This window comes from Schistocerca nitens, chromosome 7 (assembly GCF_023898315.1).
Source record: "Schistocerca nitens isolate TAMUIC-IGC-003100 chromosome 7, iqSchNite1.1, whole genome shotgun sequence".
NCBI lineage: Eukaryota > Metazoa > Arthropoda > Insecta > Orthoptera > Acrididae > Schistocerca > Schistocerca nitens.
In genome coordinates, this window is record NC_064620.1 from 168,566,896 (window position 1) to 168,711,074 (window position 144,179).

General features: G+C 42.8%; 1 protein-coding gene across 1 annotated transcript; it reads left to right on the forward strand.

Moving 5' to 3' along the window:
- Nucleotides 1-39,233: 39,233 nt before the first annotated feature.
- Nucleotides 39,234-118,826, forward strand: LOC126195521 (meprin A subunit beta-like). Its single transcript, XM_049934148.1, has 11 exons — nucleotides 39,234-39,578; nucleotides 60,759-60,834; nucleotides 69,329-69,527; nucleotides 86,795-86,906; nucleotides 86,991-87,098; nucleotides 90,885-91,005; nucleotides 102,034-102,150; nucleotides 102,251-102,390; nucleotides 103,056-103,199; nucleotides 107,096-107,324; nucleotides 118,558-118,826. Exons 1-11 carry the CDS (start codon nucleotides 39,234-39,236, stop codon nucleotides 118,824-118,826), a joined length of 1,860 nt encoding a protein of 619 aa, XP_049790105.1.
- Nucleotides 118,827-144,179: the final 25,353 nt, after the last annotated feature.

The window sequence follows — 144,179 nt, forward strand, 5'->3', positions numbered from 1 at the left end:
ATCAGTATGTTATATTAATTAATAACATTAATTTCATTATGACATACGACACAAACTTTCATTAAATATTCTAAATGTCAGTTTTCTTTTACTCATTGTGCAGTATTCCAACAGCCCTTATTTGATTTCCAATTACTTGCTACAAACGTGTGTTACATTTGAAGATGACCGTCTGTAAAACACGCTTTCACGAATCCATGTCACTTCCATTTAAATTTGTAGCGCAGCTACTGATTGTAGCTGTTTGGGCTAGCAGTCAGAGTTCGAAAAAAAGATATAAAATATTCTCCCCCCACCCCACCCCCCAGCCCCGTCCCCCCACCCGTCGTTCCTATCAACACTGCAGTGACCGCGGTACATACCATTCTGCCCCTGACGTAAGATCACGGCTGAATTCACCACCATCAATTAAAAATTAAGCACATCATAAAATGTTACTGCCCCTGTAAATGTTTTTGTTTGTTACAGCAGGCCGGTGTGGCCGATCGGTTCTAGGCGCTTCAGTCTGAAACCGCGCGACCGCTACGGTCGCAGGTTCGAATCCTGCCTCGGGCATGGATGTGTGTAATGTCCTTAGCGCTTAGGTTAGTTAGGTTTAAGTAGTTCTAAGGTCTAGGGGACTGATGATGTTAAGTCCCATAGTGCTCAGAGCCATTTGAACCATTTAATTTTTTTTTTTTTTTTTCTGAACAAGAAAAATACACTCTAAGAAGCTCTTAAGGTTAGCGGACACTTTTGGATTCTGCTATTAGTTGCTAGAAACATGTTATTATAAAATACTTTTGAGAACAGCAGGCTGCACGAACACTTGATTCGGGCCACAGGCGGCCCGCGGGCCATGGTTTGACGACCACCGCTTTAGGCACTCTATAACAAACTTTCCAATGTATACATGAATTAAAGTTCCCCGCTGCGATTTCTATTTTTATGTTCATGCTAATCACAGAAACTACATTAGGAATTTTGATACTGTCTTTACTAACATATAGACTGCTTTGCGTATGTTAACAATACTCCGTGCAAACTGGCTGACCTATGTTGAATCAAGATCTTCGCCACTGTGAAAATCTATGGTGAATTCAAGACCCTCGCCACTGTGAAAACGATGCCACTGCCATCTCTCGATGAGTGATGGAACTCCTTTCAATATTATTAGGAGATACGGGTAAGGCCACCCAACTGCAGCAGCTGGGTTCTTTGTGCGTCGACGGACAGTCCATTATGTTCATACTCGCTTCCATTTTCCACTTGTCAATGTTGTCCTCTTTTTATTAGTACGTCTTTTCTTGGCGCGAAGATTCTCAGTATGAAGGAAGCAGTTGATTTCGTCACATGCGCTGTTTCAAGTTCTCAGGTAAATAGATGTAAGTTCTATACGTAAGCTTTCCAAGACGGAAAAATAAGAATGGGAGATCAGGATCTAGCGCTCGTGTTGGAAGGGTTATTAGTCAAGGATGTACTCTTTCGACGATACTTTTCCATCTATACAGCGAAGAAGCGATGCCAGAAGTACAAAAAGGGTTCAGGAGTGGTACTGAATTTTAGGGTGACAGGTATCAGTGATAAAAATCCGCTTATAATTCTGCTGCTTTCACTCAAAGCGAAGAAAAACTGCAGGACCTCTTGCGTGAAATGAACGGTCTTTTTAGTAAAAGGCCTAAAATAACAGAATGAACAGCATAATGAGCGCACACTATAGACTGAAAGTAGCGCAAAGAAAGACGAAAATCATGAGCAGTAGGAGAAATGAGATTATCGGTAAACTTGATATAAAAATTGAAGACCACGAAGTTGATGAATTGAAGTTCTGCTACCTTGGAAGCAAACAATTCACGTTGGGCGAAGCAAGCAGACTAACATAGGCAAGCCGGCCGCGGTGGTCTCGCGGTTCTAGGCGCGCAGTCCGGAAACGCGCGACTGCTACGGTCGCAGGTTCGAATCCTGCCTCGGGCATGGATGTGTTTGATGTCCTTAGGTTAGTTAGGTTTAACTAGTCCTAAGTTCTAGGGGACTGATGACCTAAGATGTTCAGTCCCATAGTGCTCAGAGCCATTTGAACCATTTTTAACACAGGCAAAAAGGGCATTCCTGTTGAGAAGAAGTTTACTAGAACCAAACATTGGACTTAATTAGAGGAAAAGATCTGTGTGAGCGCAATATTGTATAGAAGCGAATCGTGGTCTGCTGGAAAACCGGAAAGTAGAGAACCGAACAGTTTGAGATGTGGTGCTACAGAAGGACGCTATGGACAGATAAGATACGACAGCAGAATCCATGAGGATAGGAACACATGGAAAATACTGGTAAGAAGAAGGGACAGGATGACAGAATATGCCTTGAGGGAATTGTAAGGCTAAGAACATAGACTGGAATGAAACTTCCTGGCAGATTAAAGCTGTGTGCCGGACCGAGACTCAAACTCGGGACCTTTGCCTTTCGCGGGCAAGTGCTCTACGATCTGAGCTACCCAAGCACGACTCGCGCCCCGTCCTCACAGCTTTACTTCTGCCAGTATCTCGTCTCCTCCCTTCCAAACTTCCCCCAGGCTGTGGCTAAGCCATGCCTCCGCAGTAACCTTTTTTTTTTTTCAGGTGTGCTAGTTCTGGAAGGTTCGCAGGAGAGCTTCTGTGAAGTTTGGAAGGTAGGAAACGAGATATTGGCAGAAGTAAAGCTGTGAAGACGGAGTGTGAGTTGTGCCTGGGTAGCTCAGCTGATAGAGCATTTGCCCGCGAAAGGCAAAGGTCCCGAGTTCGAGTCTCGGTCCGGCACACAGTTTTAATCTACCAGGAAGTTTCATATCAGCGCATACTCCGCTGCAGAGTGAAAATCTCATTCTGATAGACTGGAATATAACCAACAGATAACGGAAGACGTTAGGAGAAAGTGCTACTTAGAGATGAAGAGGCTGTCAGGAGAGGAATTAATAGCGTGCCGCATCGAACAGTTAGAAGACTGACGACAAATAACGACCAACAAAGGAAACATATGCTGATTAATATGAGGACCGTGATAGCTGTGGCATCGCTAAACTTCAATGGTAGTCTCTCTGGGTGCCAACCCTTCAGAGAGAGCTGTTGCTTCCTGTCTGTGCTCCATATTTGTGCCTGACGACCTTTGGTCCCACTCGCCTCTCAAATCGTTACAGTAATTACCGAAACACTTTCTTTTTACTACATCCTCCATCTCTTTCCGACTATCCCGGCTTTAAACTAGCATACAGAGGCTATCTTGCTGGAATTCTGCCATCCATATTTCAAAATTTTGATAACGCGTTTACTTCCGACCGTGACTTGTTCTGTGCTATCAGAGAGCAAAATCATATATATTCCAAACCTCAGAAACTATTTCTACAACTAGTTAATATAGAAAAAAACCAAGAAATTTCTACTAAAGAAAATCGGAAGGTATACTAGCTGAAATCTATAAGCGCGATCAAGAAGTTTTCGTTCAAAGGCCGTAAAGTCCAGAATCAGTATGCTTATCAGGCAAAATCTCCATAAAGACAGAGGCAATCATCTGACCGACGCACCACGTTGAATATACCCGACTGGTGAAACGCCGAGTCCTGCTGCATGAAGAAGTCCGTAACTGCCTGGTGCACATCCTCGTCCGACAGATACCGTCAACCCTTCAAGGGCGTTCCTTCAGGGAGAGTGGGCGTGATTGTCGCATGGCGAGAGATCAGGATTATAGGGCGGGGCTAGAGTGTCTCCTACTTGATTTGGCGTAACTTCTACTTCATGACACTTGCGGTGTTAGGACGTGCTTTATCATGAAGCAGCAGCGCCTCTTGTCGTAGTTGTCAAGGTTTTCGACAGACGTGCTGTCCCATACACATTCCTCCTTCTCCGATGAATATCCTTCAGCAGCCAAGAAAAGAATGACAGCATATCAATCCTGTTTGGACGCATGTGGTAACACATTCACGCATTTACTGTACTCACTGCGGAAAGACACGAATGCCAAGCTAATCCTACATATCGGTGCTTATACAGGGTGGTCCATTGATCGTGACCGAGCCAAATATCTCACGAAATAAGCGTCAAATGAAAAAAACTACAAAGATCGAAACTCGTCTAGCTAGAAGGGGGAAACCAGATGGCTTTATGGTTGGCCCGCTAGATGGCGCTGCCATCGGTCCAACGGATATCAACTGCGTTTTTTAAAATGGAAACCCCCATTTTTATTACATATTCGTGTAGTACGTATAGAAATATGAATGTTTTAGTTGGACCACTTTTTTCGCTTTGTGATAGAGGGTGCTGTAATAGTCACAAACGTATAAGTACGTGGTATCACGTAACATTCCGCTAGTGCGGATGGTATTTGCTTCGTGATACATTACCGTGTTAAAATGAACCGTTTACCCTCGAACATATCCGCATCCTCTACACCTCCCGCCGTCTTGAACCCCCTCACCCCCTGGTTGCTCCTCTCCTCTCCCATCCCCGCCCCCTGCCACGTCTTCAACGTTGTGTCCCCCCTACCCTCCATCTCTACACCCTCCATCTCCTTTCCCAAGGTGGCTTCCATCAACTCCCCCTCCCGGATGATGCCCTCTCTTCCTCCATTTATCCTTCCTATCAACTCTGATCCTCACTCCCCCTCCTTTCCTCTGTCCTTTCCCTGGGCTCCCTCTTCCCCTCTCCCTTCCGTCCTGTTTTCTCCCCACTAAACCTCTCCCTACCTCCCTTCTCCCCCCAGTCCTTTTGTATTCCCCTCCTCTGCCTACCCCACTCCCTGTCGCGTCTGCCCCCCACCCCTCTTCTGGGTCCTCATCCTCCATCAGCTCCTTTCCCAGTTCCCCCCTTCGCTTTTACTCTCCTTTCCCCCCTTTTTTTGTTTTCCCATCTTCTGTCCAGTTTTCCCCCCACCTGCTCTCGACTGTGGTGTCACATTTGCCAACTTTTTAGTGCAGTGTTCCAGTGACTATTCAGTGATGTTTGTCTTTCTCGTGTTGCGAACAGAAACCATGCTGTCGCTAGGTGTGAATTTTATGTCTTTTGCGAACAGACTCCAGACTGTCGCCGTGTTTTTTAATTGTCTATTGTTTTCCCTGTCTGCTTCGTATGTATTTTTATTAGCATCATCATCCCTCTGTTGTTGTTTTAAGTTCCACGATTTCTTTTCGCCTTGTCTCCGATTTTATCGCCTGTTTTGTTATTATTTGTTCTCTTGATCTTTGTCACAAAATCTGTCGGCTGAAGAGCGGCATACTAAGCTGCTGCCAGCCCGCCCCCTTCGGGGGGAATTGAAATTCAATATAAAAAAAAAAACGTTTACCAATTGCGGAAAAGGCCGATATCGTATTGATGTATGGCTATTGGGACCAAAATGCCCAACGGGCGTGTGCTATGTATGCTGCTCGGTATCCTGGACGACATCATCCAAGTATGCAGATCGTTCGCCGGATAGTTACGTTATTTAAGGAAAGAGGAAGTCTTCAGCCACATGTGAAACGTCAACCACGACATGCAATAAATGATGATGCCCAAGTAGGTGTTTTAGCTGCTGTCGCGGCTAATCCGCACATCAGTAGCAGACAAATTGCGCGAGAATCGGGAATCTCAAAAACGTCGGTGTTGAGAATGCTACATCAACATCGTTTGCAGCCGTACCATATTTCTATGCACCAAGGATTGCATGGCGATGACTTTGAACGTCGTGTACAGTTCTGCCGCTGGGCGCAATAGAAATTACAGGACGATGACAGATTTTTGCACGCGTTCTATTTAGCGACGAAGCGTCATTCACCAACAGCGGTAACGTAAACCGGCATAATATGCACTATCAGGCAACGGAAAATCCACGATGGCTGCGACAAGTGGAACATCAGTGACCTTGGCGGGTTAATGTATGGTGCAGCATTATGGGAAGAAGGATAATTGACCCCCATTTTATCGATGGCAATCTAAATGGTGCAATGTATGTTGATTTCCTACGTAATGTTCTACCGATGTCACTACAAGATGTTTCACTGCATAACAGAATGGCTATGTACTTCCAACATGATGGATATCCGGCACATAACTCGCTTGCGGTTGAAGCGGTACTGAATAGCATATTTCATGACAGGTGGATTGGTCGTCGAAGCACGTTCACCGGATCTGAAGTCCCCGGATTTCTTTTTGTGGGAAAGTTGAAGGATATTTGCTATCGTGATCCACCGACAACGCCTGACAAAATGCGTCAGCGCATTGTCAATGCATGTGCGAACATTGCGGAAGGTGAACTACTCGCTGTTGAGAGCAATGTTGTTACACGTATTGCCAAATGCATTGAGGATGACGGACATCATTTTGAGCATTTATTGCATTAATGTGGTATTTACAGGTAATCACGCTGTAACAGCATGCGTTCTCAGAAATGATAAGTTCACAAAGGTACATGTATCACATTGGAACAACCGAAATAAAATGTTCAAACGTACCTAAGTTCTGTATTCTAATTTAAAAAACCTACCTGTTACCAACTGTTCGTCTAAAATTGTGAGCCATATGTTTGTGACTATTACAGCGCCATCTATCACAAAGCGAAAAAAGTGCTCCAGCTAAAACGTTCATATTTCTTTACGTGCTACACGAATATGTAATTAAAAATGGGGGTTCCTATTTTAAAAAAACGCAGTCAATATCCGTTTGACCTATGGCAGCGCCATATTGCGGGCCAACCATAGCGCCATCTGGTTTCCCCCTTCAAGCTAGACGAGTTTCGTTCTTTGTAGTTTTTTCGTTTAACGCTTATTTCGTGAGATATTTGACCCGGTCACGATCAATGGACCACCCTGTATACTATAACATCGCAGTCGCGCTACAATGCACAGACACTGCAACAATGCCCTCAAGCGGGAACTTTTTGATCGCCCCTTAAATACTATTAAGCGACTATCACGGAAGCTCGGTTCTAGTTTCAGGTTGCCTATGTAGCGTCTTCCCGGGGCAAGAAAAATTTGATTTTGAATACACGGTGTTCCATTTATCTGAGGACCGCCTGCCCGGGGTATTGCAGGCCGACCACGGAAGCTGCACCTGCCGGTCGAACGGATCCCGCATGACAGCACTATGCCGTCCCCCCCCCCCTTTTTTTGTGGATTTTAGCCTGAAGGCCGTACAGACATACGCGCGTTGTCCGCCAGTGTCAATCGAGCAGTGAAACAAGCATCACGAGTCTAACAGTGAAGTTTGCGAGTGCAACAATGGCAACAGAGAATTATTCAATTCCACAACGAGTATTTACGACTCGTTATGTGCCTACAGGGTCCGCTCGTACTGTTCGGATATTGTTTAAACAGAATTTTCCAGGTTTTCGCGTTCCAAGTCGCGATGCAGTTCACAAATTAGTGAATAAATAAGTGTTCAAGACAAGAAGCGTAAACGACGACATACAGTGCTCACAGAAGCTCGTCTCGATGACATTGCATACCGCCTGGAAAATTCCCCTAAAAAGTCTCTTACACGTCTTTCGCAGCAAGTACAAATATCGTGAACCTCTGTACAAAGAGGTGGTAAGCTGCTCGGGCTGAGGCCCTGTAAAGTATCACTAGTACAGGAACTTTGTGCTGGTGATCCTGCGCACAGGACTAAGCTTCGCGAATGGGTATTAAAACAAATGCATGACGGTGAAATGGATCCTTACCTCATTCTGTTTTCAGACGAGCCTTGGTTCCATTTACGAGGATATGTTAATTTCCAAACTGTCGACACTGGAGCGCAGATAGACTTGTTTTACCTCATGAGGAACCTCTTCATGATCAGAAAATATGGGTGTGGTGCGCAGTTAGTGGTGACAGAAATATAAACCCAATTTTTTTAATGAGACAGTTGTAAGTGAAAGAAATGTGTAAAACATTTTGCGACGATTTTTTTAATGAACTGAGTGAAAGAGAACGAACTTCGCATTTTTACAACAGGATTAGGCAAGGCCTCATACGGCCAGTGTTTCTTTGCACGCAATTCACGATGTGTTCGAGGAAAGAGTGATTAGCAGCAAGCCCTTGATTTAAATCCTTGCAATTTTTTTGGGGGGTGCACTGAAGGACAAATTGTACACACTACATCCTCACACGATAGAGGAACTCAAGGATAACATCCGTGAAACAATTAATTCAGTATCTCAGAGACAATTACATCGTGTGATTAATAAATTGTTGAGTAGACGTCAGAAATACGTGAAAAATAATGGCAGGCTAGAACTGCCTAGTTCCAGCATCTCCTTGCGTGACATGGGTGAGTAAAAAATTTATTTGCTTATATTTTAAATGAAGCCATCTCGTACCGCGGTTCCGCAAGTGTATTTCTGAGAAACTGCTTGCTATAAGACGGGGAATAAGGAAACGACGTCTTTTTTGCAAGCCGAGCAATTGCAACGTATCGGAAATATCTCGCTACTTTTCCAGAACATTTTGAAATAACAGAAACCTCGGGCGCCAGCAGCTTACCACGGAGGAAGAAATAAAGCAAAGAACTGCATCTGTTGTCTTTAATAACATTTCAGATTATCGGTTGACTGCGTCGCAAGGATTCTGCGACATCGACGGCTAAAGCGAATGCGTCTGTGTAGCTGTTCAAAACCGAATACATTTTTCGTGCAATAGGCCCTATTAAAAGTATAAATTCTTGGTGTACTTCATTCGGTAGCTGAAGATTTCACTGAAGTTCTGAAAAATAATCATTTATTGCAGCAGAGCGTAATAAATTTCACATCCTTCATAAATGAAAAATGTTTTGCCGCCGTTTTGGAAGGACGTGGCAGTAAAAGAACGGCGCTGCAACACAATACTCTAAGCTTTCCAAATGTTTGCGAATCGTGTAACTGAGGCGGGAGTTAGACACCAGCCCGGTATTCACCTAGGGGGATGTGGGAAACAGCCTAAAAACAACAACCAGGCTGACCGGCAAATCGGCCCTCGGGGGAAATCCGCTGGCCGAATTCCATGTAGAGTCGGCACACCTCCCAGTGTCGGTAGCGGCCCTTCAACTCGAGGCTATCCAGGTCAACAAATAAGCGTTCAGGAGAAATACTCCTCATGTCCATTCCGTAACTACGTACATCTCATTGCTACTTGTAGGAAGATTCTGGGTATCAATACCTGTTACAATAAATCCAAACCGAGCAGTTGGGCAATAGTACCCACACTGACAGATTACTGCTGAAGTTCTGCAACATTATTATGAGATTCTTCATCTTTAACAAGAAGGTAATTAACATTATTAATTGGACAAAGTTTTCATAGATAATCTATCAGTTACTAACTCTGACTTTTTACTTTATAGGTTCTTTCTTCAAAAGAAGTTCTGTACTGAATTAGATATCCAAATACACTACTGGCCATTAAAACTGAAGATGATAAACGGGTATTCATTGGACAAATATATTATACTAGAAGTGAAATGTGATTACATTTTCACGCAATTTCGGATCATAGATCCGGAGAAATCAGTACCCAGAACAACCACCTCTGGCCGTAATAACGCCCTTGATACGCCTGGGCATTGAGTCAAACAGAGCTTGGATGGCGTGTACAGGTACAGCTGAACATGCAGCTTCAACACGATACCACAGTTCATCAAGAGTAGTGACTGGCGTATTGTGACGAGCCAGTTGCTCGGCCACCATTTACCAGACGTTTTCAATTGGTGAGAGGTCTGGAGAATATGCTGGCCAGGGCAGCAGTCGAACATTTTCTGTATCCATAAAGGCCTGTACGGGACCTGCAACATGCGGTCGTGCTTTATCCTGCTGAAGTGCAAGGTTTCGCAGGAATCTACTGAAGGGTATAGCCACGGGTAGTAACACATTTGAAATGTAACGTCTGAGAGGTGGCATGAGCCCCCTCTCATATTTCTATCTTACGATTTTCCTCTCTACTTGCATGCGGTGAAAAGTTGCTATTCCTTCACACGCGGACTTCCCACGCAGCGTCTCTCGTCACCCATGTGGTCCGGTGACAGGCGGGCTCCGCTGATCTCAAGAGGGTTAAGCCGACGGGTGTGAGGGAGTCGAGTGAATGCTTTCCAGACGCCGACATTGTCAAGAGACACGCCCGCAGGGGCCTGAAGTAGCGGCTGGGCTAGAGGTTCTGTTACTTCGCAGAAACTTAGCGAAAACACTTTCTGGCGGGCTACCAGCGAAGCGTGGGAATGACTTGTGTACCCAGGCAGTTGTGGCGGGAAAATTCCCGCGTTTTCTGCAAAATAGTAACTGTGATTGGCTTGCTCAGGGCATAGCTCCGTGACGTAGCAAAATCAGCGCAGAAATTGGCGCCAAGAATCTCCATTGGTAGAATGGTAGTGCTCCGGCAATAGAGTGGAATTTTCCGCCGGTTTTCGAGTTGCTGATTGGAACGTTTAACCACGGCCACTGTCGTGGGGGCGGGAATGTTGTGTGTTCGGCCTGTACGGGTGCTCTGGGTAGTCGGCTCTCGCCTTTCGGTCGGAGTAGGTTACATGACTGAGCTCTCGCTGCTCTGGACAGCCTGCTTTCCGTTGGCTGTCTAATATACTTTTTTTTAAATTGTAACTGTTTGACGAAGTTGCTGAAGTTTCGACTTCAACGTAACTTTCCGAGTACAGTTGGCAATTGAGCGTTCTGTGTACAAGAGGCCTATGTTGTCTGTCTGGAGCAGTTTTGGCTAATGTTGACTGTATCGTACTGAGTGACTTCGCTTGTTAAAATCAATCACGGTACCGTCAGTGATTGTGTGGCGAGCCTTCTTCGTCTCACTCAGAGGCGCATTTGTATTGCTAGGAAGTCTTTAGTCTGGAACAACCAGGCCAGGATAATTTGTTTTGGGCTATACTCGCGACATTATCATCACCACGACGGGACGTCGAAGCAACCAACCATCGCTTCCAGTACGCCAGATCGTGTCCTTGCAGCTAAGAAGACAGCTGGGTAATGTACGTCCGCAGCACTGGCAAAGCAGGCATTTTTGCTAGGCGATAATCAGAGCTCAGCAGAGCGCGCCTGTTCGTCTTTTCTAACTTTGTTCCATCTTGGGTGTTCATCGTCTGAGTTCTCACTAATGTAACAGGAATTGATGTTGGGTTAGCTGTGTTTCTCTCTTAAGAATTGAGTGGCAAGGAATTGGCTCCACATACCACAATCTAGTTTAGGGACAACTTCACCTTCACAGCGTTTGTTTGAGTATCCAATTTGAGCCAATTCGATGTATTGTAAATGTTTCATGTGTTTTTGTTTATTATTTTGTGTTTAGTCTTAATAAATCATATTGTTATTTTGGACAGAACTTTCATTCTGTTAATCGGTAGAGCAACCATATCATTCCTCACTACGTTAATGAAACCTTTCTTTATTTAACTTATTTATCAAATTAAATTATTGCAGGTGCCAAACTCTTTTCTACTCCACTTGCAGGGTTGATTACAGTCAGTTCGCGTTTTTTTTTTTTTTTAATCCATGTGCAACAGCAAAAGTCGGAGTTAGAATAGGGGGGGGGGGGGGCTTATAGCTTCATTTACATATGTAGATTCTAGGAGAATTTAGTGTTAAATACACTGCTAGCCCCGGCACCTCGCATAAAATGGCGACCCTTAGCCTCGGATCTTTCCTGTGAATCACTGATTAACAAACAGTATTCTTAGCAGGAACATTCAATTTTTTTTTCTCTACTATTTTTATGATTAGTACCCAAGTTCTTTTTCTTGTAGTTCCGCGATTAGTTTTTATTAGCGGCGCATGATTACAGTTTTTGTTTTCAGTGTATATATTTTTTTGTTTGTTCATTGTTTTTTTTTGTGTTTCTTTGATGTGGTGTCCGTATCTCATCACACTTTGTCGGGTTTGTGTGCAGTTTCTGTACCACAACAAATCGTGCTTGTAGTTACAGCGTTGGAACGGCGTTGTTGAAATTTTATGTCTATGTGAAAAAAAAATATTGGGAGTAGATGATTTTTATTGTGAATTTTAGATAAAATTGTTTTTTCATGAATGATCACGAGAAGTAAGGCACGACTATTATCGATCGAAACTAAAACGATAGCATAATGGATAAGAGGCAGGTTACTGACGAGGATAGGTTCGGAGATGAGATGGGCACATTTTTAGCAGCACAGGACGACAGGGTCATTGATGAGGAAGGTGATTTGGACGCGATTTTAGAGCAACGTCGCGACCGTGATTATGATAGTGAAGTGGAGGATGGAACAGAGACAGGCACACAGGTCGAGACGGTAGCAGAAGTTTATAGTCAAACGGACGAGTGCAGACAGAGGCCAGCTCGGTCACGTCAGAGCTTTAGCGCCCAGGTGTCGAGAGTTACATCGCCCATGTTTGAAGAGGATCAAAAAGATGACGTAAACCCAATACTGAGTTTCCTACGATCAATGAAAGAAGAAGCTGATGAACAACGTAAGAAGGAGAAGGGAGAAGATGAGAAACAACGTAAGAAGGAGAAGGAAGTAGCTGACGAACAGCGTAAGAAGGAGAAGGAAGAAGCTGACGAACAAATAAGAAGGAAAAAGAAGAAGCTGAGAAACAACGTAAGAAGGAGAAAGAAGAAGCTGACGAACAGCGTAAGAAGGACACTGAGGCAATAATTTCGCATATAGGGGAAATTCGTGGGGAATTATTAACAATAAAGAAAGAATGTGGAGAAGCAAAACAAATGTCAATGGTAGCACAAAAAGTAGCAGGCCTAGCCAAAACTGCAGCAACAGGGGCAATGAAAATCGCAAGAGTAACTTCTCAACTCGCAGGGCGCTTGCGACGTGCGACACAAGTCCACTCAAAATCCCTAGCGGCCTTAAAGACTCAAGGTAATATTGCGGTTACGAACATCACGAAACGAATGAAAGAAGTAGAGAGTCGGATAGCAAAACTAGAGCGAAACGGGCACACGAGCACTGCGCGTTCGGATACCAATGATGGAGTACACAGAATTGTGTCTCCGAGGAGAAGCCCGCCGTGCTCTAGCCCAGTGACAGCGTGCGGAACGAACAATGCACACGCAGAAACAGCGAGTAATAGCTCCAATACTTGCAGCCCACTTAGAAGAGTGAATGCTGAATGCCACTTCCACTGTGATACAGACGTAGCACATCACAGTTATCAGCAGGATAGATCAGGACACTCAGCAGACGTGCAAGTATCGGAAACGAGTGACAACACCAGTGCGAGGATCGGACAGAATTTTGATCACAATCACTTCCTGTCGATACTAAAACTCCAGAAATTCAAAGATAATGGAGGGTCGATGCATCCGAAGAGCTGGCTGATGCAATTTACAAATTCATTACCGTCGTCATGGTCAACCCAGCCAAATTAGAATTCATGTGTGGACACATCGAAGGCCAAGCCGCGGAAAAGATGCGGGGCGTGGCAGCGACGTGTCGGACTTATCAGGAATTTGTTGGTGCATTCCTGCGGACCTACTGGTCAAAGGAAACGCAAGATAGGATTAAAGAGGAAATAATATTTTGTCCTGAACTGGAAGTGTCCGGGCATAGGAGCGCAACCAAATTTTTTGATGATTTAAGAAGAATCAGTTTTTAGATAGTCCATATAGCAACGGAGAAATCATTAAATTTTGCTTTTCCAAATTGCCAGTTAGGTATCAACAGACACTTGTCGGGAAGTGTGGATCTGACATAGATGCATTCAAGAGTCTACTGCGCGAACTCGAAGTAGTCTTCGATAAACAAGACGCAAAGGACAGGAAGAAGGCGCAAAATAACAAATACCACGGGCCAGCAAGGGAAGACGACAACAGATCGCATAATCACACTGGTCAGTTAGGAAACCAGGGTTACGGAAATCAAGGTTACGCTAGTCAAGGTTATGGAAACCAGAGACACGGAAACCAGAACGTCAGGGAACAGGGTCAATCTAGACAAGCAATCTGGGACAGGAGGAATGACGAACGGCAAAGCGACCGTAATTGGAGAGAGCGAAATCAATGACAACAGGAGAACCAGGAGATTGAAATTAGACCTCCAAATCCTAATGCACGTCAGAGGAGGGGGAGTCTAAGAAGGGATTGGCGCTAGTCCATAGGACTCCACCACTTCTCTCACACAAAGAAGTTCGTGGAATAATAGTAGTTTAAGTGGTGTACATAGTAGAGTAGGCAAACATATGAACCTTTCTTCGGGGAACAATAATCGTTGCATTAATAGATTAAGATTGTTAAACTATTAACACGCTGCGTTATCTCACATAAGAATTTACTGCTGCTTTCCTTTTTTTTTTTTTTTTTTTTTGTTTATGTTCGCGACTTACAATGTTGATGGAGTAGGAGGCACTACCATTCCATGAGCAATGTTTTTGTCCTTTCCTGTCTGGTATCCATGTTGAGGGATATTGATGAGTGAGGAGATGTCGCACAAACGGGCGCATACAAGAACGTGCTCCTAGAAGCGTTCTGGGATGTCCATAGCGGCCACAACCAGTTCGTGAGACGTTCGTACCAATGATTGCAGGCACGCGTCAGTGCATTGCAGGATTGTAGTATATTGCGTGATTTCGAGGATGAATACGGGCAGTATAGTTTTTGCAGAGCTGCGCCAGCATCGTTGTCTTGCAAGTCGGGGTGAACCTGTGAGCGTTTGACTCCAATGGTGCCCTAGACGATAGAAATGCGGGCATAAAGCCTACCATGCCAATGTGCTGGTTGGGGTTTTAGCGTGCTGCTCGTGACTGTCACAGATGAATAACCAAGGAATTATACTTGGAGATTCGTGACATACTGTGTAGCTGGCGTGTGTTGGGCGACTGAATCCGCAACAGGAACCAGTCCTGGCTTGGTCATATTACATTGTCTCTGGAAAAGTGTGCTTTGATCCTTTGATCGCGAAAACCGCATCACATAGAAAAAAAAGAAGTTGCAACTATAAATTTATTGTCTTTATACCCATGGCTAACCCAGTCTCTGGAGTTTCAGTGAGGCGCAGTGAGAACTCGGAGGCCATGTCGTACGGCGCGCACATCACTGTCGTCAATAGCGGCGAGCAGCGAGACATCTCAGCGTAACAGGAATTATGTAAGAGTGTTGTAAAAAAAAAAAAAAATAAAAAACGAGTACCATATACTAGGATAAGTTAAACTTTAGGATTTAACAATAACTAGATCCTTAATATTGTGGGGGTTTTCTACCAGAAGTGTTTGGCGCGCGCCTGTTGGGATGCTATTTTTCAGGTCACCAAACCACAGACCCGAGATGGAGGGACGACCGGCGAGCGAACGTACAATAGTTGCATGTTCTTTATAGCTCAGTAAAACTTCAGCCTGCATAATAACATAATTTATTCAGAAGACATAGAATGTAGATCGTTGGCATATGGTAGTTAATTCTTGAGCATGTCTACTGTCGATCTATATAAGTAATAGTAATATTGGTGCAGGCCCGCACATTTAGTTGTTCATCCATTACATAGCATCATTTATCACACACCATGTACAATAGTGAGATCGGTCTCTACACAAATATCAAGATAAATTATTTCCATGTCTAGATTAGATACACCAAGATTTTGTTATAATGATAGCCATAGATTAATAACTATAAAAGTAAAATAAGAGTGTCTGAACTGACAGACCATCAACGTGTCATTATGTAAATTTATTATAACATAGAAGGTCATGGGAAAAAGTTAGGCATAAGATTTTTGTCAGAACTGTGCAGATGATGGGTATCGTGGCAATGCAGAGGCCAGCCAGAGCAAAAACAAGAGGTCTTCGGCTACCTGCAAGAAGGGGAGCGTCCGGTCCTGCAAGCTGACAGTCACCGGGCCGGATACCTGAGGGATTAGGCGGGATCTTCGCCGGGCCACAAGCGAAAGTGTGGCTGGCCGTTGACACTGTCACGCGACCCACACGCGACAGCCTGCTAGCTCTCCGGACGCGGCAGCCGTTTGGAGGGATTCCCTGCGGCAGACCACGTTGTCGTGAGTACACGAAGAAGATCACATATCGTGTCAGAACCTGCGCCTCATGTGCCTCAGGACAGAAAGGGACGCTATATACTCACCTGTTTGGGTGTTTACAACTCACTAGCATTGGCCGATCTGCATACACAAAGCAGTATCGTGCCACACACTCTAACAAATGAATGGTCTCATTTCTAACTTCTCCTCTCTATTAGAGAGCAGTTGTAGCAATCGTCGCTCCTAGTTTGATTCTGTATGGATGACCTCACACACTTGTGGAGTCACTCCACGTGCCATCATCCCTCGTCGAACTGCAATATTGGGAAATGTAAAGTACTGTCCAGCGAGAGAAGAGACCTAGACTAGTGATGTATCCCAACAAGTAGACCTCAGAGACAATTAATCGACGTGAGGAGAGCCTATCACTGTGTCTTCCTACCGTACTGCCGTGATCATATGCGTGGGTCTTGGTGCAATCTCAACAGAGTACTGCAGATGCTCCAGCACACCCTATTGCCGTTGCAACAACGTAGGAACAACACCCGACGTTTAGCCCTATGTGATGTCAGTACTGTGGAATTTGTGAAGTGCTTCGAATATTTCTAACAATGTGATTTAGTGCCTCATTCTCAGCACAGTCGTGAACATTGTGCAATGTGCACGCACAACTTGATGCCCCATGAACCTTGCTTTTTTTCTTTCTTTTCTTTCTTAAATTTCTTTCTCTAGTGTTGTTTTTGTAATGTATGTTATACCTTGTATGTGTTTGTGTTTTACACTGTAATTCTTATTACAAATTACTGTATTGTTCTCCACACCATGTTTTTTTTTTGTATTTTGTATTTATTGTTGTGTGTATGCAAACAGTGTGCCTGAAGTCCCCATAAACTGAAGCAGATACCACCACTGTCGTTGTGAATGGACCATCAGTTCAGGGAACATTTTGTAAAGGTTATTCTTGCTGCAGGGAGACAGAATGAATCGGAGGTTGTAATTAGTTTCTGAAAGCTCACAAAGACATTGTTAACTTAAATAGTATCATGTGTGAGTGAGTTCAGGTTAGTTTAATGATACAAATTGTTGTAACATGTTGGGCATTTAATTGCGGAGCACTCCAACTCTGATTGTAAAGAATAAACTGCTCCATATTTGGCTCAGATGCCCGGGCCATATTTAGAGCGTGAATTTCTGTGTGAATCGGTGTTTGGAAGAGGCTCCCTGGGTATGGATGTGTGATGTGAGTGTTAGTGTTCCATATTAAGAAGGTGAAGTTGGCTACATCATAAATAATCCTCCCTCTATGAGCTGCATTTTTCAGTTGCAGTGATTTTCTTTATAGAGTGCGGCATGTGGAGTCAGTTTGCGAGATTGTTCTTGGGTGATTGACTCACTACCTTGCTCCTAAGTGAGCCAACCGCTCACCAATTACAATCTAAAATGGCGTAGGGGCTATGAGAGGTGGCATGAGCCCCATCTCATATTTTCCTCTCTAATTGCATGCGGTGAAAAGTTGCTATTCCCTCACACGCGGACTTCCCACGCAGTGTCTCTCGTCACCCAGGTGGTCCGGTGACAGGCGGGCTCCGCTGATCTCAAGAGGGTTAAGCCGACGGGTGTGAGGGAGTCGAGTGAATGCTTTCCAGACGCCGACATTGTCAAGAGACACGCCCGCAGGGGCCTGAAGTAGTGGCTGCGCTAGAGGTTCCGTTACTTCGCAGAAACTTAGCGAAAACACTTTTTGGCGGGCTACCAGCGAGGCGTGGGAATGACTTGTGTACCCAGGCAGTTGTGGCGGGAAAATTCCCGCGCTTTCTGCAAAATAGTAACTGTGATTGGCTTGCTCAGGGCATAGCTCCGTGACGTAGCAAAATCAGCGCAGAAATTGGCGCCAAGAATCTCCATTGCTAGAATGGTAGTGCTCCGGCAATAGAGTGGAATTTTCCGCCGGTTTTCGAGTTGCTGATTGGAACGTTTAACCACGGCCACTGTCGTGGGGGCGGGAATGTTGTGTGTTTGGCCTGTACGGGTGCTCTGGGTAGTCGGCTCTCGCCTTTCGGTCGGAGTAGGTTACATGACTGAGCTCTCGCTGCTCTGGACAGCCTGCTTTCCATTGGCTGTCTAATATACTTTTTTTTAAATTGTAACTGTTTGACGAAGTTGCTGAAGTTTCGACTTCAACGTAACTTTCCGAGTACAGTTGGCAATTGAGCGTTCTGTGTACAAGAGGCCTATGTTGTCTGTCTGGAGCAGTTTTGGCTAATGTTGACTGTATCGTACTGAGTGACTTCGCTTGTTAAAATCAATCACGGTACCGTCAGTGATTGTGTGGCGAGCCTTCTTCGTCTCCCTCAGAGGCGCATTTGTATTGCTAGGAAGTCTTTAGTCTGGAACAACCAGGCCAGGATAATTTGTTTTGGGCTATACTCGCAACATTATCATCACCACGACGGGACGTCGAAGCAACCAACCATCGCTTCCAGTACGCCAGATCGTGTCCTTGCAGCTAAGAAGACAGCTGGGTAATGTACGTCCGCAGCACTGGCAAAGCAGGCATTTTTGCTAGGCGATAATCAGAGCTCAGCAGAGCGCGCCTGTTCGTCTTTTCTAACTTTGTTCCATCTTGGGTGTTCATCGTCTGAGTTCTCACTAATGTAGCAGGAATTGATGTTGGGTTAGCTGTGTTTCTCTCTTAAGAATTGAGTGGCAAGGAATTGGCTCCACATACCACAATCTAGTTTAGGGACAACTTCACCTTCACAGCGTTTGTTTGAGTATCCAATTTGAGCCAATTCGATGTATTGTAAATGTTTCATGTGTTTTTGTTTATTATTTTGTGTTTAGTCTTAATAAATCATATTGTTATTTTGGACAGAACTTTCATTCTGTTAATCGGTAGAGCAACCATATCATTTCTCACTACCTTAATGAAACCTTTCTTTATTTAACTTATTTATCAAATTAAATTATTGCAGGTGCCAAACTCTTTTCTACTCCACTTGCAGGGTTGATTACAGTCAGTTCGCGTATTTTTTTTAATCCATGTGCAACAGCAAAAGTCGGAGTTAGAATAAGGGGGGCTTAGAGCTTCATTTACATATGTAGATTCTAGGAGAATTTAGTGTTAAATACACTGCTAGTCCCGGAACCTTGCACGTCCACTGTGCAAAGTGCCGTCAATGCGGACAAGAGGTGACCGAGACGTGTAACTAATGGCACCCCACACCATCACGCCGGGTGATTAGCCAGTATGGCGATGTCAAATACACGCTTCCAATGTGCGTTCACAGCGATGTCACCAAACACGGATGTGACCATCATGGTGCTGTAAACAGAACCTGGATTCATCCGAAAAAATTTCGTTTTGCCATTCGTGCACCCAGGTTCGTCGTTGAGTACACCATCGCAGGCGCTCCTGTCTGTGATATAGCGTCAAGGGTAACCGCAGCCATGGTCTCCGAGCTGATAGTCCATGCTGCTGTAAACGTCGTCGAACTGTTTGTGCAGATGGTTGTTGTCTTGCAAACGTCCCCATCTATTGGCTTAGGGATCGAGTCGTGGCTGCACGATCCGTTACAGCCATGCGGATAAGATGCCTGTCATCTCGACTGGTAGTGATACGAGGTCGTTGGGAGCCAACACGGCGTTCCGTATTACCCTCCTGAACCCACCGATTCCATATTCTGCTAACAGTCATTGGATCTCGACCAACAATGTCGCAATACGATAAACCGCATTCGCGATAGGCTACAATCCGACCTTTATCAAAGTCGGAAACGTGATGGTACGCATTCCTCATCCTTGCAGGAGGCATCACAACAACGTTTCACCAGGCAACGCCGGTCAACTGCTGATTGTGTATGAGAAATCGGTTGGAAACTTTCCTCAGATGGTTCAAATGGCTCTGAGCACTATGGGACTTAACATCTGAGGTCATCAGTCCCCTAGAACTTAGAACTACTTAAACCTAACTAACCTAAGGACATCACACATCCATGCCCGAAGCAGGATTCGAACCTGCGACAGTAGCGGTCCCGCGGTTCCAGTCTGAAGCGCCTAGAACCGCTTGGCCACACTGGCCGGCAAACTTTCCTCATGTCAGCACGTTATGGGTGTCGCCACCAGCGCCAAACTTGCGTGAGTACTCTGAAAAGCTAATCATTTGCATATCACAGCATTTTCTTCCTGTCGGTTAAATTTTGTGTCTGTAGCACGTTATCTTCGTGGTGTAGCAATTTTAATGGCCAGTAGTGTAGAATGAGTTTATATGTTTATACAGCGTCATTGTTTGTAGTTGTCACATAAGATAGCGCTTGCAGTTAAAACTGCAGAGCCAGGAAGGACAAAAAATAACGAATTTTGTCTTAGTATGCGTCTACACCGTAGAGGGAAAATACATGGATAAATTTGAAAAAGATTTGGGGGTATAAAACGTATGAAATCTAGTACACAGAACTGGCAACCCTGGCCGCAACAATGACTCGAACTCTGCTGAAAATAAAGAGTCGAACTGAGCTTGAATGGCAGATACGGGTACGTTATTCCATACGACCATAATTCATCAATCGCAGTGACTGGCTAGTGGTGGCGCGACAATCTCTAGGTAATCCGTGTTAGATGTTTCCAGTGGGTGAGAGACCTGGTGAACGAGCTTGTAAAGGCAAGTGGAGTGCCCCCTGTATCGGGATAGATCAAGACAGCACGGCCAAATGGGGTTCTTGCGTTATCCTATTGACTGATAATGTCACAGAGAAGTCGAAGATAGGCACAGCAACTGGCTTTAACATGTCAAAAATGTAACAGCTGCTATTCAAATTATCTGTTACGTAAACGAGAGGTGACAGTATTGTTTAAGCAAAGGCACCCAATACCATTACGCCAAGACGAGTGCCTTCCGTATCGAGATCGATCAAGGCAGGACGATCAAGATGCGATCTTACGTTATCCTGTTGAATAATAACGTCTCAGTGAGGTCGAAGACATGTCATAGGCACTGACCATAACATTCCAAAAATGTAACAGCTGCTGTGACAGTATTGTTTATGCAGTGGTACCCAGTACCACATGTCAAGTTGAGTCGTGTGTCCGTGTGTCCCCCACATTGAGATGGATCAACACAGTACAGGCAACATCCAGTCTTGCGTTATCCTGTTGAAAGATAATATCACTGAGAGTCGAAGATAGGGCACAAGCCAAAAATTAACAGCTGGTGTCCAAATTACCGGCTATGCGAACAAGAGGTCACAGTATCGTCTACACAGTGGCATGCCATCCCATCACGACAAGGCAGTTGAGCGCCTGCTATATCTAGATAGAGCAAGACGGTAAGGGAAATATGCGTTCTAGCGTTATCCTGTTAAAAGATAATGTCTCAGAGAGGTCAAATATATGGCACAGCAACTGACCTTAACATGTCAAAAATGTAACAGCTGCTGTCCAAATTACCTGTTATATGAACCAGAAGTGATAGTACTGCTTACACAATGGTTGCCATACCATCACGCCGAGTGCCCCCTGTATCGAGATAGATCGAGACAAGGACAACATGCATTCTTTCGTTATCCTGTTGAAAGATAATCTCACACAGAGGTCGAAGACAGGGCACAGCACTGGCCTCAGTATATCAAAACTGTACCAACTGCTATCCAAAATAATAGGTATTTTAACCAGAGGTGATAGGCTTGTTAACGCAGTGGCATCTCCCGCACATCAAGTTGCATAATAATTATCTGCAGACAGCACTAATAGTAACAATGGAATTTTTGCAGATGATCCATTTACCTATAGTTAAGTACACTGTCCAGTCACATTTGTGTGACCATCTATCAAACTCTTGGGTAACCACCATTTTCAGCGCTGACCATTGCAATATGCGTAGCAAGAGAGACAATGAGGTCCTGGAACGTACCGACTCCAGTACAGTCGCCAGCTACGTTAGGTTTCTGTCCAAACACATTTATGTGACCATTTATCAAACTCTTGGATAACCACCATTTTCAGCGCGGACCATTGCGATATGCGCAGTAAGAGACAATGAGGTCCTGGAACGTACCGACTCCAGTACAGTCGCCAGCTACGTTAGGTTTCTGTCCAAACACATTTATGTGACCATTTATCAAACTCTTGGATAACCACCATTTTCAGCGCGGACCATTGCGATATGCGCAGTAAGAGACAATGAGGTCCTGGAACGTACCGACTCCAGTACACTGGCCAGCTGCGTTAGGTTTCTACGATGAGGATCCATAGCGTGAACAGCCCGATGAAGGTGGACCCACAGAATCTCGATTGGGTTTTAATCCGGGAGGTTTGGTGGCCAGAGGAATACGGTAAACTTATCCTTGTGCTCCTCGAATAAAGCACGTACCCTGCCAGCTGTGTGTCAGGTTGCATTGTCCTGCTGGCAGATGCCATTGTGCCGAGGAAAAACAAACTACATGAAAGGTTGACATGGTTTCCAAGGATAAACGATCGATTTTGCCTTCCAGAATGACGATGTCACCCATGGAATACCACGAAGACATTCCCCAGATCATAACGGTCTCTCCGCTGGTCTGGACCCTTCCGACGATTGTTGTAGGATGTTTACTTTCAGGCGTTTCACGCCTAATCAGCTTAAACCGTAGTTCATCTGCAAAGGTCACTTGTCGTCACTCAGTGGACGTCCAGTTGCGGCATTGACGTGAAAATTCCAGCCTTCGTCGTAGATGAACAGTAGTCAGTATGCGTGCACGAAACAGGCACCTGCAGCCGTGGCCTATACGCAACAATATTCGCTGAACTACCGTTGAGGAGACACTGTTGGCAGCCCCTTGGTTCATCTGTGCGGTCAGCTGCCCAACAGTTGCACGTCTATTCCCCCGTATATATCTCGGCAGCCGTTATTCACCCCTGTCATCTACGGCCTGTGGCGCACCTCAGTTACCTCGGCGCCGGTTCTGGACAGTGCCACTTTGGCATGCGCGGTATACTTAAACCACAGCGACAAGCGAACAGCAACTTAACCATTTCGGATGTGTTTCCACTCTTGGCTCGAAAGCCAATTATCATGCCCGTTTGAATGCCAGATAAATACACTACTCGCCATTAAAATTGCTACACCACGAAAATGAAGTGCTACAGACGCGAAATTTAACCGCCAGGAAGGAGATGCTGTGATATGCAAATGATTAGCTTTTCAGAGCATTCACACAAGGTTGGCGCCGGTAGCGACACCTACAACGTGCTGACATGAGGAAAGTTTCCAACCGATTTCTCATACACAAACAGCAGTTGACCGGCGTTGCCTGCTCAAACGTTGTTGTGACGCCTCGTGTAAGGAGGAGAAATGCCTGCCATCACGTTTCCGACTTTGATCAAGGTCGGATTGTAACCTATCCCGATTGCGGTTTATCGTATCGCGACATTGCTGCTCGCGTTGGTCGAGATCCAATGACTGTTAGCAGAATATGAAATCAATGGGTTCAGGAGGGTAATACGGAACGCCTTGCTGGTCCCAACAACCTCGTATCACTAGCAGTCGAGATGACAGCCATCTTATCCTCATGGCTGTCACGGATCGTGCAGCCACGTCTCGATCCCTGGGCCAACAGATGGGGACGTTTGCAACACAACAACCATCTGCACGAACAGTTCGACGACGTTTGTAGCACCACAGACTATCAGCTCGGACGCCATGGCTGTGGTTACCCTTGATGCTGCATCACAGACAGGAGCGCCTGCGATGGTGTACTCAAAGACGAACCTGGGTGCACGAATGGCAAAACCTCATTTTTTTCGGATGAATCTACGTTCCGTTTACAGCATCATGATGGTCGCATCCTTGTTTGGCGACATCGCGGTGAACGCACATTGGAAGTGTGTATTCATCATCGCCATACTGGCGTATCACCCGGCGTGATGGTATGGGGTGCCATTGGTTACACATCTCGGTCACCTCGCATTGACGGCACTTTGAACAGTGGACGTTACATTTCAGATGTGTTACGACCCGTGGCTCTACCCTTCATTCGATCCCCGCGAAACCCTACATTTCAGCAGGATAATGCGCGACGACATGTTGCAGGTCCTGTACGGGCCTTTCTGGATACAGAAAATGTTCGACTGCTGCCCTGGCCAGCACATTCTCCAGATCTCTCACCAATTGAAAACGACTGGTCAATGGTGGCTGAACCACTGGCTCGTCACAATACGCTAGTCACTACTCTTGATGAACTGTGGTATCGTGTTGAAGCTGTATGGGCAGCTGTACCTGTACACGCCATCCAAGCTCTGTTTGACTCAATGCTCAGACGTACCAAGGCCGTTAATACGGCCAGAGATGGTTGTCCTGGATACTGATTTTTCAGGATCTATGCAACCAAATTTCGTGAAAATGTAATCACATGTCAGTTCTAGTTTAATATATTTGTCCAATGAATACCCGTTTACCATCTGCATTTCTTCTTGGTGTAGCAATTTTAATGGCCAGTAGTGTAGTTCCGATTCCGAATTACGACAACGAGTGCAGCGTATCTGCACTCACAGCACATCTTCCGTCTGCGACTAGTTATTGCACGTTGACATCGAACATAGGCGTTGGTCACGTTAATGTTACTGGACGTGAATTATCTGTCAAAACAAGTTAAAAAATTCAGCCAAACCTTGACAAGATTTCACTCTAGTATGAAGGCTGGCAGCTTGCTTTAAAAGTACAGAAAAGTAAAATTGTGCACTTCACAAAACTCAGAAGAGTAATACTCTGTGGCAACAATATCAAAGAGTCACAAGTGGAATGGTCAACTCATACATATATCTAGTGTAATAATTTGTGGGGATATCAAGTGGAATGATCGCATTGGCTCAATTGTAAGTAAAGTCGGTCGCAAACTTCAGTTTGTTGGTAGAATACTGGGAGAAGGAGATAGCTTAAGGCAATTGTTGGACCCAAGTTAGAATATTACTCATGTGTACGGGGCACACACGTAATAGAACTAACTTGAGATATGGAACGTACTCAAAGAAGAGTAGCACGAACGGTCACAGATTTGTTTGACTCACGAAAGAGCCTCACTGAAAAGCTGAAAATCGTGAATTGGCGGGCCCTTCAATATAGAAGCGAATTATACAGTAAAAGCCTGCTTACATAGACTCAAGATCCAGTATTACACGAAGAATCTAGAAATGTACTTCAGTCTCGTACATGTCGCTCCCGTAGAGACAGCAGGAACAATATTAGACTAATTACTACCGGACAGAGGCAGTTAAACTGTCATTTTCCCGCTGTCCATATGCGACTGGCACGGGAAAGGTCCCTAAAAAAACGTACCTTCTGCCATGCACTTCACACAGATTCGCAAAGTATATGCTAATGGCTTCAAATGGCTCTGAGCACTATGGGACTTAACAGCTATGGTCATCAGTCCCCTAGAACTTAGAACTACTTAAACCTAACTAACCTAAGGACATCACACAACACCCAGCCATCACGAGGCAGAGAAAATCCCTGACCCCGCCGGGAATCGAACCCGGGAACCCGGGCGTGGGAAGCGAGAACGCTACCGCACGACCACGAGATGCGGGCTATATGCTAATAGTCAAAAAATGTGACCACTGCCGACCGCGAGAATAAAAGCTGGCGGCTGGTTTTGGTGTCATGTGGAGCGGTAAGGAAAGAATGCAGAATAAGCAAAGACGAAATGGGAATCATTGTAACGACGATACGGGCCGAAAATGGGGAAATCCACTGACGTAAGCGACTTTCACAAAGGGCACTTCGTTATGGCCCAGCGCCTGGGAACGGGCATCTCGGAAAGGGCGAGCTACTCGGCTGTTCGCGTGCTACTGTCGTGAAGAAAATGTTTGAAGGACGATGAAACCACGAGTAGGTTACAAGGGTGTTGGACATCCACGCCTCGCCACAGAACTTGGAGATCGGAGACAGGCATTCTCTGTAAAGAAGTACAGGCGGTGATCTATCCCAAATCTGACGGCAGGGTAGAACGCTGCTGAACTTACAAATATTTCTAAGCTCACAAACCAGCGCCAACGCTTGAATATGGAATTTCGTAGCAGACGACCCCTACGTGTTCCCATGTTGACACAACGACTCAGCCCATTATGACTGCAATGGGCGCGGGATCATCGACATTAGACTATGGATCAATCAAAACGTGTCGCTTAGTTGGATGAATAGCATGAACGTGTAGTGTCTGTTCTTTTGGGCATACCAGAAAAAACAGACACCACACATTCACATGATTCTCCTCGATGGGCAATGAATCCACAAGCTTCAGTGTAGATGTACATTTACGTTTTACGTCCAACGGGAATCTAAAATTAGCGAGCTTGGAGGGATGGACGGGGACTGCAGATATGTGGAGCTAGGTGGGAATGTGAGTCGGCCGGGGAGCGTGCCGAGATGGTGTGTGCATTTGCGAGCTTGGAGGAATGGACGGGGACTGCAGATATGTGGAGCTAGGTGGGAATGTGAGTCGGCCGGGGAGCGTGCGAGATGGTGTGTGCATTTGCGGTAAACACTGTGTCCGGATGGCGCACTGGTCAACGTACTTTCCTAGTAAGCAGCGGATTCCAGGTTCGAGTCCCGGTCCGGCACAAATTTTTACTAGTCTCCGCTGATTCCTCATAAAGTCCTGATGCAGCTGACATCATTAGTTCCCCCCTTTTCCTTTCCTTTCTCCCCCCTCCATCTTCAATTTACATAATATGTTTGTTGTCATATCACGCCAGTAGGGGACATTCAACTGAGGTTCCATGGGAGCTGTGGCTGTGGTAGACATGAATATCATTGAGGTCCTCTTGCCTCCCTTCATGCTTGATAACATCCCCGATAGTGTTGGCATCTTGCAGCAGGATAACTGCCCTATCACAAAAACAGAATCGTGCTACAGTGGTTTGAAGAACAAGAAAGTTGACACACGTTGACATATTGGCCACCAAATCGCCTGCACTGAACGCTGTGGAGCGCACCTTTGGCAATATTGGGCGCCAGCTTTATCAGCCGTAAACCACCGACCCGTAATTTACAGGAATTGCTTACCTGTGCTTAGACATCTGGTGCCACTTGTCTCCAGAAACGTATCAACGACTTGTCGAATCCACGCCATCGAAATTGGTGCTATATTCCGTATTGGACAAACACGCCCTTAAGCAGATGGTCGTGTTTTGGCTCATCAGTGTATCTTCTTCTTCTTCTACGTTTCTTCCTAGGCTAAAACCTGTTTTCTTCAGTATCCCTCAGTCTGCCCTGAAGTTATCGCCTCATCTTTTCCTTGGACAACCAATGTTTCTTTTACCAGCGAGTAAATTACTTCTTACGATTTTCAAAATTTTCCTTTCATCCAACCTGTGTGTGTTCGTTCTGTTGATGTCTTCTCTTATTTACCCCCTCATTAATGGACTCTACTTTACATCCTTTCCTAATGCTTTCACTTCTCTCTTCATCTCGCAGTATCTTCCCTGTAATCCTTCGCATGTGCTTGTTTTTCCGTATAATATCTCTTAAACACCCTGCCACTTTATTTGCTTTTTCTACTTGTTCCTTAACTTACTTTTCGGCATTTCCACTGCTGGACAGTTCAATACCAAGATATTTACATGATATTACCTGTCAAACAATTTTTCCATGCACTTCCAGTTTGCATCTAATTGGATCCACAGATGTAGTCATACATTTGGCTTTTTGAGTGTATATGACCATATTTAGGTTTTTGCCTGCCACGTTAAATATATATAAATGTTTCTGCAGGTTATCTTCAGTGTCTGCCAGCAGAATTGCGTCGTCAGCATAACAAATGATTTTAATTCTTCGTCTCCCATTCCATAATCACTACCAAGCCAATGCCTTCTTTATTACTTCGTCCATAGTTATATTAAAAAGTAGCTAGCTCAGAGAGTCACCTTATCTAATGCTACTATTAACTGCTAAGCACCTAGTTAACCGGGAACCAATTTTCGCCTGGGCGTAATTTCTGGAATAAATGTCCTCAATCGCTGTTATTAAGTTGGAAGGAATCCCCTGTTTGTAGAGCAGATTTACCACGTATGTTAACTAAATCCTATCCAAAGCCTTCTGTAAATCAACATAACAAAGACAAGCTGGTCTCTTGTATTCAAAAGACTGCTTAGCAGTCTGTCTAAGAATGAATGCTGCATCTGTGCATGACCTGCCGGATCTAAAACTGTACTGCTCCTATGCAAGAGTTGTAATGCTTTTTATCGTGCTTCCTGTGTAAGTAGGCTGTTTAGGTTTTTTTATTGGTAACGCCACCTCTGTATGAAAATCACTGGCTGTGCTGTGTGCAGTCTGTGGCTGCTTTGCATTGTTGTAATACTCGCCATTGTAGTGTTAGGCAGCTGGCTGTGAACAGCGCGTAGCGTTGCGCAGTTGGAGGTGAGCCGCCAGCAGTGGTGGATGTGGGGAGAGAGATGGCGGAGTTTTGAAATTTGTCATGAACTGCTATATTTATATATGATGATATCAAGGTAAATACATTGTTTGTTCTCTATTAATATCTTTCATTTGCTAACTATCCCTATCAGTAGTTAGTGCCTTCCATAGTTTGAATCTTTTATTTAGCTGGCAGTAGTGGCGCTTGCTGTATTGCAGTAGTTCGAGTAATGAAGATTTTTGTGAGGTAAGTGATTTGTGAAACGTATAGTTTAATGTTAGTCAGGGCCATTCTTTTGTATGGATTTTTGAAAGTCAGATTGCGTTGCGCTACAAAATATTGTGTGTCAGTTTAAGCACAGTCCTGTATAATTGTTCAAAAGGGGACGTTTCATATGTCGACCCTTAGCCTAGGATACCTCACTGGAATCTTCTGATTTTTTTCTTGTAGTTTGTGTAATTAGTGTAGATTTTGTTTATTGCTAGCGCGTAATTGTAGAGAGAATCTCCTTTGTAGTTGCAGTCTTTCATTGTTGTACAGTAAAACAGGTGTGGCATGCATGTAGATTTGCACCAAGTATTTCGCAGCTGCAATTAACTAGATATTATTTTCAGTGCTATGTTAATGTGTTCCCCTATTTTTGCTCTTCAAATTGTGTTTTTCTGTGTTGTCGTGTGAAATATTGTGACAATAATGGCGTGTGAAAAACGTAACACTAGGCTCCAAAGTAAATTGAGAAATGACAGCGAAGACGAAAGCAGTGTGTTAGTGCCACCGTGTAATGAATTAACTAATATTCAAAGTAGTAATTTGGTAACTGTGCATAGGGAAATGGAGCCGGTGGCAAACAGTGGCGTGGACAGTGAAACAATTAGTGAAGAGGGAAGCATTATCGATCGATCGGTCGGCAACAGCTCGCCTCAGGAATCGGGAATGACAGGACACAATTTTGCAAATACTGTATATTCAGGTTTTGGGTCCCCACCGTTTTCTCAAATAAGTCAAGACACAATTTCTGCTTGTCAAAATGTGAATGTTGACGGTGCAAATGCACTGCCGAAAAGCATAGAGGAACAGATTCCAGACACTAATACATTATTATTGCAATTAATGCAACAAATGAAACAAAATCAGAGACAAACACAGCAACAGCTAGACACAATGGGACAAAATCTTCGAAAGTTAGACGCAGTGGAACAAAATCAGAGACAAACACAGCAACAGCTAGACACAATGGAACAAAATCTTCAAAAGTTAGACTCATTGGAGCAAACTCTTGAACAAACACGTGAGGATTTAACTAATGAGTTACATCACATTGAATCGAAATGTCAAAAAGTCTGTAATGACGTAAAAACACAAATTTGTGAGCATTTCCAACCTATTTTTTCGCGGCGTGAAAATGCACTACGGAATCACGAAGCAGCCATAAAAGAACTGCAAACTACTGTTCACGAAAATCATGAGACCTTGCAAGCTAAATTTGACTCAGTTGCATCTACCGATTCGGTTACGCAACTTGCAAAAACTCAGGAAAACTTAAAGGACACAGTAGATACTCTGAAACTTGGTTCAGAAAAACACACTGAGGAAATAAGTACACTATCGGATAAAGTAGCCGAACTTTCAGATCAGTTCACTAACTTATCTACAAAGGTAGATGATGATCTGAATGACACAACACTTGTAGCCTTCACTGACACTGAAGAGTATGAAGAAATTAGAAAATTCAAACAAAATCAAAATCAAATCAATACACAGTACAAAAGAGAAATCCGCGAAGTACAAGATCAGCTGACACAGGTAATACAAGAATTACGTATTTCAGAGGACACTCGCGCCCCAATACGGGAAGAGGGACATAGAAATACGAAACAACCACAAAATAATAACACAGGACACTTCGGAAATTATGAAAGAAATTGGCAAGGCACACCGAATTTTGAGATGGAACCGCCGACACGACGTAACAATGACCGATATGCGACTCGCCGACATGATGATTTTGACTATAAGCTGTTCATTACTACACGTAAATTCAAAACATTTAAGAATTCTGCCAACGACATTCATCCACAAGCGTGGCTCCATCAATTCTCTCATTGTTTTCCTCCCAACTGGTCGTTAGAACACAGATTAGAATTTATGTGTGGCTATTTAGAGAATGAACCAGCTGTAAGAATGCGATCGGTCATTCACGATTGTCACAGTGAAGGAGAATTTTATCATGCCTTCCTCTCAGCGTATTGGTCTCAAGCTACACAAGACCGAGTAAAACATAGCATCATAATGATGAAACGTTTCGAAAAATCTGAATTTTCCAGTCTTATGAAATATTTTGAAGACATGTTGCATAAGAATCAGTATCTTTCAAACCCATACAGCCCCTCAGAACTCATCCGCATTTGCTTAATCAAATTACCTGAACATTTACGGCATATTCTTTTGGCAGGACGTTGCAAAGACGACATTGAAGCTTTTCAGGGACTGTTACAAGAATTGGAAATTGACACTGACAATCGCGGGATGCGAAAACAGGAAAACAATCATTACAGGTCACATCCGTCACAATTCCGTGACGACAGAAATAATAACTGGACACGACAAGGCTATTCTCACAACGCAAATCGCGAACAAAACAGACACCACCCATATGACAACCACTGGCAGAGTAACAATAGTTACAGAGAAAGATCGCATTTCCATAGTAATGAATATGACAGAGATTACCTTAGAAACAGACAATATGGGAACCAAAACAATTATTATCAAAGGAGACAGAATAACTTCAGACACAACAGTTCATCGCACAGTTACGATTCAGGGAGAAATTCTCCACCACGTGACGGACAAGAAAGAAATTATGAAATCTACCGACATGACGACAGACGAGATAATCATAACGACAGACCTGAATTTCATCAGAACTGGCGGGATTCAAACACAGCAGGGCCCTCTCGACAAGGCGAATTTGTAGAAGTTAGGTCTCCTAATCCCAATAACGACGCGCGCCAACAAAGAGACAGACAATGACCCGCACAGCAGGCAGCCGCGTGCGCCAGCTGGCTCAGGGAAAAATAACATAGACGCTAACCTTGAGAAAAATTCCAGTATTCTTTACCGACATATACCACTTGACAATTGCGTTAAAGTTGAAACTCTGCGTACTAGGAAGAGAAAAGGGTTACACCATATTTCACATGTAAAACCATTTATTGAGAGATAATCTGCTTTTTAACTTAGTCTTTGCCATAAAATTTTTCACTTCACGTTTCTAGTATGCTTTGTCAGAATTAGAATCTGTTAATATGCAACAATGTTTGAAGTTAAATATCCAGTAAAGAACCAAGAGAACTTATTTAAACATAAATTACGAATGCATTGTTATAGTGAACAGATGACACAATGTTGTTATTTGTACATTCTTGCTTGTTAGTTCCACTATCACGTAACGACTATAAGGATCACATACTTAGAACATATGCCGGCAACGCTAATGAGATTTTCATGCAACATTTTGGTTTACTTAAAAAAAAATTCTGGATTTAAAGTACTTTCTGTGAGATACCAGAGGACACAGTGGTTAGTTTATGTGACAGCTACACGATGTTATCACGACGCTACTAATGAGTGACAATTTATAATGCTGCTTTTACGGTGTATCTGTTTTATATCTGCACAATTTTTCTGAATTCTTCTGGAAAGTAAAACATGTTTTAGTATTTAACTTTTGTGGTATAGCTACAATGAGACAGCCTTTTCCGTGGCACAACAATACGTCACAGCACAGTACTTTCTTCATCACAACAATAAACGTAATAACTAAGATATCTATACGCAAAGCATTTCACTTTTGTTTATCATGAGGTAAGTACATTGACTTCTGCAGAACTTTGCTTACAGAGGACGATAACTATGACAGTTCCACAGAGATTATCTTACAACATGATGCACAGTTTAGTGCTACAGTACCCCATTGCTGTAATCTGTAACACCTGAAGGTATAATTACATTAATCCTCAGGGGGGTACACGCCTACTTTGTGTACCATGTGTTTGGCAAGCACAAGGAGCCCTAGCTATTATGGTATTTGCTTATACAACTTTACACATCGGTACCATATTTCTCTAACACATAAATTACACAGCTATCTGATTATTTAACAAAGAAACAAACATTTTTTTACTAATTAGTGACAGATGTTTACGTAATTATACCGTTGGGTAATTTCACACTTATGAAATTGTATTTTGTCTGTACTTTGTGAACTGTTCATATTTTTTCGGAACCATTGTGATACTATGAGAGCTTTGAATGATGTATTTGGTAAGGGAGCATGATTTTAAAGTACATTTGAGGTAGATGACACTTTTGACATGAGCAGAGAATTTTTTTAGGTTTTGAAATTATTGGAGGAAGCTACGACGATTTTGAGAGTTGACTGAGGTGTTATGATGTTATTATTACGATGACTATGTGTATTATGCTGTTGTGGTATGTTTATGATCAGTAAGCTGATGCTATATATTGAAGGAGTGTCGACGAATATGTATATGTGTAATAAGGTAAGGAATAATGAATAGTGTTTAGGGACTGTGGTTTGTGAAAAAGGATGTTGGAAACCGAGAAATCGTACTTTAAGAGTTATGAAATGTGTGTAAATGCGTGAATGTATCACAATGCCGACGAAAACTTTTTGAACACTGTTATATTCATAGGATTTTTGTTTCTACACATTTGCAACATAAATTCTTGGCCTGTGAAATTTTTTATATGAGACTGTCACTGTAGCGGAAACTGGTGTCGTAAATATTTCGGTAAGAAAGTTCAGTGACCACCTACACGTAATGCGTCGTGGGCACCCAGCTGAGCGGCCAGGTGTGCCAGACGCCTGGAGAAAAAGCCATTATTGCGAGCCCTTTTCAGCGGCACAGGTAGAAAAAAAAAGGGGAGGCCATTATCCTTGCTATTGACATTCCTTTGTAGAAAGCATCGTAAATACGACACGCTAATAATAACTTGGAAACATTCTTACATCTGCACACCTGATTAGGACAAGTGTCTATCTACGAGAATTGAGAGAATTTCTACTAACTTATGAAATGCCTCATGGCTACTGAATGATTATTTTATGCTTTACTTTGTACATAGTTGCTTATTTCATTTGATATCTGGTTTCCAGCTGTCTTGCAGCATTGGTTTCATAAAATAAAATTAAATGCATTTGCTAATGTGAACACTTTCTGTCAACAGATCTATTAAATAATAATTTTGTGATCCACATTCTTCAAAAAAGGAGCAATTGGAAAGGAAAGAACAATAAGGAGGGACTAGTAACAGTAAATGCATACATAATATTCTTTTCAAGTACATGGTAATATTTTTTTTACAATAAGTTGTTGTGGTGCACCACTTTAATGACATAGATATTAAGATGTGAATATACATTTCCCTTATCTGCGTTGTTGTCTTTAGTGTAATATTTTTTCTGCTTGATCTTTGCCATGCTTAGGTATTAATTATAGCATTTGCTGCTGCTGTTTGCCATGCATAGTGCTACTAAATTTCACTTTGTATTATTTTGTTAAGCTAGTTTTACTACTGATTTATTTTTCTTGTTTGCTGCTCATTGCCTTATATTAGTTGTAATTTATGCTGTTTGCTTTACCTTTTGTATTTTTCATCATTGCTGTTTGTGTTAATTGTTTTGTGCTGCTGCATTGCCTCATCCCTTAGTTTAGCATCTGAGCTCAGTAGATTTAAGTTAGCTTAAGAGGGGGTAGACTATATAAGAGACTGCGTTGCGATGAATTGGAAGAAATGTATTGAGAAGTTATACAAAAAAAGTACAGAAAGCGGGTATAGATAGGACTTTTTGGAAATAATGAAGACCGAAGGGAGATCTACGAGAAGTAAAGAAAGTTTTGTTTGCAAAATACTGCAGTAAAACAAACCCTGTCCTTTCCTTGTGTTATCCCACTATGTGTTTGTGTACCCTTGGGTAGTTGTGTTTTTCCTGTCTTAATGTGTTAAGCTAATAGGAGCTATGTTGTAGAATTTTTCTGATAATGTGTTATTTACTTTGTAAAGATGTTGAGACATTATTTATTCTGTTTTGTTGCTCATATGTGAAGGTGATGTTTCAAAAGTTATTCTGATCTTTTATGTATTTACTTATGTCATAATTCCTGTAACACTGATGTATATGTTTATTTCTATTCTTTTGTAAAGCCCCTATTACTACAAATGTTATCTGTATTATTATGTTTTTAATGATGTGTTTTGTACCTTTGTTATTGTGTTCTTATGTTATAAAATTGTACTTGACACCAGTTCATCAAATTAAGTAACTTGTAAGTTCCATTTCACTGCACACATTTCTGTTGGTCATAGCATATGGACAATATGTGAGAAGTAGGGACTGTTAGTGATTGCACGTGTGTTAATAATTCAGCAAGGGACTGGATAACAGCATTGCTGGTTCTAAGGACAATTCCAAACACTGTGTGAGTGCACAAGTGGTGGTTATGGACTTGCTATATTATCTGCAAGACTCTTGGTGATTGTGTACCTGCACAGTCACAACAGATGGCTGCTGGCCATCTCTACAAGGACTACAGTGGGTCTACACCTCTGGTGATCCACCAATACCATTATTTCTACAAGGACTGCAGTGGGTCTGCACCTCTGGTGGCCCACCAATACCACAATCTCTACCAGGACTACAGTGGGTCTACTCTGTGATGACCTACCTACCAATATTCTTCAAAACTTCGACTGACTCTGCGGTGGGTTTACTCTGTTGTGGCCCATTACCTGTCAGCATGTCAAGAGTCAGCACTGTCTTTCCGTTGGAAGGACAACACTACTTCTTCAAGACTGCAAGGAAATCCACTACTTCCGTGTGCAATTTCTTTTACTAATGAGACTTTGTAAAAAAAAAAAAAACTGTAATTACTATTATGATGAATGATCAGGACTATCTTTATGGACTGTGAGAAAATTTTAGCTTTTGACCAACATTGTATCAATAAGTGTGTGCATTTGATTTCTTTGTTATTGTAATTATGAAAATTTTTTTCAAATCGTTAGTGGCCACTGCCCAAAACAATTTGTAAAATTTTTTGTGGGGAGCATGGGGGCTATGTAAGTAGGCTGTTTAGGTTTTTTTATTGGTAACGCCACCTCTGTATGAAAATCACTGGCTGTGCTGTGTGCAGTCTGTGACTGCTTTGCATTGTTGTAATACTCGCCATTGTAGTGTTAGGCAGCTGGCTGTGAACAGCGCGTAGCGTTGCGCAGTTGGAGGTGAGCCGCCAGCAGTGGTGGATGTGGGGAGAGAGATGGCGGAGTTTTGAAATTTGTCATGAACTGCTATATTTATATATGATGATAACAAGGTAAATACATTGTTTGTTCTCTATTAATATCTTTCATTTGCTAACTATCCCTATCAGTAGTTAGTGCCTTCCATAGTTTGAATCTTTTATTTAGCTGGCAGTAGTGGCGCTTGCTGTATTGCAGTAGTTCGAGTAATGAAGATTTTTGTGAGGTAAGTGATTTGTGAAACGTATAGTTTAATGTTAGTCAGGGCCATTCTTTTGTATGGATTTTTGAAAGTCAGATTGCGTTGCGCTACAAAATATTGTGTGTCAGTTTAAGGACAGTCTCGTGTAAAATTGTTCAAAGGGGACGTTGCACCTGTTATTTTGGTTATGTGTTTAAGAACTGAACTCAGTAGATTACCCCTCTGTAATTGGATGGGTCTTTCTTACCTCTTTTTTTGTACATGGTATTGAAAAACTAGTTCTCTATTCGTTTTCAATTTTATTACCGGTTATAAGATAGTTAACCAACTTGGTTAACTCATCAGTTAGCTGATATAGTTAGCTGTTATCCTACATACTTCAGTAATTCATTGGGGATCCTATTTTTCCCCGGAGAGTTCCTGTTCTGTAACAGATTTACAGCTTCTTCTATCTCTGCATGTGGAACAGTTACGCCTTCATTTACTGGTATACTGACCTCTGACTTCCCTTCGTTTTCTTGCGATTTTTTACCTTTGCACAAGTCCGTTACATATTTAACCGATGATGCCTCATTTATGTCATTTAATTTGAAAATTCATTTAATTCTTTCCTCTGCTATCATATCATTCTCCACATTTGTTTCTGCAAGCCATAGAAGTCATGTTCTAAATTTTAAGAAAGGTTTCCCAGTGTTTCTATTTAAAACGATTCACTAGTGATTTTGTGTCATTACGAGATCTTTTTTAATCTTCATAAGACTCTTGTGCGTTGATTGTTTTATATTTCAAATAGACACATCTCTTATTTTACGCACTTCTTTAACCTCTTCGCGAAACCATGGTATTCTCTCTCTGTATTCCTCCCTTGCCTTATAAAGTGTGTACCTAATGCTTCTTGAGCTGCTGCTTCGTCAGTGTATGTGGACATAAATGTAGGAAAGGTGTGGTGGAAGCGCCAGGCGGAGTGTCCTTTCTGGGTGACTTACCACTCTCGTCTAAAAAAAAGCGGAACTAATCCAACACCTCTGCATCAAAAGTACTATAGACCAGTAGTTAAAATACGATTACACCCGAAGCATAAATAACGCGCGATCTCGATTACAGAATCAGGGTAAAATAACTGTCAAATCATGACTGACCATCATATGCGGACAGTGTCATCACTGAATGACAGTTGACGGAACGAAGGTGTTCCTTCAGCAGGTGCTGTACAAGTTCCGAGGAGGTCAAAATTCTCTGCTTGTGAATGGCAGCATTTTTCAGGCATTAGTGGTAATCAGTGTATGAGGATGCGATGCTGAATTATTTTAGATGATTCACATGTGGGCTGAACCACTCAAATAGTGCCTGTAATATCACGAATCACAAGCTTTATCTGATACTAATCCAAGTTCACTGGTACAGACATAGGGATTCACGAGTTTAACAACATTCAAAGAATCGACTTAAGAGAAATCAGTCTCATCATTGCATTTCTGTAACACGACTATCAATTTAAGTCTGGCAATGACTCGCTAAATAAAATAAAGTAATTTGGCTTTGTTGGTGGGAAACGCTGAAAAGCGGGCTCATTGTTGCGGCCTTGACTTGCTGCTGATTCGAATAAACCTTATATTTTTATTTGTTGGTAACTGTCTTTTCATAGTTTATGTGCAGAACAACATTTTTATTATATTTATCTATGCAAGCTAGCTTTCGTATATGTTGTCCAAAAATGTTTACCCATTATGTTTGCTCTGTGTGTGTGTGTGTATGTGTGTGTGTGTGTGTGTGTGTGTGTGTGTGTGTGTGAGTGCGCGCACGAAAAAGAGAGAGAGTGAGAGTTCTTAGGTTTACTGGCTTAAATACATTGTTACTGTGTACATGTCATGTCTCGTGTATCCTGTAAACTTGTCTACTCCTGATTAAAACACTGTATCACAAATCATTGATACAAATCACAACACTCTTTCGGAGAAACTTATTAAAGTTTATTGTTTTTGACGTAAATGATTGCAAATAAAGAGGCATATTAAACAGCTCATTCGCCTGTCACCACGAATTACTAGTAGTGTTCCACGGGCTTCAGTTCTGGGATCACTCCTATTCTTGGTCCTGCACAAAAAGGAGGAAAGTATGTAGCCATTAAAATATTTGGCAAGCAGCCTTGTGAATGAAAAGGGTTTGGTGATGACAAATATCTTAAAAAATTAAAAGGATCTTTGTTTTACATCTCCTACTCCATTGACGAATTTATGGATAAATAATAAGTATGGTATTGAATTAGATGTATAATTGTTGCAGATTGAGATTTTTTAAAAACAGAAAATATGCCATAATGTAAACGTCCTAGCATATAACAATGTTTTCAAAGAGAAAATTTATCAACCTACTGGCGTGATCTATAGAATATGCAAAAAAACAAAACTGAACAGCTTAATGTGAGAAAAGAAAATCTCTCGGACGTTGCCATCTTACACGCTTCTCAAGCGCTACTGTTTGGTGCCTATATGATTTATTTAGCAGTCTTCACTAGAAAATTGATTTGTTTCAGACAGTACAAGTTCCGAATTTCTATTCATCTTCCGATCTGATCGACAGTAGGATGAAAGAGACCTGATAAACACAAGACTGCTGCGGGAGCCAGTCATACATTTTTAATTATCACCTCAAAAAAAATAAAGTATTAAATTTTTTTATATACTTACAGGTCCATGTCTAAAATCCTCGTACACGTTGAAATCCTTTAGCAAACAAAGAAAAAATTAATTACGTAAAACAAACAAAAAATTAATTATATAAATTTAATTTTTTTCGAGTTGGTAGCTAAAACTTTATGACTACCTCTCGTATTTTGTCTTAATATAAAATTTACAATCTCTGACGCACATATCTTATAAAGAAGCTCGTCAGTTTACGTGCAAATTAATCTCCGCACTCCGAAGGAACTTGCAATGGCCAACCAATAGCCCCCCCCCCCCCCCCCCCCCATTAATAAGAAACGAGTTCGATCCTTTCTTAGTCACTTACGGCTCTCTTCCTGTGGCACCCATCCGGAAACTTTTCAGTTACGTCAAGTATGCCAAGTTCACACGTCGCACTCCGCAGACAGCCACGCTGGTGATGTTAATTGCTTCTTACAAATAGTCATTTCGGCATGTTTCGTACTCCTCGATTTTTGAAACCAGATCCCCAGTTGGAAACTCTGCGAACGCGCCAACTATTTCGACAATTCCCGTCCGATTGCCAATCTTGTGGCAAGCACCGAAGACAAAGTGGCTCGGAGGATCCCCGCAGTTGCCGCTAGCGGCGCTTCGGAACGCCGCCACTTCACCCGATTCACAAATGAGTGGTGGCCGGCGGAGGTTTGCGCAAGAGGCGCCGGTGGCCCACATGTAGACGTATAAGAGCGCCGGACAGCGTCACCGGCTGCGCACTTGTCCGAGTCCTACGACCATGGAGGCACCTGCCAGCAGACTGCTTCCGCCGCTACTGCTGGTGCTGCTGCAACTGCGAGACGCCGCACCAGGGCCCCTTCCCAGGTCCACCAGGTGGCACGGTGACGTCACAGACGGCGCACTGCGGGCGGAAGAGGCGGAGCTTGATGGGAACCTCGCCAGAGGATTGGAGAGCGGCGATGGCGGCAGCCACTGGACAATAGTGCACGATAAACTGGTGGCTCCGGACCCGTTTCCAGAGGAAGACGACGCCGAGGAGCAGTACAACCCTCCATCCAACGGAACTGATGCCGGACTCTACAACAATGGGTTCTACGAGGGAGACATCCTCCTGAAACCGGAGGTAAGTCAGAGGATACGGACGAATTATTCATTCGGCAGTGGAGTGCGCACTGTTTTGGCAGATTGAAACTATGTGTCGGGTTGAGACTCGAACCTGGGAACTTACATTGCCGGACAATGCACGTCTCCCGACTAGACATCACAGCCATACTTTAGCCAGCACCCGTCTCCTACCTTCAAAACTTCACAGAAGTCCTCCTGCATACCCAGTGAGACCAGCTCTCCTGAAAGAAACTATACTGCTGAGAAGTGGTTAAGACACAGTCAGGGGTCTGTTTCCAGGATGAATCTTTCTTTCTGCAGCCGAGTGTGTGCTGTTTTGAAACTTACCGTCAGATTAATACAGTGTGCCAGGCTGGAACCCGAATCCGGAATCTTTTCTTTCTCAGGCAATGCTTTTACCGACTGAGTTATCCAAGCAGAACCCACGACTTACCTTCACAGCTTCACGCCAGTACCTAACTTTCACGCATTATTCGTGAAGAGCAAGGTTTCTGGTTTCAATCACGTTTAGTCACAGGGTTTTAATCCGTTGTCCAGTTGGTGCATAGGATAACTGTTTACTCACTTTAGTTTGACATTAAATCCAAACAGCAGTATTTGATGTTCATTTATTCCGGTAGCTTCATCATCAGGCACATTCCGTAGAAATCAAATTGTTGTATATCTGCGAAGTATATATCTGTACAATCAAGGAATTGGCAACATAAACCAAAACACTCTGATTATAGTGGGTACAAAATATACTCGCACACATGTTTAACTCCAGATTAACTGTCTTCATTAACCAATTTGTCAAAAATTCCTAATGGTACTGATTAAAATTTAAAAAAATTACAATTCACTAGTTACTGGGATCTGCTGATTAACAACCATCTTCAGATCAAAACAAACATAAAAATGTCTTTGTAGTTAAAGTGAACTGAACAATCTCTGTTTAAAAATTATTGAACCATAAAAATGGCAAAAAGTGTACCATGCTTACTAAAGAATCAGTGTCTTTGCCCAATGTTGCCCACAACACCATCGTCACTAATTGTAGCTTAGATCTATGTAAAAAAAAAAAAAAAGAAAAAAGAAAGAAAACTGAAAACTGTCTTTCAGTTGATGTGAACACTTAACAATCTAAAACGTACAAATAGTTAAAAATCTACTATACTTACTAACGAATCAGGGCGCACTGGACATGGACAAACAGAGGATGATACCGTCAACCCTTATACTTAGATTCCATAGTAGATTTGGTACGTTTTCTTATTAATTTTATATTTATACTTTTACAAATAACTTATTCGTATATTTTTAAAGACTGCTAGGGTTACACATTAACTGAAACGGAATTTTCCGCTCATTTCTTTAGATCTGAGTTACTTCCCGTAACGATGGTGTTATAGCCAACAATGTACTCAGGTACCGATTCTTCAGTAAGCATGGTACATTTCTTACTGTTTTTAAGTTTTAATGCTTTTTAAATAATGTATGTTTTAAAGACTGTTTTCCACATATTTCCGCAGATCCACGTTACATTTAGTAACGATAGTTTTGTGGCCAACATTGTGCAAAGATATTGATTCTTTATGCTTTAATACCTTTTAAATAATGTATGTTTTTTAAGATTGGTAAGTTCACATTAACTGAAGGGAAATGTTCTGTGTATTTTCGTAGATATTAAGATGCTTGTTAATCACCGAAACGGGTAGTTAGTAAATTAAATTTTTTTTTATTTTTAAGAAACAATATAGATTGTTGTATCTCCTTCACCAGACGACGTCTCTTCTTGTTAACCAGTTTATAGAACTGATGCGTTTATCTGTGCTATCTAACTATAAAAATAATAAGGAAAAATGTCCAGCCAAATCTACGCATTAAGCGGATACTACTTTTTGAATCAAGAGAAATGTAAACTTTGCCACTTCATTAATGACAGAACTGCAACAGTTTATGATTACTCATGTAGATGCACACAAATACGTGGGAGCATAATTAGTGAGAAAAGCGAGGAGCGTTGACATAGATTACGTCGTTGTTAGGATTCGGTTCCTTCGCAGGATCTTGGAAACTGAAGCTCGTTTACACAAGAGATTACTCACAAGCCTCTCTGTCATCTGCAATGAATCACTGACCATGTATGAAATTTATGTGAGGTTGAAAAGAAATGAAGTTTTTAAAGTGTGGGCAAAAGTTTGTCCAGCTCAAATTAGAGTGTCCCAAAACACTGAAAACGTTGAAATGACAAACACTCGAAAAGACGGGCGCCTTTTTGAAAATTTTTCCCGGGTTTTAAAGTCAAAATCATCTCCGGTGAGAAAATAACAACATTTCTGGATAGTAATGAGAGTATATGTTGTCGAAACGTATCTGCCAGTAAGCAGGAAGCTATAAAATGTGACTTGCTGTTGTCTTTGTGATTCAATAGTATATTCTACCTTCCATAAAGTAGAATAGTCATGGAACATACAGCAGATCAACATGCAATGATACTGTGCATCAAGTTCTCTATCTTCGATCTAGCCAACGGTGTCCCGTGGTAAACGACAACTGTTAAGAGAAAATCTTACATATTCCGATGAAAGAAAAATTTTCAATGAGAGTTTGAATTCTTTTTGAGTAGGAAAATCTTTTTGTTGAGATCTCTACACGTTGCGTGGAACACTGCAACGTAACTGATAACGAATTGCTAACATTTCTGTAAATAACAAAAAACAACAAGAGCTTTCAAGAAAAGGTCGATTAAGACATTTCTCTGTCGTTTCAACAGCTAGAACTTCATTTCCGGATATCGTGAGAAAATTTATTTTTAATGACGGAGGTGTTCTGCAACCCTTTTCGATTTGCTAATACAGAGATCGCTTGCAACAAGTATTACGCAGAAGAGGTTCACTGCTTCAGAGAAATCCGTTGCCTCTGAGAAATCCTCTGTTGGAAATAAAACGTAGATGAATTCCTTTTACTGTTTACCTCTGGTGCAAAATATGACGTGCGAAGCAAACTTTCATTAGCAGATGACTTTGATTGTTGAACAGTTCGATACCAGACACAGCAAATTACTGATTCTTGATAATGTGAGACACTAACGAAACAAAAGGGTCAAATGGTTCAAATGGCTCTGAGCACTATGGGACTTAACTTCTGAGGTCATCAGTCCCCTAGAACTTAGAACTACTTAAACCTAACTAACCTAAGGACATCACACACATCTATGCCCGAGGCAGGATTCTAGCCTGCGACCAAAGGGTCAGACGGACTTTATAACAAACGCCATTTTACTATAGATCTAACAGTTGCTAATGACTTTCAAAGCAGAAGATGAGCAGAAATTAGAAAATTCAGAGTTATGAACTGCGAATCAACACTACAAACGAATGAACGCAGGAGCTGCTACGACTCGTCGAAAACTGGAAACTTTACTGAGTATTCCCTGAAGTCCCACTATGTCACCAATATAAAAGCCTCTTGTGACATTCGCAACGATCAACGCTCTGTATCACAGCATATGAATGTGATTCGTCAATCAGAAATTATTGAATGTTGAAACGCACTCGGAAAGGAAAATATTTATCGGTGTTAGAAGGAGAGTGCAACATAACCGCAACATCAGAAGTGATAAAATAACAGAGTACATGAGAATAGTTAAAGTTAGCTCTCAACAGTTGCTGTTTCTTAATTTTAGCTTTAATGTACTGCAAATCCTGTACTGTATGTCCTTAGGTTAGTTAGGTTTGAGTAGTTCTAAGTTCTAGGGGACTTATGACCACAGATGTTGAGTCCCATAGTGCTCAGAACCATTTGAACCAATAATTTTAAAAACAAATGTCGGTGCTTCACTTTTTTAACTGTAGAGAAGACGAGATATTTGTATCTCTGACAGCCTGGCCCTCGCCCATGTGAAGCACGGGGGATGTAACAACGCTAAAGAAGAAGAAAATATAGTTGAAAAGGTTACTACGCAGATCTTGTAATCCGCCAACTTATGAAGAACTCGAGAGTTGAAGTGGTTAAAACGTGTCCTATAGTTATCATAACAGACTGTCTGTTTCAAACCCAACAGGAATTTTGCTGGTACAGGTTAACGTAATGCACGCCCATCTTAACCAGTTTCCGAGCGAACATTGTGAAGGAAACTGCATGTAATGGACATCTGGAGTCGGGTACTTCGCGATAGTTCCTTGCTCTCAGCTGACTGGAAGATTGTAGTGTGGCCCGACGAGTTGCGATTTTGCTTCTTTGCAGATGATGCAAGGAATCGAGTGCACTGAGGCATCCATGAGGCGTTTAATCTGTGGTGTATAGAGTGTGTACTCCAAGCTGGAGATGGTTCTGTGTGTGTGTGTTTTGAGGATGTTTCTCGTACCATGACTCGGGTTTACAGTGAATGCGAACAGTACTGCACTTAACCCTAGCTGAGTATCTGGCTCTGCCTGGTATACATTTATTCCAGTATTCTATTAGTTTAAAAAAATGGTTCAAATGGCTCTGAGCACTATGGGACTTAACTGCTGTGGTCATCAGTCCCCTAGAACTTAGAACTACTTAAACCTAACTAACCTAAGGACATCACTCACATCCATGCCCGAGGCATGATTGGAACCTGCGACCGTAGCGGTCACGCGGTTCCAGACAGTAGCGCCTAGAACCGCACGGCCACTCCGGCCGGCTCTATTAGTTTATCCCCTTCTTCCCTGTCTCTCTGTTGGTTTCTCCTCCCCCCCCCCCCTGCCCCATCCTCTCTTTTCATCTCCTCCACTTCCATTCTCTATCTACGTCTGCCCTGCTCTGTTCATTTGCTCCTCCCCCTTTCTCTGTCCATCTGCTCTTCCTCCCTCTGTTCACCTGCTCCTTCGCCCCCTATCTGTCTCCTTCTCCCCCTCTCTGTCCATCTGCTCCTGCCTCCTCAATCTTGTCCTCCCCTACTCCAGGACCATCTCTTCCTGTCGCCCCTCTTCGTTCATCTGCTCCTCTTCCACCTCTCTGTTCATCTCCTGCTCCCACCTCTCTCTGTTCCTCTTCTCCTCTTTCTGTCCATCGCGTCATCTCCCCATTACCTCGTCCATTTTTCTGTCCTTTTCCCTTCCCTCTGTTCATCTCCCCCTTCCCCTCTCTCTCCATCTCCTCTTCCCTTTCTCTTGTACATTTCATCCTCCCCCTCTCTCTGTGCGTCTCCCCCTATCTGCGTCCACTCATCCTCCCCCCCTCTCTGTCCATCACCTCCTCACCCCCGTTCCCTCCATATCACCATGTTATTACCTCCACCCCAAAAGACGTTATTGCATTTTACCTCTACAATATTTCTTTTCAGACAGTAAATAACATGTGTACCAAGATTGGTTGAAACTGATCCAGAGGTTCTGAAAGTGCTTTTTATCCGCAGTTTTGGCTGCTTTCGCACATGGCACGTATATTTCGCATACATTTAACATATTTCGCAGATAGTTGTACGCATATTTCACCTGTATCTCTGACGAATTCCGTCCTGTAGTTTCATTTTCATGCAACGCAATTTTATGCCATCATATCTCCTGAACTACACACATTAAAAAAAGTTCTACATCACCCCGGTTCCCAGAACTCCTGAAGACAGACGTTGACTGTGGATATTGTATCACAAACACAGTCCCTTTGACTGTTCAGATATGTCACTAAACCCGCCCAAAGATGTAAACAACCATGCATGAGCAGCGCCTATTAGACGGATGGGGTCCGACTGGTGATCAGTTCCAGTCATTCCACCAGGAAGGAGGTACACGGCTCGTGTTGCCTAGACGGTCAATACCGCGGTGCGATCGCGCCCGTATTGTTACTTTGTGCCAGGAAGGGCTCTCAACAAGGGAAGGCGTCTCGGAGTGAACCAAAGCGATGTTGTTCGGACATGGAGGAGATACAGAGAGACAGGAACTATCGATGACATGCCTCGCTCAGGCCGCCCAAGGGCTACTACTGCAGTGGACGACCGTTATCTACGGATTGTGGCTGAGAGGAACCCTGACAGCAACGCCACCACATTGAATAATGCTTTTCGTGCAGCAACAGATCGTCGTGTTACGACTCAAACTGAGCGCAATAGGCTGCATGACGCGCAACTTCACTCCCGACGTCCATGGCGAGATCCATCTTTGCAACCACGGCACCATGCAGCGCAGTACAGGTGGGCCCAACAACATATCGAATGGACCGCTCAGGATTTGCATCACGTTCTCTTCACCCATGAGTGACGCATATGCCCTCAAGCAGACAATCGTCGGAGACGTGTTTGGAGGCAACCCGGTCAGGCTGAACGCCTTAGGCACACTGTCCAGCGAGTGCAGCAAGGTGGAGGTTCCCTGCTGTTTTGGCGAGGCATTGTTGGGGGACAGACGTACGTCGCTGGTGGTCATGGAAGGCGGCGTAACGGCTGTACGATACGTGAATGCCATCGTCCGACCGATAGTGCAACCACATCGGCAGCATATTGGCGAGGCATTTGTCTTCATGGACAACAATTCGCGCCCCAGTCTTGCACGTCTTGTGAATGACTTCCTTCAGGATAATGACATCGCTTGACTAGACTGCCCAGCATGTTCTCGAGACGTGAACCCTATCGAACATGCCTGGGATGGATTGAAAAGGGCTGTTTATGGACGACGTGACCCACCGATCACTCTGAGGGATCTACGCCGAATCACCGGTGTGAACAGCAGTCTGGACCACCGCCTCTGAAGGTTTCGCTGTATTGTGGTACAACATGCAATGTGTGGTTTTCATGAGTAATAAAAAGGGCGGAAATGATGCTTATGTTGATCTCTATCCCAATTTTCTGTACAGGTTCCGGAACTCTCGGAACTGAGGTGATGCAAAACTTTTTTTTGATGTGTGCATATGTCATATAATGATATAATTTTAAAGGTACATCCAATGATATACGTAGCTATTGTCCTCGAAATGTGTTCTGAATATTGTTAGTAGTAAAGAAGCAATAAATTAAAACGTCATGCATGATGCAGCAGTTTTACTGCATGACCAGCGAAAATGTAGGAAGCGAAAATATTTTTTCCTTTCATCATTTTGCGGACGGTGTCAGTGAGAAAAAGACTTCTAAAGGTTTGAGATTATACGTGAAATGGCTGCAAGTCACTAAGTTCTCTCATCTTCAAATACTAGATGAATACAGTCTTGCTTCTTGCGCTTCGTGAGCTACGATCAATTTCTCACCCGCACCCCTTTGAGAGGTAAGTGGTCCTTAACCCCACAGTGAGTGATATGTTTGGTTCAATTGATCCAGTGGTTTAATAAAACATGTGGAACCTACATCCATACATCCACTTCTGTAATATGTGATCCGTGGTGATGAAGAGTTGCCCCCTCTCCTATATCTTCATGATTATGCTGTAAAAACTCCCGTCTTCCAAGATGACAAGGCTGCGTTCATAAATTCCTGGTTTGACGTAGGTTGAGGCAAATTATCGCACGTCGACTGTCCCGCAAAATCAATCAATCTCAATACCACAGAAAATGTCAGGGACAACCGATTAAACTTAGTAACCAACATCTCCACATTTTGGTAGTTCTACGGGATCTAATTATCAGTGAGTGGCTTCACCTGGATATTGCATTTCTGAAACACTTACGGGCCATTATTGAGGTTAGAGGTGGTTTCATTCTATACTAGCGTAATCTCTCCTGTGGATTATTTTATTTTTATCTGGTGTGCTTAGTTCGATGTCGAAAAGTAGTCACGCACTAATCCCCCACGACAAATGAAGTTTGTTTCTTTTTCGCAGGTATAGTAGAATTAAACAGAAACGTTCTGATCACTAAAAGAGTATAGTGTTCTAAAAACCATCGTGCATCTACAACACAGGTGCTGTCGCGCAACATGACGAGATGAACATTGCCATGCTTTACTACGCATTGTCCTGCTGGAGATAGTACGGCTTTGCCTTCCATCTATCTTTCAAATGACTTACCCATCTACCGGTAGGGTGACCTAAAGTTTCAAAATGGTTCAAATGGCTCTGAGCACTATGAGACTTAACACTTGAGGTCATCAGTCCCATAGACTTAGAACTACTTAAACCTAACTAACCTAAGGACATCACACACATCCATGCCCGAGACAGGATTCGAACTTGCGACCGTAGCAGCAGCGTGGTTCCGAACTGAAGCGCCTAGAACCGCTCGGCCTCAGCTCCGGCACCTACAGTTTAACGTCGACTCAGAATGACAGTGTAACGTGGCGATTTTCAGTGTGTAAATTGCTGCCTAAAGCGAAAGAAGCTATGAGTTACATAGAAAATCCTAGGTCCGAATCTTTCGTTGACAGTGTGATATTACCACGAACACACACACATCCTCTGTCTCGCTCAATCTCTCTCTCTTTTCCTCCCCCCCCCCCTCTCTCTGTCTCTCTCTCTCTCTCTCTCTCTCTCTCTCTATATATATATATATATATATATATATATATATATATATATATATATATATATATATACCATTTCGTGAATTTAAGATATATATATATATATACACTCCTGGAAATTGAAATAAGAACACCGTGAATTCATTCTCCCAGGAAGGGGAAACTTTATTGACACATTCCTGGGGTCAGATACATCACATGATCACACTGACAGAACCACAGGCACATAGACACAGGCAACAGAGCATGCACAATGTCGGCACTAGTACAGTGTATATCCACCTTTCGCAGCAATGCAGGCTGCTATTCTCCCATGGAGACGATCGTAGAGATGCTGGATGTAGTCCTGTGGAACGGCTTGCCATGCCATTTCCACCTGGAGCCTCAGTTGGACCAGCGTTCGTGCTGGACGTGCAGACCGCGTGAGACGATGCTTCATCCAGTCCCAAACATGCTCAATGGGTGACAGATCCGGAGATCTTGCTGGCCAGGGTAGTTGACTTACACCTTCTAGAGCACGTTGGGTGGCACGGGATACATGCGGACGTGCATTGTCCTGTTGGAACAGCAAGTTCCCTTGCCGGTCTAGGAATGGTAGAACGATGGGTTCGATGACGGTTTGGATGTACCGTGCACTATTCAGTGTCCCCTCGACGATCACCAGTGGTGTACGGCCAGTGTAGGAGATCGCTCCCCACACCATGATGCCGGGTGTTGGCCCTGTGTGCCTCGGTCGTATGCAGTCCTGATTGTGGCGCTCACCTGCACGGCGCCAAACACGCATACGACCATCATTGGCACCAAGGCAGAAGCGACTCTCATCGCTGAAGACGACACGTCTCCATTCGTCCCTCCATTCACGCCTGTCGCGACACCACTGGAGGCGGGCTGCACGATGTTGGGGCGTGAGCGGAAGACGGCCTAACGGTGTGCGGGACCGTAGACCAGCTTCATGGAGACGGTTTTGAATGGTCCTCGCCGATACCCCAGGAGCAACAGTGTCCCTAATTTGCTGGGAAGTGGCGGTGCGGTCCCCTACGGCACTGCGTAGGATCCTACGGTCTTGGCGTGCATCCGTGCGTCGCTGCGGTCCGGTCCCAGGTCGACGGGCACGTGCACCTTCCGCCGACCACTGACGACAACATCGATGTACTGTGGAGACCTCACGCCCCACGTGTTGAGCAATTCGGCGGTACGTCCACCCGGCCTCCCGCATGCGCACTATACGCCCTCGCTCAAAATCCGTCAACTGCACATACGGTTCACGTCCACGCTGTCGCGGCATGCTACCAGTGTTAAAGACTGCGATGGAGCTCCGTATGCCACGGCAAACTGGCTGACACTGACGGCGGCGGTGCACAAATGCTGCGCAGCTAGCGCCATTCGACGGCCAACACCGCGGTTCCTGGTGTGTCCGCTGTGCCGTGCGTGTGATCATTGCTTGTACAGCCCTCTCGCAGTGTCCGGAGCAAGTATGGTGGGTCTGACACACCGGTGTCAATGTGTTCTTTTTTCCATTTCCAGGAGTGTATATATATATATATATATATATATACCATTTCGTGAATTTAAGCTGAAACATTCATTACTGTTTATGGTAAAGTTATTAGTAACCCGAGTTTGATTTCAACATCACATCGCTTTACCAGTTCTGAACTTGGAACTGAAGGAAAGAAAGAAGGAATGAAGATTACAGGTTAGCGTCCCGTCGACGGCGCGGGTATTAGAGAGTATCCCAGTATTTATCTGGAGCGATTTAGAAACATATAGGAGAACCTAAATCTAAACTTGAACCATCATCCTCCCGAGTGCGAATCCAGTGTGCTAACCGCTGCGCCAACTTGCTCGGCTTACAATTGACTTATCCAGCTGTAGAGGGACCTACAGTTTGACATAGCAAAAAATTCTCTTTTTTTTTTAAATCGAGACACAGCTTCAGTATGATTCGACATTATCGCGAAACATCATCGATGACTGCACGACACAGTGCTTTACGCCTCGCCTGGGCGCGTCAACACTGACGTTGGACTGCTGATGACTGGAATCATGTTGCCTGGTCGGATGAATCTCGTTTCAAATTATACTGAGCGGGTGGACGTGCACGTGTATGGAGACAATCCCATGAATCCATGGACCCTGCATGTCAACATGGGACTGTTCATACTGGTGGTGGCTCTGTAATTGTGTGAAGCATGTGCGACTGGATTGATGTGGGGCCTCTGATACTTCTACATTTGACTCTGGCAGGTGACACGTACGTAAGCATCCTGTCTGATCACCTGCATCCATTCATGTCCATTGTGCATTCCGACGGACTTGGGCAATTCCAGCAGGACAATGTGACACCCTACACGTCCAGAATTGCTACAGAGTGGCTCCAGGAACACTCTTCTGGGTTTAAACACTTCCGCTGGCCCCCGCGCTCCCCAGACATGAACATTATTGAGCATACCTGGGATGCCTTGCAACGTGCTGTTCAGAAAAGATCTCCACCTCTTCGTACTCTTACGGATTTGTGGAGAGCCCTGCAGGAACCATGGTGTCGAGTCCATTCCACGTCATGTTGCGGCACTCCTGATTGCTCGCGGGGGCCCTACACGATATCAGGCAGGTATACCAGTACCTTTGGCTCTTCAGTGTGGCAAGTAAATAAACAGTCAATGAAACGTAAAATAATTGCCAATTCGGTACTTTTCCATCTAGGCTTAACTGTACTCACAGGCAGAACATTCGTTGCAATTCTCAAGGTACAAAGTGTTAATAACACCGACATGTAATGCACTGATCGCCAACGTTACTCTCGGACTACAAGACTGTGTTTTTTTTCGTCTATGTAAGCTGCCAACATACACGCACATAGTCGATTTCAAAGGTGCGTACTCAATGGAAGTCTGTATGGACAGTGGACTACGTGCGTTGCATAATGATTTGCCGCTGTTTGTAGGGATTTTTCCTGGGGCCGGGAGCAGAGACAAACACATACGCGGTCGTCTGTCACTGACCCGAAAACTCTGTGCGAGGCAAAAGCTCGGTCGCCGGCCCCGGCGGCCAGGTAAATAAACACGCAATTAACGGGCCCTAAAGAGTCCATTCTTCATGTGGCCGTCGGTCCGTAGAGGAAGCTGCCGCGAAACGACGCAGTCCGGCGCGCGACTGGTGTTCTTCCGCGGACGAGTCGCCTTCCGAAAGACGGACGACATGGGCGTAGGCGGTGGCAATGGCGTCTCACTAAATCTGCGTCGATGCATGTAAAGGTCCTCGACATTTCTTTTTTGCGTCTCTGAAGGCAGAATACACAAATTGCTGGTCTGTAATAATTTTCTATAATAACTATCCGTCTGCTAGAAACAAAATCAAAACTTGGGTAAAATTACGAGTAAAATTATGTCTGTCATGACATCCGCAGATACCATTATCCGCCCGGCTGAAAATAACGAAACGTTAAATGTACCAAGTTCAAATTGGTTCAAATGGCTCTGAGTACTATGGGACTTAACTTCTGAGGTCATCAGTCCCCTAGAACTTAGAACTACTTAAACCTAACTAACCTAAGGACATCACACACATCCATGCCCGAGGCGATTCGAACCTGCGACCGTAGCGGTCGCGCGGTTCGAGACTGTAGCGCCTAGAACCGCTCGGCCACCCTGGCTAAATGTACCAAGTGCTGTTAACAAGTTACGTACGGCACAAAACGAAAAACTGGAACTCAAATAACGAGACACAATATGAAAACCACAGAAGGGTATAGTAGAAGAGCTGCCTATGTTTACAATGCAAAATCGCACAAGAACGCCGAAGAACGCCGTAGATGAAAAAGGTTTTTTTTTCAGTAAAAATAAAATATGTTTGCTTCGAACATTGACTTGAGACAGAGAAAAAGCTATAAATTTTAAGTTTTGAAGTAAGAGAAGTACACTACGAGAGCTCCAAATATGGAGACTGGAAAGTTTTTTTGGAAGTGGTCCGATACAGTGCGAAAGGAACTTATTGCAAATCTGAAGAAAGACATTGTTCCACCATGCTGTATTTTAAAACTGTATTTTTAAGCAGTTCTAGCGTCGAGCGCGGATCATTGTAAAGTGCTTAACAGATGTGGGTACTCACATTCGTCAAAGAGTAATAGCGTGCCATACAGAGCTACTCACGACATGCGGTTTCTGTTTGACAATGGTGATTTTGCCACGTCTGTTATGCACTTAACAATGAGCCGCGCTCGACATAGTACTGCTTAACAAAGTACCAGTTTAAAATACTGCCTAGTGGAACGATGTCTTTCTTTACAAGTGACAATGTTCATCTACTGGTCAACAAATTCCGTGCAATCATTCTGAATTCCATCACCTGATCACAGTGTGGAATGACAACATAAAACCTTGTAAATGGCACTCCTTCCAGTGGCTGGAGACCGTAATGACTTGGAAAAGAGACACCTATCAACCAGTGGCGTATCCCACTTTGCATCCTTTTTTTAGGCCCTCAGAATCAAAACAAGTACATTTTTTTTAGTCTGCAGTCAACAGCAGAAATGTATCGTCCTAAATGCATAACAAAGAGGTTTTTAATTTTGTGTTTATTCCGACAGGTCTTAAACCATCATCCAGGGACTATACCAAAGTCAAATAGAGAAACAATAGAAAGTAAAAACGCACAAAATCCAAAAACGTATGTGGTAAACTAATCGTAAACTGATACTTACTAACGAATAATAAAAAGAGCTCTCACATCCCATACATGATACAACATATGATTAGTCCGCCCCCGGTAGCTGAATGGTGAGCGTAACGTATTGTCAATCCTCTGGGCCCGGGTCCGATTTCCGGCGGGGTCGGGGAATTTTCTCTGCCAGGGACTGGGTGTTGTGCTGTCCTCATCATCATCATCCTATCACCCTCATCGACTGCAGGTCGCCGAAGAGGCGTCAAATTGAAAAACCGGCACCCGGCGAACGGTCTGCCCGACGGGGGGCCCTAGCCATACGATTAAGTAAATACCACTCATACTGCAATCACAACTGCTGTGCACAACATAATGTTAAAGCATCTAACAAGAAGATGTGGCCCATTCAGTGGCAATAGACAAACTGAACGTTATAATTTTTTGTGGGATCGAAAAACAATATACAACACGCACTCACAGTCATTTAACTCACAATTATAAAAAGAAAAATTCCAACAGACGATGCAACAGAAGACTTTACCAAGCATGTGGCTGAAAAAAAGTCTTAAGGGTGTTTGGCAACCAACACAGTGGCTCAAATGGCTCTGAGCACTATGTGACTCAACTGCTAAGGTCATAAGTCCCCTAGAACTTAGAACTACTTAAACCTAACCTAAGGACAACAAACACATCCATGCCCGAGGCAGGATTCGAACCTGCGACCGTAGTGGTCGCGCGGTTCCAGACTGTAGCGCCAGAACCTCTCGGCCACCAGCGGCCAGCCCAACACAGTGACTTGATGGTATCTTACTTTATATTATTTAATACCATAATGGAGAAAACAGTGAAGGATAAGAACAGTAGTTGAAAATAAGGATTTGAATGAGTAATACCGCGATTGATCAAGATGATTGCTGTGGAAACTGTTAGAAGAAAAAGACCAAGTGAGAGGTCGCCTGGGTAACACATGATTAGCGAAACGCGAGCTTCCTGTGCGTCTGACTGCAATCAGATAATGAGAACTGTGCTCGGGATAACTACAACTCAAAAGACATGTGTTTTCTGGGCTTTTTAAGGGTCACCGTACAGGGTCTACAGTGAACATATCGATTTGAGTAAAACTTGTGTCACTGGTCACCACTGATAGCTAGGAGGTCAACAATCGACAAATTACTCGCCAGTTCACTGCTCGACAACACGTGAACGGTCAACCACCAAGAATCTCTGTCTGCCGGACTGGAACTCAGAAACTACAGCCTAGAATTCCGCGGGTAATACGAGGTGCATTCAAGTTCTAAGGCCTCCAATTTTTTTTTCTCCGGGCTGGAAAGAGATAGAAACATGCGCATTGTTTTAAAATGAGACCGCGTTCATTGTCAATACGTCCCAGAGATGGCAGCACCCTACGGCAGATGGAATTTTACCGCCAGCGGCGAGAATGAGAACTGTTTTAAATACTTAAAATAGCGACGTTTTGCTTACTTGAACAGCGTGCAATCATTCGTTTTCTGAATTTGCGTGGTGTGAAACCAACTGAAATTCATCGACAGTTGAAGGAGACATGTGGTGATGGAGTTATGGATGTGTCAAAAGCGTGTTCGTGGGTGCGACAGTTTAATGAAGGCAGAACATCGTGTGACACCAAACTGAAACAATCTCGGGCTCGCACAAGCCGGTCTGACGACATGATCGAGAAAGTGGAGGGAATTGTTTTGGGGGATCGCCGAATGACTGTTGAACAGATCGACTCCAGATTTGGCATTTCTGTGGGTTCTGTGCACACAATCCTGCATGACGACCTGAAAATGCGAAAAGTGTCATCCAGGTGGGTGCCACGAATGCTGACGGACGACCACATGGCTGCCCCTGTGGCATGTTGCTAAGCAATGATGACGCGCAACGACAGCATGAATGGGACTTTCTTTTCATGGGTTGTGACAATGGATGAGACGTGGATGCCATTTTTCAATCCAGAAACGAAGCGCCAGTCGGGCTCAATGGAAGCAAACAGATTCACCGCCACCAAAAAAATTTCGGGTACCCGCCAGTGCTGAAAAAATGATGGTGTCCATGTTCTGGGACAGCGAGGGTGTAATCCTTACCCATTGCGTTCCAAAGGGCACTACGGTAACAGGTGCATCCTACGAAAATGTTTTGAAGAACAAATTCCTTCCTGCACTGCAACAAAAACGTTCGGGAAGGGCTGCGCGTGTGCTGTTTCACCAAGACAACGCACCCGGACATCGAGCTAACGTTACGCAACAGTTTCTTCGTGATAACAACTTTGAAGTGATTCCTCATGCTTCCTCCTCACCTGACCTGGCTCCTAGTGATTTTTGGCTTTTTCCAACAATGAAAGACACTCTCCGTGGCCGCACATTCACCAGCCGTGCTGCCATTGCCTCAGCGATTTTCCAGTGGTCAAAACAGACTCCTAAAGAAGCCTTCGCCGCTGCCATGGAATCATGGCGTCAGCGTTGTGAAAAATGTGTACGTCTGCAGGGTGATTACGTCGAGAAGTAACGCCAGTTTCATCGATTTCGGGTGAGTAGCTAATTAGAAAAAAAATCGGAGGCCTTAGAACTTGAATGCACCTCGTACTTTTAGCGGCTGGATTATCCGGGAACAGCTCATGATGCACTCTCACAGCCCCAGATTCTGCTGGAAATTCTTTCCTACTTCCCAAATTTCACACCAGCTCTCCTGCATACATTAGGCCTAGTGGACAAGCATGCCTCCGAAGAAATGGTTTAGCCACAACCTAGAGGGTACTTCCAGAAGTAATCTTTCACTATGCAGCGGTGTGTTATTTTGAAACAGTTTGGCAGACTAAAATTATGTGGCGTATCAGGACTCGGGATACAATCTTGTTTTCGTTTGTTTTAGTTTTGATAGTATCTTTCTCATAAATCCAGAAACTTTGCAAGAGTTCTCCTATGGCTTGCTCGACTAGCACTCGTGGAAGAAAAGGAGTCACGAAGTCTTTCAGGAACTTTTTAAACTGCTCACATTTCCCTGTAGAATGAAAGATCTTTCTTGAAGAATCATTTCATTTCAGAGTGATGCTATTCCCCCACTGAGAAAAGGAGCGAGATCAGTTGTAGTAATCATTAATGGGTCACGCGCTATATCTCCCCAGCAGTTTGATGGAGTGGGGAAACCTCGATCTAAGCTATCTGCTCAATGAAAACTCAATGAAAAATTCTAACAGTATATCATCCTGCCACATGTTACGTTTGCGCAGTCTCTATAGATAAATATAGGCTCTAACTGTTGTTTTCAGTAACGCAAACTTCGTCTCCCTGTTCCAATTTTCCCTTTACTACTTTCTCCATTGTTAGACAGGATACCTCAGCACCTGTGCTACCAAACTGTTCCTCCTTTTGGAAATGGTTTTTCCAAGACTAAATTCTCCCCATCTCCTCTCAGTACCAGAATGATTTTTCACTCTGCAGAGGAATGTACGCTGATTCGGAACTTCCTAGCAGATGAGGTAGGAGATGAGGTACTGGCGGAAGTAGAGCTGTGAGCGTGGGCCCTGCTTGGATAGCTCAGTCGGTAGAGCAATTACCCACGAAAGGCAAATTTCCCAGGTACAAGTCCCGGTCCAACACACAATTTTAATCAGCCAGAGACTTTCCTTTTTAGTTCGTGCATTGTTCGTTCAATTATTTTTATCATCTTCCCGTAACTTGCATCTATTCGTTAATCGGAGTGTGAACTTTGTGATCATATTAGTAGATGTTGTTAAGACTTGTCGAAATACTTCTGAAGAGGCTCTCATCTTTATTTGTAAAGATCCGTCTTGACCATATAATTTGTACAACTCACCATTACTCGTTTCAGCTATAGTCACCTTCAGATCATTTTCGCATACAGTATTACTAGTGTCCTGATTGACACTGTCAAGTCGTTTAAATATCTGGGATTACGTTGCAGAGCGATACGAAATGGAACGAGCGTGTGAGAACAGTGGCAGGGAAGGCGAATGATCGACTTCGGTTAATTGGCAGAATTTTAGGAAAGAGTGGTTCACTGGTAAAGGAGACCACGTATAGGATGCTGGTTCGACCTATTCTTGAGTACTGCTCGAGTGTTTGGGATCCGTACCAGGTCCGATTGAAGGAAGACATTAAAGCAATTCAGAGGCGAGCTACTAGACTTGTTATCGTTGGGTTAGAACAACACGTAAGTGTTACGGAGATGCTTCGGGAACTCAAATGGGAATTCCTGGAGGGAAGGCGAAGCTCTTTTTCGAGAAACACTATTGAGAAAATTTAGGGAAAAGCCATTTGAAGCTGACTGCCACACGATTCTACTGCCGAGAACATACACCACGCGTCAGGATCACGAAGATAGGATACGAGAAATTAGGGCTCATACGGAATGGAGGCACGTAGACAGTCGTTTTTGGCTCGCTCTATTTGCGAATGGAGAGGATAAGGAAATGACTAGTAGTGGCGCAGGGTATCCTCCTTCACGCACCGTACGGTGGCTTGAGAAGTATCTCTGTGGATGTAGACGAGTATCAATGGCAATATCTATACACCTAGGTATCTAGGCGTATAGATATTGACGTTGATACTTATAATATTTTTTATGATCTGAAGATTGGTAACAACCTGAGTGATCAAGACGGATTTTTTACAAATGAATTGCCACAACATGATCACGGACTTCCTACACACTCTTTTAATTGATACCCTCATCTTTGTTTAGTGTGGTGTATCAGAAGTTTATCTGTCACATATGGGCGACTGTAATGAGAGTCTGTGCAGTGTAATGTCATCGAATATAAGGGAGGTTGTTGTCATAATTCTGCGTACTCCTCTTGAAAACAACGTTGGCCAGCGTGAAACATGACGTCTCCTTTCGACAAGCGGCTATCCATCAACAGTTTCAAATGCGTTCACACTATGAGACCACTCGGAGGGATCATTGATTTACACCAGAACAATTATACCCAGTCAGATTATCAGCAACACTACTTCTTCACCCATTCGTGGTTAAATACAAAGGACAAAAATGATTTCAGCTGTTAGAATAGTAATTGTTCCCTCTAGATTAAACGCGATGACTAACGACCCGTTCTGCTATGACCTCACATTGCTCAATGTTGCTTCTTTCCTCTTTAAGTTTTGCGTTGCACTCAATAGCTTCCGCAGCGTGACGTACACAAATTGTACAATTTCAGATCCTTCGACCTCAGTCATTAGTACTAAGTCTGAGTTTATTTCAGTGCTGATGAAAGCTATCCTCTTTATTACCAGTCTACTACTTTTGACGGTCCGCAGCTCGTGGTCGTGCGGTAGCGTTTTCGCTTCCCACGCCCGGGTTCCCGGGTTCGATTCCCGGCGTGGTCAGGGATTTTCTCTGCCTCGTGATGACTGGGTGTTGTGTGATGTCCTTAGGTTAGTTAGGTTTAGGTAGTTCTAAGTTCTAGGGGACTGATGACCATAGCTGTTAAGCCCTATAGTGCTCAGAGCCATTTGAACCTTTTTTTTTTTTTTTTTTTTTTTTTTTTTTTTTTTTTTTTTTTACGACTACTTTTGACTTCCTCGTCTCAGCTGATACGGCTTCCTACATAACAAAGGTCTTTCGTGTCTTCTTTTCTCTTCATATTGATTTTCAGATGGCTTTCCTTCTTAATTTAGGGGTCAATAGAAAGCTTGGATAACCATCCGTCGACTTTGATTCGTGAAGTGTGACGTCATTGAGGCCCGGCGTGTTTGAAATGTATTGCGTTTGCAGAGAGCGTGTTGGAGTAAGCGTTGTCGCACTTTGTGAGATGTTCATGTTTCTAAACTGTTTGTAAATTATATTAGTGCGACATTGGACTTGGTGCTGTTGTTTTTGTTGCCGTGTCAGGGAGTTATTTTCAAGTCGTTGTTGCCTTGTCGGAGAGTTATTTTAAAGTCGTTAGTCATTGGCTCTGATTTGTTTTCGGTTTTGGTTAGTTCTTCTCGTTGTCAATGGTTTGAAAGTTTATTTTTTGGTTTTTCGTTTGGATACTTCGACGAAATTTGCTAATCGTAGCTAGTTCGTTGGTGCCATGAATGAAAATATGTCTGGTATAATTAAATTTCCCCAGTTATATGGCCTCGTGGCGGAACTTGTGAATTTATAATAAACCTTTTATTATGTTCCTTTTATGTATTCAAATCAAATAAAACACTTAAGATTCCGACTGCGGTCTCTACCATCATCTTCAGGAGTTAAAGTCACTGACTGCCGGGTCTATTGCATTTACATAAATAGTGTTCTTTTTATACATATGCAATAGCTGACTCTGAAACCTTCCAGAGAGGGGCGAAGTGAAGCATTCGCGGAAGGCAAGTTGGTGAACTCATAGCAATGGTGTTACATCTTGAGACCTAGGCCCAAGAGAGACACAGGCCGCAGCGCTTACGTCACAGCACGTGACACACAGGTCGTACGAGTGCCAGCGGTCGTCTATAGCCAGAAGTAACTATTTAGCGCAAATTTAATAATCCTTAACAACGCGTTAAAATGCATCCAAGCTCTCGATAGCACAATACAAAATTAAGATCTTTGGTGGGTACCTTTTCATTGACATATTGATTTCCCATGGGCTCTGCACGGCGCCAACGTTAGCGAAGTACGGCGAACAAGGCGATTAGTGTGACGTCGCAAGTTCGTTGCGGGGGCCCGTATTTCTCATGCGCCTGACGAGGGACCGAGTGACGTCAGGTGGCACGAGGAGCCCGCTCCACGTTTGAAACTGCCACTGCCCCCTTCCTAAAAGCTTCCTTTCACTCCGTATGTAAAGTCCCGTGTCACACTCAGGGTGAACCCCAGGTCCTGTTCAAATCGTTGCTGCCTGTTCTAATTTCGTCCGCTTTTAATAACAGAGTCTCTGTATGGTGACGTTTGAACCAAAACTCTCGTCTTTTCCAATCGTGTTTTGTGCCCGTTTCCTAGTCAATGTTCAGCCAACACCAACTTCTCAAGTCCCCTTTGCTTAATATGTCGTGAGTACTCTGCACAACTCTCAGCAACAGTGCGAGTAGTTTGTCCTATGGAAATGCTACCACACTGACAAGGGACAGAATGCACGCCAGAAACTTGGGGTGTGGCACATGTCGTGTCTTGGCAGCGGGCCGTAACTCTGCTCTCAGTCCATGTCTCTTCAGCACACTTCCTGTCTCGCTAGTCGTCGCTCGTTGGACATCCAGCGAAAGCAAAGACGGACGTTTGACGCTTGTAGGGAGGCACGAACGCCAGTTTCAAACGTGGCTCCGCCCCCTAGCGTCACCTGAGGTCACTCGGTCCTACAGCGGGACAGAACTGCTACGACCTGCTCAACTTTCCTTCCGCGCATGCATCACTTCGGCGCTCTCTGAGGGATTCCAGACGCTGCTATTACTGCAAAGACAGAAAGGCAGAACAGCGTGTCAACCCCAGCAGTCAGCGATTTTAGCTCCTGATGACGATGGCGGAGACCGACATAGGAAGCTCGTGTGTTTATTCGAAGAGACACTGTTTGTAACCGAGGAGATTTTGTTGAAGAATGTCACCGTGAAAGATTCTGGGGACAATAATAATCACAATCAGAAAAGAGAGAGAAGGTCCGATGATTTGACAGCATCTGTCAGACAGTATAATCATTCGCAGTGGCTCTGTGGTGAGAGCAGACCAGTTTTGGCAGCAAATGTTCACCAACTTCCCATGATATGTTGAACTAGGCCAACAGACAACTTGCCCATTATGTTTTGTTAGTGTGTCCGAATCTCGTGAAAAAAAATTACAATCCAAGCAGAGAAATCGATATGTTGTTCCGACATTCAAAAAAAAATAATTCGTTTCTGTGTTTGAAAAATGTAGCAGAGTGAAGAAGGCACAGTGAATTTAACTGTGCAACATCTGTCACTATAACGGTTTTGCCAATGATAAACACGCTACTTCTACGCCACTTTGTGTTATTCCTTTCACGCTATCTATTCCATAAGCGGAGATAATGGAAAGTTCATTCTCCTCACAGAAAAGTCGAGCCTAAATAACTGTCGTTAATGCCATAGAAGGAAAAGCCAGTGAAAATTTGTGGTTTTGACTGTAGTCATACTGGCTATTTTTGACCGTCCTTCGAGATCTGTCCGTATTGTGTTTCAGGTGAAGAACGCCGTCACTGACCCAGCACTGCTCTGGCCTCACGGTGCGATTGTCTACAAAACGGACGAGCAAATCGGTATGTCAGTCTCTGTCCTTACTCTTGATTCTTCCCTTCTCTCTTCACTCATCATACTTATCACCATTTTTCGTTTTAAGTGCTTGCAATGCATCCTCCATTATGTCTCTACAACTATATTTGTTTATAATACCAGTCTCTCTGGTTCTTCCTTAATCTACTTAACGATCTGTTATCCGAAGTAAGATAGTTCATGTTTAATCTTCATACTTATCTTATGGAGTGATAACGCGAATACAAAGCCCCTGTCAGTCTAATGTCAAAGTCAACTGCCCGTCTTGTTCCCTGCCGAGCTAATGATACTCAGACGACCGAATATCAGCGAAATAACTGTAAGATCGTAGCACAAAAGAAGTGCTGCACCAATATTCATTTAATGAAATACAGAGCTTTGACTGGTAAGCTTGAAGGTGGCAGTCCGATCATCAGTCTTACCCATTCTTTGTTGGTAACCCATTCAGGAGCAATCCAAATACTCCCAGTTCCCAAATTTGTCTCAGAAAACAGAATGGATTCTCTACGATGACTCAGGCTAGAGAAAAGGACAAGAGAAGATGTCTGTCTGGAAACTTCAGATTAGTTATATGGAAAGCGAGAGGAACTGGTTACGAAGAAGAAAAAATAGCGAAAATATTCTCACAACAGACAGATATTGCTACTGTCTCCGAAATGGAGATGAAGCAGAAAGTTAGCAAATATGTTGGAAGATATATAATGGTGTACGGAGGTACAACTGAAAGAAAGATCAAATAAAGACATAGCAGCATTCATAAACCAGAAATTATGAATACATAAATGAAATAATTATAACAACAACGATAAAAACAGAAGAGAAAAAGACCAAATAAAGACGTAGCAGCATTCATAAACCAGAAATTATGAATACAAAAATGAAATAATTATAACAACAACGATAAAAACAGAAGAGAAACTCTGACTCTGATAACAGTTTACGATTGGGAGAAAGATAAGGTTGAGGAATCAGTTTCCTTTAATGATCCCCTTCAAAAAATTGTGGCTCAGTATGATCAAAAACTTCAAGCAAGAAAGCCGACCATCTGATAAAATCAAATACGCGGTAAGCTTAACGTTTGTTTTACTTATATTGTGAATAGTAGTTACACTTTTGCGTCTCAAGCATTAGTAAACTATCAAGAAGCATGATTGATCGTAAAATAAATACAAACAGAGCGAAAAATGACGTATGAAATGCCGTTAGCTACAGCGAATACATGAAGAAATACTTTCAACATTGTATATAGTACTGCGGACCTAGTTTGAATAAAGCACGTCGTATGTAGTGGTTCTTGCACAGAAATTTAACCCTGTAAGCAGAATAGAGTGTTCTGACGGACCAACGACAACATGCCCTCGATACGGCGCCCGTCATATGACGGTCCATTGAAACAGTGGCTTCATTACTCTAGGAAACAAATTTAATAAGCCATTAAATATTGTCAACGTAGAATTATAAAACGTAGTAACATGGAAAATTTAGAAATTTGTGGTAAGGTCTTTATGGGCCCAAACTTGTTCAAATGTGTGTGAAATCTTATGGGACTTAACTGCTAAGGTCATCAGTCCCTAAGCTTATATGCTACTTAACCTAAATTATCCTAAGAACAAACACACACACCCATGCCCGAGGGAGGACTCGAACCTCCGCCGGGACCAGCCGCACGGTCCATGACTGTAGCGCGGCGTAGTAACATGTACTCGCCTTTGTTACATAAAGTTAGTTTATATTTCATGTGAAGGTAATAACATGCAATAATTTATAAGTTAAAACTAAACAATATACTGCTGGAAAAAATGGAACACCCTCGAGCACTGTTTTCAGTGCCACCAGGGTTTCAGTGTTAGTGATTCATTTGTTCACAGTCATCAGCGATCAGATGGAGCTCAAGAAGCCTGTCTTCGTGCTCTGTGTTTAGACCCTTCAGGCAGTACTGTGATGAGTATAGAGGTGAACAGTGTTTGCAACATTCATTCATTCACCCATGGCCCATCGCAGAGTAAGCACTCCTATTAAACAGCTTCAGCCATTTGAATGTGTTCGCACTACGGACTTGCAGGAAGCTGGATGGACGTATCGACGGATTGCTGCATCTGTTGGGCACAACATATCGAAGGCGTGTAAGCGCTTCCAACAGTGGAACATTCCCACACCTGTAGACCATGTTCTGTACATAAGCTTAGTACAGACGCACGTCAAGATCGACACATTGTGCGAGCAGAGGTGGTCAGCCGAAAATCACCCAGGGACGAAATATGGGCACGTGTTCCATCTGCTCTAGCATCAGGGACTAAGGGGAACTGTCTGCTTCCAACAGGATTAAGATCACATGTAGAGCCCACGCAAGATACCACAGCCAGTAAATGCTCAGTCGGTAGAGCATGCGTGGGGAGAGCGTTAGCAATGGGGATTACGGACAGGTGCTGTAGGAGAAAGGCTGAGCGCTGGAGGGGAAGCGCTGTTCTAAACTGAAGCTCACATATTTTATAAATATTAAGTAGAGTCCCCCCACGCCCACAATTGCATGTAAACATTCAAAAAGATCTGTGACCTCTGCTTTGGTTAGTATCTGAAAAGAATTCCATTGAAAAGGGAGCGATTTATTTTCGCGTGACTTGTCAACCAAATGGTTCAAATCGCTCTGAGCACTATGGGACTCAACATCTTAGGTCATAAGTCCCCTAGAACTTAGAACTACTTAAACCTAACTAACCTAAGGGCATCACACACACCCATGCCCGAGGCAGGATTCGAACCTGCGACCGTAGCAGACCCGCGGTTCCGGACTGCAGCGCCAGAACCGCTAGACCACCGCGGCCGGCACTTGTCAACCATTTGTAACTTTCATATATGTGCCATGAATGGCGAATTTTGAGTAAAACCTATACATTTCTCTTGTTGCCGTGTTAAAATTTGCTTCTTTTGACAAAACACATCAGAGTTTACAAAATGTCACCTCATTAACATGTTGTGCAGACACTATTGTGAAAGAAATCTGAAACAGTGGTTCATTAAGTTTATTAAGTGAGGAACTGAGAAAAAGTCAGTACCTTATCAAAAAGCACATTCTAGGTACAAAATAAATGTGTAATGTCTTCAATTACACTCCTGGAAATGGAAAAAAGAACACATTGACACCGGTGTGTCAGACCCACCATACTTGCTCCGGACACTGCGAGAGGGCTGTACAAGCAATGATCACACGCACGGCACAGCGGACACACCAGGACCCGCGGTGTTGGCCGTCGAATGGCGCTAGCTGCGCAGCATTTGTGCACCGCCGCCGTCAGTGTCAGCCAGTTTGCCGTGGCATACGGAGCTCCATCGCAGTCTTTAACACTGGTAGCATGCCGCGACAGCGTGGACGTGAACCGTATGTGCAGTTGACGGACTTTGAGCGAGGGCGTATAGTGGGCATGCGGGAGGCCGGGTGGACGTACCGCCGAATTGCTCAACACGTGGGGCGTGAGGTCTCCACAGTACATCGATGTTGTCGCCAGTGGTCGGCGGAAGGTGCACGTGCCCGTCGACCTGGGACCGGACCGCAGCGACGCACGGATGCACGCCAAGACCGTAGGATCCTACGCAGTGCCGTAGGGGACCGCACCGCCACTTCCCAGCAAATTAGGGACACTGTTGCTCCTGGGGTATCGGCGAGGACCATTCAAAACCGTCTCCATGAAGCTGGGCTACGGTCCCGCACACCGTTAGGCCGTCTTCCGCTCACGCCCCAACATCGTGCAGCCCGCCTCCAGTGGTGTCGCGACAGGCGTGAATGGAGGGACGAATGGAGACGTGTCGTCTTCAGCGATGAGAGTCGCTTCTGCCTTGGTGCCAAAGATGGTCGTATGCGTGTTTGGCGCCGTGCAGGTGAGCGCCACAATCAGGACTGCATACGACCGAGGCACACAGGGCCTCATGGTGTGGGGAGCGATCTCCTACACTGGCCGTACACCACTGGTGATCGTCGAGGGGACACTGAATAGTGCACGGTACATCCAAACCGTCATCGAACCCATCGTTCTACCATTCCTAGACCGGCAAGGGAACTTGCTGTTCCAACAGGAGAATGCACGTCCGCATGTATCCCGTGCCACCCAACGTGCTCTAGAAGGTGTAAGTCAACTACCCTGGCCAGCAAGATCTCCGGATCTGTCCCCCATTGAGCATGTTTGGGACTGGATGAAGCGTCGTCTCACGCGGTCTGCACGTCCAGCACGAACGCTGGTCCAACTGAGGCGCCAGGTGGAAATGGCATGGCAAGCCGTTCCACAGGACTACATCCAGCATCTCTACGATCGTCTCCATGGGAGAATAGCAGCCTGCATTGCTGCGAAAGGTGGATATACACTGTACTAGTGCCGACATTGTGCATGCTCTGTTGCCTGTGTCTATGTGCCTGTGGTTCTGTCAGTGTGATCATGTGATGTATCTGACCCCAGGAATGTGTCAATAAAGTTTCCCCTTCCTGGGACAATGAATTCACGGTGTTCTTATTTCAATTTCCAGGAGTGTATGTTGTTCCCAAATTCATAGCATTTCTCTTTTCATCATCTATCGTTGTCCCTTAAAATTAAATTCTTTCATTTAAAAAGTCTGTAAGAACTTTTAACATTGCAGTGCGTCAGCAATCGTGAATAATTTAATGATTATAAAGAATCCGCCTCGATTGCAAATAGAAACCGACTGTTGACCTAGTTTTCGGTGCGGATAACCACGCCTTCTTCGGAACACACTAAACTACAAACTGCCTAAAGATTGGACCATGCCTCTTTAGGCAGTTTGTAGTTTAGTGTGTTCCGAATAAGGCGTGTTTATCCGCGCCGAAACCTAGGTCAACAGCCGGTTTCTATTTGCAATCGAGGTGGATTCTTTATAATCATTAAAAAGTCTGTAATTTGTGGAACAACACGGTAGATCATGAAGTTTTGCATAATAAAACTATGGCAAAATAATCTCCTCTTTGTGTGCTATCATTTACCAAAATCTCTTTGTGATATCTCAAAAAGTATGTGAAATACGAGGAATGTTTGGATATTTCATTCTGTTTTATAGCTGGCCTCGCGCGATCGCAAATGAGTGTAATATATCAGGTCAGTCTTCTTGAGGTTGTTGACAGATTGAGACCTCCACCCCAGTATAAAGAAAAATCATAGCGCCCCCTGTTTTTCATTGCAACCCTTTTAGAATTTCTCGCAGTGTCTCATTTACATGTAAATATCACAATAACTATGAACATTAACGAAATGATGGTCGCGTCATCACGAACGTGACATACAAAGCTCTTAGTAGTGCAAAAATGAAATTTTTTTACCGAATAGTTTTCGTAAAATTGAAGACTGCAGGGCGTGTGCCTCGTTCTGTCATCGCAGACCTGTCGGAAGGTGGCAAACACAGTCGGCCACCCCTCCTGAACAAATGAATGAACTCGCCCAGCGCTTTGGGCGAAACTGGTCACCGCACATATGCCACCGTATCCTGCATGGACTCTACCTCTGTCGAGGCTACCACTGACACCAAGACACTGCCAAGCATGGCTACTATGGTGTCGTGAAACAGATGACTATAGAGTGCAGCGGCGCTCTGATGCCTTCAGTGATAAGAGTAGGTTCTGTCTGTATAGGAGTGATGGACGTCTGCATTGGAATGATGGACATACACGTGTATGGCGTAGACTTGATGAGCTACCTATTCCGCAGTGTTTTCTTCCGCGACACACAGCTTCGATACCAGGCTTCATTGTGTATGAGACCATCTGTTAGTATTCGCGATCATATCTGGTGTTTCTGCAGGGTAAAATAGCCAGTTCCTGCTACATTCCACAAACTGTTATCCCCATGTTACTACCATTTTTTTCGACACAAAAGTGATGTGGTTTTTCAGCTGTATAATGCGCGTCCACATTCAGCTGCTGACGCGCCATGTGGTTTTCGTCGTTTGCAACAACTGCCCTGCTCAGTAAGATCACCTGATCTCTCGCCTACTTTATACGTATGGTACATGATGAAGTGGAAACTTAGTCGTTCTTCGGGACCTGCACAATCCATTGCCGAATTACAACAAAAGGCCGAAGTGCTTGGGACAATCTATCGCAGAATGGCATTCGCCACTTTGTGATAGTTTTGCGTGTGAGAATAGACGCCTGTATTGCCACCAGAGGGGGATACACTTTGTACTGACACGACCGTTCGGGCTCTTTTTATTGTGACATTCATGTTTCATTTTCCCTGAATTTGCTGCCCTTTTCTCCTACAATAACGCATTATTGTCATCGCAGTTTTCGATAAACTGGCCTTGTCGTTAAAGGTGTTGCAATTTTTTCCGGCAGTATACCGGATGGTTCTAATTAAATTTTCCCTATTTAACAAGTTATAACACGAAAACTAAGTACCGCACGAGGACCAAAATTGGTAACAAAAACGTCAGGGACAAGGAGAAGAGAAATAATGCAGAATCAACTGAAATGAAACACTTTTAATATGTTGCTACGGTACATCATAGCATTACAAACGGGTACAATTACTGTCACAAAAGGGTCTCAGTATGGCGCTCAGAGCTTGAAAGGGCAAGATTGCACCCTGCACAGCAGAACGAAGCATGTCCGTAGGTAGTTGGCTGCCTCTCTTGATATGCTGCGATATATATCAGTATATGCTTGAATATGCCCCTAGTAAACCCTGTCCTTCAGCTAGCCCAACAACCAGAAATCACAGGGAGTGAGATCAGGTGATGGTGCCGGGCAAGCATTTGGAAACGATCGGCTAATAATTCGTTCGTCTCCAAACGCGTTTTCGAGAAGCAGATGAACTTCATGAGCGATATGCGGTAGGGCCCCATCTTGCATGAAAACCGTGGAGTTCAATGCATCTCTCTCCTGTAGGGAGGGTATGATATGCTGCCGAAGCACATCGCAGTAACACTGTCCAGTCACACTGCACGTCTTTGGTCCTGGAGCGGCAACCTGTTCAAAAAAGAAAGGGCCAATGATGAACGAGGCCGTGAAGCCACACCATACAGTGACACGTTCAGCATACAAAGGAACTTCATGCACAGTGACTGGAGGTGAAGATCCCCATACTTGGCAACTCTGTGTGTTCACCTCCCCCGTCAGAGAAAAATGAGTTTCGTTTGTCCATACGATGGTCCAGGATCAGCCTCATCAACTTCAGTCCTTGCGAGAAAGTGGAGACCGAAGTCAACACGTCGTTGTAAGTCCCGTGGTGCAAGCTGCTATACGATATGGATCTTTCACGGATACCATTTGAGAATGGTTCGAAGCACCATTCGTACAGTGGACCACTGGATGTTCCAACTATCGTGACATAGCACGCTTACTGCTTGACGATCGTGAATTGCGAGCAGCGTTGTCTGCCATAGTAACCGGTATTTCATCTACCACCTGTGGTGCAATCGGTCGTCGGCTTCTTCCTGGAATGACGCCAAGTTCTCCAGTTGATTCGAACTTCTCCATCATGCTCCGCACAACAGGTGGAGAAAGAGGACCCTTCAGTAATCCTTTGAGCCGGCGATATTCTCGAAGTGCAGCCGCAGCATTACTGTTGCTTCGGTAATAGAGCTTAACCAATAATGCCCTGCCCCTTTTGTCCAAGCTCATATTGACCGTTAACACGTGTACAGCGAGTTGTCAGGTGTATGAGACTATGAATCACGATGACTGTTCACGGCACCTAGTGGCCATAGTTAGAAATGGACGGTGGCGCTGTGACGCCTGGAAATCATGCACCCTACACTCTGGACATTGATGCTACAAGTTTGGTACTCATATGGTAATTAGTTTCGGTGTTATAATATGTTAAATAGAGAACGTTTAATTATAACCACCAGGTATTTACGTCTAACTTAGGCAGTCGCGGTCCAAAGTCCGGATCTAAAATAAGGATGAGAAATACATGACTACAGGTAATAGTGTCTTGTGTTCTTCTCCTGACGCCAGCAGGAGTGGCCGAGCGGTTCTATGCGTTTCAGTCCGGAACCGCGAGACCGCTACGGTCGCAGGTTCGAATCCTGCCTCGGGCATGGATGTGTGTGATGTCCTTAGGTTGGATAGGTTTAAGTAGTTCTAAGTTCTAGGGGACTGATGACCTCAGATGTTAAGTCCCATAGTGCTCAGAGCCATCTTCTCCTGACACATTATTTCCGTGTATAATGAAGCTTGCCTCCGTACCACGTGAGGCCACATCGTCAGCACTATGTCAACCACCGATGAAAATTATTATAGTTAAATTAAAACGTTTTATGTGCTAGGAAAATCCTTGATACCTGTGGCACGTTAAATGTGGGATGACAAGTTACATTTGAGGAGGGGGGGGGGGTTGGCGGGGAGGGAGGAGCAGAAAGTGAAACACTGTGACCCTCATCCCAGAAGCGAACCCAAAATTTCACCACCTAGTCATGAAATATCTTGTGGAACCTACTTTGGAAATATACAGTTGGAAAATGTGTCTCTTTGATCACTAGGTTGCCCAGAGTCTGCACAGTGCGAAATCCTGATGAAGGCCATGGAGCACTACCACCGCAACACGTGCATCCGCTTCAAGCAGTGGTCGGGCGAGGCCAACTACGTGAGGCTCTTCTTCAACCCGGAGAGCGGCGCCTGCTGGTCCCCCGTGGGTCGTCAGGGCGGCGAGCAGCTGCTTTCTCTGGGCGAGAGGTGCTGGTAAGTCCCACAGTCAACTGCTGTGTACCGCAGTGTCCGAGGTTCGCTGCGCGAGAGTCATGAGTGGCCGGATCGAAGAAGTGGCACGGTCGACTGTACTCGCCAAGCCAACACCATCCTCTTTACTGGACTGCATGGTAAGATCCAGTAAATATACATTATCTGATCAAAAGTATCCGGAACCTATTAGTGGACATTAATGTGGGGAGTGTCCACGCTTCACCTTTACAATGGCTTTCAATGTGATGCCTGAATGTCTATGAAAACATGGCAAAACCAGAGAAGATGGTGATGTCTGACACTGGGGTGTAGAGCGAGGTCGACGTTATCATTCGAAAAGTTGCCCATTGTGCTCAGGTCGGAACTCTGGGCAGAGCAGTCCACTCAGAAATATTACTGTCCACAAACCATTGCCTCACACTCCTACTTTATGACAGAGGGCATTGTCATAGTGACATATACAGCCATCGTCTGCAGTCTATTCCTCTACAGTACACGGGACGCAATGCTGTAAAATGTGTTCATGCCCTTCCACATTTATCGTTTTTTAATGCCGAACAAGGGGACCATACCCTAACCACAGTAAACACGCCTACATCGCAACATCACTGCCTCCATGCTACGCTACACATGATGACAAGTAACATTCTCCAGGTATTCGCAAATCCAAACCCTTCCACCGGCTCGTCACCGAGTGCAATGTGATTCATTACTCCAAAACACTCTTTCCTGCTATCCACTGTCCATTGGCACCGCTCTTTCAATCACCTTAAGCTTCACTTAGCATTGATTACAGAAATATTTGGCCTATAAGTAGCTTCCGACCATATACCCACTCTTTTTAACCCCTGCGCACACTCATTGTGCCAGTTGGACTGCTGGTAGCACTTTGGTACTCAAGAACGATTCCTTCCGCTGATTTCGCGCAATTTTTTTTATTTTTTTATTTTTTACAGCCAGCCGCCGCAATACTCGGTGGTCCCTGTCCGTCAGTACATCAGGTCCACCTGCTCTTGTTTCTGCTGAGGATGTTCATTAACTTTTCCACTTCACAATCGACCTGGGCAGCTTTAGAAGGGCTGAAATGTCCCTGATGGATTCGTTACTCATGTGTTATCCAGTGAGTCGTCCAAGTTCGACGCAACTCAGCTCTCCTGACCGACCCATTCTGTTGTTACTGCTTCTCTGCTGATAGTACATTGCTCCCCACCTTCTTTTATACTGCCCCACCTTCTTCTATACTGGCGAATTCGCCTCTCGTGACATTTAGTGGCCAACTGCACATTATCTATGTGTGTCTGGAAACTTTCGATCAGGTAATGTATTTTGTTGCTTAGTTCGTAAAAAGTGAGCCCTAATCGTCACATTCTCGAGCCCACAACTACTGTTGGGTAGTTAGGTACTTGTTCCATAGATTGTGTTCATGATGAAATGATGAAGGTTAAGATGTGAAACGTTTCAATAGAACAGACATTGGATATACAGGGTGAGTCAGGACGAAAGATACATCCTTTGAGGCGTGATAGTATTAGTGATTCTGAACAAAAAATTTCATATGGACGTATGACCTATTCCGAATGGATTCCGAGATAGAACACATTTAATATCACTTTTGTACGTTTTTCTTGATAACTCGAAAACAGCCCCCTCCAGAGCAAACGCGTCGCAGTACAAAATTAAACTATATTAAATTTCCTACAAAAAAGTTCCTATTCATTTTTCTCTAGAATTAATGGTTTATCCGAAGAGAGAGCGAGGATGTTGGAAAAACTCGGTCGACACGCACGCACTATAGCTTACGTAGTTTTTGTAGGCCAATTGAGGTAGTTTCCCGACTTGATAGACCACAAACGTGTTCTTTTCAATTTGCTCTACATTACTGTGGTATATTGTGAAACTCAAATTGGCCTACAGAAACGATGTAAGCTACAGCACACAAACCATTAGTTCGCACAAACACTTCGCACACACCATTAGTTCTATAGACAAAAATGAATAGGACCTTTTCTGTAGGAAATTTAATATAGTTTAATTTTGTACTGCGACACGTTTCCGCTGGAGGGTGCGGTTAGTTATTCAAGAAAAACGTACAAAAGTGTTACTAAATGTGTTCTACCTCGGAAACCTTTCGGAATAGGGCATAGGTCCATATGAAGTTTTTTGTTCATCACTATGACCCCTCAAAGCATGTACCTTTCCTCCTGAACCACCCTGTATATACAAGGATTTGAAAAGAGGTGTCGAATACTTTGAGGTGTGATAGTGCTCATCCAATAAACATGTGTCCGGAAATGCATACTTTCTGAGACAAACACGTGTTTATAATGGATATTCAACGTGGCGTCCATTCATGACAATGCACCCCTCTGCCCTCTGGCGTAAGGAATGGAAATGGAAATGCCGTGTGGCTAGGGCCTCCCGTCGGGTAGACCGTTCGCCTGGTGCAAATCTTTCGAGGTGACGCGACTTCGGCGACTTGTGTCTCGATGGGGATGAAATGATGATGATAAGGACAACACAATACCCAGTGCCTGAGCGGAGAAAATCTCGTACCCAGCCGGGAATCGAACCCGGGCCGTTAGATATGACATTCCGTCGCGCTGACCACTCAGCTACCAGAGGCGGAAGGCGTAAGGAATGACGCACCCATTTGAAGTGTACCCAGTTGGTGCTGTATCTGCTTGTACTCACTGAATACACGCCCCTGTAGTGTCCGTACATCGTTGATTGGCGTGGCGAAGACAAATTCCTTCAAGAGTCCCCATAACCAGAAGTCTAGTCCATTGAAGTCTGGGGAGGAGCAGTCCAAAGTGTGCCCCCTCCACACACACACACACACACACACACACACACACACACACACACACACCGACCAATCCAGAGGTCCTGAAATGTCTGCGACAGATGTCCGCGCACATTGTGACGAACGTGTGCTGGTGTGTCATCACGCGTGAACCACATTTGTATTCGTTGCTACAATGGCGCAGCCTCCGTCAAGGTAGGCAATACATTAATAATGCCCCTAACTTAACGTTTGTGATAGCACGTATGGCTCTATTTAACTATCGCCAAGCACCCTGCCCATACGTTGATTGAGAATCGGTGTTTATGCCCTCTTTCCTGCACTGCCCGGAGATTTACATCTGCCCATACACGCTGGTTACGGAAATTCACAACACCATCTCTTGAGAACTCTGCCTCATCGGTAAATAAAATCTTGGATGTGAACTGGCGGATGTGCGGCACACTTCTGCGACTGCCACTGACAGAACCGCCGTCTGCCGTGATGATCCTGTGGCCTTAGGAGTTGAACGCGCTGTAGATGATATGAGTTCAGCAATTGTTCATGAAGTACCCCCGCCCCCCCTCCACAGATAAGAGAGTGAGACGGGCCTTCTGCTGATAATCGTTGCACACTGATCCCGGGGGTTTCTTCCACCGAACCTTAGCACACACTCCTCAAGGGCAGGCGTGTGGACTGGTGAGGGGCCTTCCACTGTCAGTCTTCCGAGGAGCAAGGATACCTGTGTCCCTCAGACTCTGGAAAAGTCTACCGAACAGCCTATCAGACGGCACTCGGCGCTGTTGACATCCTTCAGCAAAGAGGGCGCGGGCTCACAGGCGAAGTCCATTTGCTAAACCATAACAGAATGTCATATCCGCCATTTCACTTGTCGAGTAGTTGGCTTCCATTGCTAACAAGCGGTGGAAGAGAGAAAATGTAAATATACTACACCATCTGAACGTACAAACAGCGCAATAACAGTAAACAGATATATGAATCCGCGTTTGGAAGAAGATAAAACACAATGATAACATACCCAAGGTTGACAGTACTGTACAATAAGGCACACAAACACTACGAAAACTAACGTAGCCTACAACAAGTCTCGAACCACATAACTGACTGCAGACCGCCTAATGGTAGGTAGAGTACTGTGAGTAAGACATCATGATACCCTGCCGATACATTTGACGGACCGCCAGTGCAATAACTTTGCTAATGTCCGCATCCAAGCGACGCGCGGTCCTTCCTATAAACGCGTGCTTATCTCGGAAAGTATGCGTTTCAGGACCCATGTTTATTGGGCTTATTTTTCTTGTTTCAATGGGTACTACAAGTACTCTCGGAGTATTCGATACTCGTTCTTGAACACTCCCTATATACAACAGGAAAAAATATTTTTATGGTTTCATATTGGCCATTTACATATTTTTCTTTAAAAATGACTAATTAATTCTGACAAAGAATTCTTCTATAGTATAGAATCAGTTGCTAAAGAGCACCGTCTGTAATCTACATTTGCAAGAACTTCTGCCATTTGTCATAAATTTTATTTCCAGGAATGAATTATCAAAGAGTCACATAGCTGCGTATTTTACCCCTTCTTGTATCAAAGTTAGATTCATTAATGGGTAATGCAGATCAATTTTCCTTCTACTGTTGTAACTTTGAATAGCTCTAATGTATTGTTGATAACATATTTGGTAAGTGAATAAATGTTGTAAGGCTTTGGTTAGTATATTTAGCTGGTTAAGGAGATGAAAGCAAGATGTACGTGTGACAAACCCACACTTAATTCTAATTATTTTCTTTTGTGAAGTGAATTCTTTTAGCCTGAGTAGGGAGTTGCCCCAGAATATAATCCCAAGACATCAGTAAATGAAAATATTAGAAATATATTAACTTCTGCATCCCAAAGTTTACAGTTATCCATTTAGCAAAAGCAACTAAACCAAAACGTTTTAGCAGGTCTGTGACGACATACTTCTCCTATAGTTGTTGGTTTATCCAAGATTTCAGGTCCACCGCTTCATTTCATGTTTGAGCCGATATTAGCATCATAAATAATAAACACAAAAAATGTATAATGATAGTTTATAATTGCTTAGCGCAAAAACAAAGGCATCTTACTCCACTTCCACATGATATATTCAGGTTTTGGCACGGTACTATTTAAAAAAAGGTACTAGAGTCGTTCGATAACGTTGATCCATACTTCTTTTCCTCAGAACATATTTATTCTAAAAAATTGGTGTCAATATCAATCAATACTTCTTTTACATGTACTGTTTTTCTACATAGTCTCCACCCCCTTCTATGGCCATGAGCTAGTTTTGTGTCATAGCATGTAATCCCTATTAGTAAAAGCTCTCGTCCTCTCCTCATAACCATGTTTTCGCTGCATTAATTACGCTCTCATCATCTCCATAATGTGTCCCAAGTAAAACATTGAAATGGCCGAAATAGATGGAACTCCTAGGGCACCAGCTCTGAGCTGTAGCGTGGACGAGACAATGATGTCTAACCTAGTTCGCGAAGTGTTCTCGGCTTCTGAGACTTTTGTGTGAACATGCATTGTTGAGCTAGAGGAAGCTCTGTGCTGGCAACTGCATCGTTACTATACTCTGTACTCAAACGTTTATGGATTTTCACCGCGATTTCTTTTTCTGCAACTAAGAATTCAATTACAGCACGTTGCACCTAACGAGTGCCTTGCGTAGTTGCATAGAAGTCATTCTGAAGGTTCACTATGTCACAATTGTTCGAAACTTCGCATAAGTACAGAGGAAACATCAAATTTGAAAGCATCTTAAAGAAAGTTTTCTTATATATAACAAAGGATGTAAAAAGGAATTTGGGACATTAAATATTGAACGACCCTCGTAATTATCGGAATCACTGGCTTAACTGGCTCAACAGTTTCCAGAACTGTCTATAATTGTCCACCTTCAGCTGAAGCTGCTTCTGTTAATATTTTAGCTTGTGACAGCTTTCTTATGGCTTCAAACAAGCTCTACGCCATTGCTACTTAGTGTCTTATACATAAAATGATAATTTATAGTTTTCAGTGACCCTGAAGATCAATATTCCGTACGATTCCGTGAATCAAAATAGTATTCAGGGACACTCACATAGTGCTGGTTCCGTCTGCATGCAAATCGTTTTTTAATATGTCGATTGAACCGGTTGGACGTGGAGATACAAAAGCGAAAACTGCTGTAAAACGAAGTTACACAAAAGATTATATTTTACGCAAAGATTACAAATTTGAACTTGGGTTTTTCCAGGGAAAAGTATCTCGTAAGTTACTGATGCGTTTGTATCAATGTTTTAATTTATCAATATTAATTAATAAATTTAAAATTAGTTTCAGGCTTTGCAAGATTAGTTCGTGGATGCTATCCCCCACAAAACGTGTTATTTCACTGCGAATAAGAGGTGGTTCTGACTACCGGTATATATTTGTAATGCCAGGGATAATTTTCAAAGGCCGGCCGGAGTGGCCGAGCGGTTCTAGGCGCTACAGTCTGGAACCGCGCGACCGCTACGGTCTCAGCTTCGAATCCTGCCTCGGGCATGGATGTGCGTGATGTCCTTAGGTTAGTTAGGTTTAAGTAGTTCTAAGTTCTAGGGGACTGATGACCTGAGAAGTTAATTCCCATAGTGCTCAGAGCCATTTGAACCAATTTTCAAAGAGGAACCAAATACGAAAACTTGAACCACGTGAAGAAAGCTGATAAAGTCACTCTAAGTAAAAAAACCGACACATTAAGGGTTAGATGATTTCAAGAAATCTTGTGAAGTGACCAGAAGTTACGTTACGTCAAAAAAATTGGTTGTTATTGTGGTCTTCAGTCCGAAGACTGGTTTGATGCAACTCCATCCTATGCAAGCCTCTTAATCTCCGAATAGCTACTGAAACATACATCATGTCGAACCTTTTTACTGTGTTCATCTCCTGGTCTCCCTTTACAACTTTAATCCCCACCCCCTCCCACATCCCTCCAACAGTAAATTGGTGATCCCTTGATGTTTCAGAATGTGTCCCATCAACTGATCCCTTCTTTTAATCAGGTGATGCCACAAATTTCTTTTCTAACTCTCTTCAGCACCTCCTCGTTAGTTAAGTGATCTACCCACCCAATCTTCAGCACCATATTTCAAAAGCTTCTATTCTCTTCTTCTCTGAAATGTTTATCGTCCATGTTTCACTTTTCTACAAGGCTACATTTCAGACACATACGAGTACCTTCAGTTAAGACTTCTTAAAACTTATATCTATGTTCGATGTTAACAAGTTTCTCGTCTTCAGAAACACTTTTATTGCCATTGCCAGTCTGCATTTTACATCCTCACTACGTGGACCATCATCAGTTATTTTACTGCTCAAATATCAAAACTCATGTACTACATTTAGTAGTTCGTTTCCTAATCTAATGCCCTCAGCATCGCCTGAGTCAATTCGACTACATTCCATTGCCCTTGTTTTGCTGTCGTTGATGTTCGTCGTATATCCTCCTTTCAAGACACTGTCCATTTGATTCAATTTAATTCCTTCTGCTTTTTTTTTTTTTTTTTTTTTTTTTTTTTTTTTTTTTTTTTTGTTTCATTTACGTCGTGGCTCATTGTACTGATTGAGTAACATCGGAGATAGGCTAAAACCCAGTCTCACTCTCTTCCCAACCACTGCTTGCCTTTCATGCTCCTCAATTCTTATAACTACCGTCTGGTTTCTGTACAAGTTGTACATAACTCTTCGCTCTCTGTATTTCACCGCTGCTATCTTCAGAATTTCGAAGAATGTATTCTAGTCGACATTTTCAAAAACCTTCACCAAATCTATAAAATCGTTAACGTATATTTGCCTTTCCTTAACCTGTCTTCAAACATGCACCAAGTCGTAGGGTCAGTATTGCCTCACGTGTTCCTTCATTTCTCCGTAACCCGAACTGATCTTCCCTGAGCTCGACTTCTGTCAGTTTTCCATACGTATGTAAATGATTCGTGTTAATATTTTGCAACCATGACTTATTAAACTGACAGTTGGGTAATATTCACACCTGTCAGCACTTGCTTTCTTTGGAAATGGAATTATTACAACCTTCTTGAATTCTGATTGTCTCATACGTCTTGCATACCAGGTGGAATATTTTTGTTATGACTGGCTCTCCCAAGGCATCAGTAGTTCTGATGAAATGTCTACTCCGGGGATCTTATTTCGACTTAGGTCTTTCAATACTCTATCAAATTCTTCTCGCAGTATCATTTCTCCTATCCAATCTTCCTCTACGTTCTATAATATTGCCTTCAGGCACATTTCTCTTGTATAGCCCTTCTTCATACTCCTTTCAACTTTCAGCTTTCATTTCTTCACTTAGTACTGGTTTTCCATCTGAGCTCTTGATAGTCACATGGCTGCTTTTCTTTTCTCCAAAAGCCGGCCGCGGTGGCCGTGCGGTTCTAGGCGCTTCAGTCCAGAACCGCGTGACTGCTACGGTCGCAGGTTCGAATCCTGCCTCGGGCATGGATGTGTGTGGTGTGCTTAGGTTAGTTAGGTTTAAGTAGTTCGAAGTTCTAGGGGACTGATGATCATAGAAGTTAAGTCCCATAGTGCTCAGAGCCATTTGAACCATTTTTTTTTCTCCAAACGATTCTTTAATTTTCCTGTAGGCGTTATCTATCTTTCCCCTAGTGATGTATGCTTCTATATCCTCACTTCTGTGCTCTAAACATTCCTGCTTAGCCATTTTGCACTTCCCCTCAATATCATTTTTAGACGTTTGTATTCCCTTTAGCCTGCTTCGTTAGCTGCATTTTTATACACTCCTGGAAATGGAAAAAAGAACACATTGACACCGGTGTGTCAGACCCACCATACTTGCTCCGGACACTGTGAGAGGGCTGTACAAGCAATGATCACACGCACGGCACAGCGGACACACCAGGAACCGCGGTGTTGGCCGTCGAATGGCGCTAGCTGCGCAGCATTTGTGCACCGCCGCCGTCAGTGTCAGCCAGTTTGCCGTGGCATACGGAGCTCCATCGCAGTCTAACACTGGTAGCATGCCGCGACAGCGTGGACGTGAACCGTATGTGCAGTTGACGGACTTTGAGCGAGGGCGTATAGTGGGCATGCGGGAGGCCGGGTGGACGTACCGCCGAATTGCTCAACACGTGGGGCGTGAGGTCTCCACAGTACATCGATGTTGTCGCCAGTGGTCGGCGGAAGGTGCACGTGCCCGTCGACCTGGGACCGGACCGCAGCGACGCACGGATGCACGCCAAGACCGTAGGATCCTACGCAGTGCCGTAGGGGACCGCACCGCCACTTCCCAGCAAATTAGGGACACTGTTGCTCCTGGGGTATCGGCGAGGACCATTCGCAACCGTCTCCATGAAGCTGGGCTACGGTCCCGCACACCGTTAGGCCGTCTTCCGCTCACGCCCCAATATCGTGCAGCCCGCCTCCAGTGGTGTCGCGACAGGCGTGAATGGAGGGACGAATGGAGACGTGTCGTCTTCAGCGATGAGAGTCGCTTCTGCCTTGGTGCCAATGATGGTCGTATGCGTGTTTGGCGCCGTGCAGGTGAGCGCCACAATCAGGACTGCATACGACCGAGGCACACAGGGCCAACACCCGGCATCATGGTGTGGGGAGCGATCTCCTACACTGGCCGTACACCACTGGTGATCGTCGAGGGGACACTGAATAGTGCACGGTACATCCAAACCGTCATCGAACCCATCGTTCTACCATTCCTAGACCGGCAAGGGAACTTCGCTGTTCCGACAGGACAATGCACGTCCGCATGTATCCCGTGCCACCCAACGTGCTCTAGAAGGTGTAAGTCAACTACCCTGGCCAGCAAGATCTCCGGATCTGTCCCCCATTGAGCATGTTTGGGACTGGATGAAGCGTCGTCTTACGGGATCTGCACGTCCAGCACGAACGCTGGTCCAACTGAGGCGCCAGGTGGAAATGGCATGGCAAGCCGTTCCACAGGACTACATCCAGCATCTCTACGATCGTCTCCATGGGAGAATAGCAGCCTGCATTGCTGCGAAAGGTGGATATACACTGTACTAGTGCCGACATTGTGCATGCTCTGTTGCCTGTGTCTATGTGCCTGTGGTTCTGTCAGTGTGATCATGTGATGTATCTGACCCCAGGAATGTGTCAATAAAGTTTCCTCTTCCTGGGACAATGAATTCACGGTGTTCTTATTTCAGTTTCCAGGAGTGTATTTTCCCCTTTCATCAATTAAGTTCAGTATCTTCTGTGATATCCAAGGATTTCTATCCGGCCCTGATCCTCAGCTGCTTTCACTGTTTCATCACTATTACGCAAAAATTTAAGCTGTCAAGAAAAGAGGGTCCACCACCTGACGTTGTGGATTAGTAACAGATCGAGTAGCGCAATAGGTCTCTGGCGCACGAAAGGAGCGAAGCATTCAATAGAATTATATCACAGTGCAATAGAGACGGCAGAAGGGTATTGTTGGAATGCAGCATGATAGTGGCTCTTAAATGGCACTTATCTCTGTTTCAAACACTGTCCGGGTTTCGAAATTACCCAGTCACGATGCTAAGCGTCTACTGGGAATACTGCGTTGTAGACGTCACAGTCCGCGATGAATGCCACAGTGGTCAATCGCACAAACTTCAAGGTACTTATCAGCAACTACTACCAATAAAGCTCCAAAATAAACAATAAGCCACATCCGCCAACACATCAGCAGAACTTAACGCTGGAACTACTAGGGTTGTTTCAGACGAGCAATGAGACGTTCTTTGGGGCCCAGTGGATGAGTCTTCAGAAGATAGAACAACAGTTTTGCCTTAACATCAGTCATTCAAGTTATTTGGTGCCGCACTGCACCTAATTCTGTCTTGTGATAATCTGTGCTCGTTATAGATCGGTTAACTGAAACTTTTGCTTTCGGGCGCTCTACATCACCGCTATAAAAACCGACGCAACAACATGACGAACAAGGGAGAGAGGAACTTACAGAAAATTTCCTGTCAATATGTGAAAACAGAGAAAACACTCACAGGAATCTTTGTGTCTGCAAAATTCACACACACACACACGTTGTTACAAATGCAGTGATATTTGAAGATGATCAGATCTTGGTGAAATTACTGGCCACTGACTTAATATAATTTAAACGATTGTAATTTCAGCAAATACTCGAAAAGATCCGCTATCGTTCGACTAGACGGTCGGTGATCAATCACAGTTATCATTTTCAATCGTTTAATATGATGAGATTTAAGGTGAAACAACCAAATAAACGTAGTCCCGGAGAATCCAGATGCCAGATAGATTTATCGAAAGATGTGTAATTCAAGCACGGAACAGTTAGCTTGTACAATATGGGAAAGAGATACCTAGTCCTACACACGTCAATACCTTCGTCCTAACATCTTAGCGAGGTGTCCTGATGTCAGAAAACATCTTAAAACACCTGTGTTCGCTCAGTCGTCATCTAAAGTGGAGGACAAGGCCGTAGGTAATTACAACAACATTCTCTCGTTATCAAACAAAATTTGTCCACGAGCTTTACACAGGTAAATCTTCAAGTCAATACATCCTTCATCCTTAATAGCATGTTTCAGTTGTTTTAATCTGTGTATGCCGTTATACTTTTTTCTCCTGCTGACCCGTCCAACATACAGGGGATAGGCAAACTTATGTGAACACCTGTACTTACTTGACAATGGTTTATTAATAAGGGGCCGTAATACGGCTGGGATTCTTCTTGGAATATTGGCTTATAATGATTGTATACTCTCCAGTGGAATGTTATGCCACTCATCAATCAGAACCTCTTCAAACTCCTGTAGTGACGAGGAAGACGGAAATCTGCTCCGGAGTCTGCGCTCCAATACCACCCAAAAGTGCTCGAAAATGTTCAATTCCGGGGACTGTACTGGCCAAGGGAGACGCTGCAGTTCAGTTGCTTCTCCTCATACCACGATTGTACTGTCCTGCCACTGTATGTGGATGCATTATCGTCCTGAAATATGGCATCGTTGTTGGAGAACAGTATTTGAATTATGGTGTGCACCTGATCACCTAAAATGTTCACATAATCGTTGGCTGTAACACTGCCTTTGAGAGTAATGATAGGACCAACAGAATACCATGATATGGCTGCCCACATCATCACACTTCCACCTCCATGCTTAAACGTCTGAATCAAGCAATCAGGATTGTAGGCTTCTTTTGGCATTCTCCAGACATAAACCCGGCCCGATGTTGGAAATAACGAAAACATTGACTCGTCGGACCATATGACGTGTTCCCACTGATCAGCCGTCCAGGATTTACGCTCCTGACACCATGTTTTACGCTTCTTTGGTTGGTTGTCGTCACTAATGGTTTCGGTATTGCATCTCGTCCATGAATATTTGGTTTATGGAGTTCTTGGCGGGCAGTGTCGATAGATACAGGGTCTCGGAGATGGCTATTGAGCTCTGCAGTCACTTTAGCCGCCGTAGTTTTGTGTTGTTTTGACACAATTCGTATTAGCGTGCGATGATCTCTGTCATTTAGTTTTGATTTGCGCCCACTATTACGTTTACACGTTGATGTCTTTCCATGTTTTGTGTAGACTGTTATGACTGTAGAAACAGTTACTCTTGAAACATTCAGTAAGTTGGCTGTTTTGGTTACTGACGCTCCAACTAATCGGGCCCCCACAATCTGCCCTCTTTGGATCTCTGTTACCTTTTTCATAGCATGCCGACCTCGGCCTCTGAATGCAAATACGAAGTGTGTACTACTCGTAAACAACCTGCAATGATGCCTAGTCGATACTGAACACGCACAGTCCAGTGCGACACGTGCCTTACCTGCGTTGTTGACCGTCAAACACGACCATCCCATTCCTACCATTGTTCACGTTATTTTGCCTATCCCCTGTAGCTCAATTTTTCCTAGACATCTTAATTCGTTCTTCATTAACTTCTTTCTTTTGTGGTAAAGACTTTCCAAAAACACCTTTTTTAGTTTATTCCCTCTGTTGTTGTTGTTGTTGTTGTTGTTGTTGTGGTCTTCAGTCCTGAGACTGGTTTGATGCAGCTCTCCATGCTACTCTATCCTGTGCAAGTTTCTTCATCTCCCAGTACTTACTGCAACCTACATCCTTCTGAATCTGTTAAGTGTATTCATCTCTTCTCTCTAGTTTCTCTTAAATATTGTCCACTTGATAATTTCAAAAAAAATCTGCATCCCTATATTCAGATGTTTCCACTTTTATCGTCTCTAGTTTTCCCGAGATTCGATTATCACTCCATAAGATGATGTTTTTAATTTCAGAATTTTTTCAGTGTTATCTGTCAACATTTGACACCTGCGGAACTTTTCTGTTGCAGAGAGTTTTTTTCTTTTTATCACCGCCAATCTGCACCTCACTTGCTTCAAACTTTGTCTACAACCTTACTGGTAGTACTCGTTAACTTTTTCTGCCGTGTCTTCCAAATTTATAAAGTTTAATTGTTCTCTTTTCCACAAATATCCAACAATTCTCGTGCTGTCTTGGTCAATTCTCCACACAATTTTTGAGTTAAGTAAGATTGTTCATTGCATTCAACCGTCTATTTTCTATAATTTCTCTCTACCACTATCACAAGACAAGGCTAGAAAAAAGCTGATACTCTGAAGAACACTGCCATAACAAATGGGTACGACAACTCTATAGTCACACGTACATTCAACACATTGAAATGAAGGGAGAAAGAACCTAAATTAAATAAGAAACAACATGACACATCACGACCTAAAATCTGACAAAACTGGAAGATCCTTGCGTAAAATTAAATTAAAAGTTTCCTTCAAATCAGGAAACATTTCAGCACAGAAGTTAGACATAATACCTCATGCGGAAAAAAATAAGTACCTAAACTCTTGTATCTTTGAATCTTGTGTAGCGACTACCAAAACCAATATATTGAGTTAGCAAGTAGAACCTTTCAGCCGCGTTTCAAACAGCATTTTTATGCAGAAAATAAAACTACGCGTGTCAACATACAATCTTTGGCATGGGCACAAAATGGAGATCCTCCACAAAGACAAAGAGGATCTATTGACAGAAAGCAAAACAACTTACAGAAATAGTAAACTTATACTGTAAGCAGCAAATGGGGGAAGGGGATATAGTAGATAGAATCAAAGATAGGAATACTCAAACTCTTTTTAGAGGACGTTGGGTGTCGTAATACTACAGAGATGGAAAGATTAGCACGAAACAGGAATAAAGAGATGAAACTTCCTGGTAGAGTAAAACTGTGTGCCAGACCTAGACTCGAACTCGGGACCTTCGCCTTTCCCGGACCAGTGTGACTGAGCTACCCAAGCACGAGTCACGACCCCTTCTCACAACTTTACTTCCGCCCATGCCTCGTCTCCTACCTTACAAACTTTACAAAAGTTCTCCCGCGTAACTTACAAGACTAGCACCCCTGAAAGAAATGGTAATGCAGAGACATGGCTTAGCCACAGCCGGGGGAATGTTTCCAGATTTAAATTTTCACATGCACTGATGTGAAACTCCCTGGCAGACTAAACTGTGTGCCAGACTGGGACTCGCACTCGGGACATCCCCAGCCTGTCGCTAAACCACGTCATCGCAATATTCTTTCTTCCAGGAGTGCTAGTCTTGCAAGTTACACAGGAGAACTTAATGTGAAGTTTGGAAGATAGGAGACGACGTACTGGCCGCAGTAAAGGTGTGATGACGGGTTGTGAGTCGCGCTCGGGTAGTTCTACCGGACTACCGGAAGCAGAGATTTTCGCACATTAGACAGTACAATCATAAAAAGACCGACCGACTTAATCACGTGATCAAAAGTATCCAGACATAACGGTGGTACGAGCTAAAGTTTAGCGTCCTACACTGAGAGAATCCAGTCCATCATGGGCAACCTTGCGATTGAGTGTCAGACGGCAGCCCATAAGGCCAACAGCTGTGCCAGTAGTCTTCGTGTTGACGTGGGTGTTTAGGGTCGGACGAAGTCTGCGTTGCAGGGCTTCCCATAAATATGCAGTGGGCTTCAAAACAGGACTGCCCATTACCAGCACCCTGTTGTGAAACCAGGCCGCTAGAGATTGTATTGTAAATTACTTCTATAACTGAGCGCTCTGTCACAACACCTATCGTGCTGACCTCAAAATTGGCCTTCGTAGGTAAGTAACTAGTAAGAGGTCAGAACCTGACCTGTCGAGTTATGGATTATACGAATACCCACGAAACAGCAGAAGAGTTTGTTTATCGGGGTGATTATTACCAAATGAGATTTTTCTCAGTGATATTATTCAAACTTCCAAATAAGTGTAACGAACAGTTCTATTTTGGCAGCTGCCGTAAGTAATCGGTGCGATATTTTTTTTCGTAGAAATGGAAGAGGCTGATTTTTGTTAGTTAACACCTTTTTTAAATTAGGAGATGAGGTGTAAGGCATGTATGAAATGAGATGAGGAAAATTCATGAGGAGACGGCCTCATCTCAAAGGACTGTTTATTACTGTATAAATTAATGAGGTCGTCTGAGTGCTACAAATCTGACTCGATTCGGACGCACAGTGGTGGTTCGCTTCTGAACAGACAGGCTGGTTGCAGGCGCACATATGGCCTCCTGTTAAACACGACACGGTCATCACCGGCACCGAGGCAGACCCAGGTTTCATCAGAAAATACGACAGACCTTCACCCTGCCCTCCAATGAGCTCTCGCTTGACACACTGATGTCGCAAATGACGTCCGTTTGGCATCAGTGGAAAGCACACTACTGGGCGTCTGTCTGTTCTTGAAGTAACCGATTTGTAACAGTTCATTGTGACTCTGTAGTGCCAACTGCTGCTCAAATTGCTGCAGCAGGTGCTGTACGATGCGCCGAACACGATGGTCTCCCCTCTTGGTAGTGCCACATGGCCGTCTGAAGCCCAGTCTTCTTGCGATGGTACTTTATGGTGACCACCACAGCCAGCGGTCATGTACAGTGGCTACATTCCTGCCAAGTCTTTCTGCAGTATCACCAAAGGAGCATCCGCCTTCTCGTAGACCTATTACACTACCTCGTTCAAACTCAATGAGGTGTTGATAATGGCGTCTTTGTCGGCTTAAAGGAATTCTTGATTAACACCAACTCATTGCGTCGATTCTCAGAGGTAACTAACTTTCACGGTCTCTACAGCGTGTATTTGAAGCAAACTTGATTGGCATCCTCATAGCGGCGCTACTAGCGCCACTGTTATGCATCTGGCGCGAAATTTTAGCAGACGTCATCTTTCAGACATAGAAGCACGCCTACCAATCTCGTTTATGTCGCACAAGTCCTTTTTGGCGTTGCGGCTTTTTCCGTCAGTGTATATGAGACACTAATCAAACTCATAATGTTGTATGGGTGTGCGAAACATGGAACACTCTGAAACAAAACTACAACCGTCCATTCACTTTTGAACGGAAGTTTTTGGCCCACTGCATGACATAGCTATGGAAAAAGGTAAGTGCGACATAAATACAAACAACAGAAATTACGTAAAGAGCCTAATAAGAAGAGCATGCTTTAAATGGGCCGGTCATGTCGTCCGAATAAATTCCTTTCGTAAAGCTACTGGGTTTCGTGCGAGCATTCTTGAAGGTCAGAGACAAATTGGCATGGCAGTTGACGGGCGTCAATGAGCGGCGGACAAGCGCCACTGGAGGAGAAACCTTGGACCAGCGCGTGGTCCCCTGCGTATGGTCGTCGAATGATAGTGAGTTCCAGACCCTTTCCCGAGTGTACGGGTGAACACAATTCTCATCCCTCCGTGTATTCAGTCGCTGCAAGGACTCTCAATAAAGAACCGGCTTCCATTGCTCGAAGCAAGAACCTTGTGACGCTTGATACTTACCAGTTAATCCCAGTTGCTGTTGACTCATGCCAATGTTGCCACAGCGGCACACAAGTACTGAAAATTTACTGCAGTACTCCTGATTTATATCATCACGATTGGTTACCAGTAAGCAGTGTGAACAGATGGATCTAAGTGATGGGGATGCCTTCGTTTGTCGTGTCTTCAAGGTCCGCATTTAAACTGGTTTAGCTTTTGTGATTAGATATACAGGGTGTCCTAGAAATGTTGCGACAAACATCGAGGGGTTGTTGAGGGTGGTTAAAGGAACATATCGACATAAGACCATGTTCGGAAACCACAGCCAACAACGCTACAGAGCGTCGAATTTACTCTTCTCTGCATGTTTTCGACATAAGATTAGTAAGAAAGGTGTCCGTGAAAGTCAATGATCATGCTTAGAGTCCCTTTCCAACACACAGTTTTAATCCATCAAAAAGTTTCATTATAACGAAAACAGAATGCATTATTTCATGTTCACGGCACCTGTTTCTGATGTAGTAGACCAAATGGCACTGATAGACTGTGTCACAGAAAAAAAGTTATATTGTTTTGGCTTGTGATGGTCTGGAATGCTCTGTTACAGGTACCTAGGAATTGTCATCCACGAACTGGGCCACGCTGTCGGCTTCTGGCACGAGATGAACCGCCCTGACCGGGATGACTGGATAGACATTTTCTGGCACAATATTCTTCCTGTAAGTGACATCTGTATAACTGATTCTAAATCACTGTATTTTTCTTGTATTTTTTCTGTATCTGACTCATATTGCCACTTCCAGGGGTTTGGTGCTGCTTTCGCCAAGCACGCTAATGAGTCAGTCGACACACTGGGAGAGCAGTTTGACTACAAGTCCATCATGATGTATGGAGAATATGCATTTTCAAAGGTAAGTTGCCCTAGCTATAACATACAACAATATAAAACACAGTTACCAATAATCTTAGATGTCAGGTTTATATCGATACAGTACTTCGCTAGGAAAACAAACAAATCCACAGAACTGGTCTTATATCTTCTTCTTATCTTTTTCTTCCTCTTCTGCTTCTTCATTTTCTTCTCCTTCTGTGTTTATCCCATCTGAGGAAGGTTTCACTAATGATGGGAAGTAGCCAGTCCACGATTTTTAAAATTATTATAACTTTAATTCTGTCATCGAATACCTTTCCTTTTGTCACTAACGCAAGTTATCCTATCAGAAGAAAGACGAGTATGCCATGTTTGTGGATCGTATATACTTGATCTGTTTGTGTTTTCTGAAACGACGATGCAAAACTAGCCCTGCATTCGCCTAGATAATTTTGGGAAACACCTGCGTACCAATCCCGCATTGGTAGTTGATCCTAAGCAGTGATTCAGTGATCTAGTCTCATAAGGCAGCATTCTGTGTGTTAAGCTATACGATGACGAATAAGAAACAGGACGTGGAACAGATGTATATACCATCGCTCAACAGTTACAGCTTTAAGGATAAAATCAAGGGATGTCGCCTAAAACTACCGTCCCATGTATAACAGAATGGTTGTGCTCCTTTACCGAGACCAATTTACAGTCTGGGCCAAATGGCATTTCGAAGAGTAGGCTGGCTGAAGACCAGTTGAGAAAGTCAACAATAAATTAAATCTGAACTCACTGACAGGTCGAAAGGATTAGTGCTTCTGGTATATGTTCATAAATTCTTTTACAATAATGATTACAGCAATTCACAAATTCAGGATACACTAAAACTCAAGCAGACGTGTTAGTAATACATGCATTTCCTGTACATGAAAGTTGTTTCGAAAGTAAATGGGTAAGATGAGGCCAGTGAAAGACGAGTGGTCGTTTTAATGCTTATAAGGATAGTGTCGCAATATGGGAGTGCAATCGCAGATTAGCGGGAACTAGAAGCAAACATGAAAACGCTGTGCTCGCTACATTAGTGAGTACTCCATCGTGGCGGGTGCACTTGGATTTAACAACCCGTATCATGACGCAGCACGGGGTCTGATTCGGCGCTAATGGGCAAACGGCGGGGCAACTGCTGGAATCTTTTTTCAAGACTCTTTTAAAAGGTGTTATGATCGCCTTGGACTAAAGAAACTATTTATTCATAAGATCTCCTGTTGCGACTTCGGACATGTCATTATCAGTGGAGTACAGCGAAACTTTTGCTCCAGCTCATGTGAAAACTTTCAAAAATGTCTGACACGTATATGTGTGATCATTTGAAGTTTAATGTTTTCATATCTGCTGAAGAACAATTTTATGCGACTGTAAACCACAGCCGCGGAACGTTAAATACTGGAACGTGTTGCCGAACACTCACTATTCTGGTTTCGCATCACAACTCTACGTCTAAAACGCGAAGGGGAGCCCACCTCTTTGCAGTGGCGGTAGATCGGTAGCCTATTACCAGGCGGCAATGTTGTGTTTTAAACGTTCTGAACCCAGAAATTCCGAACAAAAGGTGCGGATATATTTGCATAACTGTGAACGTCGTTTTTAGGCTGAAAAGTATACAAGGTGCCCTTATCTAAGCACACACAGTTTCCAAGTTAAATGGATAATTCAGATATATTTAATAAACGAGAGCTTAACAAGTTATTGTACGATTGATACTATGCAAAAGGTCAAGTATTTAGAATAAGTTAAGAGGTATATCTATTTTATCCATTAGGTTTTTTTTCTTTAATGAAACAATGTGCTTTGTTTAATAGTAGGTGGCAGCTCTTGAATAATGATTTACCATAAAACATTCTTCAAGATAAGCCAATAAATTGTGATAGGAGAAATGGCCAAGGCTGCAACAAAGCTCCGTTATGGTAGTGGAGTCAAACACAGCACAGTACCAGCAGCCTTGGCCATAACAATAATATAAAGTGTTTGGCCTGATGGAGTTCTGAGTGCTGCAGTGTGGGCTGTATATAAATCACAGGGCGCTGAAACATTGTATGTTCTTTGGATGGACAGGGCACATTTTACTCTGCTGTGAATGCACAGAAATGTCACAAATGGAGTCCTATTTCACTGCATGTCGTGCAGGAACATCCACTGTACTCAGCTTATCTGACTGTGTGGTATGGTTTCACTAGCTCCTTCACTCTCAGTCCACTTCTCTTCAAGGAGATGACACCTCGCGGGTCTGTTAGGTGTACAGAGACATCTGCATATTATTAGAAACTCCTTGTGCAACACGTGATTCCAGCTTTGCAAGAATGCAACCGTGTCCACACTATCATTTTCATGAAAGAAGGGGTGACTCCACATGTCACTTGCCAAGTGAAATATTTGCTTCGAGAAACCTTTGGTACTGACAGCAACATCTACATGCAGTTTGACGTGTAGCCTTCCAGGTCTCCCAACCTAAACACAAGTGACTTCAGGTTGCATAGATGTCTGAAAGATCATGTCTGACAGGGATGTATACTCTTCCTGATCAGAAGAATAGCATATGATAACATATTGGTCTGATTACACTGGATATGCTTTGAGTGTCTGTCGACCATGTCATGTTACGGATGCAGCATATTGCTGAGTACAAGACCATATTGAACACATGTTGTAATGTGCGACCAAATCCTAAGAAAGATATACGAGAACCACAGTTATCATGTTTTTGATAATTCCTCCCCTTTTCCTGCACCCGCATCATATCCTGACTGCTCAGTGTGTCATATTTTCACCTGGAAAAAGAAAGTGGAAACATGATTTTTCAGCATAATCAGGCGCACTGATTAATGAACATACCTACGATATTTCAGCATCTCCCAGTGCAGCACTCAGAACACTGTCAGTTTAATTACAACCACCTGATAATTACAACAATAATCCATTTGACACCTACTGCAGTATAAAGATTACCTTAAGACTCACCCATTCATTATGATCTTCAACCATACACATCCATCTTGTTCCTGAATGGTTTAAGTCCATGTCTCGTGCAAAAAGTCAAAACAGGTAACAGACACAGATTGTGAACTTCCTTTTGAGAGTCATAGAAAGTTCAGTTTAAAAACACTGTTTAGTTTAGCAGAAGCACTCCAGGTTATTTTAACTCTTCTTTTTTTCTAGTCATCCAATAGTCTCAAATTGTTCTAAATACAAAACCTCATAAACTGATATATGACTTAATTGTTGATTTGTATCATTTTCTTTTCAGTGTGTTTATTGCATATTTTGCCCAGAACTATTTTCAAAATTGCTCAGTAACGTATTTCCATTTTGCACTATTAGTATCATGTGGTTTAATCAGTTGCCTTTAACACATATTCCTTCTTCCAGTTGCCAATATAAGAATATGAAAACTTCCTCTAGGGCAGATGAGAATAGTTTTGGTGATATGGCCATCACATTTAGAAAATAATTTAAGTGTTTCATACAAAACGTTTTCTAGCGATATATTACCACAAGCTGTACTCCAAGAGTTACCAGACACTGTGAAACAAAGAACATCGTCACATTTAAGAATGTCACAACTGCTTAAATAAATCAGTAGATAAAACAATTATAAGTTTTACCATGTAGCAAAATACTCAGTGCTTTGTGTACTATTGTTAAGTGAAAACCTTGTTGCAATATATTAATCAATTTACGAAACACTAGGAGTACTCATGCCAAATAGAAATACAGCAACATAAGGAAATTTATATACTGAATCACCCTGATAAATTTTCTTCTTTGTCCCTCTTCATAGGACAATGTTTCACCAACAATTGCACCAAAAGTGGCTGGAACTGTCATCGGACCAATATGGAAAAAGAGTCGCCTCAGTGACAGTGACTTACGAAGGATCCACAAGCTATACCGCTGCAATGGTGAGTCAAGGCTGCAGATGATATGACAGAGAGCAAAATACACTCCTGGAAATTGAAATAAGAACACCGTGAATTCATTGTCCCAGGAAGGGGAAACTTTATTGACACATTCCTGGGGTCAGATACATCACATGATCACACTGACAGAACCACAGGCACATAGACACAGGCAACAGAGCATGCACAATGTCGGCACTAGTACAGTGTATATCCACCTTTCGCAGCAATGCAGGCTGCTATTCTCCCATGGACACGATCATAGAGATGCTGGATGTAGTCCTGTGGAACGGCTTGCCATGCCATTTCCACCTGGCGCCTCAGTTGGACCAGCGTTCGTGCTGGACGTGCAGACCGCATGAGACGACGCTTCATCCAGTCCCAAACATGCTCAATGGGGGACAGATCCGGAGATCTTGCTGGCCAGGGTAGTTGACTTACACCTTCTAGAGCACGTTGGGTGGCACGGGATACATGCGGACGTGCATTGTCCTGTTGGAACAGCAAATTCCCTTGCCGGTCTAGGAATGGTAGAACGATGGGTTCGATGACGGTTTGGATGTACCGTGCTCTATTCAGTGTCCCTTCGACGATCACCAGTGGTGTACGGCCAGTGTAGGAGATCGCTCCCCACACCATGATGCCGGGTGTTGGCCCTGTGTGCCTCGGTCGTATGCAGTCCTGATTGTGGCGCTCACCTGCACGGCGCCAAACACGCATTCGACCATCATTGGCACCAAGGCAGAAGCGACTCTCATCGCTGAAGACGACACGTCTCCATTCGTCCCTCCATTCACGCCTGTCGCGACACCACTGGAGGCGGGCTGCACGATGTTGGGGCGTGAGCGGAAGACGGCCTAACGGTGTGCGGGACCGTAGCCCAGCTTCATGGAGACGGTTGCGAATGGTCCTCGCCGATACCCCAGGAGCAACAGTGTCCCTAATTTGCTGGGAAGTGGCGGTGCGGTCCCCTACGGCACTGCGTAGGATCCTATGGTCTTGGCGTGCATCCGTGCCTCGCTGCGGTCCGGTCCCAGGTCGACGGGCACGTGCACCTTCCGCCGACCACTGGCGACAACATCGATGTACTGTGGAGACCTCACGCCCCACGTGTTGAGCAATTCGGCGGTACGTCCACCCGGCCTCCCGCATGCCCACTATACGCCCTCGCTCAAAGTCCGTCAACTGCACATACGGTTCACGTCCACGCTGTCGCGGCATGCTACCAGTGTTAAAGACTGCGATGGAGCTCCGTATGCCACGGCAAACTAGCTGACACTGACGGCGGCGGTGCACAAATGCTGCGCAGCTAGCGCCATTCGACGGCCAACACCGCGGTTCCTGGTGTGTCCGCTGTGCCGTGCGTGTGATCATTGCTTGTACAGCCCTCTCGCAGTGTCCGGAGCAAGTATGGTGGGTCTGACACACCGGTGTCAATGTGTTCTTTTTTCCATTTCCAGGAGTGTAGTACTACATGAAATGTGATTGATATCCTTCCAGTAGAGATAAAAACCTTTCATTTTGAAGAAGTTATCTGATGTTTTATCTTGCATGTGTATGTTGTGTACTTTGAACAAGCCCCATTGGCAGGCAGCTGTAACACTTTTCCTCTCCTCTTGCTGTCTTTTGCAAATCATAGCAGGAGTATAGCAGATAGCAAACAAATAAAAGCTATGGGTGAACAATACCTACAAAGAGCTGGTAAATTACTAACCAGAAACTGTTGTGTCTAGACAAGACAGCCTAGACACAATGAGAGGAAGCCGAAAGGCACGCGCTTAAACTCACGCAGGCTGGCGTGAGGTCTGAAACAGGATACATAATGAATGCTATAAAGAAAAGTACGTAGCTTCTGCAATACTTAACTTTAATCCACATTTGTAGGACATCGCTCTTGATGATACATTAATAGAATCTCAATATCAATTATCATACGGCGCCTTGCTAGGTCGTAGCAAATGTAGCTGAAGGCTATGCTAACTATCGTCTCGGCAAATGAGAGCGTATTTGTCAGTAATCCAAAGTCGGCTGTACAACTGGGCGAGTGCCAGGACGTCTCTCTAGACCTGCCGTGTGGTGGCGCTCGGTCTGCAATTACTGACAGTGGCGACACGCGGGTCCGGCGTATACTAATGGACCGCGGCCGATTTAAAGGCTACCGCCTAGCAAGTGTGGTGTCTGGCGGTGACACCACATTCCTCCCCCGCAAATCGGCGAACGGTGGTGTTACAAGGCTTCCGCCCGCCGTGGGGAGGACCCCATGTTGACGAATGCGACGAGGTGGGGAGCCTAACAACAGGCGAGGCTGTGCCACCCGCACCCGGCCATTCGGTCCGAGGGGAGCAAGGAAACGCCTGAAAACCTAGTCCAGGGTGCACGCCAACATGCGGTGTATGCACCCGTAAAGAGACAGGATGGGCCGAAGATTCGACCTCCATCGCGTCGGGGGACCCGACGGGCGAAGACGACATCTGGTCCGGAGCGGGCAAGAGGTCCATGTCGGAGGATAGCTGGTCACGGGAAGCGATCGGCGGCGCGTGACCCAGGGAGGCGCCCGGCGGCGGGAGGACCGGCGGCGGCGGCGGCGGCGCGTCGCCATGGGGCAAAATGGAAGGCATCGTCGGTAACACCTGGGGATGAGGCGAGCCAGTAGATGGGTCCCCAGTGCGCTGACCGGACGGCACCGTCGCTGAAAGCAGACGGGGAGCGGCAGAACCCGTGCGACGACAGAGGCACAGCTGATTGAGATGCCGACGCACCTCACCAGAGGCCCCCAAAACCAAATACATCACGCGGCCGAGGCAGCGAAGAATGCGCCCTGCGAGCCAACGCCGTGAACCGCGATAGTTGCGATAGAATACAACGTCGCCTGGAGCAAAAGCAGGAGTCTGCCGCTGCACAGGAACCTGATGCGGCGGATGCAGCAAAGACATCAAGGTCCGATGAGGACGACTGTGGAGCAACTCAGCCGGCGAGCGACCATCTCGGGGCTGAGAGCGATACGAGGACAAGAAGAGCAATAAAGCGTCCTCCCGAGAATGCGACTCTTTCAACTTCAACATCTGTGACTTGAAAGTCCGGACCAATCGTTCAGCGGCACCGTTTGACTGAGGCGAAAACGGCGCGGATGTCAGATGTTGAATACCATGGGCCTTGCAGAATGACTGAAATTCTGCGGACATGAATTGTGGGCCATTGTCGGAAACAATAGTCTGTGGAAGACCTTCAATGCAAAAGATAGCGGATAACGCTTGGATGGTGGCAGATGAAGTCGTGGAAGACATCCGGACAACAAAAGGAAAATTACTGAAAGAATCGACCACAACCAACCATCGAGCATTCCAGAATGGACCAGCAAAATCTATGTGTAAGCGTTGCCAAGGGGAAGCGGCTTTTGGCCATGCAAAGAATTGCCGTGGCGGTGCGGATTGTTGTTCGGCACACGCCATGCAAGAAGAGCACATTTTCGTAATCGCAGCATCGATTCCAAACCAAGTACAGTGCTGACGAGCAAGTTGTTTCGTTCGCACTATACCCCAATGTCCTTGGTGGAGAAACCGTAAGACAGAGGACTGTAACGAACGTGGGACCACGACCCAGGACTGATCATTATCAGAACGCAACAGCAAAACACTATGTCGTACAAAAAGTCTCTCCTTGCGAGCAAAAAATCGGCGAACCAGCGGATCCTCGATCCGTGACTATGACAAGGGCCATTGCGTAGCAACAAAACGCAAAACGGTAGCAAGGACAGGGTCAGTAGCTGTGGCTGTAGCTACACGACGAAAATCAATCGGAAACGATTCGACCACGTCATCGGTTTCCGCATCAATGAACATGCAAGCAAGTTCGGAAGAATCGAATGCTCTATCCTCAGCAACAGGCAAACGGGACAACGCATCGGCGTTTCCGTGCTTAGCAGTGGGCCGATACAAGATATCGTAGCGGTACTGCGAGAGGAAAATAGACCAGCGAATGAATTTCTGCGCTGTACGTGGAGGTACAGGCTTGTTCGGATGAAAAAGCGATGTCAAAGGTTTGTGGTCTGTGATGATGGTAAAGTGACGACCTTACAAGAAATCATGGAACTTAGTAACACCAAATACGAGAGCCAATGCTTCTTTCTCTATCTGTGAATAATTTCTTTGCGCAGACGAGAGCAATTTGGACGCAAAGGCAATAGGGCGATCATGCGATCCATCTTTGTGCGCAAGCACAGCACCGATCCCGAAATCCTATGCATTTACCATCAACAAAAGGGGTTTCTGGGGATCGAATGGCGTAAGGCAAGTATTTGAAAGCAACGCCGATTTCAACTGGCGAAAGGCGCGTTCGCATTCCGTCGTCCAGACGAACGGAACACCTTTACGGTGTAAGCGATGAAGCGGAGCTGAAATGGAAGAGGCATGGGGAATATATCGGTTGTAATAATTAATTTTACCCAGCACACTCTGTAGTTGCTTCAAATTCTTCGGCGAAGGCAAGTCTTGTATGGCACGGAGGTGCTCTGGACTAGGATGTATGCCTTGGCCATTGATTACATGTCCCAGATATGGTAAATCACGAGCAAAAAATACACATTTGTCCTTCCGCAAGCGAAGACCATTTTGTCGCAAGACCTGAAATAACGTTCTGAGATTGGCTAAATGTTCTTCTTCTGTCTTTCCAGAGATCACAATATCGTCCAGATAGTTTGCTGCCGTAGGGACCGACGCACAAACAGTTTGCAGATATTGCTGAAACAATGCAGGGGCGGAGGCACACCCGAATGGCAGTCTTTTGAATCGGTACAAACCAAGATGCGTGTTAACCACTAAAACGCGCTGGGATTCGTCGTCCACTGGCATTTGCAAGTACGCATCTGCTAGGTCCAACTTCGAAAAATATTTACCCGGGCACAGTTGGTCAACAAGATCTTCCGAGCGGGGTAAAGGATAAGTTGCAATCATTAGTTGTGGATTCACTGTTGCCTTGAAGTCCACATAAAGTCTCAATTTTCCAGAAGGTTTTGGCAAAATTACTAAGGGTGATGCCCAGAGAGAAGCCTGCACACGTTCAATCACACCTTGTGATTCCAAATCGTGTAAGGTTCTTGCGACCTCATCACGCAATGCGTGGGGAACATTGCGCGCTCTGAGAAATTTCGGTTGCGCGTTTACTTTCAGTTCCAAATGTGCTTTATAGTTCTTAGCGCAACCAAGGCCCAGTGCAAAAATGTCTGCAAATTTGTCACAGAGACTAGAAACACTGGCTGAAGGCACAGTCTGGTTCACTGATAGGACCTGATTTACTATAGACAAGTTAAACAACTGAAATAAATCTAAACCAAACAAGTTCACTGCAGAAGAAGAACGAAGGACGTAAAATGACACAAGTTTTGTTTGTCCCTTGTATGTTGCAAGAAGGCTGCACTGTCCTAACACAGGGATATTCTGACCTGAATAACTATTTAACGTAACATTTGCGGCACACAACGGAGGTGTGCCCAGTTGTTTGTACGTGTCTTTATTGATCAATGAAACAGCAGCTCCGGTATCGAGCTGGAATGGGATCACATTGCCATGAATGTCCAAGTCTACAAAAAGTTTATTGTCCTGCTGACGACAAGAGCGACTGTCTCGTGCAATTTGAACAGACACTGTTACAGAATCACTTGCTAATTGACGTGATTTCCGGCGACGTCGACGCACATTTTTTGTGGGACGCACACAGTCACCTTTAGAGCGAGTGGCACAGGGCGGAGTGGAATGAACTACATGAATGTCCATGGGCGAAGGTTCACGAGCCTGAGTATTCCTTGGTTCGATTCCGATTCTGGCGTGAAGCAAAGGGTCTGGAATGGTTGTTAGTGTCCGATCTGAGCTTTTTCTGGCAAACACTCTGAACATGTCCTTTTTTATTACAGGAGAAGCAAATAGCTTGGCATGACGGGCAATTTTCACGCGAATGTCTAGTAGCACACCGCGGGCATGATTTCACTGCATTTGCGTGCTCACGTGGCACACGTGGCTGCGCGGACGGGCGCGAGGGCTGTTTACCGTTCCGTGCAGCGCGCCCGGCGGGCCGGTTAATGTGACACACAGCTGGCGAAGTTTCAAATGATTCCTGAGCAAAGTCAAGTGTGTCTTGCCTGTCCAATATGTCTATCACTTGTTGAAGGGAGGGATTGACTAGTTTCAAAATTTGCTCCCGTATACGAACATCAGAAACGTTCTGTGCAATTGCATCACGTACCATAGTATCTGAATAAGGGAGTCCACATTCACACTCAAAAGCACAGTCCCTAGTAAGGCCTTGCAAAGTTGGAACCCACTCCCTATTAGTCTGACCGGCCGTACGTTTGGTACGAAAGAACGTATACCTTTTGGCAACTACATTGACAGATTCTTCGAAATATGCATCTAATGCAGACAAAATTTCGTCGTAGGACAGAGTTGCTATGTCGCGTCGGGGAAATAATTTCACTATCACACGGTACGTCTGCACCCCTACACACGCCAATAAGTGAGGCTGCCGCTCGTTACCTTGAATTCTGTAGGCAGCGAGATGGAATCCAAACTGGCGTGACCACTCCGTCCAGCTTTCCATCGCCGCATCAAACGGACGAAAATGTGGTGCAACTGCATGTTGTGGCTGCGGTAGCGGTGGAGCGGCGGCTGCCGCATCATTTTGCATTGCACGTTGACCCTGGACGAGCTGTCCAAGAGCATCCAATAACGCCTGTGACTGCTGATTCTGCAAGCGATAAAATTCGGACAGTACATCTGGAGATTGCAGCGAAGCCATGACACAAGTAAATTAGGGCAATACGAACGCGAAATCCTCTTTTGAGACTCATCGCCAAATATGTTGTGTCTAGACAAGACAGCCTAGGCAGAATGAGAGGAAGCCGAAAGGCACGCGCTTAAACTCACGCAGGCTGGCGTGAGGTCTGAAACAGGATACGTAATGAATGCTATAAAGAAAAGTACGTAGCTTCTGCAATACTTAACTTTAATCCACATTTGTAGGACATCGCTCTTGATGATACATTAATAGAATCTCAATATCAATTATCATACGGCGCCTTGCTAGGTCGTAGCAAATGTAGCTGAAGGCTATGCTAACTATCGTCTCGGCAAATGAGAGCGTATTTGTCAGTAATCCAAAGTCGGCTGTACAACTGGGCGAGTGCCAGGACGTCTCTCTAGACCTGCCGTGTGGTGGCGCTTGGTCTGCAATTACTGACAGTGGCGACACGCGGGTCCGGCGTATACTAATGGACCGCGGCCGATTTAAAGGCTACCACCCAGCAAGTGTGGTGTCGGGCGGTGACACCACAGAAACCATTTCATTATTCAGTTGAGAAATAATCTTACCAATTCATTCGTGTGGCACAAAAAGGAGTGATATGTCCCAAACCTTTAGGGCCAAGCCTATACAGATAAGATTAAAAAAAATGGCTCTGAGCACTATGGGACTTAACATCTATGGTCATCAGTCCCCTAGAACTTAGAACTACTTAAACCTAACTAACCTAAGGACATCACACAACAGATAAGGTTACATTAGATCAATACTTGTTCCATAGATCATGAAACAACACTTCCTAATGATGTGGAATGTGTCAGTTTAACAAAAGGTTCCTTGACGTGACATAATTCAGTGTTTTTAATAATTCTAAAATTACTATGTCTAATAATTCATCTATTGAGCAAAAGGAGTTGTCATTCAGAATTTATTTAAGTTTTTTTTTTAATTCTGATTGGCTATCTGTCAGACTTTTGATGCTATTTGGTAAGTGACCAAAGACTTTTGTGTTAGCATGATTCACCTCTTTGCCTTTTTCTGTGCCAGAGTTAGATTTAACCCATAGTAGTGAAGACTAGTGTTTCTTCTAGTGTTGTAGCTATGCACATTGCTATTGCTTTTGAATTGGGATCGGATATTAGTAACAGGCTTCATAAATATATATAGTGGCCTCCAGTTATTATGCTGGTTACACTCTTTTGCAAAACAAATTTTTTTCCTTGATGGTGAATTACCCCAAAATATGATGCCAAACAAAGGCAGTGAATGAAAATAGGCACAATAAGTTAATTTACTGATATGTTTATTGCCAGGATTTTCAGTAACCATAATAGCATAAGTAGCTGAACTCAGATGTTTCAGTATATCACCAATGTGTTTCTTCCAATTCAATCTCTCATCAATGCAACACCCAAAAATTTTGAATATTCTGCCTTAGCTGCAGACTTCTGTTCAAAGTCTATATTTATGAATGGCATTATGCCATTTACTGTACAGAACTGTATATACTATGTTTTATCAAAATTTAATGACAGTCCATTTGCAGAGAAGCACAGTAATTCTTGTTTTTTACTATATTTATATCATCATCAAAAAGGACTACCTTTGCTTCTTCATGAATACAGAGTGGCAAGTCATTAAGACCAAGACAACCCTGTGGGACCCTATTCTTGATACCTCACTAGTTTGAGGAATCTGCTGATTTTTATGCATTGTGTGAACTGTTTATTTCAACCTTCTGCACTTTGCCATTTAAAATATGAATTAAACCATTTTTGCACTGTCCTACTCATATCACAGTACTTAAACTTACCTACAAGAATTACGTGATTTACACAGTCAAAAGCCTTTGAGAGGTCACAAAAATCCCAGTGGGTGATGTTCAGTTATTCAAAGCATTAATATATTATCAGATTGACATTTTGGTAGTACTTTATATACACAAATATGTTTTCAATAAATTACTCATTCAAGAGTGTTCTTTGGTGAAGCTGACAAAAATTAGACTGGGCTGCAGTTGCATTAGGCGTCACTATTTGCACATGTTGTTTATGATTGGGATGTATTGCTGTTCCATCAGCTTTCTTCACATTGTATTCTTTGAACTATGCAATTCACAGACAATTTGATGTGTACTTATTGATGAACCTACCTTCAATTGATCCAATAACATCTACTAAAATGTTAGTGTGTGAAGGTTTCTTTGTCAAGAACCTTGACCAGCTCTCTCTTCCTGGCTTGGCTGACCCAGTTTCCCATTATTTTCTATCCACAGAGATATTTTTTCCTTCCAATTTGGATAACACCTGTCACAAAACTTTTCTTTGTATATTAATGTGGCTACCCAAGTATTAAGTTTTGCTGCTCTATGAATTAAATACATGTCTGCAAGTTCCCGTAACAAGTAAAGCTCCCTCTTCAACAACCAGTTAGCACTGTAAACAATGGTTAACTCTAGTATGGATGCATCACAGAGATCATGTACTGCTTTGTTGGTTATCAGCATCACTGACAATGTGGGACACAACTGTTTATCATGACACATAAGGAATTTACAAACTTGTGTCCTTCACGTATTGTTCATTCAAGAGCTCTTACCATTTCAGCATTCATTTTCAACGATTGTTTCCTGATTTCAAAATAGTCAGCTTACAATCCTCTAATGTCTCTGCAATTTTGGCCTTAACGATAGATGATTCCCTGTCTGAAGAAGAGCTACAAATCATCCTATACAGAAAGAAAATGCAAAGAGTTACTATTCAAAGATATCTATTTGACAATTGCCCTTAATGACATCTTTGAACATGTAAAACAAACTAGATGATGCCCAAATTCATTATAGGACACCTTAAAAAAAATCTGAGGAAAAAATCTAGGCAATAAAAAATCAAAATTATTTCTGATAGAACATCTTAAAAATATGTACACTGAAGTGCCAAAGAAACTGGTATAGGCATGCGTATTCAAATACAGAGATATGTAAACAGACAGAATACTCAGAATACTGATCTGTGGTCGGCAATGCCTATATAAGACAACAAGTGCCTGGTGCAGTTGTTACGTCAGTTACTGCTGCTACAAAGGCAGCTCATCAAAATTTAAGTGAGATTGAACGTGGTGTTACAGTCAACACATTAGTGTTGGGACACAGCATCTCCAAGGTAGAGATGCAGTGGGGAATTTCCCACGTGATCATTTCACGAGTGTACCGGGAATATCAGAAATCCAGCAAAACATTAAATCTCTGACATTGCTGTGGCTGGGGAAAAAAAAAAAACGTCCAATAACAGGACCAATGACGATTGAAGAGAATCATTCAATGTTGACAGAAGTGCAACCCTTCCACAGAGATCTGAAGATTTCAATACTAGGCCATCAACAAGAGTCAGCGTGTGAACCATTCACTAAACATCACTGATACAGGATTTTGGAGCCGAAGGCCCATTCGTGTACCCTTGATGACTGCATGACACAAAGCTTTATGCCTTACCTGAGCTCATCAGCACTGACATTGGACTGTTGATAACTGGAAACATGTTGTCTGGTTGGACAAGTCTCATTTCAAATTGTATTGAGCACATTGACATGTACGGGTATGGAGACAATCTCATAAATCCATGAACCCTGCATGACAGCAGGGGACTGTTAAAACTGGTAGAGGCTCTGTAATGGTGTGTGGTGTGTACAGTAGGAGTGATATGGGACTCCTGATATGTCTAGATACGACTCGAACAGATGACATGTACGTAAGCATCGTCTAATCACCTGCATTCGATCATGTCCATTGTGCATTCCAATGGACTTCGGCAATTCCAGCTGGACAATGCAACACCCCACACATCCCTAATTGCTACAGAGTGGCTCCAGGAACACTTCTCTGAGTTTAAACACTTCCACTGGCCACCAAACTCACTAGACATGAACATTGTTGAGCATATCTGGGATGCCTTGCCACGTGCTGTTCAGAAGAGTTCTCCAGCCCCTCGTACTCTTACGGACTTATGGACAGCACTGTGGGATGCATGGTGTCAATTCCCTCCAGCACTACTTCAGACATTAGTCGAGTCCATGCCACATTGTGTTGAGAACATCTGCATGCTTGCAGGGGCCTACACAATATTAGGCATGTGTACCAGCTTCTTTGGTTTTTCACTGTATATTTTATAATGTTAATTACCTCCATGTTAAACATTTCGCCTGCACAGAATCAACACACTATAAAATAAATCTCAATTATTTCAGGACACCATGTGAAATCTGGCTTCCCTTACGACATTCAGTGTAACTTCAACCAAGATGCATGTGGTTTTAACAATGCAGGCTCAGCTGCTTGGGAGCAGCAAAGTGTCAATGCAACAGGTGAGCAGTTATTATCTGCATCTTTCAGGACTTCTCTGTTTCATTATCATTTCTGTAATAACAGAAAATGAGGGAAACAAAACTGATTTTTTTGTTACAGATGGATATGTGTACTCTTCGAGCACCTCACCTGGTCACCTGATGTCGATCAACTTCCACCCATTGTCAGAATCAGACCCCCGTGGTCCCATTGGTTGCGTACGCTTCTGGTACAATGTTCCTCGGAATGGATACCTCAAGGTTCTTGAAATGCTACAACTTGACCAGAAAATTATAAAATATAAATAAAACCACATGAAATGATATACTAAATAACAAAGATTGGATATGAAGTGATCTGAAGGCTTTGTTGCACCATGAAGGGGCAATTCTGGTATTTACGTCATGTGAATTGCTCCTGGGAAAAAGTGATGTCAAAATATCTGCATTCCTATGCCTCTTTGTTGTAAGCTTATTTGAGAATACTGTATCTCAGCTTAACAAATTTAATGGAAACATTTGTAAACAATGAGAAAGATGATTTCCTTAGCTGACCCTATTAAAAGAACCATAGTTTAGCACCTGTATAAGCATTCATATTTGTGTACTACTGTGACAAGTACAGAGCTCAAATAAGTTATTTCAGTGTTGAGCAAAATTTTGCATTTGTTGTTAATTACACTCCATGATATTTCAACTGGTCACCTGCCAGTCATCCTCTGGTGAGCCATCAAAGTCTTCAGTGGTACACTGAGGAAGACTGGCAGATGGCTGTTGAAATATTGTGGAGTGTAGTTAATGATGCCTAGTTGCAACCCCAAAAATTCTCAGACTATTCAATTAATCAGAAAAATTTTTAAATTCACAAAAAAGTTATTTCAGTTTCTGTTACTTTGTACTGAAAAAGATTTTATTTCAATTCACAGCTCTATCAAATATATATGCGACATGTCACACAGTTAACAAGTGGAATGGTGAAGCAGGTTCTTCTGTGGGAAAGTGATACTCGTACAACCACCGCTGAATGGGTACATGTCGAGGTTCCCCTTTATGTCACAAGGAGCTTCAGAGTGAGTATATCAATTCATCTCAAGCATGCCAGTAGAATAAACTGCACTTTCAATAACTCTTCAGAGTTGAATTCTTTGACATCTGCAATCTGCATGTCTGTTGTATTATAAAACACTGGAGAGACAATATATGCAATAATCACTGATGAACAGTTCATTTCTACATAATTTTTGTAACTTGATGACCTGCCAAGTACATATCAGTATTTCAGTTAAATTATTGGACTGCAGTCAACCACTTCTTCTGTCACGATATGTCAGGTTGATTGAAAGTTGATAATGCTCTCATCATGACCTCCTGTTACCTTCAACGTTTTTCTAACTTGTTTGAGCCTTACAAGAAATACATTATATCAAGCTCTGCAAAATGGTACTTTTTTCAGCTGTAAACTCTTCATACACAGTGCTGTTATCAATCTGTTCCTTCATCTTTACAGCTAGAAAGTAGTGGACATACTCCAAATCAGGAAGGCAGGATTGATGACTTACTACTTTTAGAGCTTGTAAATAAATGGTTCAGGCCATTGCAATGGAAAATTGTGGTGTATGACGTTCTGGCAAAAGATAAAAGTTATCTTCACTACGCATGTTCACTTTTTCATCAATTTCTCACTAAATTTATGAGGTAAAGAGACAAAAAAGGGTCCAGTGATCATTTTTCTCTCTTCCTCATAGTCACTAACCCCATGTTATGTGAAATTCAGAATCCTATGACTAGACCATTAGTAGCTGATAGAATTGTTTTTGCGCTTCCTGGAGCACAATCACAATGGGAAAATATTAGTTTTGTTGCTGCATGATCCCAGATTGTAGTCAATGTGCATACATTTAGAATGAATCTTTCATTCTGCAGCAGAGTGTTAACTTATCACTAGGCATGAACAGTATTTCATGGCATTCAGGCCAAGTCACATGAACAGTATTTCATGGCATTCAGGCCAAGTCACATGGTATCTCTTGCTTGCTACTTTGGAGACTCCATATTGGATTTTATTATAATTTTTTATAACTTTCCTGTTATGACAATGTCATTTCAAGGCAATGGCACATTAAAAATTTATTACAAATGCCACTCTTGGCATGATTTGTTACAATTAAATGTCAGTTAATGACACATCAGCAGTAAAAAGCTTTTAGGAGATCCTACGATAAATTACACTAATGGAAAGAGTTGTATGTGAACAGCATGATGTTTTGGTGGGTTATTGCATTGGGGGAAGTAGGTTTGTTTCCTGCTACATGCTAATATTTTTGTTCCATTTTTCATTTGTAACGTATCTGATTCTTTCTTATTCATATAATAGAAGTATGTTCTGCAATATTCAGTGTTATTCACATATAAGGCTCTCTCAGGAACTTAAGAGCACAGTTGAAATTACTGCAAGTGAAAGAAGCCACAATAACATTTATATTCTTGCCTGTAGCAAATATTTAGCTGTGATTAAATTGTTCACAGCACTTCAAATTCAGCAGTCAACATAAAGATCATACCACACAGTGAATTACAAAGAACTTTGTGCAAAGCAGCGAAAGGACATTGAGGTTATGGTGTTCAGCTGTGATTTGTACCATAATTTCCATACTTCATGTTTTACATTTTGCTAAATCTTCATTTAAAGACAAAATATACCCTTAATTGAAGTACACACCACTATTTGCCAAGGCAACTATTCAACACACTGACAGCTACAAATTTTAAAAAAATTTTGATGAATCTTTACAATACATGAATTTTCAGAAGCAGAAGCCAGCCACATGAGCACTCATGTATTGAAAATATGGACCAAGTTTCATTACCATCCCCTTTTCTCACAAAAATAACTGCTGTGACAATATACACTACACCATAAATCATTTGCTGACAAATTGTTTTTGCAGTGTTTCACATGTAAATATTCAGCTTTCATAATGTCTGCCATAGCACTCACAAAATACCAAAGATAAAAGTTTCTACAACAGACGGCAAACAGACTCATCAAAAATAAATAAATCTTATTGCCTTTTGCTACCGTGAAATGCTACTGGTTATTCTTGTTGCAGGCAGAGATGTCCCTAATGATAAGTGAGTGTTGAAGTATCTCCCCTTCATTCTTTTATTACTGATATTGGTTCATCTTGTTTAATGAAATGATTTATATTAACAATTATTTTCTCTGATGTTAATTTTCAATGTGACAGAATTAATTTTCAGGTTATTATACCCTGTTTCAATAATAGCACAAATTTTTATACTACTCTATCCACTGCTTTTAACCAGAATGCATGGTACTAATTAAATACTGCATTCATGTATTATCTGAATCACTATTAACATGGATAAAATTTATTTACATAAGTAGTTACAATTTTGTTAGTGACCAGATACATGGGCATCATCACCAAATAGGGCAGGTTCAACTTGAATTAAAACACAATTACTAATGGAGCCACAATAATGCTCGATCATTTGGCCATCAGAGAGTACATGCTATAATTATGAAAAAACTCTCTTGTAGATCACTATGTAAAAGAAAAACTTTTTCATCACATGGTGTGATTAATTATTTCTACAAATAATAACAATTAGATTGTTAATTAAATGAAACACTATCAGTGTAGCACATTTATTTCATAAGAACTATAGACTGAGTGGGACTGTGCAGCAAAGACTTACATGAACTCTAATAAACTCAGAACAACAGAAGGAAGTGGGGAGAATGCAGCACATTTGGCTCTTACATAACAAAAGCACAGATACAAAAGTTTCATACAGTATGACTGCAACTATATATTGTCATTGATAAAAGTATAAGAAATATAGGAAAGAAGATGATTTTTCAAACATATATCACATCATTGGATAATTTTTGGGTATCTATTACAGTATGCACTCTCCAGAAACATCAAAGTACAACAAATCTTTGGGCCTGAACTGGAATTTGAACACAGAAACTTTCCTTTCACCACCAGTGCATTATCAACTGAGTTATATTGGTTCCATTTATGGCTCATTCTTATAGTATCAGTTTGGACAATCTCTCTCTCCTACTCTCTAAACTTCTCTGAAGTTTTCTCCCACAACTTCCTCAACTATCATTTCTGGATAAAACAATATCACAAAGAAATGGCTTAGACATGACCTAGAGGTTTTCATCCAGTTTCAATCATTTGCTCTCCAATGGAAAGTGCACTGTTTGAAACTTCATGACAATTCTTCATGATATTCTTTCTCCCAAGATTGCTAGGCCAGCAAGGTGTGCAGGAACCTTTCCGCATTTAGAAACCAGGAAGTAGTAAAGCCAATTTAAATATTTAAGGGCTGATAATGTGTCATTAATTTATTCATCTATTCATTCACACAACCTGCTCTGCAAACACCATCATGAAACGAATATTTTAATATGTTGATAGGAAACCTTTAACAGTAGTTTGAAAGGGCCAAGGCCTTTTCCTTTTACATTGTTCAGCTGATTTTCTTTTCATAAACAGCTATCCTATAAGTGTATACTTACACAGATGCGCAGAACACATTAGTGGGTAAATTGTTGTTAAAACTATAACAGCAAAAGCAAATCTGCTTTCAAAGTAGCTGCTATCCAATGCCATTTAGATGATGTACATCTGTGAATACTTTGAGTGTAAATAAGGAAATCAGTTGTCCGTCGCTGATACTATATGAGGTAATATTATCTAGCAGTCTACATGACCCATAGTTTAGCATATTGTTACTTTAAAAAAGTGGAATTAACATGGCAGACATTGTCTGATCAGATGTTTTGATTAAAATATTGTTCTTTGTGGTGTCACTACACAAGAACATTTCTGTGTAAAGTAGTACATACTTGAGAGCCAGAGTTTTGATGTCATTTTAAAGCAAATTTTCCTGTTTCAGTATTCTTTTTTCTCTTTTTTTACAGCTGATCTTCACATCATTGAGCAATGGACAAAATCCTGTTGCCATGGATCAGTTTGAACTGCACTACAGCCGATGCAATGCTTTTCAGTCAATTAATAGAAAATATTCAGGAAAAAAGAGTAGCTTTAAGAATACAGTTATATCTCACAGCCCACCAACAAAAACACCAACACAAAATCTGAAACCAAAAATTTCTATCATTTTTACACAAAAACCCTTAATCTTTTCAGGTAAAAGCTCAATAATTCCCACTGTAAAAGCCCCATCAATAATCAAAACACTTCAATCATTAAATATCAAAACATTATGAAGAATAAAAGGTATTTACAGGGCAAACCTTTTATAGACATGTTACAAAACATGTTGAAGAACATCTAAACGAACAGAAATTTTTGGTCAGCTGTGATAAATACATATAGTGTGATAGATTTCCAAACAAAAATGTGTATCACTAACACAGTCCTCTGAAGCATGCTCCAGAAATTTGATGTGGTAGTTGCTTGGGCAAGTGAAGTAACTACATTACTTGGTTATGAGATACAATGCTTAAGACATTAAAAATGAAAGTAAAATTGCCACAACTATCCAACTGTAACACATGTAGATACATCAGAAGATACCTGCCACTATAATACTGTAGACAGAAAGCTTCCCACATTTTAAGTTTATTGGTGATTGTCATTGTTGCATTGTATGATACAGACTATATTAGTTATGAAATTCACAATGATATTAAATTCATGAACCATAACTATATAAACTTCATTCTGCAGAAATAGATAACAAATTGTGACTACTCAAAAAAATCACATAGTCTGCTGAAGACACATTGCAGGAAAGTACCTGATTTCATTGTTGTATACCAGAATTTGGTTGTTATTTTAATGTATGTAAACACATGAAAAATAGATAGACTTATTTGGCACTATAAGTGCTGTAATTTTTCTTGTTACAATTAACTGTTTTATGTATTTTTTATTAAACCAAAGATTTGTAAAAAAAACATTTAATTATTTATTGTAAAAAGGTTGTACAGATTATAGATAGTTTTGCTACAGACAAAGATATGTTATTTTGGTTTATTTATAGAAACATTGATATTTATTTGTATTTGTGAAAACAGATTTTTATACAATTCTTTTTGAAGATAACTTTAATGTGAAAATTAAAAATAATCAAATGCATGCAACTTTTCAATCCAGCAGCCTCTCCTTCCATTCTAGTGCTTTAAAAGAATGAGAACATGTTTTCTGGGTAACAGACATCTTCTCCTTGTGTAAAAGGAAACAAAAAACATCACTGACTTCTTTTACATGTTATATTCTATGTGGTACATAAAAATATTTCTAGCTTCATGAGAATATTTGCCAATAGAATGAGGTGTTGTATCCATAATGTGACTTAATGTCTGTATGGGTCAGTGTCAGAATCCAAGTCCAAAGCCATCTGATCCATCTGAGCCATAATCAGTCATTCTCTCATCTGGCCTATAAAGTAACTTTTACATCAGAAAATCCAATCTGCAGATTCCCACCAAATAGGCCAAGTGAATGAATTACATTATATGGAGCTGCTTTTTTAATGTTATGCTGCTGATGCTGTGTTTGGTAATGGTTAAGACAGATCAGTGTAAAGTATACCTCCCATGAAGGAGATCATGGCCATGTCCTAAGGGGCAGCAGTGCAAGCACAATCCAGTCATAAGCCAGCTACTCCTAGCAATAAAGACATTGGAAGCTCACAGTCATCATGAAAGTTCATGTTGACAGGCCATTCGACTACCTCAGTCACCTCTAATAACCTTCTCTTGAAGAGAAGTAGCTGAGGTAGCACATGATCCTCCTCAAACTCTATGTGCTTACTGCATTCATTTTGGTGTTCTCTCTGCGCCAAGTTACAATGTTGTCAAAGCTGTATATGATACTCATGCTCTCTGAGGCCATATGTTGGTGTGTCAACCCACTTTTCCAAGGTAAACTAATTTCATCTCGCAGTTGGCCTTGGGAATTCCCAGAACATACAACGATCAATAGCATCTCTTAATCAGTTTTGATGTGATTTGCATTTTACAAATAAATGTCAGAAAAAACAGTAAACATTATATGTAACATAATTTGAAGATCACTTTTTCCAAATTCAGCAGAAATGTTATGAACAGTAATGGGTAACAAGTGAACCTCTTCAAGAAAGTGTCTGAATAACTGGTACTTCATGCATCACAATTGTGGCCAAATGCTGTACTGGTAATATTTTCATCATATGGGATCTCAGAGACACAGAACTCCATAATTGCCACCCGCATGCAGCTTTACTGTATGATTAAATGATGATGGCGTCCTCTTGGGTAAAATATTCCGGAGGTAAAATAGTCCCCCATTCGGATCTCCGGGCGGGGACTACTCAAGAGGATGTCGTTATCAGAAGAAAGAAAACTGGCGTTCTACGGATCAGAGCATGGAATGTCAGATCACTTAATCGGGCAGGTAGGTTAGAAAATTTAAAAAGGGAAATGGATAGGTTAAAGTTAGATATAGTGGGAATTAGTGAAATTCAGTGGCAGGAGGAACAAGACTTCTGGTCAGGTGACTACAGGGTTATAAACACAAAATCAAATACGGGTAATGCAGGAGTAGGCTTAATAATGAATAGGAAAATAGGAATGCGGATAAGCTACTACAAACAGCATAGTGAACGCATTATTGTGGCCAAGATAGACACGAAGTCCACACCTACTACAGTAGTACATGTTTATATGCCAACTAGCTCTGCAGATGACGAAGAAATTGAAGAAATGTATGATGAAATAAAAGAAATTATTCAGATAGTGAAGGGTGACGAAAATTTAATAGTCATGGGTGACTAGAATTCGGTAGTAGGAAAATGGAGAGAAGGAAACATAGTAGGTGAATATGGATTGGGGCTAAGAAATGAAAGAGGAAGCCGCCTGGTAGAATTTTGCACAGAGCACAACTTAATCATAGCTAACACTTGGTTTAAGAATCATGAAAGAAGGTTGTATACATGGAAGAACCCTGGAGATACTAAAAGGTATCAGATAGATTATATAATGGTAAGACAGAGATTTAGGAACCAGGTTTTAAATTGTAAGACATTTCCAGGGGCAGATGTGGACTCTGACCACAATCTATTGGTTGTGACCTGTAGATTAAAACTTAAGAAACTGCAAAAAGGTGGGAATTTAAGGAGATGGGACCTGGATAAACTGAAAGAACCAGAGGTTGTACAGAGTTTCAGTGAGAGCATAAGGGAACAATTGACAGGAATGGGGGAAAGAAATACAGTAGAACAAGAATGGGTAGCTTTGAGGGATGAAGTAGTGAAGGCAGCAGAGGATCAAGTAGGTAAAAAGACGAGGGCTAGTAGAAATCCTTGGGTAACAGAAGAAATATTGAATTTAATTGATGAAAGGAGAAAATATAAAAATGCAGTAAATGAAGCAGGCAAAAAGTAATACAAATGTCTCAAAAATGAGATCGACAGGAAGTGCAAAATGGCTAAGCAGGAATGGCTAGAGGACAAATGTAAGGATGTAGGGCTTATCTCACTAGGGGTAAGATAGATGCTGCCTACAGGAAAATGAAAGAAACCTTTATAGATAAGAGAACCACTTGTATGAACATCAAGAGCTCAGATGGAAACCCAGTTCTAAGCAAAGAAGGGAAAGCAGAAAGGTGGAAGGAGTATATAGAGTGTCTATACAACGGCGATGTACTTGAGGACAATATTATGGAAATGGAAGAAGATGTAGATGAAGATGAAACGGGAGATACGATACTGCGCAAAGAGTTTGACAGAGCACTGAAAGACCTGAGTCGAAACAAGGCCCCCGGAGTAGACAACATTCCATTGGAACTACTGACGGCCTTGGGAGAGCCAGTCCTGACAAAACTCTACCATCTGGTGAGCAAGATGTATGAAACAGGCGAAATACCCTCAGACTTCAAGAAGAATATAATAATTCCAATCCCAAAGAAAGCAGGTGCTGACAGATGTGAAAATTACCGAACTATCAGTTTAATAAGTCACAGCTGCAAAATACTAACGTGAGTTCTTTACAGACGAATGGAAAAACTGATAGAAGCCGACATCGGGGAAGATCAGTTTGGATTCCGTAGAAATGTTGGAACACGTGAGGCAATACTGACCTTACGACTTATCTTAGAAGAAAGATTAAGAAAAGGCAAACCTACGTTTCTAGCATTTGTAGACTTAGAGAAAGCTTTTGACAATGTTAACTGGAATACTCTCTTTCAAATTCTGAAGGTGGCAGGGGTAAAATACAGGGAGCGAAAGGCTATTTACAATTTGTACAGAAACCAGATGGCAGTTATAAGAGTCGAGGGGCATGAAAGGGAAGCAGTGGTTGGGAAAGGAGTGAGACAGGGTTGTAGCCTATCCCCGATGTTATTCAATATGTATATTGAGCAAGCAGTAAAGGACACAAAAGAAAAATTCGGAGTAGGTATTAAAATTCATGGAGAAGATGTAAAAACTTTGAGGTTCGCCGATGACATTGTAATTCTGTCAGAGACAGCAAAGGACTTGGAAGAGCTGTTGAACGGCATGGATTAGTGTCTTGAAAGGAGGATATAAGATGAACATCAACAAAAGCAAAACGAGGATAATGGAATATAGTCAAATTAAGTCGGGTGATGCCGAGGGAATTAGATTAGGAAATGAGACACTTAAAGTAGTAAAGGAGTTTTGCTATTTAGGGAGTAAAATAACCGATGATGGTCGAAGTAGAGAGGATATAAAATGTATACTGGCAAAGGCAAGGAAAGCGTTTCTCAAGAAGAGAAATTTGTTAACATCGAGTATAGATTTAAGTGTCAGGAAGTCGTTTCTGAAAGTATTTGTATGGAGTGTAGCCATGTATGGAAGTGAAACATGGACGATAACTAGTTTGGACAAGAAGAGAATAGAAGCTTTCGAAATGTGGTGCTACAGAAGAATGCTGAAGATAAAGTGGGTAGATCACGTAACTAATGAGGAGGTATTGAATAGGATTGGGGAGAAGAGAAGTTTGTGGCACAACTTGACTAGAAGAAGGGATCGGTTGGTAGGACATGTTTTGAGGCATCAAGGGATCACAAATTTAGCATTGGAGGGCACCGTGGAGGGTAAAAATCGTAGAGGGAGAACAAGAGATGAATACACTAAGCAGATTCAGAAGGCTGTTGGTTGCAGTAGGTACTGGGAGATGAAGAAGCTTGCACAGGATAGAGTAGCATGGAGAGCTGCATCAAACCAGTCTCAGGACTGAAGACCACAACAACAACAACAACATCTTAACAAACCACATTTACATCTTGTGACAGTACCTAACAATTACTACTGAATAGTTGATCTTCTAAACAGCAGTCCATATGAGCAAACCAGTTACAACTCATGCCTTAGGTATTTGGGCTATGCACAGCTCTATTAAAAAGAATAGCTCAACATAGTCATAGGGTCAAGCTGCACACATGTGCTTTCATGCCCTGCAGCTAATTTGCTACAAATGATAATCTGTAGGTGTGATCCTGCAATCAAGTAGTCTATGCATTGGCTAGAATTGTGAATTAATAAAATACAAGAAATATAAAATAAAAGATAAATTAATAATGTAGTAAAAGGCTTTATTCTAATGTCTATAACTAATGTAAACAACAAGCAATTATGATGAATAATAATATTGTGAAAAGGAAAGTTGCTACTTAACATATAGCAGAGTTGCTGAGTCACAGACAGGCACAACAAAAAGAATGTCACAAATTAGCTTTTGGCCCGTAAGGCCTTTGTCAAATTAGATGTCAAACACACACATACACACTCATGCAAACGCAACTCACAGACATATGACTGCAATGTCACGCAGCTGAGGCCACACTGTGAGCAGCAACACCAGTGCATTATGGAAGTGGTGACCGGGTGGGGGTAAAGAGGAGGCTGGGTTAGAGAGGGGGAGGGATAGCAGGGTAAGGATGGTGGACAATGATGTGCTGTTGGGGAGCACAGAGGGACAAGGTGGAAAGAGGATAGGGCAGCTATGTGCAGTTTGGAAGTTAGACAGAGGGCTGTAGAGAAGTGGAGGGGGGGGGGGGCATATTGGAACAGGAGAGAAGTAAAAAGACTGGGTGCAATGGAGGAATGAAGGCTGCATAGTGCTGGAATGGGAACAGAAAAGGGGCTGAAAAGAAGAGGACAATGACTAATGAAGGTTGAGGCCAGGAGGATTACGGGAACATAGGATATGTTGCAGGGAAAGTTCCCATCTGGGCAATTCAGAAAAGCTGGTATTGGTGGGAAGGATCCATATGGCACATGCTGTCAAGCAGTCACTGAAATTAAGGATGTCATGTTTGGCAGCACGCTCAGCAACAGGGTGGTCCACTTGTTTCTTGCCCATAGTTTGTCAGTGGCCATTCATGCGGACAGACAGCTTGTTGGTTGTCATGCCTACATAGAATGCAGCACAGTGGTTGCACATTAGCTTGTAGATCATATGACTGGTTTCAAAGATAGCCATGCCTTTGATGGGATATGTGATGTAGTAGACGAGTAGGTGGTGGTCGGAAGATGTATAGGACAGATCTTGCAACTAGGTATATTAGAGGGGTATGAGCCATGAGGTAAGGGGTTGGACGCAGGGGTCATTTAGGAATGGATGAGTATATTGTGTAGATTCAGTGGACAGCAGAATACCACTGTGGGAAGGATAGTGGGCAGGACATTTCTGATTTCAGGGCACAAAGAGAGGTAGTCGAAACCATGGTGGAGAATGTAATTCAGTTGCTCTAGTGCTGGGTGGTACTGAGTTATGAGGGGAACACTCCTTTGTGGCCATACAGTGGGACTTTGTGAGATGGTGGGATACTGGAAAGATAAGGCATGAGAGATTTGTTTTTGTACAAGGATGGGAAGATAATTATAATAGATATGAATATATTATCCTCCTTACCCCTACCCAGTCACCACTCCCATCATGCACTGCTCCTGCTGCTTGCAGTGTGGCCTCACTTACTGGAGACTGCAGTCAGCAGTATATGAGTTGCATTTGCATGGGTGTGTATGTGTGCGTTTGTCGTCTAACTTTGACAAAGCCTTACTGGCCAAAAGCTAATTTGTGAGAATCTTTTCGTTGTGCATATCTGTGACTCAGCATCTCTGCTATATGATGATTAACAAATTTTCTTTTCACGATATTGTTACATTCCATCCTCGATTTTCCAAGAGATAAGATCTCAAATAAATGAGAAGTGGTCCTATGACATTCACTTAAAATACAGACAGAAAATACTCTCATCAAACATAGTCAAGTTACAACCTCCTCGGAAATTTTGCCTACATTTGCTCTTATAGCTTCTAATTTTGAATCTATCATTCTTTCTACATCAGAGGTAATCTACTTCAGTTCACCTTTTACTGTTTCTGCTACACTTTTCTCTGTGGACTTGATCTCTGTTTTTATTGAACCTACCTTTGTACCTAATAGCCCCATTTTAGAGTTCAGATTTGCCAGAATGTCCCTTAACATGTCATTAAATCAGCTGTAATTGCATCTCCCTTCTGTGATTTCGGACTATCTGCTCCACTAATATCATCCCTATCAACATACCTATCACCACATCCAGATGTGACCTTGTAGTCAAATAGGCTATGCATTGGCTGGAATTGCAAATTAATAAAATACACAGAAATATAAAATAAAAGGTAAATTAATAATGTATTATAGATTCTATTCTAATGTCTGTAATTCATGTAAACAACAGACAGTTATGATGAATATTGTCTATTCAAGAAAGGACATCTCAAATAAATGGGAACTAGTCCTATGATATTTAGTTAAAATACAGACAGAAAATACCCTTATCAAACACAGTTAAGTTACATTCAGAGCATTGCAAGAATGGTAGAAAATTCTCCTAACTAAATAGTCATCAAAAGCTTGCAAAAACTAAGTCCATTTCATAATCACAATACACAAAAGATTTTCTAGTTCAAAATACACTCCTGGAAATGGAAAAAAGAACACATTGACACCGGTGTGTCAGACCCACCATACTTGCTCCGGACACTGCGAGAGGGCTGTACAAGCAATGATCACACGCACGGCACAGTGGACACACCAGGAACCGCGGTGTTGGCCGTCGAATGGCGCTAGCTGCGCAGCATTTGTGCACCGCCGCCGTCAGTGTCAGCCAGTTTGCCGTGGCATACGGAGCTCCATCGCAGTCTTTAACACTGGTAGCATGCCGCGACAGCGTGGACGTGAACCGTATGTGCAGTTGACGGACTTTGAGCGAGGGCGTATAGTGGGCATGCGGGAGGCCGGGTGGACGTACCGCCGAATTGCTCAACACGTGGGGCGTGAGGTCTCCACAGTACATCGATGTTGTCGCCAGTGGTCGGCGGAAGGTGCACGTGCCCGTCGACCTGGGACCGGACCGCAGTGACGCACGGATGCACGCCAAGACCGTAGGATCCTACGCAGTGCCGTAGGGGACCGCACCGCCACTTCCCAGCAAATTAGGGACACTGTTGCTCCTGGGGTATCGGCGAGGACCATTCGCAACCGTCTCCATGAAGCTGGGCTACGGTCCCGCACACCGTTAGGCCGTCTTCCGCTCACGCCCCAACATCGTGCAGCTCGCCTCCAGTGGTGTCGCGACAGGCGTGAATGGAGGGACGAATGGAGACGTGTCGTCTTCAGCGATGAGAGTCGCTTCTGCCTTGGTGCCAATGATGGTCGTATGCGTGTTTGGCGCCGTGCAGGTGAGCGCCACAATCAGGACTGCATACGACCGAGGCACACAGGGCCAACACCCGGCATCATGGTGTGGGGAGCGATCTCCTACACTGGCCGTACACCACTGGTGATCGTCGAGGGGACACTGAATAGTGCACGGTACATCCAAACCGTCATCGAACCCATCGTTCTACCATTCCTAGACTGGCAAGGGAACTTGCTGTTCCAACAGGACAATGCACGTCCGCATGTATCCCGTGCCACCCAACGTGCTCTAGAAGGTGTAAGTCAACTACCCTGGCCAGCAAGATCTCCGGATCTGTCCCCCATTGAGCATGTTTGGGACTGGATGAAGCGTCGTCTCACGCGGTCTGCACGTCCAGCACGAACGCTGGTCCAACTGAGGCGCCAGGTGGAAATGGCATGGCAAGCCGTTCCACAGGACTACATCCAGCATCTCTACGATCGTCTCCATGGGAGAATAGCAGCCTGCATTGCTGCGAAAGGTGGATATACACTGTACTAGTGCCGACATTGTGCATGCTCTGTTGCCTGTGTCTATGTACCTGTGGTTCTGTCAGTGTGATCATGTGATGTATCTGACCCCAGGAATGTGTCAATAAAGTTTCCCCTTCCTGGGACAATGAATTCACGGTGTTCTTATTTTAATTTCCAGGAGTGTAGTTCAGAGTTCAACATGATGATTTACAAATTAATATACACAGAATCAAAAATAGTAAACTCACTCTTCAGTTCCTTACACAAGCAGGAAAAGGTAGAGTCCTATTCTGGAGCACATTCAAACCTCTCAAAATATAATGTCCCTTCAAAAGTTAAAGTATTGCAGGGGCCATACCCCACCCTGAATCACCTATATGACTGAATCACACATGTTATCATAGGCAGGTCTGCCTTCTTCCAACACTCTACATAAAGCATCCAGAATCGCTCCCTTGAGCTCTTCACTTGAGAAGTTCCAGTCTCCACTTGACTCGAGTAGTGTTCCTCCATCGTGCAACTCTCATTGGCTGAAGGCCATCCCCACCAAGAATACTATGTTCTCAAGCCCTATAGACGTTATTGAAATACTTGACCAATTTCCTGCACGAAATTAATATATTATAACAATATTTAAATAAAAGAAATGTTATAAACATATAACATATCTGACTGTGAGTTATTGTTGAATCTCAAACAGCTATAAGTTAGCCATCTTTAAGATTGTCTAACACTCCACCATTTCTTGGAGAATCTCTGGCACAAAGACCAAACGAGTAGCAAATTCCCAACTTAGAGATTTTCCCCACATCCGGTCCTTTTGCTAATGCACATGGCTTGGCTTGAGGGGCTGGGGTAGCCCACCTGGCTGCATCATGTTATCAGCCCTGGTGCCGCACAGCTTTGCAAACAAATTCTCCTTATCTTGTACCAATTCTAGGTGGCTGATTAGCTTGCCTACATACCCTTAACATTACACACTTCCCCTTAACGTGTCACATTAGCTGGCTAACTCAGCACCAAATTTTACATACTTAAATTACGTAATAAATACATACATAACAAAATAAATAGAATATCCTACTTGCGTCTCAGAACAATAATGTAAGTATCTGTGTGGTGGCGTATTAAACACCATGTACATCCTATGATATGTCATATCATCTTAACAGCATACATTTGCTAAATCTAACACAAATTATAAAAATTGCGGCATATTAATTAAATGCCAAAATAAACATGTAACTTTTAAGGCATCTCAAATTTTCCAAAAAATTTAGTGTTTTGCCCTCATCTATTAGCACTTTCTTGCTTTGTCCATAATGTAGCACTTCACCATCACCAACACAGTACACAATAGGCATTATGGTGTCAAAGTTTAGATGGTTCACAGCCAAGCCAACTCTGCCAAAATTCATGATGTCCTTGGTCAAGTACTATGCCAAAACTTATGTCAATCCACTGTCACCGTCCGTGATAAAGGATGACAGCTATTGAAATGCAACTGTAGTGTAGTTTAAAAAAATCATATGAGTTCCAGAATTCCCATGGATCAGGCACTGAACACCCTCCCCAGTGAAATAAATACATTTGAGGGAATAAAGTATAGTTGTAGGTAAACAACTAGAATTCTCTCAGATACAGATTTATTGGCACTTCGCTCTACACAGATACAAGTCCAGAGGCTAACTGCCATTAGCGTCCAACATCCTCTCCCAAGCCCTCTCCTCAAAGATCGCCCACTTACGCACTGAACAAATATCGATATTTATGGCGCTCTACGCCACATAGACGCCCCCCCCCCCCCTGCACAGTATGGAGTACGTCCCTGTGAATGGGGGGGGGGGGTGAGAAGTTAGGAAGAAAACATACAGTTCTTCTGCGTCAGGCGGAAGCAGTCGACTGGTAGGAGACCGGGGGGTGAAACCTGGTACGTCGGTCGAGGGCGAAGTCAGCAAGCGCCGCCGCCACCGGCTGAAGACGACGTCCCGTCCTGGAGTGGAGGTGTAGCACTTCGTCAGCCGGCAGGCGGAGAATCACCTTGCCAGAAGGCCTAACAAAGGCACATAAATTGCCACACGCAGCACTTCTGCTCAATTTAAAGTGGCGCACCACATGAGATTCTGCACTTCCTCCCTCAACATTGTCACACGCGAGTACCACACACACCGTATCGCCATCTATGACAACAGATAATTTATGTATGTCATCAGGGTGTACATGTGTTGTGAATTCTTGGGTGGCACCTGTACGAGCAATGGTAGGGAGGCAGGGAGGTGTGGGAAAGCCATGGCAGGGGGAATCATCTGCTAAGAGGGAGGTGGCAGGTGCACTGGACTGTGCAGGCGACAACCTCGGGCGATCAGCTGACAGACGAGGGAGCATGACTGAAGGCAACAAGGAGCCAGCGTGTATTGAACGGCGTGACAAAGAGCTGTCACATGAAGATGGTAACACAATGATGATAGAATCCAAGTGGTAGGCAGTTCGACTGCGAGGGCTGTGAGGAGTGAAACCCCGAAAAGGTTGGCCACTAGAATTATATGAACGCAGAGAAGGAGCAGTGCTCGGCAGAGAAGCATGCTGTGGAGAAACAATACCCGAATGCACGGTATGGGAAGATGGATGGCCGCTTGAAGCAGGAGTGAGGGAAATAGGGGCAGAATCAGGGAGGTTCACCCGAGGCTCAATGAAAGCTGGTTTCACTCGGTTGAGTGAGACCATGGTTACAGAGTCTTTTATGAGGAGATCCATGTTATTCTCGGAGCGTTTGACGACCTTGTAAGGACCTGTGTAGGGCGACTGAAGTGGGGCTTTGATTGAGTCATCTCTGAGAAACACGTACTCACAAGAGTCTAGCGTGCGCGGTACGTACACGCGCAGAGGTGTATGAGCAGCCGGAGGTGGTGGCTGAATTTTGCTGCAGTGCAAGCGCACCCTCTCGAGAAGTGAAGGGAGTTCAGAGGGCCGTGGAAGTGGGGTGGGATGACTAATTCTCCAGGCAAAACCAGAGGTTGGCCATACACAAACTCAGCTACGGAACCCTTGAGGTCTTCCTTGAAAGTTGCACGAAGGCCAAGAAGCACGAAGGGCACTGCCTCTGTCCATAGTGAGTCATGGCAACGCAAGGCAGACTTTAGGGTGCGATGCCATTGCTCGACAAGCCCATTGCTTTGGGGGTGGTATGCAGAAGTATGAATTTTGACAATACCGCACATTTTACATAAGTCAGAGAAAACTGAAGACTCAAATTGTCGCCCCTGGTCAGTGGTGAGGTAAACAGGTGAGCCAAATCTAGAGATCCATGAATCTAAGAATGCTCGACTTACTGTCTCAGAGGTAATGTTCAGAATAGGCACAGCCTCAGCCCACCGAGTCATCCTGTCAATAGCTGTAAACAAGTGTGTGTGTGTGTGTTTGAGGTTTATGGGCACTAAACAGCGTGGTCATCAGCGCCCAGCTGTAAACAAGTAATGGAAACCCTCGGAGGGGGGCAAAGGGCCTACGAGGTCGACATGAACATGGTGAAACCGGCCAGGCGGCTGGGCAAAACAGCCAAGGGGTGGGGAAATGTGCCTGGAAACTTTGTTCTGTTGACACAACATGCATGCCCTGGCCCAAGACTGACAGTCACGGCGCATGTCTCTCCAGACAAACCATTCAGCTACCAGACGGGTGGAAGCTCTGACCCCGGGGTGTGCTAATGTGTGTAATTTGTCAAAGACCTGGTGTTGAAGGGGCTTAGGAATGAATGGCCGCAATGTACCAGTCGATTCATCACACCACACTAAGTCGGATATGCCAGGGAAAGTAGAGCGTACCGGTTGGAGAGAGGAGCTGTGGTCCGAAATTAACTGCATAGTATCGGGGTCTGCCGATTGGAACCGAGGTAGGTCCGTTAAGTCAATTAAGGTTGTGACAGCACCAACACACGAGAGAAAATCAGCAACCACATTGTCCACTCCTCGGATGTAGCGAATGTCATTTGTAAATTGCAAGATGTAATCGATGTGACAAAAGCGTCGTGGGGGCGGATCAGCCGCAGGATTTTTTATGGCAGGAACCAACGGCTTGTGATCAGTGAGCACATAGAAATCTCGTCCCTCAACATCAGTTATGAAGTGTCTCATGGCCTCGTAAACTGCAAGTAATTCTCTGTCGAATGCTGAGTATTTCTTCTGCGCGTTGTTTAGCTTTTTTGAGAAAAACTGCAGGGGGGTCATAACATCGTTGTATGTCTGACTCAGTACTGCGCCAGTAGCATTGTCACTAGTGTCAGTGGTGATAAACATTGTGGCGTCCGCACGTGGGTGAGCAATAGTGGCCGCGGAGGCCAACAGCTGTTTGAGTTCGTTAAATGCCTTGTCCATGTCTGGTGTCCATGGGACCTGGCGGGTGCCAGAAGTTTGTGGTCCAGTGAGAGCATCTGTGAGAGGAGCCTGCACCGCAGAAGTGGCTGGCAAATGTTTACGGTAATAATTAACTATTCCGATGAACCTGCGTAATTCCCTATAGGTCTGGGGGCAGAGCATCTCGAGAACAGGCTTGATCTTGTCCTGCGGTGGTGTCAGACCGTCCGATGACACAACATAACTTAGGAATGTGATGGATGACTGGTGCAATTGAGTCATTTTGTTGTTCAGTTCAATACCAGTGGCTGCTAAAATATCTGTCATGACTTGAACACGCTCCTCACTTTGTTCCAAAGTAGAAGCAAAAACCAATATGTCATCCATGTATACGAAACAAAAGTCTAGATGGGATAAGGTTTGACTGATGAAACGCTGCCACGTTTGGGGGGCGTTTTTCAACTCAAGCGGCATAAATTTGTATTGAAACAGCCCAAAAGGAGTAGTTATGGCAGTCTTTTCAATATCCTCCGGAGCCATAGGAATCTGATGAAATGCATGCCTACAGTCCAAAACAGAGAAGTACTTTGCACCTGCGAGCGCATGATTGAAGTCTGCAATGTGTGGGACCAGATATTTATCAATGATGGTGCGGGCATTTAAATGCCTATAGTCTCCGACCATACGCCAAGTACCATCTTTCTTTTGGTCAAACAGGATAGGGCTAGCCCAGCAACTGGAAGAAGGTTCAATTATTCCCTTTTGTAATAGATCATCTAATTGTTCTTTTGCAATTTTCATAAATTCCGGCTTGAGGCGGCGTGGGCGTTGCGATATGGGCGGCCCATCGGTTAGACGTAACCGATGAACTGTGCCATTATTGACTACTGCAATATGTGGTGCAGCACAACAGTCAGATGTCTGTGAAGTGGAGCAGGCAGTGGCGGACGTGCAAAGCTGTGGCGCTGAGGGCACGGAAGTACAGGTGTGCCAACCGCTCGTAGGCTGCGTAAAGGCCGCACGCGTGTTGACATGGGCAAGGTTGGTACACTGGTTCTTGGTAGCGGGCCGTGCCACTACAAGCGCTGTAGGCATGAGTGGGCATGGCCGAACAGCAGACGGCCGTAGTTCATTGCCACGAGCTTGGGAAGTTAATTGTCCACTCGGAACGCAAGGAACATGAGCACTCGGGCATACACTATCATTACAAAAGGGGGTGCTGACACAGTTTACAGAGTTCACAACATTGTCGTTAACGTGCACGGGCATGGGAACACCAGATTGGCACGGACTGACCTTGTCTGTAGCTGAGTCATGTATGTTGCGGAGATGCAGCACCATTCCATACATTCCATCCGCAACTTCGAAGACTTGGCGCACTCCACTAGCCACTTGTTTGTCCAAGATTGCAGCTCCAAGGATAGGTTTAAACACTTCTTAGCACAGCACACATGTTTGGTGTTAGCCGAACTGTCACTCGGTGGAGCGAAAGGAATATGTTTGTTAAGGGGGGGGGGGGGGGGGGTAAAACACAGTATTGTGCACAAAATCTAGTGACAACTGATAGTGCCTGAGGAAATCAATTTCGAGAATAGGTTCTTCAATTGTTGACACTAAAAACGTCCGCTCCAGCTTGCACTCGGGCGAAAGTTTCACTGTATACAAAGTAGAACCCGAACACTGTAGGGTAGACAAGTTCACTGCACGAAGTACTGTTTTGTGTGGTTGCACTTTATTGGTTGCTAGGCGAACTGGCAGCAAAGAGACGTCTGCACAAGTGTCTACCAGAAAAGGTACACCTGATTGTAAATCACGAACATAGACTCGACCACACTTACTGTTGTCGTCCAAAACGGAGTGCAACGTGGGATGGTGCCTGCTGTTTACATCGCAGGAGGTGGCACTGTAGCCTACCTGCGGTTGGAGTTTGGGTAAGAACATGGTGACTGGCATTTGCGAGTTTGCTCCCCGAATCTTGTGTGGAAGAAACAGTAAGGTTGGGCGGGCCTGTGCTTCTGTGGGTAGTTGCTAGGTGACGCAGTATGTGACCCAGAGTCTTCCACAGAGGCCAATGCACTGTCGTTGCAGGGAGTTGAAGGTGCAGGCAGGGCAGCTAGTTTAACAAACTTGTTATTAGCCGCACCAGACAAGGACGTGGTGTCAGAAAGCATCTTAATGCGGTCACGTCCAGAATGCAGTGCTCGGAGCTCACGTTGCCTGGCGGAATATGCTCTGTCGGCGGCGCGTAAACATTCATTTACTGGCCTATCTTCATATGCAGAGATTGCAGTCTCGACAGGCAAAGGCAGCTTTTCAGTCCAGATTTCTGCGAGCATGTCATCAGGCATAACTTGCTCATCGATGAGAAGATGGAGGCACTGCCACAGCTGGGACGGAGACCTGTCGCCGAGACGCTCTTCATAGATGAGTTGTCACAGATTCTCTCTCCAGGTTTTTGAGATGTGCTCCAGTATCATCTGTTTCGCCACAGCATACTTCCCTACTGGGGGGGGGGGGGGGGGGGGGGTGCTTTGACCAGATAGTAAATTAAATGGACGCGGTCGTGAAGATAGTTCATGAGGCAGGCGAAGCGTGCGTCGTCATCCAAAGCACAGACATTGAATGTTTGCTCAACCAGGTTAATCCAGAACTCTGCGTGAGCGGGTTTGAAGTCTGGTAGTTTTGGCAGATTTGGCACTGCAGTCACTGCAGAGGTGCGCTATTACTTCGGACCGAAGTAGAGCATGCAGGAGATAGCAAGTCCGAATTATTGGCGTCCCGTAATGCGGGAATCGCGAAATTCACTTGACGCCAGGGGGGCGGCTGAGAAGCGACGGACGCTCGAACGGTGTGAGGATCGTAGTCAAAATGTGCATTCTCATTGACGTGGTAGCTCGGAGAGAAGCCACAAGTGCTTAAGTACGACCGTGAATGTCGGTTATGCACACAGTATTCACTCGACCGTGAGTGGTGGGGCTGGTTGTAGATGACCGAGTAATTACTGTCCAGCACAGAATTGTTGACTTGATGAGAGGCAACACAAGGATGCCACACACGTCCACTAGGATGCACACTCGGTATGATATTTGCTGTTTGGCGAGCATTGAACACCTGTTGACTAGCCGGCGCGGAAGGATACACACGTGACGGGAACTGATTCGAGTTTGAATTTACTACTGGATTTTCCAAAGTAGCAAAACTTCGCTCAACAACACGAACCGTATTGAATTGTGCGTTCGACACAGGAGTAGGAATGTTCCGAACAACACTCTGTGGAAAACATGTGGGAAGGTCTAGGCTAACAAAGCCAGAGTCCATGACCGTTGGCGGTTGGAAGAAATTGGCGGCACTCGATGAATTCCACTGCATGTTCTGGCTGAAGGATTCTGAAGATTCTTGCAGCATGTCCACTATGACGGCAGGAGTGCTGGAGAGATGTTGCTGAAATCTGGGTGGCGGTGAGTGCTGAAAGGCCATTGTCTGGAGTTGAACAAAGGCCCTCGCGATCGCGAAGAAACCCGACGCGGTAGGCGCGTAAATAACCTTCGGGCGGTAACTCGGATGTGTATTACACAAAAAATGGGGTCACCAGTGAGAGAATAAAGTATAGTTGTAGGTAAACAACTAGAATTCTCTCAGATACAGATTTATTGGCACTTCACTCTACACAGATATAAGTCCAAAGGCTAACTGCCATTAGCGTCCAACATCCTCTCCCAAGCCCTCTCCTCAAAGATCGCCCACTTACGCACTGAACAAATATCGATATTTATGGCACTCTACGCCACACATTCACAAACAGGATAGCAAGCAACAAGTGATTTATAGCACAGGCAAAACACATTTGATATAAGCCTACATTTCGAACATTTAGTCCACATTCCCACTAGAAAACTTGTCTTTTATGCTATTAAATTTTTTCAATATCATAAATCAACTAATATTTTGTTATTTCTCTATAATTTTTCCATGTCAATTTACTAACTTTAAAATAAATACCACACTGTGCAGATATTTCCCATTTAACTTTCTTTTCAACTCCACAGATAACTTCATTCTAAATTCATCAATATCCTATTTGCATAGTAAAATTCTTGTCCCTAAAATTATTCTCTTAAACAAATTATGAAGCTGTCCCCAAAAAATTTCACATACAGATCAGTTAAAACCCTTTCAAAATAACATACATTATAGAATTACTCAACAAAATATACTCCCAAAACTTTGCCTTTATTTTGTTCTAAACACATATTCTGCCCACACAAGCAATTAAAATTTTTATGAGGGTGCTGACCTCCATGCACCAAGTTTTGTATAAACAACAATTACAAATAAACTACACATATTACGTGAGAAACCCATCCAGAATACTACAAATAATAAATTTAAAAAACCACTTGAAATTCCCCCCAAATCTTATGTACAGTTTGGTTCATATTTCATTCTTTCATAAATGAAGAGATTAATTACATTCTGCCGACTTCCTCACACCAAGATTTATGCAGCCAATATTGAAACTCTCCTTGCGCTAAGTTGTGCCTCCATACATCTTACATACATCCTAAATTCACCATTTTTACCCTTTAGACAAGCAATATAACTCTCCAAAATTCTCACAACTACACATGAAATACACTTATTTACACATGTAATACAAATACTATTATTCTTTTGCAAGTGCAACTCTGCCACTGTTGCCCCTTATAACATTTATCGTGCCAGTGTGAGTCTGTTCTGAATCACTTTTTTGCATTTTTTGAATTGCTCAGATTCAAGCCCTCTTTCCTCATTCACCAATGGGCTCTCACATTCACACAAAAATTTGTGACTACTGTTGGAACACCATTTTTATATTCAAGAAATGCACACTTTGCTTCTTCATCAACATCCTTTATTTCAGTTACAGGCTGCACATTTGAATTTCACCCCTCTCTAAACATTTCTCCCTCAAAAGATAATTTTCAATATCCCTTCCTTTTTCCTCCATATTTATAGTACACATTACGATTTCAGACCAACTCTCAATCTCACTATCCATTCCTAGATTCTCCTGATCTACATCCAAATTATCTGCAGCAGCTAAATCTTTAATTGAATATGTTTTTTTTTCCTCCTCTTCCGAATCAAATATACTGTCTCCTTCCTCCAAATTAATGATAACAGTAGTTACAACTTTCTCACAATTAATCACACAACTTAAAATTTCATCTTTATTTTACAAATCCTCACTCATTTCCACCAAGACACTACAAACTTCATCACAGTTAACTCCATTAACATCCACCAATAGCTAATAAGCTTCTTTACTTAAAACATCCATTACATCCGCCAATACATTAGAGAATTCACCATGAATAACTCCGCCAAACTCCACTGATACACCATATGAATTGCCATTACTACATGACTTCGCATTAGGATTCGCACTACACATGCATTCTGCCAAACATGGATCTAACTCTTTCTCCTTTACATTTTCCTTCCTATGAGATACTTCCAACACTTTGGATTCTGGTCTACCATCTAACGCTTTACTTTCACTTTCATCCTTCGACATCCACTTAGAATTCATGCTTTCATCCAATGCCACCAGTTCACTTCCATCAAAAGAAATAAATGCACAAATTCCTTCTTCCGGGGTATCTAAATCAGTAGCCTCAGCTTTTGCAACTTCAGCCTCTAAAACATTACCTTCAACAATAAATCATTGACATCTGCTGATATGTAATAAAATTCATCATCAGCTGATTAGACTACTGATACACTGCCTTACAAATATCTTCACATACTTCTGTCAATACACCATGAAATTACCTCCAGCTGATGAGATTACAGCTTCACTGTCTTCGCAGATAACATCACCTGCTTGCTCCGATACAAAATCATCTACATTACTTTCACCCACATCACTATAATCATTGCTAATGACTAGTTCCTCATTAGAATTATCACACATTCCACTACCACCAAATTCAGATCCACCTCAGCCTCTCTTCTCATCACAGAATCTTCCAACAAACATAATTCATTCAATCATTCACTTCTCTTTCACAAAATAAATTGTTCAGCCCCAAATCCTCATTATCAAATTTCTCTACATATTTTACAACCTTTCTTGGACTCTCCTCATGGTTGCATTGCTTAAAATTATTTCCCATTTCCTTACTTGTTACAACCTCTATCTCCAACATTTGTGGCTTCTTTACCAAATTTTCAACACCCACAGAATTTTTAAAATAATATGTCAGTTTCAATGCTGGTTTATTTTGCCATCTCCAGACTTGAGATGTGGTGATCTCTAATTTCCTTAACTTGTATTCTGCCACTTCATTTCATGAGATGCCTGCCCCTCAGATCTTCATACCTGATCTTGATTTTTGTTATGAAAGTTCTCGTTTCCATTTCTCATATGAAAATTAATATTACCATGACAGCTAGTTTTGTGATTATCATAATTCCCTTTCTGGTACCCATTTTCCTACTTACTGTTCCCATTATGTGGCTTGAATTTCAATGCCTGTTCAAGTTTCTCCATAAAAACTAAAAACTCATCAGTGGAGTTTGTTGGACTGTAGACAAGATTCCACTGTAAAAATTTCATCAGGCATTTCTTGAGCATCACAATCTCCATCAGCACTCCTAGCAGATGATTTATATTTGTAAACTTAGCTAGTTCATGCACAGAAAAATCCCACATTGATCCACTTCCATGTTTGAAACTTTGTCCATTTAGGAACTCACTTTGAAGCCATGTTTGCTTTGCTTCACCCCAGGATTTCTTCAGCAAACAATTCTACAACATTTTGTATGAGTAAAAACTTGCCCATGACTGTGCATTGTGCTTGAGATGTCTCTTAGCAAGCTTAATCTTAGCTTCTTCTGGCATTCCTCTCACAAACTATCTTTACACACAGCAAGAAAATCATCTGGATGGTAATGTCCATCATTTGCAAAACACTTTGTCATTCCTGAATTACTTCATGGAACACCCATCACAGCAACAGCCTGATTTACTGCTAAAGAATTTAATTCTGCCCTCATGTCTTTAAACTGCTGTTCATAGTGCATAACTTCTTTAATTAATACAGATGCAAAATGTTCTCTATCCTTAAGCACCTCTTTCTCACATTCTACTACTCCACAAGACAAATTGTTAATACACTTAGTGATCACTTCCTCAAGTGCATTTTGCCTCACCACAAAATTCTTGACATTACCACCCAGTTCGTCCTGTAGCTTTTTCAACTTGTCCCCAAAATCCTTTTCCACTGTGTTGACTCTGATGTTAACCAGGCCAACCTCCTCGGAAATTTTGCCTACATTTGCTCTTATAGCTTCTAATTTTGAATCTATCATTCTTTCTACATCAGAGGTAATCTACTTCAGTTCACCTTTTACTGTTTCTGCTACACTTTTCTCTGTGGAATTGATCTCTGTTTTTATTGAACCTACCTTTGTACCTAATAGCCCCATTTTAGAGTTCAGATTTGCCAGAATGTCCCTTAACATGTCATTAAATCAGCTGTAATTGCATCTCCCTTCTGTGATTTCGGACTATCTGCTCCACTAATATCATCCCTATCAACATACCTATCACCACATCCAGATGTGACCTTGTAGTCAAATAGGCTATGCATTGGCTGGAATTGCAAATTAATAAAATACACAGAAATATAAAATAAAAGATAAATTAATAATGTATTATAGATTCTATTCTAATGTCTGTAATTCATGTAAACAACAGACAGTTATGATGAATATTGTCTATTCAAGAAAGGACACCTCAAATAAATGGGAACTAGTCCTATGATATTTAGTTAAAATACAGACAGAAAATACCCTTATCAAACACAGTTAAGTTACATTCAGAGCATTGCAAGAATGGTAGAAAAATCTCCAAACTAAATAGTCACCAAAAACTTGCAAAAACTAAGTCCATTTCATGATCACAATACACAAAAGATTCTCCAGTTCAAAATAGTTCATAGTTCAACATGATGATTCACAAATTAATATATACAATACCAAGAAAAGTAACTCAATCTTCAGATCCTTAATAAAAGCAGAAAGAGGTCACATTCAGGTCATTTACAATAAATAAAAGTAATAGTAGGTTCATAAGCAAATAAGCCAGAATTCTTGCACAAGTGCGCTCTTGTTAAATGAAATTAGTTGTCATTAAATAGTTTTATGAAGGAGGTGTCCACCAACACATGTGATTGTCCACTTTTAAATGAGCACAGTTTTTTTAATAGCACTTTCCATCAACATTTAAATAAAAATATTGGCAAACTAGTGAACCATTCATTAAAAAACAGAATTATAACAAAATATGAGTTATTCATGTTGTTTTCATTTGTTGTGCAAATATGGAGAATACAATGTTATGACAAAGATCTGCATAATGAAAAAGATGTATAAAAAAGGCGTAAAACAATAAATAAAATAGATACAGATACTTAGCTACCAGGGAAGATAGCTATAGTGCAATGCTATCATCTGAGGTACCATTTGTTGAAATTTCATGAAATGATTAAAAGCTGTTAATTCGGAGGTTCATTGTGCAAATATTTGTTGACCTGTGAAATATTAATTTCTGCTGTTTTAAAGATATTGAGACATTGTTGTGTCTCTGGATGTGCCCCATTTTTTCAGAGATCACAGATGTATTCAGATCTGCGCTAATATCTGACTGGAGTTATTGTCGAATTTCAAAGAGCTGTGACGTAGCCATCTTTAAGACTGTCTAACACTCTGCCATTTCTTGGAGCATCTCCTGCACAAAGACTACATGAGTAACAACCTTCCAAATTCCCTGCTTAGTGATTTTGCCCACATCCAGTCCTTTGCTAATGCATGTGGCTTGCCTGGAGTGGCTGTGGTGACCTGCCTGACCACATCATGTACTGGGTGTGGAAAGAATTGCTGCATAGTTGCCTCTGTGTGCACTGTAATTAGCCTAACATTGTCCTCACAGTCACTATGAGAGTGATATGCAGGATGCTGCAATATATGCATAGATTCCCCACCTAATACTGGTTTTTTAAGATTTGTAGGAAGGCTTCTGTAGGATGATTGGTGTCTATAGTCAAATGTCTGCCAGTTAAAGTATTTCAGCATTTCTTTGATATTCTCCCTTGGGTTAAATAAACCTGCAGCTATTTGTGCAGCCACATTTTGTGTATCTCCAACATACCTTCTTAGTTCTGTTTGGTATGGGTTACAGTATACTTGAGCAATGTTCTAGGATGGGTTGCATAAATCTATCAGCCAGCACAAAATCCCAAACAACAGGAAAAAAGTGCAGGTGAGTCCTCTTTGTGAGAAGGTTAAAAGAAGCAACTTGCAAAATTGCAGACCAATATCCTTAATGTGGATTTCCTGCAGAATTCTTGAACGCATTCTCATTCCAAATATAGTAAATTTCCTTGAGGCAGAAAAGCACGCATCCACAAATTAGCACAGATTTAGAAAGTATCACTCATGCAAAACTCAGTTTGCACTTTTCTCACATGATATCCAATGAACTATGGATGAGAGGCAACGTGAAGATTCCATAGTCCTAGATTTCCAGAAAGCATTTGAGACAGTGCCACATTGCAGGCTGTTAATGAAGGTACAGGCATACGGAATAGGTTCCCAGATACATGAATGGACTTCTTAAGTAGCAGAACCCAGTACATTGTCCTCAGCAGTGACTGTTCATCAGAAACAATGCCAATGTCAGGAGTATCCCAGCAAAGTGTGATAGGACTGCTTTTGTTCTTTATATACAAAAATGATCTGATGGACAAGTGAGGAGTAATCTGTGCCTTTTTGCTGATGATGCTGTGGTGTAGGGGAAGGTGTCATCATTGACTGAGTGTAGGAGGATACAAGATGACTTACACAGAATTTCTAGTTGGTATGATAAACGGCAGGTAGCTCTAAATGTAGAAAAATTTAAAGTAACACAGATGAGTAGGAGAAACAATCCCATAATGTTCGAATACAGCATTAGTAGTATGTTACTGGACACAGTCAGTAAGGATTGTAGTGTGGAAGGTGAATGGTTGATTTTGGATCTTTGGAAGAGTTTTAGGAAAGCGTAGTTCATCTGTAAAGGAGACCCATTCTTGAGTACCGCTCAGCTGTTTGAGATCCCCACTACGTTAGATTAAAGTAAGACACTGAAGCAGTTCAGAGGTAGGCTGCAAGACTTTGTTATTGACAGGTTCAGTAAATACACAAGTTTTATTAAGATGCTTTGGGAACTCAAAGGGGGATCGCCAGAGACAAGGTTTTGTTCTTTTTAAGGAATGTTGTTGAGAAAATTTAGAAAACAGGCATTTGAAGCTGACTGCAGAACAAATCTGCTGTCACCAAAGTACATTTCATGTAAGGACCATGAAGTTAAGATGAGAGCAATTAGAGCTCACACATGGGCATGTAGATGGTCACTCTATATGTAAGACGAGCAGGAAGGGGAAAGTCTAGTAGAGGCACAGGGTACCATCCACTACACATCATACTGTTGTTTGCGGAGTATGTACATAAAGTAAATGAATGTTTCGTATGCAATCTTATCTGACAGCATTTTCCCAGCATTCTACCAATGAAACCAAATTTGACACTTGCTTTACTTATGAATGAGCCTATGTGATCAGTCCACTTCATATCACTAAACAATCTTACACCCACATATTTGCATGATTTGACTGATTCCAATTGGGACTCACTGACAAAGTATGTTGCCAATCTTTGCACCACTTTGAAATCTTATCACTATCTGACTGAATATGTACACAGCTTCTTTTGGAAAGTGTTTCATTGTAGATAACTATGTAGTGTCCATGTTAGTGAACATATAAAATTCTTTAATTATGTAATTCAATTAAAGATTGATGTTGTGTTATGTTACTGATGTGTTGCTTATTAAGAGTGAATAATTAAAAAGATTTGCATCTCATAGCACATACTAACTTCACCAGAAACTGCACACAACATTCTCTCTCTAAATATAATAATAAGAGGTGACTTTCGGGAAATGCAGGTTTCTTAACACTGTACGTTTCTAGAACCCTGCATCCTACTTTTGTAGCTAGACACAGACAGCCACAACATATACATGGGTATGAATCTTAAACTTTCAGTGAGATGCAAAATGGTGAGTACATTCAGATAGTAAGTATCTACAAAAAAATTACACAAAGATATTTTTGTCCACTTTATCTTTTAATCTTATTTCTCAGACCATCATCTGAATTGTATCTGCTTCTGCAAGATTATAAGCCACGGCACAAACTGAGTATATTGTGGCAGAAGAACAACACAGTATTTTATGATTTACTTATCTGATACATGTAGTTACTGATAATAACTGACTGCATCTCCTCATGACAATATCCAAGTCCTTGGGCATTCTTAGTATCGTACTCCAAAATTAAACAACATGCACACAAAAAATATGATTATATACTTCACGGAATAACCTTCAAAGCTTTGTTAGTAAATTTTCACAAAACCAAGAGAATTTTAAAGTGTGTGTACAAACAAGCACAGCTGCTTATGTACAAATAATATTTTAACAAAAAAATGGTTCAAATGGCTCTGAGCACTATGGGACTCAACTGCTGTGGTCATAAGTCCCCTAGAACTTAGAACTACTTAAACCTAACTAACCTAAGGACAGCACACAACACCCAGCCATCACGAGGCAGAGAAAATCCCTGACCCCGCCGGGAATCAAACCCGGGAACCCGGGCGTGGGAAGCGAGAACGCTACCGCACGACCACGAGATGCGGGCAATATTTTAACAATCAGAACCTGTTCACCCATTATTGACAACAGAATTTTGAGTAAATTACTATTAAAAAAGATAATTACAATATTATTGAAATGCACCATGGCATACTTAACAAAATGTAAACATAGATTTTCTAATCAGTTTTAAGGAAAAAGCATCATCTTAGTTTCAGTTTGGTCAGATAAGTATTTTCAACAATGAGAGCTTAAATTTTAAAGAAACATCTGATTACTTCTCCATCTATGTTACTAATATTTATAGCATAATGTCACATTGTATAGAGTCAAGTAGTGTCCTCACTTTTGTTTGAAATTCAAAAATTCCAAAATAATGACAGTGTGTATGTGAAAAACAAACATTGTTTCTGCAAAATTAAGTAATAATGATATTATTATGCTTGTAAAGCACATACTGAATCAATATCTGTAGAAGTGTAAAGTAAAATTTGTAATAATAAGCATTTGCAAACATAGTAGCAGCTGGATCAGATTGTTTACTGAAAAGGTGCACCATATTCTACAGATGAATTAGTTATTATGAAAATCTCATGAGGTCACTTTTTAAACAAATTGAGGCTTCAATATTTTCTCATTCTCCATCTGTAGACTCATATTTTTGTTAGGAAAAGATGACGTTACTGATAAAATTAAGCAGTACATTGAACCATTTGAGGTTAAAGTTACACAGTACGTAAATAGATATATTATGTATTTGAAGGCAAGTTTGAATGTAGAGATCATGTATTCACTATTTTTACAGGGAGGAATTGAAATACAGATTTAAAAATTTTTCCACAAATATTATAACTACAGGTTTGTTTGAGCTAAAAAAGATGTTTGTGGTAACTGTAAGGAACTCAAAACACAACTAAAAAGCACTTGTCTTCCCAAGCCAGCTACAATAACAATTATGAATTTCCAACACAATGCAGTAGCTTGGGTCAGCAACTTCTGTTAATCCATAGAATGAAAAATCAGTCCAAAGTTGCCATTTGTATTCACTCGACTAGTTTCAGGCCAAGACCCATTTTCAAATCATCATAATAGTTGAAAATGGCATTTCTGAAGATGTCAAAAATGCACAATAAACAGTTACGATGCATACAGATGTGTAAATTTCATAATACTTAGCAGTGTTACACCTAGATATTTAATCAACCTGACTGTAAGTCAAGTAACACACTACTAATGCTGTATTCGAACATTATGGGATTGTTTTTCCTACCCATCTGTGTGCATTGTAACAGTTCACTGCACATTTCTGATATCTTCAGAAATGCCATTTTCAACCATGTTACAATGATTTGAAAACAGGTCTTGGCCCAAAACTAGTCATCGAGTGAATAAAAAGTAAAAAACTGCAACGTCACACTGGTTTTTTGTTCTACTGAAAAGAACAATTGTTGCTGAGAAAATGGTTCATATTTGCAGATCCAAAGGTTCCATAAGAAGATAGAGGCTGCACAGGAAAAGTGCAAGCAAAATGATGATATGGCAGGTTTATGCATGGATTTTATGCAGAACTTGCCATTTCTCTGCATTCCAGTGCAGGAAGTGTTTCACCTACAGCAACTATGGATCTTTGGATCTGGCAAATGTTATTTCTTTGAATACCATGGAGGAATAGCCAAAAATGGAGCAAAAGAGATTTGCAGTTTCTTGCATGCCTTTTTCCATGAACACTATTTTGGTAAAGCTTTTAAAGAGATGCAGATTATCTCTGATGGTTGCTCAGGACAGAACAGTAATAATGAAGTTGTCCAATTCCTAATGGCTTTACTGAGGCTTGGTGTGTTTGAAAAAATATTTCAATATTTTCCAATCTAGGGGCATTCTTTCCTACCATGTGATGGCATGTTTTGGAGAAAAAAAGAAAGTTATGACAAAATGACAGAGTTTGCTCAGATACTACACTGAACTAATTCTTCTCTCTCCCAATAAAAAGGATGCATTCATCGTCGACTATCTTGAGGATAAAAAAAATGTTAAGGACTTTAAAGACTGGTGGGCAGGTCTTTGTAAGCCCAATGCCCAGACTATAGAAGCAATGGGAAGAGATAGGTAACAGAAAGTCAACTTTAATGTGCCACAGTACTATAAGTTTGAGTATGAGAGGAGTATTAGTAAACTCAGCATTTACTGGTGGATTGACTCAAAACTCTTTCAGGCTTTTAAAGCCTCTAACAAACCTCAGACTCTCAACAGCCTCAGCACATGGAGAGAAATGTTATATAAACAAGCTTAAATTAAGAAATATAACTTGAGCAACATATCCCAGAGGAGTACAAAAACTTTTGTTTATGTTTGACAGTACCTGAAGAAACACACATTTGTGATGATCTAGCAGCTGTACTAAATTCATGAAATTTATTCGTAACTGCAAAATCTTCCTTACATTAACTGTGTCGGGTAATAAGATATTACCTATTGATGACACATGAAAATTTGTGCAGGACCAGGACTTGAACTAGAGATGAGTCATTCGTGAACTAACAGGAACCATTCACCAAGATGAACGGAAGGAGCGAGGAACAAATTCTAAAGAACGGTCTTTCACATTTCACTTTGGTCATGGCTTCCTACTCATAGTTCCTGGGAATGGGAAACGGCCAGTCTCGTTCCCGCAGTGGCACTTCAGCTGGTCTTGTTCCAGCCTTGGTCCCGTTCCTGTCTGTCAGGGGTTTCCCTTGGCCAGACTTGTCCTTCTTCGCATGGCCACTCATCACAGTTCCACTGCCGTTTACACCCAGTTAGTTCAGTACAGAGTTTTGTTCATTTCATTCACTGCGCACGCCCATTCTAGATCTGTTTCAAACCTTTCTTGAACTCTGGACTTCTGGTTCTTTTCGTAATCTATTCAGAATTCATGACCAGTAATTAAAATTTATCTTATAGTTATGTAAATTACATAAAAATTACATTGTACATAATACAAACATCTTTTCAGGTAAGAAAAGGGCATATCAGCTTACTTCATTATTTTGATAAACAGCAAAGATATACTTATAGAAAAGCAAGTTTGCTGTTATTAAACATGTAAAGGAAGATGACATGGCACACACAAGTGGTCATTTTCTATCTTTTTCTGATCCAGGGTAAAACAGCATGTTCGTTGTTAAGGAAGCCAGACCAACTTACAACCGAATGAAGCTCATGCTTGATAATTGAGCGTCTGGTCTCATATTTTGTAAAGAGTATATGATAACTTCTACAATACTATTTCAGTGGGACAGGGTGGCGCACAAAACATCGACCTGAGTACTAGACTGCTCACTGTCACTCACCAATCATCATCTATTGTTCTGAAGTTGTTGTTTGCATTAACTTATATTGTTTCACTGTGTTCAACCACATAACACTATAGTGGGCTAAATGAGAGGTTTTGCAGAATGAAGGAAATTACTTCTACAAGTGTGTGAGAGTTTTGTAATGATTAAAAACTCTGTACTGGATGGGGAGGCAAGTGAACCCTCTTGGTGCCTTCCATCCTTCAGTCACCTATGCTAATAATTTTCAGTTTTTTGTCAGAACCATATATCATGCACAAATGAACAGTGAACAAGTAAAAGTGAATAGTTCCCAAAAAAAAGTGATCACCAGTGAACTAGCTCCCAAGGATGAACATGTTTGCCCATCTCTAACTTGAACCTGCATTTCCCACTTGTCGCAACTAGTTGCCTAAACAACTTCAGCTGTCTGAGCACACTTATAGGACTGACCCTAACTTCCATATGTTATACTGTCTATGACCCCATAGCTCACAACTTTACCTGGATTTCCACCACAGTGTTCCAATGAGGCAACATATTCAGCATTACTATTACAATCACCATTCTTCCCATTGAGGCTTGTAATACTTATTTTTAACATTGTATTGTGGAATCCGTAGCTGCATTAGGTACTTTCATGTGTCACCAATGCGTAATAGCTTCACACCTAATCCAGCTAATGTCAGAAGATTTCACAACTGTGAATAAATTTCATAAATTTAGTACAGCTGCAAGATCAACAACAATGTGTGTTTCTACAGACAATTTAAAAAAAAAAAGTGTTACAAGCCTCAGCAGGCAAAATGATGATTGTAATACCAATGTTGAATACCTTATCTCCTGGAAACCCTGTGGCAGGAATCCAAGTAAAGTTGTGAGTGATGAGCTTGCAGACTGTATGACATATGGAAGTTTGGGTCAGTCCTGGAAGCACACCTGAAGAGCTGAAGTGGTTGAAGGAACCACTCATGACAAGCAGGAAATCCAGGTTTGAGTCCCAGTCTGGCACAAATTTTCATGTTTCACCAACAGGTCATATCTTCATGCCTAATGCAGCTAGTAGCAGAAAGATTCCACAACTGCAAATAAATTTCATAAATGTAGTACAGCTGCAAGATCGTCAACAATGTCTCTTTCTTCAGACATCGTTAAAAGTAAGCAATACAACTCTTCAAAGGCAAAATAATGATCGTAATACCAATGTTGAATATGTGTCTCTTTGAAACCCTGTGATTGGAATCGAAGTACAGATGTGAGCAACGGGGTTATGGTATGATATATGGAAGTTAGGGTCTGTCCTGTGAGCATGCTCAGATAGCTGAAGTAGTTGAGATGACTATTTGTGACAAGTGGAAAATCTGGGTCTGAGTCCCATCATGGCACGAATTTTCATGTCTCACCAAACATCAGTGAATAATTTTCATAAAAGCATTTATGTTGATTTATTCGCATGGCCTACAACAGTTAAAGAAGATGAAACTATACGATGCATACAGATGTAACAATTATTATGCTATAACACTGTTTGTGATTTGTATTTATTAATATTTTATCTCAAGATGTTATCATTGTCCTATTATTTAGTTTCCTTTGGTTCAAGAAGGTCATGAATCTGAGATAATATAAAATAATTTGGAAGAATATGAAATTAACAATTTGTGATCAAATGATATACATTTAATGGTTTCCAGGCACACCAGTGGATGAAGATACCTAGGACTTCATATGTTCTGTAATTTAAGCACAAAACATTTTTCTTCGAATATCTTAAAATCTTGTTTTATGGACTTATGACTTTTTCATAATAATTGATTCAATTATTTTGCCCTGATCTGATTCATTGCACCATCCAGGATGATATGCTGCATTCTACTAGCAAAGAAATCCTCAATTCAGTCACAGATTTTGTTTGATACTCCATGTGATTGTACCTTTGTTAATAAGCATGTTTAGAAGTCAAGAATTACTGCACAACTATTTGACAGGAGTAGCCATCTGATGAAATTTGCACTGGTATCCGTCTTTCCAAGCAATTTCCAATTATTTTTTTACCTATGACAAAACTGCAGGTCAAATATAGTTGCAATTGAAAGAGCTAATGGCAAAGCAAAACAACTGCAGCCTGGGCAGAATCTTAGATAGAAGAGATCATTCAAATAGAATCTTCCATCACAACTTAATTAAGAAGAGTAAACTTCTACTATTAATACAAGAAAATCAAAAGGGTGTTGAAATATTCACAGATGTTTGTACTTGCCACATAATTTGGAAATTGCTCAAATTTAGAAGTTGGACATGTGCTAATATAATACTACTGTAGAACTAGTAACAGAAAGTATCAAAAAACTAATATAAAAACTAACACTCTGATTAACTGCCAGCTGTAAATTCTCAACTTTACAACAAAAGACTCCATAAGTAAATATGGGGTATTATCCCAAACTTCAATGGATAAGCAAGTTGTGTAAAAAATATTATCTTTGAAATTAGAAAGTTACTGAACAATATTACTTCCTTTCTCTATTCATCCAGATCAATCTTCATAGTTTACATTCCAATATTGTCCTTATCACTTCTTTCACCTCCAGCAATGTTTATCGATGCAAAAAATGCTGAGTTACCCTATGGTTTGGAATCCACATTAAACTCTGAGTCCCCCTATAACTGTCTGAGTAAGTCAGTTCAAAGGTCAGAGGAAGGCAATAGCAACCACCTTCAACAGAATCATGTCTAATAAAGCACTGTGGTGTTCAAAACAATCTGTGTATTGATGACTGCTTAACTTTTACTTTATAGTCTCTTGCTGGTTCATCGTGCCAAATATTAGGAATGATGTCTTTGTTGCTGGTGTTTCAGATAAAAACTTTCTTTGAATACTTTTTGTGTTCATTTATTTTATTTATTCTTGTTGATACAGTACATTGGTGACCATCCTCAACAACTCAAATTCTTTGTGTCTGCTCATCATATGATCTCACTAAACACTCTCTTTTATAAACTGGCTGTGGTGGCATAAAAATGGACACAGTAATCCAACATAGCAACTACATTTTCAGTTTTACATGTTTTTGTCATTGTTATGCAAACTTTCATCATATTTTTATTACATATAATTATGAACTTATATTTTATAACAATTCCATGTAACATTCAAATTAGTATTTCATTCATACTTCTCCTCACCATTAAAATTTTTTATTATTATTGTTGTTCGTAACACCATATTTAAAAACTGCTGTATTCTTTTTTTGTCTGAACTGGTAATCATCTATGTTTCACTTCAGGGTTAGACTACACCCCATACAAATATCAAAAATACCAACATTGAAATTTACATTTGATGTTAACGAATTTCACTTATTCAATAACAATAGGAAAAGGATAGATAGCTACTCACTATAAAGATGGGCCACTGAGTTGCAGACAGGCACAACAAAAAGACTGCTACCCATTATAGCTTTTGACCACAGCCTAGCACACCTCGTGCACACATGACATCTACCACCGGCATCTCCAATTGAAATGCAACTGTCACATGAATAGCAATCTGCAGTGGGGTGGGGAAGTGGTAGTACAGATACATAGGTATGGGTGTGGGGGGCAGGGAGGCAGGAGCACTGTCTGCAAGGGCATGCAGGGACTAGAGACTGCCTGATGCATTGTCGGAAGTTGAGGTGTGGAGGGGAAAAAAGGTGAAAGGAAAAGGAGAGGGACAACTAAGGGGGAAGTTCAAGCAGGTACATTGGCATAGGATGGCAGACAAAGACAGTGAGCGAATGTGAAAACGGAGGATATGATAGGACAAGCGGGCGGAAATGTTGGGTGGAGGGTGTAGGTTACCATAGGATGAGGTTGGGATAATTTTGGGAGGGGAGAATGGGCTATAAGGATAACTTCCATCTGCACAGTTCAGAAAAGCTGATGGCTGACATGAAGATCCTGATGGTCAGGGTTGTGAACCAGCCACTGAAATCAAGCATGTTATGCTTAGCTGCATGTTGTGCCACAGGGTGGTCAACTTTGCTCTTGGGCACTATTTGGCCAGTGCCAGTCATTCTGGTGGGCAGTTGGTTGGTAGTCATACCAATATAAAAAGCTGTGCAATGAAACTTCCTGGCAGATTAAAACTGTGTGCCGGACCAAGACTCGAACTCAGGACCTTTGCCTTTCGCAGGCAAGTGCTCTACCAACTGAGCTACCCAAGCACAACTCACGCCCCGTCCTCACAGCTTTACTTCTGCCAGTACCTTGTCTCCTACGTTCCAAACTTAACAGAAGCTCTCCTGCGAACCTTGCAGTTGGTAGAGCACTTGCCCGCGAAAGGCAAAGGTCCCGAGTTCGAGTCTCGGTCCGGCACACAGTTTTAATCTGCCAGGGAGTTTCATATCAGCACACACTCCGCTGCAGAGTGAAAATCTCATTCTGGAAGCTGTGCAATGGTTGCAGCAGATTTACAACAAGGCTGCTTTCACAGGTGGCCCAACCTTTCAAGGGGTAAGATAAGCCTGTGATGGAACTGGAATAGAAAGTGCTGGGTGGGTGGACTGGACAGGTCACACTTGGGTCTTCCACATGGATATAATCCCTATGACAAGGAATTGAGATTGGGAGTGGTGTAGAGATGGACTAGGATGTTGTGGAAGCTGGGTAGGTTATGGAACACCACTTTAGGAAGGGTGGGAAGGGTTTTGAGTAAGATGTCCCTCATTTCAGGGCGTGATGATAGATAATCAAAGCCCCGATGAAGGAAATGTTTCAGTTGTTCCAGTCCAGGGTGGTATTGGGAAATGAAGGGGGCACTCTTTTGTAACTGGCTCTTGTGGGGGGGGGGGGGGATTGGGGGTATGTGAGGAAATGGCATAGGAAATCTGTTTGCAGTCTAGGTCTGAGTGATAGTACTTGTCTGTGAAGGCCTTGGTGAGATGTTCGACTTACTGGGAAAGGAAGTACTTGTCAATACAGATAAGCTGTCCCTGTTTGGAGAGGCTGTATGGGAGGGATTTTTTGACGTGGGAGGGTTGGCAGCTATCAGAATGCAGTTATTGTTGGTGGTTGGTGGATTTAATGTAGACAGAGGTGTGAAAGGAAACATCAGACAGGAGAAGATCAAAATCTAGGAAGGTGACACACTGAACTGAGGAGGACTAGGTGAAGTGGATGGGAGAGAAGGTGTTGAGGCTGTGAAGGAATGAGGACAGTATCTCTTGCCCTTGAGTCCAGTTAATGAATATATTGTCAATGAACATGAACCACATTAGGGGTTTGGGATCTTGGGAGTCTTGGAAGGTTTCCTCTAGCTGGCCCGTAAATGGTTTAGCACAGGAGGATACCATGAAGGTGCTCATGGCTGTGCCTTTTCCTTTGAAGGGACAGTAAACAAACTAATCAGTGGCACAGCAATGTGTAACAGAAAATTAACTGCTGAGTATGCATGTGCTGAGTGTGGTGTCGCCACATGTGTGCACTTTAATCAGCCACCAACTATATAAGCATGTGCTGGCTGCTGGAGGCCACCTGTGGGCAGTGTAAGTACAGTGCAGCCATATGCTGGTGACTCGCACATATATATGTGTGGAGCACTGCTGATTGGCCCTTTCTCTGTTGTTATAGTTGGTATCACACACATCAGTTGTTTTGTATCTTGTTGAGTCCCAAGAAGCTTAATTCTATTGTTGTTCAGAGGTTAAGAAAAAATCCATATTTATGTGACTTTGATCAGTTTTGTGTAGTACTTGGTTACTATGCAAATGGTAATGAGGATGGATGGTTTCTGTATGTGCAGTCTTTAGGTGTGGTTTCATCAGGTTTATTCATTATGGGCACCATGCTAGCAGACTCAACTGAACAGCTTACTTTGGCTGTGACCACTTTGTTGGCCTCCATTAACATACAGAATACCATTCCACCAGTCCATCCACCCACATTTCCTCCAAATGATGATTCAGCCGAGGATTGGGGAGCTTATGAAAAAAGACTCAGAGGGCATTTTTTAGCTTTTGGAGTGACAGATTCGAATTTGTGCAAAGCCTTGTTCCTATCATGTATTCCACCTAAGATGTATCAATTACTGTGTTAGCTTGCTTGCCTCTTTACAAGAACCAGCAGCTCTTCCTTTTGATCACATGTGTAGTTTATTATCCAGCTATTGCAAATGAGTGCATGTCATAGCAGCGCAAGTTGAATTCTACCGATGCCTCAAGAAACCAAGCCAGTCATACATGGTCTCGGCCTTAGACGTAATTGTCAATTCATTACCAATGTCCATAATGGCCCTTATGCAGTATCTATGGTGCACAACATAATTCTCTGTTTAGCTCTGAATGAGGAAGTGTGCCAGAAGGCTTTACTCAGTGAACATCCCCTGTTGGCAGAAGTTTTGCAAATAGTGTAATCTTGTAAAGTTTCTTGGGCCATGGATGACCAAATGGAAGCATGGGCTGATGTGGCAGTAGTGTCACAAGATGTGCTCACTAGGACAACACACAGCTTGTGCAAGGATGTGGCAGTGGCAGCAGTAAACATGCGGGCCCAGCACTGAGCCGACTACAGGTCAACACAATCACTGCAGTGACATTATTGAATTCTAAAACCTATGTGAGTTTGGGCTTGCCATCGTTGACATTGGTCACACAGAAGCTGGTCAGTTATAACAAACAGAATATTGCACTTTAGAGACAATTTATAGCATCTGCCTCTTATAAGTCAGTGGTCCACTCCATTACATTTTTTTATGTTTTCTGATGTCGGTGCTGAGAACTTGCTCATGATGGAGGCATTTCAGGCATTTGGATTTTCTGTCATCAACGCATTTCACCTTGTGTCCAATCAGGCACCATATTCTCAATTGGAAACACTGTGTGAGTAGTTTTCAGACTTGTTTTCTGAACGTATAAGGTGTGCAACGAATTTTTCTGCTCATATTTGTTTAAAATCCACAGCTTGCCCTTGTGTTTGTTGTGCACATCCTGTTCCTGTTGCCCTGAAAGATCAAGTAAAAGTAGAATTGGAACAACTTCAATCTCTGTGGGTGGTGCAACCTGTTATGACTAGTGAATGGTCATTTCCGTTGGTTGTAGTTTGGAAGTCATAGAGGAAACTTTGCCTCTGTGGCAACTTCAGTACTACTGTCAACAAGCAATCGATCATGGATACATATCCTTTTCCATGCCAAGAGGAACTGTTGGTGAAAAAATGGGTGGCCAGTACTTTTCTAAAATTAATTTGTCTGAACCGTATCTGCAGGTTGCTATGGATTAAGAGTCTTGGAGAGTTCTGGTTTTAAATACCCCTTTGTGCCTTCCTTTTGGTGTGGTGAGTGCCACTACTATTTTCCAACTATTTTTAGAGCAGTTGACTGTGTCTGTCCCAGGTTGAACTATTTTTAGAGCAATTGACTGTGTCTGTCCCAGGTTGCATTAATTATCTAGATGATGTTGTTGTCATGGGCTCCTTCATGGCCAATCACTTGAAAAATTTACCCTCTTTGTTTTCTGTCTTACAGTTTGCAGGCTTACAGTGTAAACCCATGAAATCTCAGTTTCTTCAACCTTCTATTGTTTATTTGGGTTTTGAGGTCTCACCTGATGGGGCTTGCCCTCAGCCAGACAACATCTCTGCTGTTACAAAGAAGCTCTGGTCTTCCTTGGGAAGATAGCCTACTGTCCTAAATTCCCACCGAGGGCAGCCACATTGGCCCACCTATTGCATGCCTTGTTACACAAAAATGTATGTTTTTGCTGGAGCCCAGATTGCATACATGCTTTTCAACAGTTGAAATCCAAACTCCTCTCAGCCTCTTGTTTAGCTACATTCTCTCTGGATCAGCACATAGTTTTGGCAACTGACACCTCACTGTATGGCCTTTGCACAGTCCTAGCACATTGATCTGGCAGTGGTCCTGTATGACCAGTTGCTTTCACCTCTAAATCACTCACTCCTGCTCAGCAATGTTACTCTGAGGTGGAAAAAAGAGGCTCTTGATCTCCAGAAATTTCATGTTTTTTATTTCGGCTCCATGTTTAACCTTATTACTGACCATAAACCCTTGGTTTCCTTGTTTAATCCTCACACTTCATTACCTGAGAAGGCAAAACACTGCCTATGTTGCTGGATGCTGTTTTTATCTCACTACAAATATTAAACCCATTATCGACTTATGTCTTAACATGCCAAAGTGGACACCTTATCCCACCTTGCTGTGGTTCCTAGTCCTGACTTTGATCATGAAGAATTGATTTGCTTTCATTCTGATATTGAAATGCAGGCTGCTGCTGACCGGGTTCTCCACCAGGTGGTGTGTTTTGTTCAACAAGGCTGGCCAGATAAACTGTTGGGTCACACCTTCGACACCCAGCACAACTATTTTTGCTTACAGTATCACTTTTCTGTTTTTGATGGCGTTTTGCTGTTGTCCATGGAACCTCTCTCCTGGA

Bases quoted from the DNA above. Each gene is read 5' to 3' on its own strand.
- LOC126195521 (XM_049934148.1), top strand. From the start codon at position 39,234: ATGGAGGCACCTGCCAGCAGACTGCTTCCGCCGCTACTGCTGGTGCTG. The intron at 69,528-86,794 runs GTAAGTCCCACA...GCTCTGTTACAG, and splicing joins TCTCTGGGCGAGAGGTGCTG to GTACCTAGGAATTGTCATCC. The intron at 107,325-118,557 runs GTAAAAGCTCAA...GTATGTCATCAG, and splicing joins AAAACCCTTAATCTTTTCAG to GGTGTACATGTGTTGTGAAT.